The following is a 134,482-nucleotide window of genomic DNA, read 5'->3' as shown; positions in this document are numbered from 1 at the left end:
CTTTGTTATATGTCTTGGTTGCTACGCCCTCCACATGCGATCTGAAGTTTAGCCTCTGGTCAATCATTACGCCTAAGTACTTGAACGCAGGCTTGAAATGGATTGTTTGTATTCCAACTTTAATCTTGATGGACGTGCACTTTCTGCGCTTGGTAATAAGTACTACTTCCGTCTTATGTTCTAGGAGCTGTAGACGAGCATTCTCTAACCAAGATTTAATGTAGACTACTTCATTTGCATAAAGCTCGACTTCTTCGAGGAGGCGTGCAACAACTGCCATACTAATGTCGTCCGGGAAACCAATGGAAGCCACAATTGTAGCGTCAGTACTCCGTCATACATAATAATCCCTAGAACGGTGGAACTCCACATGTCGTTTGGTATAATTGCATTCCTTCATCTGATTCGCAGTGCAGAAGTCTACCGATTAGGAAGTCGGCAACATTAGGCGCCAGGTACTTCGACACACCTAAGTTGATTAGGGACTCAAGTATCTTGCCCCATCCGGCGAAATTGAAAGCATTCTTCACATCGAGTGTGAGCACTGCACAGAATTTGTCCTCCTCAAGTGCTGTCTTAGCGTTGTTAGCCACCAGGATACCTGCGCCAGTTGTAGACCTTCCCTTTCAAAAATCGAACTGATTCTCAGAAAGACCCCCTTCCTTTTCGACAATTGGAAGTAATCTGTTATATATTCGTTCGAATAGTTTGCCAGTTGTAGAAAGCATATCGGCAAGTAGGACGAAGCTTCACCCAAACGTTTGTTTGACTTAGTGTCTGCTTCTTCTATTGTGTAGAAAATCCTCCTTCTTTAAGGCATGTAGTGAATGCCTCGGCAAAAATATTTGGCGCTATTCTCACTGCTACCTTGAGAGCTTTATTGGGCATGCTATCCAAGCCAGGTGCTTTATTTCCGCAGCTTCGAGGACCTCCGTTTCACTTACCATGGGAACTTCGGCGGTGTCTATCTCGACAGTGGGAAGGTTAGCGGTACTCATATTTTGTAGGAAAAGATCCGTTAGTATTCCATTATGCAGATTAGAGCAAAAAATTGGTGGAAAATTTCGACTTTCGATATTATTACCATCTAGGTGCCTCGGAAACGGTTATTGCGATCGACACTAAATATCATAAGCAAACTTCGAGGGTCAAAGCTCCATACACCCACGAGAAGATTCGCGCGATACGCAAGCGAAAACAATCGACCATCAAGTAATAGCTCAAGACCCAATATCAGCGCTTCTCTTGTTTCTTACATTGAAAAGACAACTTCTAAATCTGGTAATCGACACGCGGTCGATCTAATCAGACGTACGCAAACCTCCCACCATTGTCATTACCGTCCCCAACACCATGTGTCGACAATGCGAATTGCAGGGTATGCCTAGTCTGGCGGCATGGAACCCTATAGGCCAGTGTATCGTGCAAGCCGCTGTAATCTTGTATAGCCGGATGAAATCTTCCTTGAGGTGGCGAGTCTTCGCCTTTTGAAGTCCGCGACTGCTAAGTAGTGCGAATAGACCCTTGATAGTTGATAGGGGGACAGAGACTATATCCGCTGAAGGACTGCCAAGAGCAGGATCCCGTCTGGCCAGTCCGTCAACCCGCTCATTTCTCTCTATTTGCCTATGAGCGAGAACCCAGAGGAGGGTGATTTTGAACGTGTTGCCCAAACAGTTCAGCGCGTTCCTCCACTGCCCCTGCAACGTAGCAGATGTCGCCGTTGAGTACAAGGCTTTAATGGCTGCTTGGCTGTCGGCCAGAATGGCTTGGCACTCGGATGACGCTTAAACCATCGGCAGGTTTTCACTATCGCCAATATTTCCGCTTGGAATACACTGCGAAACCCGAGAGGCCATACGACTCTAAACCAACTCCACAGACCATCTTTAATCCGTCGGTTAAAAATACCTTGTCATAGCTTTGCAACACGCCATCGGTCTTCCATTCTGCGCTGGCTGGAAAGTCCGCAGTAAAGTTTCTCGTGAAGTTCAGCTTGCGTGTCGCATACTCCGTGGGGAACGTCCAGATTTCCTGAACAACTTCGTCTTGGATGTTATCATGGCCATAGGACTTCGCTGTTCAGCATCCGGATCTGTCCGCACAGGAATCTCACTGTTAGTATTCTCTCTGAAGGATAAAAGGGCGCACCTTGTGAATGCAGCAAACATTAATCCGACATCAGATTCACGTTTACTTCCGACAGGCATGTCAGGATGCAACAGCACAGTGCGGTAGAAGGGAGGAGAGTGTCCCAGACTCCCACCATCTTACTTCGCTTAACTCGAGAATCTCTGGCCTGTATTCTGGAGAACTTCGATACCGTCGTCGAGAATCGTTCGCACATTTCTGCCGCCTCCACTACAAAATACAGTTGATTCAAAGCTTAAATACTATGGCGCCAGATGGCATCAACAGGCTTAATTTCGCCAACTAAAGAATTGATTAATTTTCGTTTTTCTACAACATTTTTTCTCTACCGAATACAAAAGATAAACAAAAAGTCCAGTGGGCCGTATTTTTTCCGCTGATCAATGAAGTGTGAATACCAACATTTTCACTCCAACTTCGCGAGACTTTTTTGATTTTATATAATTGAAACACGTAGTTCCAACAGGAAGCATCTTGCACGTCTAGCGTGTTTATACCGGTTGTTTCTGAATTCCTTCATGGAAGATTCGTAATCAAACGAGGCGACACAAACAAAATTCAACGAATGATTTGATACCACTGGATTTTTTCTTGTACGATTACCTTAAATCAAAGGCGCACAGTGACTCTCAGCTTCTCTTCCTATTGCAATTATGGTATTAAGAATTTGTGACATCAAAACGGCGCACCACAATGTTAAATGGGATCCTACCTACCTATCTAACAAGTACCAAGTATAAAAGTTACCAAGACAAAATTAAGAGCTTGGACGGCGCACAGGCCTGGCAACCGTACACGATGTGATCGAAAGGCGGAAGTGGCAGGAGGAACGGTAATTGTATTGTTGTCTACGCCATGCAATAGAATCCACTCTCTTAAGATGGCTGACGAATGAATCAGCCCGAGGAGAAGTGCGGGCGTCTCGGGAAGTCGTGAAGGGAACTGAAGCGCATTTGCGGTAACGGCGAACAATGGCGCGCAGCTGTGGTTAACGCGCCATGCTCTAACATGGGGAAAATAGCAACCAAATAGAATTGACGGGAAGAATTGCTTTTAGAAAATTTAATAAATCAATGGGGCCGTGTCTTTTATGTCAACCTTGCAGCGAACCAGTTATCGAAGGACAAAGCCAATCAAAAGTGATGCTAAATAAACACACACGCATATTCAAACCAAACCATTTGGAGATAATAAACATAATAATTGCATCGAATTATTAAAATTCAAGACCCAAAGCTATAATTTTGTTTTTATTTCTCCATCGTTGAGTAATAATTTTGAATTTGTTTTATTTTTTAATTATATTCAGCATTAAAGAGCATTAATAGGAAGCGTGTCGGAATATGACTTTGAAATGTATATGTATTAATTAATTGTAATCAAAACTATTTAATTAGTCTCAATTATACAGCGAAACGTATTGCGTTTTCTTTGAAGTCATCCGCGTTGTGAAACTAACAGGAAAACGGTTCTTTGTCAGGTATGAAACTCGCACTTATTAAAAAGGAAGACGACTAACGTTTTCGTCAAAGGCAGAAACAACTCATCAGACACTGCCTTACCTCTGCCCTGTGAGCAGCGTGACCGAAAGGTACAACAGGTGGAAAACGCTCCTTTTTATATAATCACAAAACAAGACAAGGGCCTAAGCTAGGCCAAAGCTAGATTTTTGTTTGGGGGGGGCTTTAAACTTCGCACCGCGGCCGTGTTTTGTGATTATATGAAGGGAGCGTTTTTCACCTGTGGCCAGTTTCGATTACGCTGCTCCTACAGCAGAGGTGAGGCAGCATCTAATGAGTTGCCTCTGCCCTGAACGAAACCGTCAGTCCTCTTTCTTTTGTATACTTGGGCGCTATGCCACAAACGAGGGATCCGGGAACCATAAAACGTGAGAGAAAGTTGTATTCTATTTGGTCCGTTCCAACATCAAGTGGATGTGGACTTAGGATCCCTCATATCCCAAACAAAAATCGCATTTACTACTATATGTTATTATCCTCTAGAGGATATCATGCATCCGTCGACTTTTCCGGACTCTATCCAATTCGTACAGTTTCTTTTGTATCGTGATTATTGGTTTATTCACCGCACTCCAATATGTACTCTAACAGATTACGGAGCCCGAAATTTACCTTCGAAGCGACATCTCCGCTTCCCTTCTCTAGGTAGTCACGACAGTTGTCCAACCCGAAGCAATGCAACATTTCGAATAACCACAGGATCCCGTAAAGATCTGCCTGAGGTGGTGATTCAATTTTCAATGCCGCCCATCCACTTTCTTGCTGGCACGAGATCAGTGTATGAATCCAACTACTCTTCAGAGAGTTATCCCAACATTGAGGTAATTTCCTTTACGATTCCTTTCTAGTGAGTTTTCGAAAGCCTTCAGATGAATTCGCTTTTCTTACCCTGTATAAATAATGGGCCTCCTTTACTTTACCTTACTCCGGTCCACAACCGACTACACCAACGCGATGGATCTACCCCTGCTTGCAATAAACAATCTTTGGCACTCCCATATAAGACATCATCCTTCCTAAAAATGAACTAGCTTTTGCTTCCTTCTGTCGGGCTTAGTCTAAGTATCGCTTGAGACTCAGTTTAGCATCGATCATCAACAGTTACCGATGATCGATTTTAAACATACTTGTTCACCAACTCGGAGTTTTTTTCCTGGTAAGAACAGCCGTCATCGTTTTGTTGTCCACCAATTCTAGTTTGAACAACCCACTACCATGTCGTATGCAAAAAAAAATTACCTCCCTTCCTCTGGTATGCAAAGGCCAAGCAGGCCATTATACATATATGATGTTTCATTTCCAGGATCCTAATAGGAAATCCTGAGGAGCACTTGCTGTCATGGTGTACTCCTTCGGTCTATATCAAAGTGGTATCTCACGATTTGTAAAGCTAAATAACAGTTACGCCAATTTCTCCTTCATCCAACCTCAGTTGACTGAATTAGAAACATTCCTGACATCTGGCGTCCTCATCACTTACCGATGTCCATAACATTCCGAGCCAGATCTAAGACCATTTGAATCCAGCATAATACGAACTTGCCGAAACCCATACTGTCGCTCTGATAAATCACTCGCTGGTTCGATGAATGAAAGCAGCCTGTTGTATATCATCATCTCCAACATCTTTCTTATAAAATTTAAAAGGAGAAGGAAATGGATATAAGAAGGACACACCCTTGGGCCTTTGAGACTTTGGCAGCATGACTAATTTTCTGCACCAAGCAATGAAAGTTCCATGCTTTGGTGAAAAGAGACCTGAAATTTTGTATAATGACACGTGGGGGACTGAAGTAGTCAAAGGATCCCCACATTTCCGAACCTGGCTAACACACTTAATCTTAGCATCGTGGGTTCGGGCCCCAGATGAGTGTCACCTATGAGAAACGCAATACACTCCGAATAATGCACCCTAAAGATGACAAGGTGACCGTGATGAATAGTAATGACAAAGGGTCAAAGGTTTGGGAATTTCTATAATTTTCACAGCCTTAGAACCTTCCATAATGTGTTCTGACTGACCAGAAGCAAACGTCTAACCAGAAAGGCCGCATTGTGGGCAGCAGAAAATTAAAAAGTTCTCTTCCGAATGTGTGCAACAAAAAAGGATGTAGACAGAGACCATTATTTGATGGCCACCTATTTTTGCATTCATATTGAATCTCGGTCTACTCCTAGAAACAGAGCTTCAGTCCAACCAAATTTAACAAGAACTGCTTCAGTAACCCGATAAAGGTCTCAAACAGTGCGGCAAACAATTTCGATGAACACTAATTCGCACATCAATGAAGGCAAGACAAAATATATGGTGGCAACGTCAGCACCGAAGACGAATCAACCAACCGTTGACAATTTCTCCTATCTAGGGTCGAAAATCACAACCGATAACAGTTACGATGATGAAGTCCACGCACCGTTGTTGTCAGCCAACAGAGCCTATTTCAGCTTAAAAAAAACTGTTCCGCTCGAAACGTCTCACCATAGGGTCAAAGCTCTTACTGTACAAGACTATGATCTTACCAGTCCTGATGTATTCCTGATAAACTTGGGTTCTTAGCAAGAAAAATTGCGAACTCTTGGCCGCGTTCGAGAGAAGAATCCTCCGAAGAATTTTTGGCCCCCTACATGAAGATGCACGATTCCGTAGCCTACACAATGACGAAATCTATGAGCGATACCATGACCGTCCGGTTGTGGGTAAAATCCGGCTCAATAGGTTACGGTGGGCGAGTTACTTAATCTGTATGGATGAGGATGACCCCACCCGGAAAGTCTATAAGGGCAATATCTATGGTAGAAAAAGAAGACGAAGCAGACCCTGCCTAAGATGGAGCGATGGCGTAGGTCAGGACGCCAGACAGCTTTTAGGAATATCGAATTGATGGACCTCGGCGCAAAACCGGGATGTTTGGAGTTCCTTATTAAGGCAGGCCTAGACCGGATACCGGTTGTTGCATCGTTGATGATGATGACTAATTCGCACTAAGCAGCTTAAAATTTAGTTGACTGCAAAAAGGTGGTTGTGAATGCGAGCGAAATTACCGAGCTAGAACTTCGAATTATGATGCTAGTATCAATTTCGTAAAGAGGAATATGTAGACAGGAGTTCGAAAATGGACGTTGGAGATGACTTGGTATACGATGGGAGGACTTAGTCGACACAGACAGCAAATGCATTCGAGCTGCAAAGACTAAACTTAGGCTAGTATGCCATTTAAAATAAATAACCCAATATGACTAATAAGCACTGTCCTTCTGGTGGGCCCTATGACCCCTACGCTATGATATACTAGCTTTGGTCCTGATATGAAGAATCTGAGCAAAACTTCATCACGACTAATAAACAGAAGAGCGCTACATACTTAAGTATTCGTCAAGTGACAAATTAGGGAAGGTAGATGTAATGAACCCTCTATAAATCATCCCTTGCTTCGATTCCTTTCAGGTAGTCCGTGACTTCCACGTTATAGGATACAATTTCTAATTCCCCAGGGGAATTAGGGGAACAGCGACACCTGGAAGGCCGTAAAGCTCAAAGTCATCCCATACGAGGAGATCCCCGGGATACCGGTTGCTCGCATCTGATTGCAAAAGACCCACATGGATAAGGACAAACACGTTCGAACAGCCAAACTTTTCAGCGCCTTATAAACGGAGAGTGCCTGGAGGCACTGGAAAAGACAGTTTACCAAGAGCGGTTCGGAATCACGCAAAAGTAAAAGTGCTCCGCTCTGCGAAAACAGACCGCGACCGAGATCCAGTCGACGCCGCCGCGAGCTGTTGAAGGAGATCGACGGTCCGACGAAAACTAACGAATCCTCTACGCAAGTAGATCATGCTGGGGCTAGCGCAACTAATCTGCTGATCTTCCTTCCTTCTAGAGGAAGACATCGAGGTCGTACTAATATATTATAGAAGCACTGAATAGGAAGCGACCGAACCATCAAAGGGCTCCAAAGCAAATATTATAATTTATTACACAGTTCAAAAAACGCTGGTCGAAGCAGACCTACAGCATGTATCCTCGCCAGGAAGAGTTTACTATACGGACCTAAGTTCCAGCGACTTAATGCGATGTATATGGTGCGGGTTTACATGGCTTACGGCCGATCAACTCTGCCAAAAGAACTGCAACATTTGACGTTCACCATGGCAGTCAAAGGGTAGTATAGGTTCCAGGGCAAAAGGGGGATTGTTACCCACGATGGAGCATAAAACCTGGAAAACGCCTGCTGAACGAACACCAACAGCTCTACTACCAAACCTTATCTCTCCACATGGTAATCGCTGCGAGTTCTTTCTTAATGAAAAACTGCAGACGGAGAAGGATGAAGGCGAGTCTCCCGTGTCTAAAGACGGGACAAATCGTAGCAACTGGTCCTCCAGGTTAGGAGTTGGGTACATGGAAAATCGATGGTACGAAGCCACAAAAGGAGCCTCGGACAGGATGGACTTTAAAACGACGAACCCGGCAACGACAACGGACAGGCACCGGTATTCTGGAGAAGAGCCACTACACCATACATTATAGAGGCCATCCAGTAAACCATGTGCTCAGAGTAGGTTTCTTAATCAGCCAAAAAATGAAACTTGCTGTTATCGACTTTGAAAACATAAGGAAAAGACTATACACTCTGCGTTTGCCAGGCAAATTTAGAAATATAAGCCTCATTAACGCTCACGCCCCTACAGAGGAGTCTACAAAGTCGGAGAAGGATACCTTCTCCGAGGCACTTGGTCGGACCCTCGAAGCCTGTCCCAAGTATGATATCAAAATCATACTTGGAGATTTTAACCGTCAAGTAGGGACGTAACCCGTATTCAGGCGATACGTCGGCTCCCATAGCCTATATAAGGATACCAATGGCAACTGACTGCGGATTTTTCAGTTAGCCGTATCGCACAAGGTGCGACTAATCTGTTGATAGCCCGCGATGCCAACGTGAGGCATATGCTTTGGGGAAGTTCGTAAAACCATCGAAAAAGGTGAGTCAGTCTTTGATTTTATTATTAACACAAATCTATCGGTGTGCAACCGGGCCAATGAACTAACCATCCATTTTCCCATCAAGAAAAACTGTAATGGTTGGGAGCAGGTCTTTGATATCATCCAACTAGCTGACACGCACTTAAGAACGATTATGGAGACAACGCCTTTCTCTAAGTCCCAGCAGGCCTACAACAAAGGCAACTCCGCAGAAATTGCTCTTCATGAGGTACTTGGCAAGGTTGAGTGGTCAATACAGTAAAAGAAGTATACACTGGCTGCCTTCCTGGATATAGCGAGAGCAGTTAGTACAAATGCAATCAGGGAAGCCTTGACCAGTATTGGATTGGAGGGTTATCTTATTATTTGTCTTGGTGTCAGGGGTGTTTCCCTCCATTATGAGTGACATCATCGAAGGAACGTTGGGAAAAGGCTGCAAAATGCCAACTCGGCACAAATTAAACAAAAATTGGACTGATGCTATTCACCACCAAGCCAAGGGTACCTGAATTAAATATAGATATTGGTATTTATATTAAATTAATTAATTATTAGTTGTTTCTTTTCAATCTGGGTGTAATCCTGGATCCGAAACTAAATTAGAGGTTGTACTGAGAGGACTGAGAATTAAAAAAGCCTGTATAGTCTTCTATGCCTGCAAAAGGATATTTGGAAGGCAATGAGATCTCTGGCCAAAGATAGTTCTCTGGATGTACACAGTCGTGGTACGTCCCATTTTAACGTATGCTTCTATTTTATGGTGGCAAGCGCTGAGCAAAATCTACCATAAAATGACACTTAATAGGATTTAAAGAAACGCACGGGCAGGTGCTACTGGCGCTTTGCAGTCCTGCCCTGCCGATGCTCTCAATGTACTCCTGCACATCGTCGCACTAGACCTTCACATTAAGCACGCTGTAGCGTGCAGTGCTGTCAGAATCCGTGAGTCCGTATGATGCATAGCGGAACCTTATGGCCATAGTCACGCCTTACAAGAAATACCTCGGGAACACTGGGCATTCCTCACAGACTACGCCCCACGCAAGTCGAACTTGCTGTGGACTTTCAAACCAGGGTAAAGTGGAAGACAGGGGGCATGTTACAAGGCTATGACACAGTGCTCGCCACCGACGGATCAAAGATGATCTGTGGAGGCCTATTGATGGCTAATCTGAGCCCCAAGCGAAACATAACCATTCTGACCAATAGCCAATCGGCCATTTAGGTCTTGTATTCAGCGGCGGCATTCTCCATGTTGGTGAGACAGTGCCAAAGCGCGCTGAACAATCTGGGCTGTACACTCAAGGTTCTCTTCCTTTGGGTAGCCGGTCATAGGAACATAGAGGGGAATGAGCTGGTTGACGGACTGGCCAGACGAGGCTCTCCTCTTGGCAATCCTTCCGTAGGCACAGTCTGCCTCTGTCCCACCGGCGACTAACAAGGGTGTAATCTACTCGCGCTACTAGTCAAGGAGGATTTGGGCCGGTTATAACAAAACCCTATCATGCGAGCTCTTGTGTCACACGCATGCAATTGCATACAAAATTACGGCCGTCTGCACGGGCCACGGACCATGCCGCCAAACATTGCCAAAGTTGCATTGAAGAGGAAAAAACCGTTAAGCGTTTTTAAGGTTTTGGAACCTGTGAACAGTGGGTTACACCGTTCTATGTGAAATACATTTTTTTTTACCGAATATTGTCATCTGGGGTATCAAATGAAACGTCTGGATTAGTGTTTTTCAAAGCTGTGTCAAAAGTCTCAGTTCAGATAATGAATACCCATAGGGGGAAGGGTGGGGGCTGAAAACTGTTCATTTCTTTCAGGTACCCATTCTTAGAAAGTACTTTCCTCGCTCTGAAGATCGGAGTTGGCTTGACTCTGCCCTTTGCTCTTGCCATCGCAGTTATGGCTGAGAAATGGCATCAATTTGAAGCTCCACCGGGCGGCCACTGATATCTACCTACCTACCATTAACAACAGCTTCTTGCGGTGTTCCAGAAGAGGAAGAGGAGCTTAACAGGAACATGGGTAAATTTTGTCAGCTGGAAGAAATACTCGTAGAAATGGTGCGATAATCAATTATTTCAAACTACCCAGAAGTGATAGAATATTTGTCGTATAATTATTCAAAGATAGTTTAGTCAATTAGTTTTAGCACTTGAGCGAAGAAGAATCGAGATTTGCGCGCAAATATTCGGCGTTCAGGAACGAATATTTAACCCTTGGATACATGCAGGAAATCAACCCAGATAATATTCCGAAAAGCCATTATTTTGTGTAAGAGTGCCGCTAGTATTTAATATTTAACAAAAACCACTAAACAAATATCTCCTAACTAGTTACCCCATTCAGGACCAACCAGAATGATATGTAGATTATCCACTAAAATTCCAGTTACCAAAAATTATCAGTTATATTTAGAAAATGACGTTGAGGGTATACAGCTCATTTTGGACCTTAACCTTCAGGATTTCCTTCCTAAAATCCCGATCCATCGATTGAGTCTTCAAAAGCCGAGCAGTGATGCGTTGTCTTCGTCAATAGAAGTTGCCCAGCCCTATCGGGGTTTTCCTACAGTTCTTCGTTCTTCTGCTCTCCCTTCGAATGCCCATTATATTTTACCAGGTAGACGTAATTTTTCTCGTTTACGCCATAATTTCCGTTTTATTTTTATTTATTCGTATACCAATTTAGTTTACTGTTTTCTCGAGTTTTATAAAAAGTTTCCTTTGCTGACATGAAGGATCGCACCATTTCCTTTCTCTAACCCGACCTGTGTCTTAAACACAACTCTATTATTAACTCTCAATTATTAACTCTGACCTGCACTGCTGAGTGGAACATTATCATTCTGATAATATTTACAAGTTTCACTGGAATTCCCAAATCAAGCATTACTTTGTATAGTACATTTCGGTCAATACTGTCATATGCCTGCTTGAAGTCAACGAATATTTGATGGACGATTTTGAATCCCCAGCATTTTTCTTGCTAGGTGGTTAGGTACCGTAAATAGCTGACAGATTGTTCATCTTCCAGTTCGAAAACCTCTTTCTTCTTATCGGCGTACAGTCTAATTCTTTTCTCCAAATAGAAAGAATCAAATTATCGATAGCTTTCATAGTTCATGGACAAGCTGATTTGATTAGTTTTGCGGAGACGTCATCTGCGCCCGGTACCTTGCTCATATGAAATCTTACAAAAGTGGGTTTACTATCTGTCTGTCCGTCTTTTTTGAGCAGGTGGAAATCTTCAATAGACCCCGGCCTGGATACGCCAGTGCATGGATTTTTACTCACTAAAACCAACCTAAACTAGTCCCTTCTAATCCGTGGAATCACCTTTAGGTATTACATTTTCTTCTATCCGTGACGATCGTAACCGCGTGTTCCACACCTCTTTCGCTTTTCACAGCTTACTTTGGATCGTTGCGATAATAGACTTGATTTTATCCCAACCCTTCTGGCAAGGTACCACCCCCTGCACAACATTTTCCGGTGATACCTCGAGTTTCTTCTAAGTTCCTCCTTTCTTCCTCGAACCGCTGGCATTGCAAAAATACGTGCGATGGGTCCCTCGGCACCCCATCACAGTTTCGACAATCAAATCAGGTGTCCAATTAAAAATTATACAGGTATTGACGGTATCGTCCATGGGCGGTGAAAAACAGGGTAAGATTGTGATCGATGTCTCCATGTTTTCTCTCCAGACACTACCGAATGGTAGGGATCTAAAATCGGCACCATTCCCGAGATGATGAATGCCCCATCATCTAAGATGGTCCGGAAGGCAGAACACACCCTTAGAACTGTCCTTCTGTCGAACCGCACTCAATTTACGTTATATAAAGCATGCAGCACTATTCCCCAATCTGGGAATGCATACAGCACGATCGAACTCACCACCTTGGCACAAGTAGCCCGCAATTATGCCTACTACATTCAACATCATGCTCACTAGATCAATAGTGCCCATGGATGCCTTTTTGCGAGCATATTCCATGTGTTGCTTAAAATTGAGTTTTGCATTTTTCTTCACTCCCAAGTATTTGATGGCTGGCCCTGAAGTGACGATATGGATCCCAATTTTAAAGCGAGCTAAATTCCTCTTCCGTCGCCTGGTGATTAGGACTACTTCCGTCTTTTCCTCTGTAATTGCCAGCCTAGCGCTAGCCAACCAAGCTTTATCAATACTGATTTCTTCGCATGAGTTCACCTCAGTATCTTCGTGATGCTTTGCAAGCTCAACCGGACTCTTCCCCTTGCTCTTTCCACAACAGTCATGGTTGTAGGGGATTTGTGGTATCAAAACGACGCTCCATTGCGGAAATTGGTCTCCTCGGAACGGCCACTGATGCCTATTAATCACATTTTACTCATTCAAATGCGCTTTTTCAAAATTTAGAGCATATTTCCTTTTATAATAACACAATATTATCATACGCATGTATTGTAAATTTCAAATGCTACCCTCCTATTTACAATATTTTTTTCTTTTCGCATATTAGTCGTGTAGTGGGCGTGATCGCATCCTACCGTCTCAATGAAAATTTTAATTTCGCTTTGATGGAATAAGAATGAATCTCAAAATAAAATTCGTGTCGCATAAAAATTTAAGTACGATTTTGATTGACAAAGACGCTTTGCGTATGAAAATACGTGCCGAGAAGAACATCTGGGTATGCAAATCATTTGCGTGATTCACAAATCTTTTGCATGAGAAGTTCACCCGAATAACTGGTTCACCAACAACGCCTTCCTCCAGGCGAGTGAATGTGTCTTATGTCCGGCCTGCAACCAGTTTTATGAGATCAGTGAGAAATGCGCGAATTCATACATATTCAAGTTCTGGCCATCTTCCCCGTCGAGTATGCTGACCTCGAAGATACAAATCCTTCAGGTGGAAAAAACGAGAAGCAGATTCTATTCTGATTAGTTTGATTAGCGACATTTGTCATCGAAGGTGCTAAAATGATTTATCTAATGAAGTGCTAACAATTCCGAAAAGTGTACACAACCAATAAGTAATTGAGAAATCATGGTCTTAAGTTTCCAGGTCGCGGAGTCTGTTTTCAGCGCTCCAAGCTAGCATTTCTGGTGGATCTCGCTGGTGTTTGACTGGCCGGAAAACCCTGGTGATGTGAAGAATTAAGATACTAATTACAGTAAAGCGTAAGCTTTACTCGACTTCATGACGTGGGAACTTGGCCCCAGTTGAGTGTTGACTGGCCCCATAGCGATAACCAGCACACGTCATGCATTTGGCTCCGGCTTCGCCGACGAAGCTTTCGCGTTCATTTTTATTCAAATTCAGTTGATGGATAGACTCTTAGAGGTTGCGACAAGTATCCACCGACCTAGTCGTTAGATTTTTCAAGTTCCGCGAGTATCAACCGGAGGTCTTAGAACAATCAGCAGTAAGACCTGCAAGGCTGACACTGCGCCTTCATTGCCTACAGTGCATATCGGTGTTTGCTGAAGGAAGTGCTTTGCAGAGTTCCATCTTTTCTTTTTCTGCTTTCCCACAACCAGTTCTTTGTGCAATCGTGCTGTGCAAGATACATTTTGCAACTAAAAATATAAGATGAATCGATAAAAAATACAAGAGCAAAGCAGTAAGACGAGATCTTTCGGGTTGAAGGTCTTCCAAACCATTAAGCAACGATTCCGTAGTGGTGCTTAAATATTATTGCAATGCTTGGTTCGGTTAATTCCAAAAGCATTTGAAGTGAATTTGTCTAGTGAAAAAAAATTTGTGAAGGCCTGGAAGCTTAAAGCGAAAATGGATTACGTTATAAAATTGTATAAGGATTGGAGGCTGCATTCTGAGGTAAGTAAGCTGAGGTGCAACACGAACAATGAGCGTTTCATGCGAAATAAGTAGGTCAAACGGAAAAGTTTAAGACAGATCTTGAAACGTGAAATATACACTAGTTTTCTGGAATAAAGCAACTACGCATCCTGCATTGGTACACCCCCTCTGTAATTTCTGGAATCAGAAGACCAAGCTGATAAGCTCATATCATAAATGAACAAAGCGTCATAAAATATCAGCTGCCCCATGCACAAGGGTCGATTCGAATTCGAAAATTGAAACAGCGTATCTAATGATTGAACATGCAGAATCGCGCGAGTGTAGAGAATGGTGTTATCTGGGATTCCATACAGTAAAATTAGAATTTAAAAGCCGCGAACAAACAATTATTTTGAATAGAGGGACGACATGCCTTGCTTTCAATTATAGTTGAATGAATGGTTTCAAATTGTATTTTAACAATTTAGAATTGCTTGTCAGAAATGAAAATTTCTTTTAAATATTTATTTGTTGCATCTTTATCCCCACAAATCCACCGAAGCTTCATTTGCTGAAAAGATTCGCAAATGGAACCTTAGCTCATGTCATAAAGTTCTTGCTAGTCCAGTTTGATTTTCTACCTCCTCTAGTATGTTTGCCTAATTCTCACCTGGGAAAACTGCAAATTATAAATTTCCTTCCATCATGCAAACTATTTGACAGTTTTTCCCCAATAGTGCGGATACCTGCTGGTCCCCAGTATTGGGCTCCATAAATTCAGGGGAATTTTATAGAATTTTCATGTAATCGAAGTTTGTAATTGATTCAGTGCAATCCGGATTTGTAACAAGCATTTGAGAAAAAGCTCAGATACTAGTCATCAACCTTCGATAAGAGTTCTCCGTAAGGTACTGCGGACATCATTGCAAAGTAAAACATATTCGACGCCAATTCACTGTAACGGAAATGCCATTGAGATAACGTCTTTTATAAAGATGAATCCTACAAACTTAATTTGTGATGAGTTTTCTACATTGATCGGGCTAGATTCCAGTGGGGCTTTGAACACTACAGATGCCAGAAAAAGTTTTCGCCGAACTATTAGCAGAGATTTACCGTAGCCACGAAAAGCAATCTCCCGATGCTCTTAAAAATTATCTTTAAATTATCTTTCCATACTTTTAGAATTCTTACTTGCTTGCTTTGTTTGCTATCTAATTTCAAACCTGGACGTAACAATTCCATTATTCTGGTTGAAGGTAAATGCCTCATTAACTATACGAAGCATAATTCCACTGCGCTGTCGAAACCCTCGGATAGACTTTATGTGCAGCTTGCACGCATCAGTTGAAAGATTCCTCAGTCTTATAAGGGATCGCTAAACCGATTACGAAGGACTCACGAAATGGGGGCTATTTGATTCGCCCGACAGACCTATGGTATCTGCAGTACCAATGTGCTACTAGGTGACAAAATAAAGCATGTGTGCCAATGTGTTTGGAAGGACAACATTTCAATTTTACCGAGTAGGGTCGAGATGATCAAGTTTTGAAATGAGAATGGAAAGAACGTTGCAGTACCATAAATATCAACTCTCAAGATGCAATTAAGTTATAGGCAGGATACGCCTGGACGAGGAGGAGCTGCTGTGCTTGTTATATTATTATCACCTAAAAGATATTATTCCACAATCATTAGGGGCCATCAATCAGGCCAAACTGCAGCTAAATGACACAGCTTATAAGCGGAAGAAAAGCGGGTCTGATCGAGTATCAAATTTTTGTAAAGTCATGACTATGCTTTCCTAGAACTCCAAATATGGGAACAAAATAAAAAGGTAATCGATTGTAATCTATAAATGAGAAATACCGAAAAGTATGTGGTCGAAGACCAAGCCCAAATAAGATAAGAAACCCTGTTATATAGAAATTATCAGTCGAAGAATTCCAATTGAAACCCAAGCCAGAAGGAAATTAGTCATGAAAATTCATATCTAGATTGCACGCCCTTCCAAAAATAATTTTATCATAATACGAGGAATGAAAACAAAACAGAAACCGGAAACTTGGCCGTTCATATGGGAGGAGTCTTGCAATTTTCTTAAGTATTGAATGTGGGGTATTCTACCGTTGCCTTTATGACCAACTAATATCTGCTCCATGTCGAGAATTGAGCCCACACACTTACTTACTTGTCTTATTATTTATAACGGTAATGAATACGCCTTTACCTCTTCTCAAGTAAATGAATCTGTCTTGTACTAGTTGCCATTAATTCCTGTGTGAAGCGCACCGCGTCAACCACGCTTGTGAGCTTTCGTCAACGGGTTTTAGCGATACATACCTATTTGTTCCATTCATGACTTCCCGAGAAGTTCGCGTTTCTCTTCCACTGCTTTGCGCTATGAAATTCCAGGGCTGTCCTGACATAGTGTATTTTCAAAGTGTAACTTATCCAATGTCGCTTTCGTTTTCTCATCAGCACATCCCTAGGTATCTGATCGAAAGACACACGTAGTTCTTCGTTTGATATTGTCATAGCGCTAAGAGTGCCTTGAAAGTACGATGAAGACAAGAGCTGATGGAATATTTGGAGGTTTCGAGTAATAATGGCGCTCATCTTCTATTGGATGTAGAAATTAATTTTCGCGTTTATTTTTGCTTTTTGGACTACATTAAATTGGATAAATTTTAAAAATAAAACAAGCAAAATAATTTCTATCGTTAATAGCAATGCTTTTTCCGAGACCAAGGAACTTATGAACTCCTTTAAAAAAAAAATATTCCTGGTTTGGAGTCAATCCATTCATCAGCTCTTGGCAATTTGATCTCTTCTGACTTCCCTTGGACCGGTTTTGCGACATACGGTTGTCGTGCCGGCTCGTCTATTCTGCTAGGTTAAAAAAGCTCGTAATAGAGTATCTTGCACTGGTCCCACCAAATACAGAGTAAGACTCTTTCCAGTGGATATTGGACTTTGCAATCAAAGTTGTCGTCTGTCCAGGGCTTACCGACGATTCCTAACGTTTTAGACTGTCGTAGAACACCTACTTCTCCTCCAGTGATGATACGGTAATGAAACGTCTTCGCATGGAACCTATCCTGCAAGAGTTGCGCATTTGTTTTTTTTTGTTCTTTCTTGGGTTTCGCCAACTAATAGCGTACCTAGACTCCTTTTTTCCGAATGTTCCCATTAATTTGCAATCGAAGTGAAACGGCTTTTTAGATGACGTTAAGTGGTGTCGTGAATTTACGTCGAACCTTCATCCAACCAAGCCTTAATCTTCGAACTTTCTTAGCTGCCCTGGTCGGCCCTTGTCATTGTTATCGAAATCTCCCGGCTTGTAGCGGCGGAACCATTCTTGACAAGTCCTTCTTGAAGGCGCATTATCGACGTTAGTTTCGACGAGCATTTGATGAGCCTTGATGGCTTTTTTCTTGGTGAAAAAATAAAAGCAACGCTTTCGGAAAATGATGTTTTTCCGGCAAAAACTTAATATTTTTAACGCTTAAAATAAAATTTTCTCTAGGATGATATGTGGAAAGGTGTTTATGAAGAAACCCACATTCTAACACAAAGAAAATAATACGATAAAATCCATTTAACTAAAAAAAATCTATTTCGGCATGTCTATCTTCAGTCTAAGTCTCCTTGCCTCCTTCCCCACATCCAAAGGCAACTAGCCAAAATGCATAGCCGGTTGAGAATTGAAATAGATACCATCCTACACGTCCAGCCAAAGTAACAAGTGACAAGTCATCAATGACAAGCGAAATAGTATCACTGATAGAATGTTGCCTAGTTAGACCTCTATTTGGACTTCAAATTCCACCGAAATCTAGATCTAACAGCTATTAGCTTCTTGGGTGTACTTTTTCTATACAGATCACTCTAAATACACTTCTATGTTTCAAAATTATGTATATTTGCAGCAACACCGCAGCAATCATTCCTTTTTTCCACTCCTCACAGAAAGGGCTCAGATTAGTAAAATTTCCGAATAAGCGTAAATAGAAGCTTTGCAGAAAATACAGGGGCTGCTGGAAACAGGTCCGCTGGGAAAACGTCAATCCCAGCAGCTTCGCTTTGCTTGAACACGTTGATGATTGCAATGAACCGTCAACTTCTTAAGTTAAATTTTTGATCAGGCCATCATCATCAACAACGGCACAACAACCGGTATCCGGTTTAGCAAAGAGGACCACCAATTCGATATTCATAAAAGCTGTTTGGGGTCCTGACCTACGCTATCACTCCATCTGATGCAGAGTCTGCTTCATCTTCATATTCTACTATTAATGTTGCCCTCATAGACTTTCCGAAATGGATTATTCTCACCCATACGGATTAAATGACAGACCTACCACAACCTATTGAGCCAAATTCGTCAGATTTCGTCTCTATCCTCTTGTAGGGGAGAATGCCTCTCTCGAACGCAGCCAAAAGTTTGCACTTCTTCTTGTTAAGAGCTCAAGTCTTCGAGGAATACAGCATTGTACGATAAGAGCGTTTACCCTATGATGAGGCGTTTCCAGCGGAACAGCTTTTGTAAGCTGAAATAGACTCTATTGAGTACCAACAACGGTGCGCGGATCTCATCGTTCCAGCTGTTCTTTGTTTGCCATTTTCTACCCTAAATAGGAGGAATCAACAACAACAACTTTATTGTTCTCATTTGACCAGTCCGATTTGAAATTGTTGCGTCTATGTTCTTTAGTGCTGACATAGCCACCATGTACATCACCTTGCCTTCATTGATGTACAGCTCAAGATGTCGGACGAAATGCCACTTGCCTTCATTTGTGTGCAGCCAACGATCTCGCGCTGCCTGCTCGATCTGGATGAAGGCAGTTGGTACATATCGGATTGTTTTCACCATAGTGTCAATATCGTCGGCATAGCCCAACTGGGTGGACTTGAAGAGGATGGTACCTCATCACCGCCGATAATTTTTTCAGGTTAGGCCAGGTTAAAGAGGATGCATGATGGCGCACCTTGTCTTAGATTGTTGTTGATGTTGTTTAATGGTCTCGAAAGTAATCCGGCTGCTTTTATCTGACCTCGCACATTGGTCAGGGTCAGCCTAGTTAGTCTTATCAATTTCACGATGCCGAATTCTCTCATGGTCATGTACAGTTTCACCCTGGCTATGGTATTACAGACGACCTTGAATTAAATGGGGAGCTGACCTGACTGATGGCCATATTCCAACAGTTTTTCCATCGCTTACCACAGAAGGAACATCTGATCTGTTGCCTGGAGCGAAGGGCCGATGATGTTTTGGGCGTTTGGGGCTATGATTTGTTGTCCTATACATTGAGCATCAGTTGATGGTGTAGTTGGTCGCCTCCGTATTTAACCAGTTCGAGTGTAATTTGTTCGGCTCCTGGTGACGTGTGATTTTTAAACTGATGGATTGCACACACTGCTTTTTCCATGCTTGGCGGTGGCAGCAGTTGTCCCTCGTCTTCAGTTGGTACTTACACATGCTTATCTTCAGTAATTAATACTGAATTCAAATAATTAAAAAGAAAAACGAGAATGCCCCCATGGTGCCCGCCGTTCATATAAGTTGACTTTATACGATGATGACATCATACACGTTTTGGAGTACAATTTACACGAAACGCAAGACTTTGACCTTCTATAACTTTGTTAATACTGGTTGGATTCAAGCTGCCCAGAGTTATACCTTATATTATCCCTTATTCCATATATGCAACGAGTTACGTGATTTTATGTTGGGTTTGGGGTCAGCTCTTCATTTGTGCAAAAAGGGGAGAGTAAATTTTTTTCCACACAATATAGTCATGTCGGGTATCAAATCAATGAGCTAAATCAGTTCTCTTTGAAAATGATCTTATTTCTGATATTGGATCAAACGCAAGGGAGTGAGGACTCAAAAGATGTACCCGACAGATGAAAAAGGTCTCGTTCTCAGAACCTATCCAACCGAAAAATCCATACAAAATCTAGGCCTCATAGGGAGGGGGGATGTACCCATTACGATATCTGCTCAAATAAGGGTAATAATAGCATTTTACTATATTTCAAAAATCGATCAATCAAATCCCAAAACTATTAGTAAACAAGGCAAAAACCCCAAACTTGTCACTTCGAGTTCAACAGGTTTTGTGTAATATGTATGTGTAAACAAGCTTTGAAAAAAAACATGGTCAAATGCCATCCTGAATGGCCGGAAACGACGAAGAGGAGAGAGTCATCGCGCAAAGCTAAAAGCTATTGAAGCTCCATCAATGTGCTCCGTCAACGTGTTTCATTTATTTAACGAAAAAATCTTGTTAAAAAAAAATGTATGTATATGTGGTTAATAGTGACACGATCGGCAGTATGAAGTCTTTGCTGTTATACTCCGAAAGGACCCTGGGGACGCTACTGAATATCACCGAAAGATCTAAAGAGTTCGCATTACATAGTTTACTATTTCTGCGCACTTCTGTAAAATACCCTTACAAACTGTTCGTCAACAATCGTTTGGGAATGGGTAAAAATAGGTGGCACCGAATGGTGCAAAGTTTTTGGGCAATACTTCTTTTTGAGTAAACATTGCAAAAGTGGAAATTATATCGACTATAAGCAATTAGAAATTTTCCGATGATCGTCACAATTTTAAATGAAAAGCTTAACACCTTGATACCAACAATCAATCATAATTATCCAGAAGGTGAACTTCTAGTCAAGCCACGACGACCGAACTCTCCTTCATGAAATTTAAAATCGGTCCCCTGCGCAGCATCCAGCTGATCAGCTGCCAACCTCATCAACCGGTCCCGAACCCGCTAATTTTCGCTTTTGCTGAGCCGGTATTTCTAGCAATTATTTGAAATAGTTAAGAGTTCTCTTTACTTTTCGCTAGTATTATTTACACGCACGGTTGTTGTCAGCCAACAGAGCCCTTTTCAGCTTACAAAAACTGTTACGCTCGAAACGTCTCACCATAGCTCTTACTGTACAAGACAATGATCTTGACAATGATCAAGAAGAATTGCGAACTCTTCGCAGCCTTCGAGAGAAGAATCCTAGGAAGAATTTTTGGCCCCCTACATGAGAATGGACGATTCCGTAGCCTACATAACGACGAAATCTATGAGCGATACCATGACCGTCAGGTTGTGGATAAAATGCGGCTCAATAGGTTACGGTGGGCGGGTCACTTAATCCGTATGGATGAGGATGACCCAGCCCGGAAAATCTATAAGGGCAATATCTATGGCAGAAAAAGAAGACGAGGCAGACCCTGGCTAAGATAGAGCGATGGCGTAGGTCAGGACGCCAGACAGCTTTTAAGGATATCGGATTGGTCGACCTTGGCGCAAAACCGGAATGCCTGGAGTTCCTTATTAAAGCAGGCCTAGACCGGGTACCGGTTGTTGCACCGTTGATGATGATGATTATTTATTATACTTGCAAACACCGGTGTTTCGGGAACCGCTTGTTTCCTTCATCAGTGCTACTAAGTGGTTCCCAAAATATCGGTATTTGCGAGTATAATAAATATTACTCCCGAGAAGCAAAAACAGTCTTATTTATTTCAAATCATGCATATGATGTTCATGAAACATACTGTGAGAATTGTGCTTCATTTTTTCATTACATGAAATAATCTACAACTTCTATTAACACTTTTTATTAACCATAAATAACGGCTAAACTATGCAGTATTTCTAGAAAATTACTCCAATAGATAAATATATCTAATAAAAGGCTATAAAATGCATATTGCATAAAAGCAGCATGAATGCAACTTTACTCCCACATTCTACATGTTTTCGAAAGTGTTGTGCAAATGAATTTTTTAACAATAGATACATTTTGATCAGTAATGAAATAAGAATGCCAGTCAAATGTTTCAGAAACACATCGTTCCTTGATAATTCAATATTTTTAATGCTGGAAAGTTAACAATGAGTAAGATGTAGACCGGGAAATATATTTATACCTTCTCATGATGAGGTCTCCTGCTATGGGTAAAATGTTGGCATTAAAATCCAAGGCAACAATTGATGATTAAATTGATAGAGGCCTAGTGGCATTAAATTATTCATGACTCATGAGTGTGGGGTATTCCCACTGATCCCCCTTACCAGACAGTTTCAAACGCTCACCTGGTACCCAGACTTAAAATGACTCAAATTTAGCCTAGATCTCCTCAGCAACAAAAATCCCAGAGCACGGTCGCATCAAAACCCCTTGATTATCGGCAATATTACGTTATCTATAGTTCTTTGTGTAGTTCCATGACGATCTGACTATCCAGCTCGGAATCACGTCTAATTTACACAAGTACTAATCTGCCAATTCGCAGCTAGACTCCATTTCCTTTCTTCTATTAAAAATTATTCTCACTTTACCCAGTTTGTCGACCCACTTGATGACTTTGATTAGGCATACTCTGTCCCCTCCCCTTGCCTTCAATTAGTCCCAAACAAATACATTTCCCGCATGGCCTCTGGCAGAAGAACTCACGGAAAATGCCATAGCGAAAGCTTGTTGACGACGCGTCTGCGTTTGGATCACGCGTGCCACGAGGCTTATCATTTTCCAACTTTTATTAATTATATTACAAAATTAAAAGCTTTTGCTTCGACGCAGTAACTTCTCCTAAAATGCAATAAACCACTTGGATATGCAACGGCTAGGCAGGAGCATGTTCTGCATTATAAATGGTCGGCTTGTACTATTATTTATGCCAAGCAATAATCATAAATTGCCATTGAGATTAAGAACTTCATTGGATTCGAATGGGGGATTAATTTTAGCACTGGAGAGTGTGCACTAGATGATCATGACACGCTCTTGTAAAAAATCTTCTTTTAAAACAAATTCGCGTGGGCTTTCACCTTATTTTTAGCGAGGAGATACCACAATAAAGATGTTTTATTATACACTCTAGATAAATTTGTACGCATGCAATTTATTGTCATATTTCGTGGAGGAAAATATGCAAATGTGAATCCGAAAATAATTTTCTAGTCACATGATTTTGATTTGAAATTTCACACAGGAAGAGATGACTTTCGAAATGTATTAGGAATGTTCATTGAGTATTTTAAAATGCATTCATTTCCAAAAGTATTTTGGTTTTTAGAGCAAAAAAATTGGAATTGGATTGGAAGTCAATTTCCGTTTTTTAAGAATTTCCAGATTATTTCACAAAAAGATAGTATTTAAGATAACTATCTCGCATAGTCATTCACATTTGGGGCGGATTGCTTAGAATAACTCCAAATATACCAATATCGATAAGAATGCTATGTTCTGCTCCAATACAGACTAAATAGTTCACTTCATCCAACTAAGTGTATTCCTGTGGTGTTTCTAGCGATTAAATTAAATGTAAATAATGAGATGATTTCCTTATCCCGCCAGTGAGTAGTCAACGACCGTGAAAAAGTGCAGGAAGTATCGCTTAAGTGAGGGAAGTAAAAGCGGTGCAAACAGCCACGACTTCGCCACCATATGCCGCATCACAAAAAGCTTGCAAGTAGTCGTAAGCCTTTCGATGGTGCTGTGAAGAATAATTTGAAGTCGAAAGTGGAGTCTGCGATGGCTGCATCAGTATCGGTGCCAGAAACTTTTTGTTTTTGTTATCGATGACGTTATTCATTCTGCCTTGGCTGGAGGACATGGAGAGGTTCAATGGACTCTCAATATCTCAAATATCTAGAGTACGTTGATGACATTTGCTTGCTATCTCATCAAATCATGAAAGCTGGCGAAATGGTTCTCCATTTGGAGAAAGAGGCAAGCAGAAGCGCCCAAGGTTCCCAGTCTGACTGGTCGCTCTCTCGCTTTCTGCATCTAGAATATCGAAGGCGCCAAACATATACATATATACGTCTATAAAGCTAGAAACTTTACCATTACCTGAGAAGGAACCAACGGTACATACACAATACAATCATTGCTGTTATGGAAGGGGTGTAAGCGATCAACCCAGTTCAGGCATGCAACCGTCACTGTCGATGATTGACGCTGTGATTCGATTTTTTCAGTTATTTGATATTAGAAATGGGTAGGTGATGCATTAAAATGGTAGCTCCCTAAAGTGTGAAACAACGTGCCCAAAAATTTTAAATTGGCCCTATTTTTGTGCAAAACATGTTTGAAAAATTTGGAAGAAATCAAAATTCCGAAAGAAGTCATCCTCTTTGTTCTGAAAAGCATGTGACTGTTAGTTTTATGTTCAGTACAATAGACACAAAAATAACAACGAATAATAATTAATAGGTCCAACGCCCGCCGTTTATAAAAATCCTTCATTCAATATCTATGATATTTTGACTGATTTTCTCCCAAGCCTCACGGATCGGTAAACTTGTTGACCGTAGAAAACTGTCGGGCATTATCATAAACGGTTCTTACCATAATACCCCAAATATTTTCAATATCAGATTCATATTGGGCGAAATAAATCGCCATTCCAGGGTAATAATATTTGCTGCTGGAAGTTATGCCATGGTTGACTTGTTGCGGTAAATTGCTACATTGTCCTGCATAAAAGTCAGCTGAACGGCTCGAATACTTTCCAAGTGTGGTTTTAAATGATGTTTTAGAACACATAGTAGTTCTGGCTGTTCGTTTCGTTCGAGACAACCGCCCATCTTATCTTGCTTGCCTGAATCATTAATGATTCTCCGCCAAAGTATATAAATGTTCAGAAAGAGGGTAAAAGGAGTTGGAGAAAACTAACGAAAAAGGATCGTATACATCATTCACTGGCCAATGGTATGAATTCGACCAAACATTGGACGTTTTTGACTAGAATTTTCCTCCATGATTCGAGAAGACGTTCTATCAAAAATTTTTTGTTCAAAATAGGTCCTTCGCGAAGTCTATCGTCAGCATTATCTCGCAAATTTTCAATTATATTGCGGTCCCGATATTGTCGAGAGGTTTTTTAGTAGCTTCGAGCAATTGAACATTATCACATGCGTGTTTTTCACGCTTTATGATATGTGTCGAGTCACTGACTTGACATATCCTGAATGTTTGACAAATACCCGATTTCTGTGCGCTGGCATGCAGATTCTATTTTTAAATTGCGATGTAGTTATTCGCATATATATTCCCCTCCACGAATACCAAGTTACCCATGCCGTTACCCCCTTTCTGATGACTTATGTATTTGTTACGACGCCGACGGTGTCCGGATTGCAATTTTGCTCCCTGTACACAATTTAACTAAATCAGTTAACTGACATATATTAGACGACTACGTCTTCTCGCTCAAATCACTATTAATGGCATTGGTGGATTTGCCGAAAATCTTAACTATTACCCGATTTAATGTCGGTTTTAGCCAATTCCGTTTCTGACAAATTAAATCGTTTGCCTATATTGAAAAAAAACTTTACACTTGGTAGAAGTTATAATAGTTGCCGTAATAGTAAATAATAGTACTTACAACAGCTATTATAAGAGTAAGAGAACATTACTACCAACATTATATTTTTTTAAAGTGGATAACTTTTTTTCGAGAATTCTATTTGCCTATTTCGGCACGTATTATTCTGTTATAACAGAAGATATAGATATATTTTAATTAAGTCAGTTCAAAAACAAAAAAAAACGCAGAAAAATTAGGCTGAACCTAAAATTTTTGAACGCTCTTTACCATATTACTACCACCTACCGCGACAAGCAATAAGCATATATCTTTTTATAGCCCCCCCCCCCTTTTTAATTATAATACACAACCAGTATACCAATCGATTGAGCAAGTTTTATTATTGATACAAGATATTAGCAGTAGAAGCCCCTGGGATCCTTATCTGGGAACATAGATTTTTTTTCATTTTTTTCATTTCACTAAAGAAGTTCATATAATTATAATTTAGGATTTTTTGTAAGAATGGGGAATTTTGGAAAATAAACTAAAAACTTGACTAATTGCTAAAATCGTAGGTACTTCACTAGATAATCAAATGAAAAAGCTACAGCTATATTTTCAACTTGATCGGATAAAAACTCTGGAGTTCTACTGCTTACCGATTTTGAGGAAAACGCATTAAAAATTTAAACACGCTGTAACATTTCGATTTCATAATAATATACTTTATAAACATTTTCGACTTTACGGCTTGTTCCTTCTTTTCTACTCAATGTAATATTGCGTCGAGTCTCTTTGGATGCGGCTTATTTATTCGGAGTTGCTTCAAAAAAAAAAATAATTTTAAGAATATTTCTAAGTTGTTTTATACTGGAACGTTACTAATTATGAATATGGGGAAATTACTCTTGTGATAACGCTTGTTTTTCTTCAGCCTTTATCCCGTTTACAAGAGGGGACGGTTCGTCGTGATCAGTTGCGCCATTTGGTTCTATCAAAAGCTTGATCTCTAATGCAATCGCGAGGCTTTCAAATCCCCATCCAGCGTATCAAGCCACCGTTGTTTCGTTCGGCCTCTTGGTCCATCCACTTCGATATTCAGACCAATCTTAGCAAGTGAATTCCAGTTAGCGCGAATTGCATGAGAATACCATCGAAGATGCCTTTCTGGCAATTTTTTACGATCGGTGCAACTCCATATCGATTGCGTATATCCTCATTTCGGATGTGATCAAAACTTGTCACGTCGCTAGTCCAACGCAACATCTTCGCCTCCATTACCGCAGAACCCCGTTCATTGCCTTCTATAGTAAGTCAACACTCAGAACCATAGAGTGCGACAAGATAGACGACACTGCAGTAATTTTAGATTTGAGACGTTCGTTGATACGCCGATCACAAAGAACACCAGTAGTGGAACACCACTTCATCCAGGCTGCGTCAATGAGTGAAGCAATTTCATAACGCAGTTCTCCGTTGGCTGATAGCATTGACCCGATATATTTAAATTGCTCAGTTCCGGGCAGGTCACTGCTGCTGACAGTGATTTCACCTATTTCATGGGGATTGTTCGTCAAAAACTCAGTTTTATTCAGATTGAATTTGAGACCGTGTTGCATAAGGCGATCATTCCATTTTTGAACAAGTTGCATGAGATCATTTTTGCTATTTGATGTTAAGAAAACATTATCTGTATAAAGCAGTGTATAGAGCGCTGGACGTTGAATGTCCCATGTGACAGTATCCATAGCAAAAACAAAAAGGGGTGGTGAGAGGCGGTTGTAGGAGACGGTCAAATGCGATCTTGCTTCTCACGGTGTTTCCCCATGAGTAACGGCGCAGCGTGTACTGCGTCAGTAGTTCTGCATTCTTGCCAAATATGGCTTGATTCACGGTTATTCCAACGATTTCACAAGTACGGTTGTCAAAAATGCATTCAAAAATCTTCATGGTATGAGAAAGTAATCAAATCGGACGTTATATTCTGCCGGATTACCTTTCTTTCTCCATATTGGAACTGTAGTACTTTCTTACCAGTCAGATGGTGTTCTATCTTACTGAATAACTCGATTCAAGAACTCACTGAGCCACAGTGTTGGGCCCCAGGTTTTCGCTTTCTAGAGCTCAGATGCAATATCGTCAGGTGCTGTTGCTTCGTTTCGACTTTTGGCAAGCCGATTTATTTTGCCATCTCGAGAGTGGAGTTTATCGTAAAGACTTTTGTAATGGACCGCTCGGGTGACAGTGATCACTTTCTTTGCTTCCCGGTTGGCATTCTTATAAATTTTTCAGTTGACGAGCGTTTTACCGTTGAGAAACTTGTGGTAAAGGCGTTTCTTTTCACGGACCTTCATTTCAACATTGTCATTGCAAAGCCAAATATCTCGGTTGATGAACGACCTGCCTGGTGTGGTGACCCCGAGGGTTGCAGAGGTCGCTTTGTGGATCGTGTCTTTAATTCGATTCCACGATTCTTCCACATTCGTAACAGTTGGTAATCGTGTAAGTGAGATAATTTCTTCTTTATGCTCACGGAGTTGCCACCTGCATTCCTCACGCTGTTTTATGGATGGCTTGATTCGCAGGACGGCAATCAACGGCCGATGTTGAGGTGCGATTGTCTCATAGGGAACGGTTTTGCAATCAGTGATGGTGGTAAAATGTCGGCATCTTATGATGAATGATCAATAGATTTCAATACACTATAAAAGATAAATTTCCCCGTCCCCATACACATAAAATGGTTGCAACATTTTTTAGCTGAATAGATCCACATCGGTTATCAAATGAAAGACTTCATTAGTACTTTTTGAAGCAGTTAATAGTTTTGACATTCACTGCAAAGGAGAGAAGTGAGAAGCGAAAAATGTCAACCTATCGCGATGCCCTCATCTACAGAAGTTTTTCTCGAGGATGCATATCATGAATGACTTTACATGTTATTTTTCATTCAGTAATTTATTTTCTTCTGTTTCATAATTCAAAACTATTCATATTTGAACTAGTAACGCATAGTTTTTCATTCTAACAAATATGGCTGATATGCTGTCTTCTTCTGTGTCTTATCAATAGGATTTGACGAAGATTATATTTCGTCCTTGCTTAGAGCTTATGATGTGTACAAATAATATTGCTCAATATATTCACAAGTCCCTTGAGTATGCCAGCTGCATGATATCTTGGCTGAAACTCTCCCTGATTACGAGATGTTACTCATAGAAAGCATTCTTCTCGTCTAACGTTTTAAACACCTGCTTGACTAGAAACGTATATTTTATTGTAAATTGTCACCATTATACTCCCCTCTAGTGTTATCAGGATAAATAGATTTATATATAACTTGACTATTTCAAATAGTGGATAAAAAGAGCAAAATGATGTACATATATTGTTTCTGCGTCTTTCATATGCCCAAATTTTCAATATCAACTCGTGAAGATATGCAACAGCATACGTAACGAATATACGCGTATTCTGAAGTTGGTATATACTTCGCTACTTCTAACCCGCTTCTTCTCACCAATTTCAAAGCATTGTATAAGCTTAAATCAATGAAATATGATGATTTTACATGTCGACATAAATATACCATGACCATAGATATCAAAATTACTTGAGGTCTTACTAGGTAGAATCTTAGTCTAATCGGTCTCTCGATGAACCCGAACACGATATGTTATGTCGATTTCCCCAACGGCCACTACCAACTGTTAGTATCACACATTACCCACTCTATCATAATAATCTCGAAGAGTCAATGTCGAATCTAATAGCCCTACTTTTCATATAGCAAGGAACACCAGCGATGTGGATATAAGTCTGACCTACTGTGCTTGTTTATCGCAGAATAACTGTTGGCATTTTTCACTTATTGTCGCATTACTCGCGAAGAAAATTGAATGATAGCATTTGTCGCTGTTTGCGACGTGATATCCCACTTTATCCAAAGCAAATTATTTCATTATGTTGGCAACGAAGAAGTTTGTATACGTAATCGAGGATGTGATTACGGAGATTGTATTATTTGTATTATTTGCGCTATCAACAAATTTTAAGGTCCGTAGTAATCCCTAACTTTCTCATATTGCTGCAGAAGACCGGCGAAGCTGTGACGAACATTGGTGATTTGTTAAGTAACTTGTTTGTCTGTTATCTCCATCAACACACGCTAAACATCTCAATTTTCACTCGTGGAGTTCGTCACCCATGCTTTCAAATCCAAAAAGCCTAGTTAAAGAGCAAATAGTCTAAACAATGTGATATTTTTCGAACAAGCTTTCAGAATCAATGTCATTCTACTTGCGTCAGCACATCAGTGGTTTATGCATGTTTAATGAACTTTTTGGACATATTTGATAAAGTGTGAAGGAAATCTATTTGAACCATGTCAGGAGAGTTTTTTCAAAAACAGAGTCAATAATGATATTTATATAATATCAAAAATGGGAAAACCGACTGTGTTACATTACTATTGACAGCAGTATATATGTAGGTATTTATTTTTAAATGAAATATTAATTTTTCTATACAACTAAGGCCTAGCAGATTCCTTACAATATATAAGTGTGTTGACCTTTGATTTCAGTAAGTGCATCTTCTACTGAAAAAGTCCAATACTTCTACTTCATATTAGCCAAACACGTGGACCATACAATTCATCAGTCAAGCCTCCTGGTCCCCTGAAATTAATTTTTTAATAGATCTGATCTGGCTTTGGGTTCTGACAGACTGAATTTCGTCACTTTTTCAACTTGTTATGAAGATCTAGATTATATATAGCCCCGAAATTTCACTTTTCAACTAATTAATTCTTAACATACTATTGGGGATAACTCCGTGAATCGTACCCAGTGTTCCTTAAAGTAAGTCCTCACCAGACAATAAAATGTTGTCCACTTATCCATATACATGTTGCCGATCTATTGTTATACTCCATCAACAGCCAGATATTCGTGTTGTCGGCATGTATAACGTCAACCAAGGAAAAACCGATGCAATGCACTCCGACATCTTGCATTTCATATAGAGAACATCGCTCACTGAAGACAAGAGACAGGGTCAATACCTTGTCATCAAATGGTAGAAAGCCAACCGTGAAATTTTATCAGGAGGGAGTAATCGGCGCGTTTTTGTTCGTGCATTACTCTTCTAATGAAGTCTGTAACTTATTATGACTTACAGGAAATTCCACCAAATCGTTTACTCATTGGATAACGTACCATATATGTATTTTCTCCAAGTAGAAGACAGCAAATGACGAAAAGCACGGCAGATAAATTATATTTCATTCGATGTTTAATGAAATTTATGAGGATAGAAATCCCCCAAATATCAGCTTTGCTATACTCGCAGCTGAACACAGTCATCATCACATAGGAATCACAAACAGAAACGTGGGATATCATAAGATCCTTTAACACACCATCCCCAGTGATGAGCCTATATAAAAATATAGACCTCGATATGTACTCCTTTCCAATATGCACCCAAATAAAGTTAATAGCAGTATAAAAAACAAAGGAGTATAGTGCACAATAATGAAAACTTTCACGGACATCCTCCTAGTTTAGCAAAGTTAAATTAAGTAAAATTTTTGCAAAACATTTTGATTCACCTTGAAGAATCGATATTCTCAAGTAATAACAGCACCCGGCGACAGTTTCCGTCTCCACCCTACCCCGGCAAATCTTGGTCATCGAAAACTAACATGTTCCACATCCTCAGCAATCAGGTTGGACAATATAAGAAGCATATATGCGACAACACTCTCGCAAATAATGCACTCACTTCAGACATCTTCGTTGCTAGAGTCTAGCTTAGCATTTAGTTTCTGGTGAATCATGACTCCTAGAGATTTGGGCGTTGGTTGTGAATATTTGATTTGCTCGCCAATCCTGACCTTTATAAGTGATTAGAACCATCTTAGTTGTATGCTCTGTATTCGAGGCTCATGTTTTCAAAACACGGTTTAATTTCCCAAATTAAAATTGAAAATTCAATTTTTTAATTTACCAAAAATTTATTCCTTCTACAAATATACATATTCCGAAAACCAGTTATCGTCTTCCTCAGTACTAGAATTCGATTGAGAGAAGACATCTAGTATCCATCCTTTTTATATTTCCAGCGGCTGTATAATTAGTCTCTCATCATCCCTTGATAAATTTGAATATCCGTTGCCTTGTTCAGAAATGTGCCCTTTTGGGTTAAATCTTCATATTTTGGACTATATCTAATTTTCTTGTATCCCTTATCATGATCATCAACGCAGCATCTGGTCCAGACTGGCTTTAGTAAGAGGCTCCAAACATCCCGGTTTTGGACCGAGGTGGTGTCTGGTGTCCTGGCCTACGTCATCGCTCCGTCTGAGGAAAGGTCTGCCACGTCTTCTTTTTCAACCGTAGATATTGTGCTTATAGGCTTTCCGGGCTGGATCATCCTCTCCCATAGATATTAAGTAACCCGCCCACCGTAACCTATTGGACCGAATTTTAGTTCGCAATTTCCTTGCTAAGAACCCAGCTCCGGAAGATTACATAAAGACTGGCAAGATCATTGTCTTGTATAGTAAGAGCTTTGCCATATGGTGAGACGTTTCGAGCGAAACAGCTTTCATAAGCTGAAATAGGCAATGTAGGCTGCCAACAATCGTGCACGGATTTCATTGTCATAGCTGTTATCGGTTGTGATTAGAGAAATTACCAACGGTCTCAGCGCTGTAGTTGTATTGTCTGTATTGTCTTTTTTGACCAGTGCCACTTGATGCTGTTGGTTCTATGTCATCATTTCGTTTTGCCTTCATTAATGGGCAGCCCAAGATCTCGCACTGACGGCGGCATGCTCGATCTGCATGAAGGTAGACTGTATATATCAAGTTGTTCTACCCATAACGGCAATATCGTCAGCATAGGCCAGTAGTTGAGTGGACTTGGAGAGGATGGTGCCTCTCGAATTTACATCAGCATCATAGATCACTTTCTCCAGGGCTTCGCTAAAGAGGATGCATGATAGTGTACCCCTTGGCCTTAAACTGTTGTCGATGTTGAATGGTTTCGAGAATGATCCCGCTGTATTCATCTGGCCTCACACATTAGTCAGGATCAACCTAGTCAGTCTTATCAATTTCATCAGAATACCGAATTCTCTCATGAACATGTGTTTTACCCTGGCTATGCTATTATAGGCAGTGCTGAAATCGATAAAAAGATTCTTATCCTTATTCCTTATATGTTTCACTAATAACCAATACATCCTCCTTGGCAATGGTGTGATTTGTGAAGACGCTGTGCTCCACTACCTTCGATCTGAAGTTTGTCATTCTCTTATTTCTGGCAACTCTGCCTTCTTTATATGCTCTCCGAGACATGTTTCCACTTCCTTCCTCCTCATCTGTCCGATGTACCATATACTTAGCCGCAATGGCCACAGGAAATTGTATGTATATTCCAAATCTGACCATTCGGTGGATTGAGTTCTTCGTTGATCCCAGAAGAGTTTTAAGTTGACTATTCATGTTACCGTAGACGGCCTGCAAACCAAGCTGTCACCAGGCTTTCACTTCAACCAGAGGGAAATTTGATTAAATTCCAATGCTATTCTTCTTTTGGGCTGTTTGTTTGGAGTAAGCTTGTTATTATAGATTGGTGTCCAACTCCAATGTCTTCTGCAGAGCTAGTGACTTTCACCCCTTCAGGTAGCTGTAATGTTGTAATGTCATAATGCCCGCATTTATTTTTATTCACAGAAGAAGACCGAATTTTTGAACTACCGCAGGTTATCCGATACGTTTTAGATCATCGTCCGAATCGTAGCAACAATTTTGCTACTTTCACAGTTTTGGTTACCATAGTGAGACCATTGAAAGCAGTTTCCGACTTTCGGGATCCTCTCTATCTGAGACCCGGCATAGGTTTTTATTGCAAATGGCCCGTTCGATTGGTTTACCTATGCCGTTTAGTAGGCATATAGGCCTATAGGAAGTAGAATTGACCAGCGATTTATTTGACACCGGAATTGGCACCAGCTGCTTCCGCTATACATGAAAATATCTTCTTTCGAGCACGCCGTAAATGTTTCAACGAACCAATTTGTTACTGACTTCACAACTCATGACAGGGCTTCCTTCGCGACATGGGGTACTTTGTTTTTGGTAATTTATGTTTCCGGGTCCAAGGGCTCTTTCCGTAGTTATCATTGGAGTTTATCTGAACACTAGATAGATTTGCCTCACTTGGAACTTGTGGGAAAAGAGCGTTAATAATATCCCGCAGGAAATCAAAGCGGAGAGCGTTTACCCTTCCTAGGGAGATCTCGGTATCGCTCACATGCCCGCATGTATAATGGCAACATCAATTTTATTTTCGAGCATACTTTGATGAGAAAATAGGTCCAGAACTGTCTGACAATAATTCAAGTTCAATTGTATGAAATTCATTTTCGAAGTACTTGAATCGCCTTCTTAGACAAAGGATATCTGCTGCTGTCAGTGATATCATCATCATCAACGACGCAACAACCGGTATCCGGTCTAGGTCTGCCTTAATAAGGAACTCCCGAGATCCCGGTTTTGCACCAACGTCCACCAATTCAATATCCCTTAAAGCTGTCTGGCGTCCTGACCTACGCCATCGCTCCATCTTATGCAGGGTCTGCCTCGTCTTCTTTTTCTACCATAGATATTGCCCTTATAGACTTTCCGGGCTGGATCATCCTCATCCATACGGATTAAGCGACTCGCCCACCGTAACCTATTGAGCCGGATTTTATCCGCAATTGGACGGTCATGGTATCGCTTATATATTTCGTCGTTATGTAGGCTACGGAATCGTCCATCCTCATGTAAGGGGCAAAACATTTTTCGGAGGATTCTTCTCTCGAACGCGTCAGTGATATGGTCGATGTTATTGTCCTGTATTGCAACCTTTACCAACGTGACTCCCAGAAGTTGAATAATATAGATACAGTGCTTCGTTGTGTACAAGGGTCTATAAATAAAATGAAAAATAATGCATAAGCAAATGGGATAGTCATACATTCACAGCTCCAAACGTAAGAAAACACAAAACGTTATATACCTAAAGTGTGACTGTGCAACTTCAAAGGTTTTAAAGGAGTTTTAAGGTAGGAAGAGTAGTGGCGAAGTAGGGCGAAGAATTTGGACTGAGACTAGTATCACAGTAGCTCCGGAAAATCATGGAGTTGTTGGCTCAGGATTACGTTGGGCATAAGTTGAAAACTGGTACTGTAGGTCTGCAGCGATAGTGCAACCTAGTTTCACACAATACTAGTGTTTCTGGTTTGTGTTCACCCAAGAACAGATAAATCATATGCACAACATTGATGGACTGTAGAATTGATGTCAAGCTGAACTGTTCTAAGAACGCAATCTGCTTCTACCTGTTCAACTTAACGAATTGTCCCAAGCTATAACTGGCAGGGACTTGCATGGTTGGTAATTTCAGGTAAATATAAGTGGTTACTGCTCCTATTAACAAGTCGGATATCGAAAGCTCGGCGTTTCAAATATCTCTTATGTAAAACTACAATATACGGACGCACGAGGGCTCCACACATAAATACATATATGTATATTACGGGGCCATCCGTGCGCTCTTTTCTGTAGACTGTCTACTTAAATCCATTTTGCCTTGCCAATAACTTAGTAGCTGAAGTAATAAAGAACGGAGTAAGTAGCCCCCGAAATACGTATCTGCATAAAATAGAAATTTTGTAGTAATTTTGTGCTTTATGTTTTCCTATTGTCCAGGAATGACCATCTAAGGATCGCCTAGTTTGCCTACATGGTATAGTCTGCCTAAGGCACCAACTATGTCCATACATAGTTGGCAACTTGGGCATGAAAATTATTTCTCACATTATTTTCCTTCGCGGTGTCGGGTGGTTGAGTCAATTTCGAACAGTTTATACTCCATCACATATTCTATTTTAAATGAAATGAAATAATTGATGTTACAGCAATTTAATCGAAAATCACAACATACATTTCATTTCAATCCACAAATAGTTTCTGCCTAGGCATTTCTCTAAACAATTGTATCTTCAAACTGAAATATTGTACTTTGTTTAGGTCAGGGTCGCTATGGAGTATGAATACATGCCCAGGCGCACGAATTATAAAATTCATCTCTGGTGTAATAGATGTTTCCTCGACCTTTCAAAGCTTTATATCATAGTGAGCTCTCCATATGGTGCACTTAGAAATCCGACTTTGTTTATCTACATGAAATTTAATTAAAATATACATACACGCTCTAATATTAAAGTATTCATCGTCTATGGAGTTACATGGTTACGTACATGTACATTATTCCAGAAACGTCGGTTTCATTAGTCAATCACAATTAAACGTGATAATATAATATAAACATGTACGGTAGCCTGTTGCGCTGGAAATAGTGATAAACTGATTACGCACCATACTAACGATGATAAAATAAATGGCAACACGCATGACTATATAACAATCCTCGCCCGCATCAATGCGAAATTAACTTTAGTTTGATTGTGATTAGCACATTTATATAAAAGCAATGAAAAAAGACCGTGATTAGCACATTTATTTAAAACAATGACAGAAAGATAAAATACAAAAAGATTTAGTTGTTAATCAACAAAATTGTTAGAATATAAGAATTTTCAAGAAGTATTCAAAACAGGATTATTCAAAGCAGTAGATTTTCCCGAATATGAATTTTTTTTACCAATCCATGGAAGAACATCTCCATATATAATATAAATACCAAAATACTCTCATCTCCTTTTCAAAGTTCAATCATGTTCCCCGTTCTTTCCCACCTGATATTGTCTTATTCATAATCAATTTTTGAGCTTCCATGTTCGCTTTTTTATCCAACATTACTAGTGTTTAATATATTTGTCCATGGCATGATTATGTATTAACTTCCTTAATGAATACTACATAAGAAGTGCTCGCTCTCATTAATGAGGTGCTTTTACTTTTGGTAACTTTTAACGCAGCCTCACAATCAGAATATAGTAATAAAGAGTAGTAAAGAGAGTATATCACTTATACTGTTTATGGAAGGAATTCTGTTTTTTTTTTCATTTGATGTAGCCATAAAATAGAACATTAAAATTATCAATATTTTATTATAATATAAAATGGAACATCGGAAATTAGGACTTAAAATGTTTATATCGTAAAGTGAAACAGGTCTCATTCTCATAGGAAAAAATTACTGTGATGCCTCTATGCGAAATCTAGGCCTACAATTTCAATGTCAAATGTCATAATTACCTACTACATGGTATTGAAGGCAAGACAAAATATATGGTGGCAACGTCAGCACCGAAAAACAACCAACCAACAACATCAAACGGCACTGGTCAAACGGGAAGAATAAAGACTACAACTTTAAAATCGTTGATAATTTCTCCTATCTAAGGTCGAAAATCACAACCGATAATAGCTACAATGATGAGCTACGGTTGTTGGCAGCCAACAGAACCTATTTCAGCTTCCAAAAACTGTTCCGCTCGAAACGTCTCACCTGACCCTATGGCTCTTACTGTACAAGACAATGATCTTATCAGTCCTCATGTATTCCTCGGAGACTTGGGTTCTTAGCAAGAAGAATTGCGAACTCTTGGCCGCGTTCGAGAGAAGAATCCTCCGAAGAATTTTTGGGCCCCTACATGAGGATAGACGATTCCGTAGCCTACATAACGACGAAATCTATGAGCGATACCATGACCGTCAGGTTATGGATAAAATCCGGCTCAATAGGTTACGGTAGGCGGGTCACTTAATCCATATGGATGAGGATGATCCAGCTTGGAAAGTTTATAAGGGCAATACCTATGGTAGAAAAAGAAGACGAGGCAGACCCTGCCTAAGATGGAGCGATGGCGTAGGTCAGGACGACAGACAGCTTTTAGGGATATCGAATTGGTGGACCTCGGCGCAAAACCGGGATGCCTGCAGTTCCTTATTAAGGCAGGCCTAGACCGGATACCGGTTGTTGCGCCGTTGATGACGATGATGGTATTTCATCGTATTATACTACATTATTAATTGCCCAACCCTTAGCTGCTGTCGATATTTTTAGCTACGTAATTAGTGTCGTCGGTCCAAAATGACCCCAATTGGAAAAAAGCAAATAAATAGTAGGATATGTAAAAATCGCAGCTCAATTAGGCTGTAAAATTAAACAAAACAGTATCTTTTTCTGAAATCAATGAAATATAAAAGAAATTACTTTCACAATTTGCAACATTTTGAACCTTGTTCAGATTGTTTGCGTACATAACGCGCACACTTAGATTTTCATTGTTATAAAGGTTTCGACATGTTTCGTGTGCTCTTAAAAGTTTTCTATTCTTTTTTTGAAATCGGTAAAACATTGCCCAGCAGTTGATATGTTTTTCGTGAACAAATGGTATCAACAAAACTATTTATATTTTAATATTCATATATTGATTGCATTTCATAGCTTTTTCTAAATTAGAAACTTCTTATGAAGCTAACCGATTCTTGCCGCAAAACTATCTTAGCCTACTTCCCTTTTCCCCAGAGCTACTGAAGAATGAATAATAACACCATCTTCCGAGCAACTAACATTCTCCACTTCTTTATGACTACTTAGTTCGTCAAATAATACCCTTCTACCTAGGACATTATCACTCTAAAAATCAAACTTATCTTTCAGAAATACATGTCCTGCGTGGGCATTTAGATTTCGTGACATTTTGCTTTGAAATTAATGAAAAAAAGATAATGTTTATAAATTCAAATAAAAAAATATATTTAACTGGTGTTTTGGATCTATTCGGAAACTATCGCAGCACGTGACGTAATAAGATTACTTAGATGAGCGTGTGAGTAAATTAAAAAATATGAATAATAATAATAATCGTTGGCGCAACAATCCATATTGGATCAGGGCCTTGAAGTGTGTTAGAGCACTTCATTCAAGACCGAAACGGTACACCACAGTACACTGTGGGAGGCAATGTGGTCAGCATTGCGCTCGCCCGAGATTATTACCCTGATTTGACTCAGCTACTCATTCACACCTGAGTCGACTGGTGTCCGACATCCAGTCACGATAACAAATTCCTCTGCCCCCAGCGAGATTTGAACCGCGACCGTCCGCTACGACAGCCCAGCGCTCTAACCACTTGAGCCATCCGGACAAATATGAATATTAGACAAAAATGCGAACGTTGGGGCCATTTTCACCCCACGACTCCAGTTAGGGGTTAACAATTGACCAAAGTACTCAGCATCATACGGCACTGATTTGTTCTGCCAAACATCCCCCTATAAGATGTCGAATGCGAAGCCAAAGTATCTTACTTGACTTTTAATTGTAGTGATCGGTAAATTGGCAAGTTTACAAAAAATACGCCCTTTGCCGTTTAAGGCACTATATGCTCAAAATCTACAAAAAAATAGCGCCGAACTACAATTCTTTTAATACTTGAACCACATCATACTAATTTCATTTTTCTGGGTTTTCCTCTTGATTACGTCAATGTACCGATACATTTTATTATTTTCAAAAATAAGACTCTTCATCCGCCCACTAGATATTTCAGCTTGTTTTTGACTTTGGTCTTCTTATTTTTAACACTATTAAATCTAATTTGTCTAATGAGCCTTCATAAATAACATAAGCGGCGCCTTCACTCAATATCATCATAACAACAATCTTTATCAGAAAAGTATACATTTGCGTAGGCATTTGATGCAATCGCACTTGAAACAATCTCTTCAACTTTTGGAGAGCTCTTCATTCTCATTTCATTATTTTTTTTTTCTTAAAAATTATACCATCAGATTTTGATTGCTGACGTCTACAATTAGCCAACATTAAGAAAATTATTATCAGTGTTTCTATATGTTCGATAAAAATCTCAAACTAATTGACAAAAATAATGACGTATTATAGAAAACAAAATACAAGGTTACTTAAAAGTCTTTAAAGTCAATTAGTAATAAAACAGTAAACATGCGCATACGGAGATTAAAGGTATTAGACTCCTACTAATCGACAAGTAATTGTTAAACAATATTTTGCCTTCAAGCATTTACAATTTTTCAAGGATTTACAATGTAACCTTTGCATTTGAAAGTCCGGCCCTCTCCTTGATAGGTCTTCGTTGTAATCGTGATATTGTAGCATCTGGAAGACTTATGGAATTAAGCGGGATATTTTGTCCATCCATACTACCTTAAGCGCTCATCTCTATTCTTAATATTTTCTGACTTTCTGGGTAATTTTCTTTTTTCTTTTCTCTGCCTAGTTTATTGAACATAGAAATCCATGGCAACCTTCGAGCGAAACCCAAATAGCATTCCGGCATTCGGACAATGCCGAAGATCAGGATAACTTTGTAATTCTACATTTGTGTACAAAAATTTAAATTAAAAATTCCTAATTTGATTTATATGCAGAAAATCGAACACTATTTTCAGTTGTTAATTCCATCAGTCAAACCTGCGAACTCCTCACTATATAACAATCCTGTTGACATCCCACAGAGATCTGTCCTCTCCCCAACACTCTTCTCAGCAGCATCAGCAGCGTATTAGCTAGACACGCGGTTCCTTGAACGGTCTATATTTAATATTAATTACCTCAAACTCTCATTCACAGAGTTATTACTTTCATGTTCAATATATTGCATCACCCAAATAAAACCCTTAATCCTTCCTACCCACTCTATCCCAGTTCTCAATTCCTAAAACTGCTAATACACGATAACCATTGGAAGCTTTTTTAACTTTGTCACTGGTCGAATTCTCTTTCGTTTGCAGAACAATTGATTGAATGCTAAATTTCCTTGTCAAATTTACATTAGTTTTCATGTTTTTTGTCGAATTTCCGGCTGGACTTGCTGGGCTACTGATATCACTATGTCTTTATCACAGGATTTAGCCATTATTTCATATCATTTTTTCCCAATACCCTGCAAATGTTAATGCTTCAAATTGCCTTTAAATTTCCGAGAGGGGAGGGCTGATTGGAGACTTAGACCTAAGTCTATTTGGGCTGCCAGCAACTCTAAAGGACACATCTACCTTATATTATTAATGAATATAAACCATACAGGTGACGAAGCGATGGTTTGAGCGTCAATTTCGAGAACAAGACGTCGTACATTTGGCCAGGATGTTTGCGGTTATCTAACGGGGTAGTGGCCCACAAAAGGCTTGAGTAGAAAAAAAATGATTATATAGGCCGGCCTGTACCTACGTGCAGCTCACTCCCGTTAACGCTCACTTTCGTGTCTAGGCTCAAGAATGTAGCATGGTCTGTTAGATGTTTCAACCCCTTTTACGCGTCTGCAAAAAACGATCGTGCGTCTGGTTCACAGGCACAATTACAATTTGCGCCAAGACGGAAATTTCGTCCATTAATCGTGGAAACCACGAAAGCCAAGGTGTCATTTTAAATTTTAAACTAAAAACTAAAGTTGACCGCTCATAGATCCCGAAGGCTTAGATCTATCTAGCAGCGAATTAAGGTTAGGGGATCCGCCACATCCATATTGCCACTGTTGCACTCCAAGCCCTATTCAAAATCCTCTGAACCGAAAAGGACGTCAAATTCATGGCAAACTAGAGAAAGACGATGTTTATGTGTTAATATCGGCAAATTTTCAGGAAAGAAATCAAATATCTATTTATAAAAATACCTGCTAAAAATTTAAAACGGACGAGATATGATATGGTGTGTTGAATAATCTAAAAAAAAAACGCTCGAAAAAAAAAGAAATTTTTCAAACCAGTCCTCCTACAACGTCACAAAAATTCCGCTCAAGACGCGAACCATGCCAATTTATAGATACTATTTTATCATAAACGGTTTCGCTCTTGTTGTTCATCAATTGCCTTTTTAAGGTTACATGGCTCTTTCCTACATTTTTTACTTGAGCTCTCTTCCAGCGGAACTAATGTCAATGTCAAAGCTACCCCAAAATATCCAAATCGAAACAAAAGAAAAACAAAAACGGACGAGTTGTTCCTCAATACAATTTAATTAATCATGTATACGAAAGTCAATAGGATCAACTAACCATCTCCGTATTTCCAAAAGTATTCAGCAGTAATTCGTTCTTCACTACCAAAGGCGCATTGGCAAAGTTGTTTGTAGATTATCTGTTAGTCAGTGGTCAAATAAAAGAAACAGATTGAAGAGAGTTTTTCTCAATCTACGTGTTTCTTTTACATTGGCAAAGAATGACACATTAGGGAAGCTCAGAAGAGGAAATAAAGCGAGAAGCAGAAATATAGTTTGGCATATGTACATAGAAGTCTAGAGCTTGAAATCTGGGAATGTTAGGTCATCTCCATCCGAACACTCGAAAAGGAAATTTGGGTCTAAAATAAGATAATTTTTCGAGATTCTATGATTTAACACTGGAGAGTTTGAGATTGAATACCATTCACAACAAAACTGGCGTACTTGCCTGGTCAAAAAGCCCCTCTCGTGGTTAAAATCAAATTCAATTCCATTTTTGGCATTTTTCAACCTAACCCAAAATAGTTGATTTATTAGCATATGTCTTCCTGAAACTCGCAGGATTCGCTTAAGAAAAATTTTCCACAGCTTGAAACTTCTCGATATCTAGACATTACTACCAAATTGGGACTGTTGGCAGGTTCTCTGCAACGAATACCAAAACGCAATCGATCTCTAACAATCGATTAAAGTTTTCTTGTTCATCTTGTTGATCTGCCAAGGAAGATCACTCAGATGAATATAAGGATTTTTTTCCTGTCGGGAAATCTTTACACTAGTGTCCCACTTACTACCCGTAAATACCTCTAGTGTCTAGAAATTTCTGGTATGTGAAGGTGAACGAAAATCATTCTACCGCTTTCTAATGGAATCCCCACAACATATGAATTCGCATAATATTATACATGCATAAGAAAACTAATAGCAAGGGTTGAATTTTTAATCCCATCCTCGGAGGGGGTGAGAAGTTTATGGAGGGGAGAGGAAAGGTTCTCCTCCTTCAAACTTGATGGAAACTCGTGGCGGTGAAAGGAAAAGATTTCCCTGCTCTAACCCCGGTAAAAATATTGTGGTAGCCATCTGCCCTTAAAGAGTTATATCTCCCAAAGTGGGGTTATTTTCATATCAAAATGGTAGGGGTATTCAAATGAGGGCTATTGTGATATCATAATGGCAGAGTTTAATTTGTCAATGCTATTCTCGAAGAAGAGGGGCATAAAGAGTGTATAGGGAAAAAAAAAGATGTTTCCCCTTTTTCACCACCGGTGAACAATTGCGGCGATCACCCCACCTTGGTGCTCGAAAAGGGACCATTTCCTATCATTAATAAGCTTATTTGTAGGGCGATTGGGTTTGATGAGAGGGAACCTCCCCTCCATAAACCTTCGGCCTGGAATGGAATGGAATGGGGTTGAAATCTCAAGCTTTACCAAATTAATTAGAACTCCTAGATCAATAATTTTTTTAAATTTATTGATTTGTTATTAGTACGGTGTTAAATTTGCGCCCTTCGCATTCCCTCTTTGTGATCAAATAATATTGAACTATATAGCACCGTATTCTTGCAGGGATATTCAATGTGCATGTGTAGCAAATTGTGTAAGAGACACGTATCCGCCAAATGCGGCATAATTCTGTACAACATATGGCATGATGCAACAAGACAATTATCACGAAGGGACTACATAGGTATGGCGGATCGGATCCAATCCCACGTAACCTCGTATCAGACAAACCCATCCCGGTGCTGTTGAGAAGGACACTTTCGTGGCCTCCCCGCCTCAAGCGATGTCTGTTCGTATATTATCCGAAACGACACGTCACCGGACGGTCCAAACAAGGCAGTTATGCTGAGTGTAATTATGCGGTGTTTCCAACGATTAATTATTTGAAATACTGAAAAACTTGTTTTTTCTTTTTCGCTGATGTAGATATTTATTCTTGCAAATACCGATATTTTAGGAACCACTTGTTCCCTTCATCAGTGACTTGTTCCCGAAATATCGGTTTTCGCAAGAATAAATATCTACACCAGCGAAAAAGAAAAAACAATTTTTTCATTATTTCAAAGACAGTGATTGTCACATGTGCTTTTAGTATGTATCCATATACATATATAGTTATGGGGTATAGCATGGAATGACTCCTTCTTTTTTCGGCCTTTGCTCCGTTTGGTAGCAAGGTTCGCTTGTCTAGATGGATCCACCTTCTGGTTCTAGATTTAGTGGCGGCTTGAATGTAGTCAAGCGGTTTTCATATATCGGATACCAATCGGGCTGACCACATTGTCATCTGCAGTGAACCGTAATCCTGGAGTGCCAACAATTATTATTATTGTCATTTGACTTTGGGCGGAATTTTCGCCAACGAATTACTGCCAGGGCGAATGCCATAATTGTAGTACCATCAAACGTCTTCCTCACATATGAAAACGAACTCACGCTAGCTCCGCTGTCTCTCGCATCCTAACCCGGCTAAAACAGAAATAAATTTTGTTTGAAGATTAAGGATTTATGTACCAACGGATCACACAATTATAGGTCTTACAAATTTTTTTCGTACATGAAACTTTGCTATGTATATTTTAAGATTTTGAAGTAGAATTTAAACGAATGAAAAATGTTGATTTCCCAGAAATTCTACAGAGGTTTTCCCCTTAAAAAAAAATTACACAATATTTTGAAGTCCAGATTTCCCTTTTTGTACACTATCACTTCATTATTCCCCATTTTTTATGTAAACTGTAGCCAAGAAATTGCTAATCGAAACCTCTCATTCAATACAATGGACAAATTGGACAAATAAATTAAATAATTGCACAAATTGGGAGCCTAAAGCATCAAGAACCTACAGATACTCATTCACTATATGGGTGGCGTCAGATTTTGCGCCAAACTCCATGGGTATGATTACACCCACTTATGATTATGTCCGTTGATTTTTGGCTTTTAATTCTTTACGAAACCCTATTAATAAAAATTAATGCAGTAAACTAATCAAGAAAAACTGGAACTCCAGCGCTATTATATGGACTTGTGCTTAATTATATTTATATATGCATTCGAGCACACAATGCAATTTACACAAGTCATTAATTCCTATGAATCAAGTTTCCTAAGATACATTGTTATCTTTTTAATAAAATCACGTTTGCGTAAACACATAAACAATAATAAGATTTGAGTGTCTGAAAAATATCGAAATTAGCTGCTAACAAAAACGAAGTTCATCACAGCATTAGTATAATTATAGACTATATTGCGCTATAATATACTGCAATATACCTTGCGAGACTTATGAATATCAATTGTACTATTGTAGATACATAGAGGGATCGTCAAAAAAGTAAACTGTTCTATAAAGTAATTTTCAACAGCCATATCTATGTTAAAATTACTATTAGACCAGAAAATTTTGCATTTCTGAATATTTCATTTTGGATCTTTCTCAAAACATAAAAATAAATATACACAATTCCTCATAATATAAATACAAATTAAAAAAATGGGAAAACCACTAAATTCAAGCGTCACAAGACAGAATAAACTTCAATATATTTATAATGGAAAAAGATCCTGTAGATACAAAGAATTCTCCGTTTTGTTAGTTGCTGTTTACATTCCGCATTAACGTTCTTAGTATTTAGTCGATGATAAGTATTCACAGCAAACTTTATCTATTATTCAAGCAAGCTTTAAAATTTATTATCACAGACAAACTGCTATTGAAATTTATAAAATTGTTTAATGAAGGCAAATTTTTGTGTAAAATTAGCGTTATTATAAATAGCACCATTGCACAATAAAAGAATATATATGGTTGCTATTAACCCCTTGTGGGGTATGGCGTGTCAACCACACCTACGCGCCATCGTTCGCGGTTCCTTAAAATGCGATTTAATTCCCCCCGGGACGTTTGCACTTCTTTTCTATTGTTCTTTGCCGGGTGCCCTTGGAGACACTGCATGATGTAGCCAGTAATAGAATTGCCGCCTCTGCTTAATGTGTGACCTATCTACTGCCACTTCCGCTTCTATGGCGGCCATGATTATGTTTGAAATACTATCAAGCAAGCGTACTCCGATAATATATCGCAGACAAGTGTTCACGAACTTTCGAGCTACAGCGATAGTCACAACAGTCTCAACTTAAGCTTGGTGTTGAGATAACTGCATTTCCAGATTTTAGACAAGGCAACGAAAACGGATCTAGCCCTGCTAATGCTTCGAACGACATCAAATTCGATGTCGACGCCAGCAGAAACCAGGATATACAAATTGATGGACGACTTCGATGCTCTGACCAGTGGAGGAGAGTGCAATGATCCGTCAGATTGAGAAACTTTCCATCTAGAACCATTTTGCCACGGTCCATGACTCGGTGAAAGAACAAAACAAATTGGTTTTTATTACGGCGCATTCTACGTTCAACTTCCTAGAATTTCGCCACTTCGGGACGTGACCAACCACTTGAGTAACACCCGAGCAGAGAGCATTTTTTATGGCGACCCAATGCTCACTGATATTGATGATGATGACATTATGTTTCCCCGTCACATATCCGTCACCTTTAGGAAGCCTCTACTTAACTACGTTTAATTGTTCGTAGAAAGTATTCTTTTCAACGGTATCGAAAGTCTCCGCCAGTGCATAGCAATCTGCACCAGAAGCTTGCAGTCAGAATTCTGTTAAAACCCCGCTCTAAATCAAGAGAGCGCCCTTTGCGGAGGTCATCAGTAATAGTTCGACACCAGATGCACGCCTGCTTCCGGAATACAAAAGCATTAGTGTGGCAATGAATGACGAGTACTCTCCACGGTGCCACCATCTTACTTCGATTAGGCCTGTCCAGTTTATATCATTGGAATTCACGCTCGGGTTATAGGAAACGAACAGTCTTGGGTTCCTTGATATCGTTGTCCAGAAACCAATCATAATTCATTTTTGATAGCTAAAGGTCTTCGAGGCGTTGTTGACGTTTCGGTAGTTCGAAAGGTTCGAAGGTTCGAAATTTTCAGGTTGCTAGCCCATAAATTTCTATCCTTTTTAGTCAGCATAGAAGATTTTGAGTGTCCTCTTAAGCTCCAACTCACAGGGTAAATTTCACAAAATGCCTGCCCGGTATCCTCGCACCGCTGGTTTATTCGGCGGAAATTCATTTAACATGCTGGGCGGGTAACCCTGAAAGTCTATCCCGATATTCTTTCACTTCCGTCATGGAAAACTGCACTGGACGGTCTATTGGGATTCGTTAAGTAATCTGAGAAAACTGCGCTAGTCCCCGACGTATTCACGCCGCAACCGACTGCATACGGCACCAAATTTATGTTTTAGTGTGTTCAGAACTACAACTAAGGGTGTATCTCTAGGGGTGGCTTAGTTTCCGCAAATCCACTGCACTTGATTCTTCAACCGTCTGCTGGCATTACCAGTGCTGATTTGAGTCAACCTTGCAATATCCGACGTTCCAGATGAATTTTACATTATGAATCTATTCAATCACTCAATCCAATTACACGAAAGCGAATCTTCTGTCCATACAGCCTGACAGCCGCAACGGCACCGCAATGCACAAGTGGCTGTAATTGCAGGAGCGACATATCAGCACACAGTCGAGGGCCAATTTCATCGTTTGAGATAAAATTCTCGGAGTTGCTGACTGCCTGGTCTATGCAAAGGATCCATTTTCGAAAATTCTGCTCGTATACGCACGCTTTATAATTCAACCCAAAGTCCACCAAAGACCTCAGTCCGACGGTAAAGAAGCGTTCTCCAGCAATTACTGAAACTGTTGTCCACAGAGTGGCGTGGTGATGACGATGTCGTTGCCTCGGGTCTTGGTTACATGCGTGTATTGCGGAAAACACTCGGCAAATCTTTAGTGCAACAAGGGACTGTAAGAGATTGTAGCTGCCCCGCCCTTGTTATTTCTTAGTTGGAGCGGATGATAAAAAGGTACATTTTTTCGGTCCAATTCATCGACTGCCTACACGAACCTGTTAAGTTGACACAGATTGTGGTAGAAGAGCTGCATCGGTCGGGGCCATGTTCCTGGTCATTATGGCGCCTAGACGCCAGACCAACCCACGATTAGAGGTTTCGATGCCGCTGGCCTTATCGAGAACCCGACCCAGTCAAACGACTCCAGCATGTTATCCGCACACGACCCTAAATTTCCCGTTCTTCCCATTTAATAGATTTGCATTTTATACCTAACTGCCAGATGTGGTGGTTACTTCTTGCTCTTTCTCCAACTATCAGGCTGAGACGTTGCGATGGTCTACGGCATTCAAATTGAAGCTATCTTCCTACTCCTTTCACAACCGGGCCTAGGACCTACGGCGGTGTTATTATATGGTGTATCTCTCAACCACGTGTACTATTGTGCATCTCGCGTGCCAGAGGCTCCTTTCCACAGTACTCGCAGCAGATTGTAAGCTCTTATTCAAAACATGGACGAAAGGAGTTTCTCATCCCTAAATGCCAGTATTCGCATAGTATAGTACATGCATATATGGCAAATAAAATAGTATTGTCTATAAAGTGGAAAAGGTCTTTTCCACTTAAATTTGGGTAAATTAAAAATTAAAATTCAAACAATAAATTGAGGCCTAATACCTGCTTTACAAACGGTAGGGCTCTCTTGACGCATCTATTTTTTAAATACTATACACGTACACAACTGAACAACGCCCACTCTTTGAGCTTGAGTGACAAACTAAAAATATGTCGCTATCTTTTACTCAATGAAACTTCCTCAACAAAAGATACATACAAAATTTCTCCTGGCAGATATTTTTGGCACCAGGAAATGCTAGAAAAAAGGCTTGTGTGGGAAAAATAAACAAAGAAGCTCCTCTGCAATGCTCATTTCTGGATTATTTGAATGATTTTGCTCCTTATCGAGCAAAAAATGTTCAACAACATTCACGTTCCTTATCTTTAAGCGACGCTAGTTTAACACTGAGAATGTAGCACTGGCCGACCTCCCTATAACTAACTGATAACTATATGTTGCACTACACAGCAATCTGCCATTTACAGAATTTCATACAGCAATTTTTTTCCGCTCGAACTTGAGAAATTCCTACAAACACAGTATATACATATTTTTGAAACTTTGATAAGAAAGTTTTCACTGATTATGATGAAAAACTTGTATAATATGTACTGTAAAAATATCGAGATTTCACAGGCATAACATCCTGCAGTTGTGAGAAAAAATTGGAGGATCAGGATCAGGTTTAAAAGCGGAAACAATAGGTTTCCAGATTTCAAAACAGCTGCAATAATAACAATCAGAAATGTATACTAGTTTTACAGTTTTCAATAAAACCGAGTCATTAGGCTTTCAAGAACGTTCTCTAATGCTTTTCCTCAAAGTATATCTTAATTTATTACGTTCAAAATAAAATTCCAATTACTTTTTCCAAGGAAAATTTATTTTTTCGACATAATTGTAGTGTCCTTTACCGAGCTGTTAGAGAGATTCATTGGATTGTATATAGGACTTCCCTTTTTCCTACTAACATAACATAACTTTTTCATTATCCCTTTCTGATTTCCTGTATTCCATTCCGACTCCACATTAATTAAAATTAATACCTTTTAAATATGAATATTATTTCAAATGATCTAATTAACTTTAAAATTTCCACCGTAAACTCCATAACTTTAAAATTTCTGGCAACACTAAATCCCATCTAATAAATATCATATATTATTATATTATATGCTTTCGAAAGTGATGATGAGTCAAAGTACATAGCATACTTTTGTATGATAGCATGCAGTTAAGTGTACTTCTCCATAACGGATCGATACTGGCAATAGTGAAATTGCAATGTGCATAGGTTTACAAGGCTGAAAAAGCGCACTGTAACGTTCGCAAGCAGGCTAGTGCCACCTGCATTTTTGTTTTTGTTGTTACGTGCAAGGGTCGCAATGTCTTTGGTTTCGTTCGACTAGTGGATGACTTGATGGAATGGCGGCGACCGCTAGTACGAAACAAGTGAACTAATCTGCTTCTCTGATGTGATGTCACTGAATTAGATTTAAGGATTACGTGCCTTGGAATAATAGACAAGGAACTTAGTAGCTATGAAAAAAGACTGACGGTTCCGTCTAGGGCAGAGTCATCCGACGCTGCCTCACCTTTGCCCTGGGAGCAGCGTGACCGAAAAAAAAACGTGGGAGTAAGTTGCTCTCCATTTGGTCCGATTCAACATCAAGTGGACGTGAACTTAGGATCCCTCATATCCCAAACCAAAAAAATAGTAGTCATGCTTCCTAAACATATATAATGAACGTTGATGTTAGGGATGGCCTTCCACGAGTCCCTACATTTCCGGGCCTTTGCGGCCATATGCAAAGAGACATTGCTGTCCCCGGTTCTGCATTAATTACCTACTACTACTGGCGGTAATGTGTCCGGTCCTAATGGTTGCGCATGCCTGCCGAGTGCATATTCTCGTTGATGATAATGAAACAATCCAGTTGCGGGATTACGTGCAAAGCTTGAGTCAAACTACTAAGTATGAATACTCCAAGATTAGCAACAATATCTTCTTGAATAAAGGAGAAAGTGCATGAATTATTTGCGAAAAATCGAAAACTAATATGTAAATTAGTGTCGGGATAGCTGAGCGGTTAGAGGACAAGGCTGTCCTACGAAAGGCCGCGATTCAAATTTCACTGGTGGCAGTGAGATTTGTATCGTGATTTGACATCAAATACCAGTCGACTCAGCTATGAATGAGTACCTGAGTCAAATCAGGGTAGTAATATCGGGCGAGCGCAATGCTGACCACATTGCCTCCCACAGTGTGCTGTAGTCTTCCGTTACGATCTTGAATGAAGTGGTCTAACACACTGCAAGGCCCTGATTCAATGTTAACTGTTGCGCCAAAGATTATGTGAATTGTAAAACTGGGATAGTCGAAGAAACAACCAAAGTTGATTCTACAGATTTGCTATCACCTACATTTATTCAAGTCAATTAACTGGGAGACACAGTTTTAACCGGCCAGGCCTCTTATATTAGACTGATTGTAGTACGCTGGAAAGTTTGTTCAGACGAATTCCTATCTACAATACTCACAGGCCTTCGCGAATCTGACGATATCTCACAAAAGCAGAGAATATGAAATACCTAGTCCTCGTTCGTCTTCGTTTGAGGTTTGAGGAAGCTAGACAGCTGCATATTAAATGAAGGGCTATCTTTTTCTTTTCATCACGTTGGATATATATCCCGAGAAAATGCGGCTCTAACAACCTCGGTTTTTTTTACAAATATTTTCACTTACTGGCATCAATTCAAATCCCATTCGGCTGCATGAATACTTATAGCAGCACCTTAGTTCATCTCATTAGAAGTGAGTGTCGACATGCAGTGGATGATCGCGAATTCCACAGCAGTTAAAAAGATAGTCACAACATTTTCATTTAGTATTCATCGTTTTAGTCCACCTGGCTCATGGGTTAGAGCGCTGGCCAGTCGGAGCGGAAGGTCGCGATCTAAATCTCGCTTGTTATTTTGGAGGAAGGATTTGTTATCGTGACTGGATGTCGCATACCAGTTGACTCAGCTGTGGCGTAGTACCTAAGTTAAATCAGGGTAATAATCTCGGGACAGCGCAATGCTGGCCACATTTTCTCCTGTAGTGTATCGTTACGGTCTTGAATAAAGTGCTCCAACACGCTTCAACGCCCTGATCTATCATAATTAGGTTGTCGCGCCAACGATTATAACTATTATTATTTCCAAATAATCACAATCTCGTCGATGCCGGCTTTTTTTAATACTAGCACTAAGTGCCAAGCATTTAGTCTCGGACGATCCTACCAACTTAAAATTTAGAGGGGCTTTGGTGATGTTAGCCGATAGTAGGTTAATGGGAGAATCCGTCGAAGACACACTTACACGTCTGCAGAATGGTGGACTTCTGCATGATTTGAACCAGACTGTGTGAGTTTCCCAGGACATCAAGAAAAACCATGAAGCTCGTTGTGTGGTGTGTGGGGATCAGTTAGAAGTTGTCGAATATATGCTGTAAGGAGAACTATCGAATACTGCTTGCTGCTCATATCGGTCAACCAGACATGTTCTCGTGATGAAGCCTGCTACATACAAGCTGTATGCCTGCTCCTGTATTGCCCTAGCCGTTCTCCACCCGATGAGCTTTTCATAAAATCGGGTGACTACCACGCCGTTCTGAACGGCACAACAAAGAGCTCCCCAGCACACAGCCATCTGTTCAATAAAATCAAATCGACACATGGCTGCCAGAGGCAATTCACATGTTTAGCGTGCAGTTTCTTCAATGTCCATTCATCGATCCGTTCATGATCTAACTTCATCCGAGTCAAGATTGAAAGCTCGATCCTTCAAATTAAGTGCCTCCAATGCCACAAAATAGAGGTTCATCCGCTCCACGGCAGAGTTTGGGTGATGCATTCTAAATTTTGGCATACGTAATAGTCCATATCCGCCGCTGGACAGATAGGTCTTCATCCACGGCAATATCCCGAATGCGCAAACCCGTAAAGGGATAGTGCACTCGTGGAATGCGCTTATTTTATTTTTCCTCGAGAAATTCGATTTAAGCAAAAACTTCATAGGTCGCAGGAATTCGGAACAGACTTTCAAGATGGTCCTCTGTATCAGCATACAGCTTGATATCATCTAAGTACATCAAGGGTGACAGCTCGTACTTAGCACGTAGGTCATATTTCATTGCAAAACCATGCCCTCTAGCATCATTCAGTAGCCATGGAAGGAAATTCATTGCCACGCAAAACCAATGGGGACTCAACGAATCTCCCTGAAAGATGCCTCTCCGTATATTGATAGGCTCTAAGGTATTGGTACCCTCAAATTAGGGCACTGATAAGGTGGTATGCCACCCTTCCATGTTGGTCACCAAAAACTTTATTAGTTTGGGATCAATTGATAGATAGTTCGATTTTATTTTAGTGAAGCCCTGTACCGTATTTGATTCAAAAATTTCCTTTCCCTCCATCCACCTTTAAACCAACTTCTTTTGTTGCTAGCTATAATAGTTAAATAATCAGATATTGGAGAGGTTGCGGCCGAGAAGACACGGTGCAGAATCAACATACTGTTACCTAATGGATTTTAATTTTATATATTTCAATTTTAAGATACATTCCAACAAAAATTAACCGATAAGAACTCGAAAACTCTGCAATGACTAAATGAACTTCGCAATGATCAAAACACCATCCGAGTTAGCCAGAGTCGACCTGGCAGGGGGGGGGGCTATCCCAAAAACATCACAGTTAGCGAAACTGACGGTGAAAGTCGGCTCATAAATATCGAAAGTCCTCTGAAGTGTCCCGTGGACACGCGTTCTGTAGGCCTCTGTGCAAACCAGGCTCAGGAATGGGGAGATGGAGTTGGATCCTTCAATCCCTCACGCGGCATTTTACAAAGCTACACGTGTATTTTTAACCAAAAGGGGCCCCCATATCTACGAACCCGAGAGGCATGCACGCACGTGTCGACGGATACTTCAGTATTTGCAGGCAGACTTCCATAGTCAATTTTATCAACTTTCGTGTTGGGATAGCTCTCTCCTTTAGTTCATCTGCAACGACCTAGGATGACCTAGGATAATAGCCCAACTCATTAAGACATTACGACTGGAGGCTCGGTACTTCAACTATGAAAAGATTTGTATACTTTTTTAAGGATGTACTAAAAATATTTGGGTGTTTGATGTGTGTGTTTATTTGTGCTGGGGGAGATGCTATAGTCTCCGAACACTCAGACCCATTGTACTCGACTCCCCCATCTAACGGAATATCCCGGATTCATTAATGTATCCCAGAATTTCCGTTAGCGTATATAATGCTACCCGTTGCAACTGGAGAACCCTCCATAGGCGGGGCATTCACATAGAAAATGCTCCGTGGATCCCGCTTCCTCATTACAGGAAGCTGTCCCTCCTCATATTGAATAATTCCTATTCAAAACATATGTCCAGCTAGTGAATTATGGCCTGTTGTAGGCATTCACAATACTTTTCGACAGGATAAACTTTACAGTATGCATGTTTGGTTCTGACAACAAAAGTTTAGTGTGTTTAGCAGCATTTAGGCTCTGCCATCTGTCATTGTGGGAAGCTTATTCCTAGTTTTTGAAGACAGCCTTAGCCAATGCTACGGATACTCCAACTGTTGGTTCCGTTCCTGGCAGGGGGAGATTGAACTCTGGGAATATGTATATTGAGTATGTCAGGCTATTTACTTCAATATGACATTGGCATTCTATGTATTTACATACGATGCCTTACTGTGGTGTAAATTTACGCGGAAAGTGTAACTTAGTTAATAATAATAAGATTCGCACCAAACTTTCTAAAATAATGAGCTACCGTTATGGTGGGGCATTTATTTTGAGGTCGAGATAAGATACAGGGCGTCATCATGATTTTTCAGGTTTTTCGAAAGGATAGTCTCTAAGAATGGTTCCCAAATCTAGGTGGCGTCTTTCTAACCCTCCAATACCTCACCTGATGTCTAAAAAAACCCGGCTTCGGAAAGTTTGTGGATCTGCCCCCTCTCGCTCGGGGGTAACTTTGAAAATTCAAACTTTACCGTGATGATATGAAAAATACCAATTCTGAGCTTCCACAACTTTCTGGAAGGGGGGGAACCGCGATGAATTTTCATTCTTAGAAGTTGAGCAGTATTACCTAAATACGTGTTTAGGGCAACAGTATACATAAATACATATAGTGCTATACTTATACGTATTTTGTCAATGCATTCTTATGTGTTAATCATGCTCAAAATTAACTTTTAAGAATGTTTTACCATTTTGTGACACTCAAAACGTAAAAATTTGTTTCTATCATTTGTCACGAGGCGTACACTTCACAGTTCGAGATAAATGTTCCTTGTGAAATTATCTGTTTGTGTATCTTTTGCCGAATATCTGTTTTTACCAGAATATGACATGAGTTCGATTTTGTAACTGATATGGGCGCGACAGAACTTTCTACTCAATTTGAATTGCCAGCGAAACTGATTCACATAAACATGCTAAGTGCTTATCGCCCTACTAACTGTCGCTATAACGGCGGGCAATTACTCACTTTCATGTGTATTTAATTCAACATTTAGTAATTTATAGTGCTAAGATAAAAGTAGAATTAAAGCTTTGAAATACAAAGTACTTAATTAACCACAATCTGAGTATGACTTTCATGTTATCGTTAGGCTGCATCTTTTTTCTTTGTAGTAAACAGAAATTATCAACACTTACATTTCTAGATGCACACTATCAGATAAGATGATAAACAACCGGAGATTCAAGACGGATTTGTTGATAAATTTACATAATTTGTATTTTTACATGTTCCCGTGTCAGTAATTCTTCAAGTAAACTAAAGATAGCATACTTTTTGTGAAATCTAGGAAACTGTTGAAAAAATAAATAAAAAAACATGCACAGTATCAGCTGAAAATCTTGAAACAGCCAGACTGGGATTGCCATTTAAAACTAATTAAGGTAAACCGTTTCTACTAGACAAGGAGATATTTCTTAGTAACACACCTAGCTTGCAGAAATTGTGCAATGCCTTTCCATTAGAAATCGTATAATTAATGGAGTCACGTTTATTCACCCAGGAATTCAACAGTTGGTATCGAGTCCAGGATATAACCATCTGGCCAGATCGAATTGAGTTGTTTACCCTAATCTTGCTGTTAGATGAAAACCAAGTCCAAGTGTGTGGAACTATGGTGTTGCTCTACCTAGAAAATAATTTAGGTCTAAAGATTTGATAGATTTGCCACAATTATATTGTTAAAATTCGGAGGGTAATGTTTCACTATAATTTATTTTGCTCGTTACGCTTCACAAGGATCCATATCCATAAAACAGACGAATAATGCGAATACGTAAATCATCACTTTCAATCGGTAATCTTTCAGACTCGTTGATGTTAATGATGATTATTGATGATGAGATTATATGGTGCAACAACATTTCAGGAAAGCTCACCTTACCGACCATTTTCACTAATATCTTCCCTTTTAACTCTTCGACTTTAAGTTGTTGGATATCAAATGCAAAGTCCTGATTAGTTATAGTTATAATCAGTTAAAATTGTTCCTTTCACGTAAATTGCCTGCAGCCTAAAACATCGTAGATTGTCAGTACCATTAAAGAAAGTAGTCTGACTTACACTGTGAGCTACATATGCATGTACAAATGGAACCGACGTACAGGTAAATACTCTTATGTAAGAGGGGCCTTTTACATATAATGCCCCAAAATCAATCAGCCTAATTGCTACATGTCTATTGTATGATATAGGTTCCTTTACTGAAGCCTAAAAGATCGTCGTTATCATCAACAATCCAGATAGTGTCTGGGGCTGCCTTAATAAGATTTTAAGGTTAAAACAAAAGCTTATTAAAATCGGTTCAATATCTGTCTGTGTATCCGTCTGTCTGTCTGTCACATGCACTTTTCTCAGAAAGGGCTATACCGATTTACCCGAAATTTTGGTGAGAAGATGGAAACTCTGAACGGTCACGACTCCAGTAAGTGACATCTTGAATTTAAGGGCCCCCCCCTATCAAATGAAAGGTATCAATTGGTGCTTTTTAAAGCCAATATTAGTTTTGAAGTTCATAGGAAAGGCAGGAAGTGCGGAGGGTCGAAACTGATGATTTCTTTAACCGACCCATTCGCAGAGACTACCCACCCGAAAAATCTGAAAAAGTCATAAAGCTGCCACTATACGGTGCTCAGGCCTCAAAATACTCTCCATATCGACATCTACTCAGTTAAGTTAACAATAGTGTATTACTATGTTTTTGGGAAATTGATTAAAAACCCTTCCTAATCCTAGAGTTATAAAAATTTGGCGCAATATAGAATATAATATGAAGCATGATACCCACAATTTTGGTCAACATCGTACTATTTCTGACAAAGTGGGATTAGCTCAAAGTTGTCTTTTCCGTGTAAATTTACTGCAACCCAAAATACTAAATATCAACATCACACTAAAATGAGATCCTAAACAAATATATTATTAGCTTCGTACAAATAGGATAATTCTGCACTCAAATATCCTTACATAGGAAACAAACAAAACCTTTCACACCTGAAGCACCGAGCTTCCGGTTTCCGACTTTTTCTGCCGTAGATACTGCCCCTAGAAATTTTCTGGGTCGCATCATCTTCAACCATGCCGATTAGATGACTTGCCCACCGCAATCTGTGGTATCGGATTTTATCCACAATCAAACGGTTTTGATGTCACGTTTCGTAAGGTAGGGGAATTCTCCGTTTGAACGTGGCTGGAAGCTTGCAACTTTATCTACCAAGAACCCAAGTCCCTGAGGAATATATAAAGTAATAAGACGTTACTTCAATAGTCAGATAACAACACTAAAAGTTCAACTTCCCCTCAATATTGCCCCACCATCGGACATCCAAAAGGCCATAAACCTCGCCCCCTATTTTTGGATACCCCTCCCTTAGTATCTAACCTTTTTTCTTGGTTCTGTCTTAATCAGTTCATCTAAATGCAGCTATTCACTTTATTCCACACTTCCTCCGATTCTAAAATTTTTGGTGTTGACCTTAACCTGTTGTTGTTGACCTCACTTAACGCCTAATGCAATTTTTCTCCCATAAATTTTCGAGAATGAAACAAAACGTGCTTTGGTTCCCCCCATACATGCGTGCACGTTTCACAAACAGGCCAATTATCATATCCTGTTCTACTTTTTTTTTCAATCTGTGTCCCGTTCAGAAGCAATTACTACCCTGTCGTACCTAGTGATGAGCGGCGTGGGAAGATAATCTGATTCGCCAACCAACGCTCGATGTTTGGGATCAATCAGTAGGTTCACCTTCCTTTCTGTATTGAATTGCACCTCCTCCGTCAGATATTCAAGGTGACGGGACGCTCCAATAGGCGGTGCTCCTCACAAAATCGTCGACGTAAGGATCTGTAATCAATAGTATCCCCCCTGCCACTAAACAAACTGTGTCTTCCGATGTCGTCCTGTAGCTGCTTTAGTGAAACTTTCTCTCAACTGCTTCTGCCAAACAGGTGCCACACATAACAATATTGAGGTAATTACTTTAAACTAACAGTAAACTTCTTGATTGCTTTGATCCTCCGATGTTTGGCATAATGATGATGAATAACAGTCTTTCACCTATTACTATTACAAGATATTTTATTGAAAGTTTGGGTAAGATTAGACATTCTCCTACTTTAATTATGAGAACTTCTTTCTTCCTTCACCTGCCGATAAGCACTGCCTCCGTGCTGTAGACTTCTACTTCCTAGCCCTTGGTCGCACAACACGCTGTCATACATAATATTTCACAACAATGCTTGTGCTGCAGCTCGTCGTGCCCTCACTTGTATCGTAATATAACTCTCTACGAGGGAATCTACTATTAACTATTCCCATCAGATAGAACGGAAGGTTTATTTCATGCAGAGCTCCTATTATGTGATGTCGGAAAACTGAGCTAAAGGGTTTTTTACATCAAATTCGGTGTTTGCAAAATACCCCTGATACTGCTACTCCCTCATTCTTCTTCGATGATATCTCTGATAGAGTCCATAGTCATGCTGATGGCGATTACGGTGAACCATGGTACTCTGAACCTGCACTGGTATGGAATAGTCTACTAGACATATGTATGTAAATAACCCGCTCAGTAAGCACATTGGCCTATTTACCCAGGGACTCGCCTCCCTTAGGAATGGGCAAAAACAACTGACAACTATCTCAAAAGCGGTCTCTGTTTCTCTCGGTTTCTGTTCGACCCCAGCTTTCACTACTCTGTTCAAAATTCATTGACATCGGGGGCACCTCCTCTATTAATGGATTGTAGCAACTGCGTTTGACAGGATACTTCACGTGCAGGTTGCTGCTCTTCCGTTGCGAAGATGGGGGAATTTTCTGCGTTTGTAAGCAAAGTGACGAGTGGTGCCAATGCTTCTGTAGGCTTTCATAAGCATCTAAAATAGATGGTCAGCATTGCATTGCCATCTTGCATTCCTTTGTAGGAGGAGTTAATTATAAATCATAAATCTAAACAACCCCTCTATCTTCAATGCCTTTAATTTTTCTAAATATCTAATCAGGTTAGCAAAAAATTAAGATGTCATTGGGCACCATAAACGTATTGATTAGAGAGCAGAAATGGCAGTAGAAAGGTCAGACGTTAAAAATGGGCAACAATTCTATTATGGGTTATACGGTGCACTGGAATCCATTAAGTCATTCATTGTGCATATTGCAGTTGGCGTGTTATTCCCTCAAATAGGGGTTTATGGCAACCACATTTTATGTTAACATCTTGAGTAAGAAACTGTCTGTATGTCCATTTGCCCAGATAATATTCTTCAATATGCTTATTTTGCCATACCATTTTAAATAACTCACCTGAAGTTCTAGAATTTGCTTTCGCGAAATACCCAAGACATAAGACCTCCTCCTTTTAACATGGGGAAGGGTAAACTTTCGTCCGTCCTCAATTTCCAAAGTAGGCCTAAAACTTTGGTTGCTTACAAGTTTTCCAATTTATGTTTTTTTGCGAATAATAAAAGTATTATCACATTTTTTGTTGACGGATGCCAAAAACTTCTTTTGTAACCTTTACATGCAAATTTCAGCCCGTACCAAGGGAAAATGTAAGCTAATTTCCACCCTATCCAACTACTTATGAAAATTCCCTAAGTTGAAAGAATGACATCGCTAGCATATAGTTAAACCAACTCTACTTTATTGCAATCATCTGCTTGGTTTCTTCCATAAAGATACTTATATATTTACCCAGGCTCATATATATATAGTTGCCATTTACCCCTTAATGAGGCATGGCACGTCGAGCATGCCTACACCCCTTCATTCTCGGTTTTCTGAAATGCACTTCAGCTTCCCAATACGCTTGCAGTCCTCCTCCGCTATTCTACGCTATGCGCTCCTGACGCGGCCTCCATGTCGGCCATCTTAAGATAGAGGATTCCAATGAATGGCGTACCCAGCAATGGAGTTGTCGACCTTTCTTAGTATGTCCTATCAACTGTAACTTCCACCGTTTGTTCAACTCTTCCACGGGTTTTTCATTCGAAATTGATGACACGTCGCAGATAAGCGTTGACGAAGGCTTGGGACCTTTAAGTAACAGTGGTGGTCACTTTCCACTTCGATATAGCAACACATAAAGAACATTAACATAGAATAACTTGACCTTGGTGTTGAGATAACTGCATATCCTAATTTGAGACAATGCAGCGAAAGCGGATCTAGTGACGGGTCATATTCAGTTCGGTGCCATCGTTGGCAGAAACCACTCTAGATAGATACAAATTGATCGATGCCTTCCATTCTCTGCCCATTAATACAGATAGGGAGAGTACCATTTCCCGATATACACTCCCTATTGGCGCTGTCGAAAGCCTTTTCGAAATCGATAGAGAGCAGGTATACCGAAGTTCTAAACTCCGCGCACTGTTCCAAAATGATCCGTTGGGTATTGATGTGGTCAATGCAAGAGGATCCGAAACGAAAACCAGCCAATTGTCACACTCTAAGCGGGTTTCCTTCGTTTGAGATCTTGACGATCATCCCCTTCTCCCACCCACTGGAAGCACAAAATCTGCAGTAATTGCAGGTACAGCGAGGAGACCGTCGCGCCTAGCGGCTTTATTCCGCTTAAGTGCATTGATGCCCGAAATGATTTCTCTTCCTCTTGGAGGAACCGTCCGTATCCGCATGTTACGGTAGCTAGCCATTTCATCCTCGAGAGGAGGAACTTCGCCGGATGTGATACGGCTAAAGACCATGGTGAAGTGTTCTTTCCATCGTCGACCGTTGATGTTCTTCACAGGATCATCGAAAGATTTGCCACCACATGCAAGCTGCTTCATGATGCGGTATACAGTTCTGAAATTCTCGCCATCTACGGCATCTTCCGCTTCCCTGACCAGTGCAATAGAAAATTTTCTCTTGTCACTTCAACTCCTTCCGTTCATCGATTCGTTCCCCCTATTCCATAGTCAGCCAGATTTTATGACGCTCCTTTGGGAAGAGGCTGCGGAACTATGTTGCACCGGGGAAAACTGCGCAACTGCAGCCCAATGCTAATTGATATTCTCAGGCGGTTTAATCAGCATATCTGCCGCTCGATCAGCAAGATAGGTCTTCCACTGCCGAGCGGCAACTAGGTGATGCAAGCGGTCGATGTTGAACTTAAGGGGCCACAACTCCCCAACCTGCGAGAAATCGCGGGTTGGGGAGCGGAAGCCAACATAAGCAACTGTCAGATGGTGATCCCTTTCGAGGCCGATGTCAGCGCCTCTCTTGATAGCTCCTAAATCTACTGCTTATAAGGAAGTAGCCGATCTGATTGCTCGTACGGTGTCGATCAGTTGAGACGTAACTGACCTTATGGCAGGCTTTACCCTCGAACAATGTACCATGTACTAATGACGAGGCGGCGGAAATTGCAAAAATCCACGAACGTGTTTCCCCACAACATGTCTGAACAAAGTGTCGTTAGATCCAATCCTCTCATTCGTTGGTGTATAGCAGGCCGAAATCTTGCGGACGGAAGTCTGTCGGAAACCAGTCAGAAACAATCTGACACCGGATTCGCGTCTCCTACCACTGGAGAGGACCGCTCTCCAAAGTTCCACCATCTTACTTCGCTTAAGCCCAGAATATCCAGCATTCTGAGGACCCTCGCTACGAATGTCGAGGAGAGTGTGCACATTCCAGAAACCAATCATAATCCGTTTTCGATAGCCGAAGGTCGTTATCGTGACATCACTCCCTATCCGAAGCGTTGCTGACGTTTCGATAGCAGTAAAGTTTCAAAAGTTTAAGGTTGCTAGCCCAAAAATTTCTATCCCTTTTAGTCGCGTCTTACGACAAGCTAGGAAGGCTTTGAGTGCATTCTTAGCCCCCAGCTCACAAGGCATTCGGGGCGTTTAGCGACTAGACAATACCATATAGTAACGACCATTTTTTGAAATTCTGATTTCAGAAGAACTTTTATCGAGTTATCGTAATCATGGCAAGTCATTTCCAAAAATAATAACTGCGCGTAAACCGAATTGCCAGAATTCATATGCAATTTCAGTATCGCTACAACATGTTTGATCCCAAATTTGTTAACGCTAGTTTCATGTTAACACCCAATATCATGTTCAGCTACTTCAGTCTTTCGCGAGATCCATATATCCAAATATAAGTTTTACGCTTGAAAATATTTTGGGAGATGATAAAGCATCATTTTCGAAGAACTCGGTAATTAGTAGTCGTCCTTCGAAAATCACCCTTTGCCATTTACTAAAATGTTTTCTTGGGTGAGCTGCTTTTACGAATCGTAGATACCCACAATCATTTCCATGAAAAGAAATTTGTTGGAAGCGCGGTTGTTTACAATAAACATTTGAGGTGAAAGCTTTCTTTCGATTAGTCAAGATTAACACCTACCTCAGGTACTGGTTCTAATTCACGCTTCGGTGAAAACTTTTTATATCGTGTATCTGATTTGGAATTCCTCAAGTTCGTACCAACTGTCTCCGATTCGATATCTTTTCTGATAAAGCAATTACAAAACGTTTTATTTCAATTCCCCAATTTTGCTACCTTATCGCTTGCTTATTTCCCAAATAAAACCCAACCGAGTAACTGGTAAAATTTCCCATCTACCTGACATTTACATCGAGGGGAAATATTTTCGCGCAGATGCAGTCACGAGAATCAGCTGTCAAGTGAGAACAGTGACAGTGGAAAGTTGATTCTTTTCACCTCGTCATTTGCAACTTTTCCCTTGTTTCGCTGCGAGTTGTTGCCCGCAGATTCCAATCGACCTACAATTTTCGTGTGTTACGCGTAACATTCGTACGGTGTAGAATCTAAAATTGTGTTTTTTCTTACGTTCAGTTCACAGCAATCGTAACCGAAATGGATGACGATTACATGTTCAACGAGAAGCAGTCCATCCGCGAGTCGGCCAGATCTCTGAAGAAATACGGGAGCACCTGTAATCACGTGAGAAACGACGAGGTGCTGATCAGGCACGAAATCGAGAAAACGGACACGTTACAAGGAATTGCGCTGAAATACGGATGTACGGTAAGTCGTAGTTTAAGACCAGTCGCCGGGGCGCCTTCGCACAATCGAAGGTCAACGTTCAAACAGATCCTGATCCGGCAACACAGTCCAATCCTTAATGTGGCAAATCAATTTTCAGCTCGCCCCAAAGCCAATTTCCGGCCTTTATAATTGGATCTTCCGTCGGAAAGCTTGATGTAGGTGCATGGTACAAACATTACGTGCATGTCTCTGGTCGCGAGCTATTTTTAGAATGTCCTGATGACTCTACTCGCATTACCTCGACTCCGAATGAGTTGCTTGAGCTCCGTTGCCGTATCTTTTATCGATTGACCAGCATAATATGCCGGATAGTCAACAAATATATTGCTATCGCAATGTTTATTAATTTCAATCATAAACAATCGAATTTTGCGGCGCTTTATTTACGTTTATGTAAACAATCCGTCGATTGTGCTCGGTCGGACAAGCCGGGATTCGTAAATATTTTATTTTTCGGCGGAGACGAGATCTGGACAAAGTTAATGTTGCATCGACGGAGAGAGGATGTGTTGGGAAGAAAGTGTGAGGCGTTCACGTTATATTGAAACGTTTAAAGATATCAAGCTCACCGTCTGGAATTGGGGTTTGCTTGTCAAAAGGAAAACGATTTTTCACATCATGCCAAACGCCTCATGGCAAAGTCGGTACTGAATAGAAATGATTGGCGTTGTAAACCTCTCTGTAAGCTCAAAATGTAGGAAAGGGGTGTTCCAGGCAGCTAATCTCATCTACTCATTAAACTGGAAACTATGATTAAAGTTTTTAATAAATTTCATTCACTAAATTACTGCAACGTACTGTAAGTGAATATTCAGAAACTTGGCATCTCCAATCGTTCCCTTGACGGAATTTCCCTATAAATCAAATTTATCTCAGTAGAGACCAGGTTTCAGTAATAATTATGTAACTGGGGAGTAACTTTGATTACGAGGCTCTGTGTCAAAAAACTAAAACGCTTGAGGAAAAAACCGATTAGATTCTGTAGTTCAAGATAAGATACTAACTTTCTCACTCTTTGCAAATAACGTTTCATATGCTTTGCTATATCGTCCCCAATATGGTTTCTGTTGCGAGCAGTTTTCGATAATTAAATCTCATTGAAGTTAGTAGCCAGTAAAGGCATCGATCCTTTTAAAGCAGGGACGTTGTGACCAAAATGGCTTATTCTTATGGCGGTATTATCAACCGTGAAATAAAGTGAACTCCGAGTGTCAATGCCGGTTTCTGGCAATTTGAGTGCCCGCAAAACATCAGGCAGGAATACAACCTTCTCTATTCGTCTGCGAAAACCCCTGCAATTTCTCAGAGTAGACTTGATGCCGGACGAGCTAACGCCATCTGGTCCATTGTGAGTGTAACTAAGTTCTAAGCGTGATGTAAAGGTGTTATTCATTCCCAAACCAGGGAAACCCACCTACACAGGCGCACAAATTTTCTGACCAATCAGTCTAACATCCTTTCTGCTAAAAGGACTAGAAAGACTAGTAGATCGGTTCATAAGGGATGCACACATTCCTAAGCTAATCAGTTCATGCTAGAGTGGAGAAAAATCCACATATCGGTCGGCCAGAAAAGTATTGAAGCAGGATGTCTTAGGGGCTGCTCGCAGGGTAATGGATACCCTGCTGTGGCTCCTGGAGGACAAAAAAGTCTTCGCCCAAGCATTTGCAGACGACCTAGCCGTAATAAATACCGGCAAGTTTTCGGACAAAGTACGTGACCGCTTGAATGCAACTCTGCATAAAATCCACAGTTGTAGCCTCCGCAATGAACTCACTGTGAACGCTGGGAAGACTGGACTAATTATATTCAGTAGGTACGTCAGGTGGGGCGAAAATCCAGCTCACACAAACAGTTGAGTACTTAGGAGTACATTTCGACTCCAAGTTAACGTGGAAGCATCATATCCAGGAAAAATATCAGAAATCCTGCAGATTGCTCTGGTGCTGTAGGAATGCGATAGGTAAGACTTGGGGACTTTTACCAAAACGGATATACTGGAAGTATACATCCATAATAAAAACCATTTTGATGTATGCATTGACTGAACTTTACTAACAGCAGGAAGCTGCTAACGCAGATTCCTAAGTATTACTGGAGCAATGAGTACTACGGCGACTGCGGCACTTGAAGCTATCCTAAATTTACCCCCCATTCACTTGGAGGTGAAACGGAAAGCAGCCAATGACGCTCGATACCATTGGGGCGTGGAAAGGCGCCCAATCACACGGTCATGCGTCTATCTGGAAATTCCTTGACAAACATCCGGTAGCGCTGACTGTGACCGATCATATGGTTTACAGATTCGTCTTAGAAAAGACATACACTGTCTTAATCACCGAAACAGAAGAATGGTCGACAAATGGCCATGAGTCTTTTCAGATTACAGACTTAATAATCTTGACCGACGAGCCAGTCATGGAGGGTGGATCGGGCGCAGGAGTGTTCTCGGAGACTCCGATTATAGAATTGGTCCGACCCCTCGGAAAAATGACGACCATATTCCAGGCGGTGATATATGCCATTTCATTGGCACCAGAAAAATGTCTGCGACAAAAATGGAGGGGTCGCACCATTCTATAGTCGGGCGGCATTATCAACACTAAATAGCAATGACATATCAAGCCAGTTGGTGTAGAGTTGTCATCAGGTGCTACTGAAACTTGGCCGACTGAACGAAACATTCCTCATGTGCGGGGCACTTAACATCGCTGGTAATGAGGAAGCTGACAGACTGGCTCGCCGAGGGTCTGGATCCACAATGGTGGGGCCAAAACCAGCTCTTGGAATCCGACCATCTGCTGCCAAGTCTATTCTGAAGGGTGAAGGATTTACGAAGCCAAGTGAATAGGCAGCCATATATACCAATGAGATATAAAATTTCTTCGCTCCCAGCTGCTCCACTTTTACCACAGTTAGGTCATTAGTATTCAGGTCCGGACAGAAAACGACGGATAATCTTTTCCTGGCGAGGACACATGCGCCAGGTCTGTCCCGATCTGTGCCTTTCATGCTATGGAATAATTATCATATTTGCTGTACAGTCCTTTGATTGTTCAGCCTCCTCCGATCCAGGACTTCAGTACTAATGCGATAATGATATTTTCCTCCAGAAGGAATATCAACAACTTACCTGAAGCGCATTTCGAGAGCTGTAGATTTTTCTGTGCTACCCTCAACATGATCTGCTTGCGCAGAAGGATCGTAGGTAGTAGTAGTTAATCGTCAATCTTCATTTCCTCCAATAGCTCGTTGGTGGCGTCGACTAGGTTCAAGGTGTCATTTGATTTCACAGAGCAGCATACTTCACTTTAACGTTCCTGATTCACAACCATACTTTGTAGTCCAGCTTTTCTAGTGTCTTAAAGCACTCCCACTTTCCAAACTAAAAGATCTGCGTACATATTACAGATAGATATAATTCTCACCCTAAACAAACAAACTGCCTATTACCGTACATATCCATGCACGTATATAAATTGATCGTATCTATATTTCCGGTTTACTTCATGCACAAAAATATACATATGTACATAAGTAATATGTATATTGAATACCGTAGGTTTAATGTACAAATATATCTGTCTGGATTAACTACCCGCAAACTTCATTAGCACGCATATATACCTACAAACACACATGTCTGCCCGGGGTAATTGATATTCATATACAAATGACCCAAAAACTTAAAATGTTTCTTTGTAATCCCCCATCCATATCAGCTGACTTTACTGTGGTATTCACGAATTGATATGGGATGTCATACACTTTGTAGAATGCACGAAATTCATAGCAAATGGCGAAGTTTAACCCCCTATAACTTTGTTAATAATAGTTGATGCAAAATTTTGTAGTTCTAGCATGAACTTAAGGGGGATTTCCGGCAAAATTTCTAAAATACGCTAATATACTATTATTAACTTCATTTATGTAGGTATCGGAACCGGATGTAGAGAAGCACCACTGTCATTTTTTTTTCAGATTTTTCGGTTAGATAGGTCCTGAGAACGAGATCTGTTACACTTTTTTATGGTCATAGTTTGAGCCTTCACTCCCCTATTTTTCACTCGGTATCCAATATGGAACCAATTTCGGAAAGTACCAATTGAGCTCTTTCAGTTGATAACCCGCATGGCCACATTTTATGAAAAAAATGTTGCATCCTCCATTCCCTTAAACTTAACACAAAATGGCACCACTTGCTGCATGCACGCTCTTACCAATTTTCGTGACAATCGGTTTAGCCGTTTCCGAATAAATCGGGTGTGACAGACAAACAGACATCGACTCGATTCTAATAAGGTTTTGTGTTTACATAAAACCTTAACCTCCGGAAAAATAATTTCTTCACTTCGAGTCCGCGAATTTTTTACCCCCTTTTGTAATTGAAGAAAACGAAAGATTTAAATTTTGTTATTGTTTCGGAAATGTATACATCCCCTATGCAGACCCAGGTCAACCTTAATGCTTATGTCCCTGCATGCCATATCTCCTTGATGGAAATTATGGAAAACTTTCACCTCAATCTATTGCTTTTGTTCTTCCTTTTCTTGATCTAGAAACCATTCTTCTTTTTTCATCGCCATTTTTTTTCGATTTTTGAGGAATTAGTGATTCATTCATTCATCCTTCTCGTGCATTATTCACTTCACTGCTTTTCTCTTCCAGATTGGCTAATTTTCTTAAGTTGTTTTAAATCAAACTGGTTGCCGTGACCTTATGCTATATACACAGTATATACAGTACAAATTGATGCAGCTCAAAGGCCAAGCAGAATGGTGGAAAACAAATGGAACTAAATGAATCTTTTAGGCTCGTTTCACACATATACAGTTCCATTCGGTTCAGTTTGTTTTCAGTCACAATCGAAAACCAATCGAACTAAATAAAACACTTCCAGACACACACGCTTTTTTTTCGGTAAACTGCTCATTTCACCTAAATAAAATCCGACAACTTTTAACAACTCATCATTAAAATGAGGTCAAAACCTAAACTGAACCGTGAGTGTGTGAAAGCTGTGATTGCTTTTCGCTCCTTGAATACGAATTTGAACCGTACTGAGACCGGATAAAACCTATTCATGGAAGCAGTTCTAAACGCCAGCCGAAATATCGTTTCATATCTATCTGCAACGACCGAGAAGAATTAACTGAATCAGATGTATACGTGTGAAATGAGCCTTCGGGTATTACAGGAATGAAAAAGTGGATACACTTGAAAGGAAAGGATCACAATCCCATCTAGCTATAAAAACCATGAAATGGAGGAAATTTATAGCTTCGATCATTGTCGTCTAAGCAAGTATCGAAAGATATCTATACTTAAGACACAAAATATACTCTTAACACGTTACCGAAAGGCCGCACTGCAGAAAATTTTTCGTGACGCCGGCTCTGTTTCGGTTTAGTCTACGTTTTGTATGTTCAGATAAAATTGACCGCTATTATATGATAATAAGAGTTCAAAAAATATTTATTTTCATGATGTTAATACTAAATTGTATTTATTCTGTGTATTCCAAGGGTTCTTAGTTTCCATAATATATACCAAAATCTATATATTAACATAATGGAAATATGAAGGATGTTACTTGATTCGTCATTTTCTGAATCACTATCTCGCTGCGATCACTTTCTTCATCACCATCACTTCCTGAATAAACTGTCAGGACAATCTGATAAATAGTTTTAAATAAAACCCTTCAATCCTATTTTTGCGTTCATCGCGAAGGGTACATTTTTTGAAACTGTTTGAAAATATGGGAGCCGACAAAGCAACACAGCTAACGTTATTGAGCAACAGAACTCAGTACTAAATACCATCGCCATAGCAACCGACGTGCGTAAGCGTCAGTGATAGAAAACCGATTAATACCCTATAATAATAATAAGCATCGGCGACTAAAAATCTTACTTATCCATGCATCCATCTAACTTTACAAACTAATAAAATTTTGTAAGTTCAAATGGACCAGCCAATACAGACGTTCGGTCTAGGCTAAAAGCGTGTCGATACTAGGCATAGAATCCAACAGTCGCACCGAATAAACAAATTTTCTCTATCGGTTGAAGCAGAAATAAATAACCAACATATCTGTATTAGCACGCAAATGCTGAGCCTCAGAAGGTATCTTGTAGTTTGACCCACAGGGTGAAGATTACAATTAAATAGTTCTGCGCCGATGGACTAACTCAAACGCCAGGATTACATTCATCCACATTAGTGTAAAATTTGAGATGACAAATGTTGCTTACTGAAATTTCTCCTCAAAAGCAAGAGGCTCTCCAAATCGGTAATGCCAATTTATGCTTCAATATGATAATTTTCAATGATTTTAGTTGTTTATTTTCTGAGTAACATATCACTGCGAATTTCATAAGATAACCTTGATTTGAAGTGGAAAACAAGCCACTTCTTTGCAATGAACCTTGCGAAAATCACTTTATTTTAATAGTGGTTAGTCAGCAAGCAATATTAAATACCGATTTTAGTTCCAGTATAAATTAATTATGATAACAGTTTATAATTTGAGATTTTTTAAATAATTCTACTACACACTGAAATGTGGAGCAAAAATCTCCGCCTGAATTGTTTAATGCTTTACTTTTCTTCATTGAGCATAGAATTTGCACCATCAAAGCATGGAAAACTTTCATGTTCGCTACCCAATTCTGAAAATATTATCTGGGATTTGAATATCATATCCACTTAAAAATACGATAAGAAAAGTATTTAAGTCGCTTCTAGAATATTATTTTCATTAAAAATTAATTTGTCATTGCAATTTCACTTGGAAATGATAAGCTATCTTAGTAGCAGGATTTATCATTACTGGCTTATTTGCTGGGGTAATAACCTTGGTATAATGAAACACAAAAGATATAACATTCATCTTTTAAATGAAGACAGTGTGATATGACCGGTATCGATAACGGATTTCCTTTGTGAACGAGAAAAAGCTTATTAAGACATTGTATTCAAATAATTAAAATGCCATGTGCGTCTTAATAGATATTTGAAGTGTGGAACTAATGCGCATTTTCCAGAATGCAATATGACTTTCAAATTATTTAACGAGCAAATAAATTTCTCTATATTCTCTGATAATATTAAACTTTTTTCTGAAATATGATTAGTTAATTAAACCCGTCTTTACTTTTTCTTTACAGACAGAACAAATACGCCGTGTCAATCGACTATTTGCATCTGACAGTTTATTCCTTCGCCAGTTTCTTATGATACCCGTAACTAAAGGGTCACCATTTTATCCAAAAGATGACCGACCACAGTCTATGCCACCGAGAGCTTTTTCGATAGCCGGCATGCAACAGACGGGTACACAGAATGTTCGTGAGAACAACAATAGTAAATCGATGGATTCCGTTGTGATAAGTCCCGAAGAGGAAAATAGAAAATCTATAGATGAATTCTTAGGAAAAATTGATTCGACTATTGAAAAATCAAAGGAGTACGTGGCGAAATCGCAAAGTGGCGGAGAGTAAGTGTTTTTTTTTCATTGGTTCATATGATAAGCTGTCCTTCATCATTAGTCTAATTTTTGCAACGTTCTAAGCATCTCGTGATCTATAATATATAGAAGGGAAATATACCCCGAATTTGGGAACTGATAAGCGCTAATCTAGGAATAATTGAATGAAAAGCATCCACTCAGATTGACGCATATTAGAATTCCTAGAAGAGTGATAACTTGTGAGCATATAACATGTGTTGACATCATAGTCCTACATTACAACGTTTTAGATGAGTCATACTTTGATGATTATGGGGCATTTATGATACTTGGATTGATTAGTGTTTGGAATAATTAAGCCATTGGAAGGCACCAGTATAATGAGGCAATCAAGAATGGTAGGAAGTCACATAAAGAATCTAAGAACTACAATTTGTTTGCGTGGCATTTGTTACGTGCAAATATTCTTTCTCGCAATATATCATAAAAGAAAAATATTTGGTAATGTTAAGGGGGTCATCGATCAAATCCTTTAGAATAAACATGATGTAATTCCATAGATAGATAGGAGTCTTGTAATGAATTTTCTACAACTAAATGTTGTTTATAGTTCTCTATAAAAAGAAAATTGCAGAGTATGTATCTTGTCTTCAAAATAGAAGTTAATTGTTCCAGTCAAGGGCATTTTTTCAATTAATATACGTATCAAAACGTCCGTAAGATTAAAAGTAGCAGCGAAAACTGCTTCTTGACAACTACATTCTCACTATGGACATTGAAAGCAAAGCACACTTGAAAATCCAGCTTCCGGTTTCGGATTTATTTATGGATGCTATTTGTTTTTGTGTTTTTAAGACTTTGTGTGCACATAAAATCAAGGAACCATTATTGAAAACTATCCAGCTGATAAATCTGAAAAAAAGTCGTTATAACACCTCTACATAACACCTAGGCCTCAAAATATCCTCCCTACCGACATCTGCTCAAATAAAGTTAATAATAACTTATTACTATATTTAGGGAATTTTCTAGAATTCCTAAGAGTACAAGTTTTTGAACAGCTTAGTCTCGTCTGAAGATAATTGCGAGCATTGCCTTTACTACAACGGCTCTGAAAAGTTTCGTAAATGTAAAAGAAGACGAACTCCTTTTTCAGTGGTCATCATAATCCAACTTGTAAAAGGCAGAACTAATGTCACCACAGAACTGATCCCTTGTGTTTACGATTTTCCCGAATGTTGGGAAGATAACTCATCACGATCAAAGTTCAATCTTCTAGCCGATGTTGGTTGAAAAAGAACTACACAAATGTAGTAATAATTCGATGGCTTCGATGATACAGATTGGAAAAGAACAATAAAGCTTCAAACTGGGAACCTTAATTTTATTGATATTTATCTTAATTCGACTCTCCCTGCGCCCATTTTTCAAATGAAGAGCCGTTAGGGCAAGATCCACAATTCGGTGAGAAAGCAAGCAAACGTCATTTAACGTTGCCAAGTTATTTGAATCCTTCCATTGCTATAAAGAAAATGCGCAATATTGAAAAAAAAAAATTTAATTTCGAGATCTCTTCAATCTCGGGTGCTCTTTAAACTTTCTAACCATTCCCGGTGGTTACAACTTTACACCGGCTCGTAAGCACTCATTTAGATTATATTTGAAGAAAATCAATTTTTTTTTATAAATTTCCCACAAAGTATACTATTGGCTTATATATGGTTGCCATCCTTTGGTGGGATACAGTACGCTATGCGCTCGGCCCCCAGGACTTCCCGAGACGCCCGCACTCCTTCTCTACTGTTCTGCCACAAATACCCCTAGGGTGGATTCCACTGCATGTCGTAATCAGCAAGGAATTGTCACTAGCCACTTGCGTTTTCCGATCACATCGCGTTCGGATGCCAGACTTGTACACCGAACTAGTTCTTCGTTTCTGATAGTACAGGCCAGGTGTTGACGAAGGCTTGGAGTCTTCGAGTGACAATGGAGGTAACTTTCGATATGCTACTGCCATATAGTAACACAGAAAGAACCCAAGCACGGACCAGTCTCAAGTTGATCTTGGTATTGGCATAACTGCATCTCCAGATTTTAAAGAAGTCAAGGATTTAGCGCAGTAAAGATTCAGCTCGGTGCCAAAGTTGACAGACACCACATTTCTTAGATATATAAATTGATCAATGCTTCAATGCTCTGGCCATTAATGGAGACAAGGAGTGCAATGACCCGTTAGATTTGGTTTTGTTTGTTTTTATCTTCAACCCAACTCTATCCTCTTGTCTTTCCAAATCCAGACCCATTTGGCCAAGGTCCATAGCTTGACGAGAGACCAAACAGATGTCATCAACGTAGTTGAGGTATTTGAGGAAAGATGTCATGGTTTAATGAATTCCTTCACGTCCTTCGGACAAGGCAGCATGAAAAACATCACCGATAACAAGAAGAAATAATATCGGTAACAAAATGCAACGCTGGCCGGCTCCGCTTCGGACCTCAAAATCCTCTGAGATTTTACACGTGACATTTTCCGACATCATATGCGGCTCTGGCAATAGTTGTTAGTTTCTCGTGAATTCACGTGAAATACAAAATTCTGACTTTCTATAACTTTACTAATGATAGTTGGATTGCATTCAAACTTTTCAGCATTTTGTCCTATATTATCATTCACACTGATGCCAAATATTGTACTTCTAGAATGAACTTAAGGGGGGTTTTCGGGTAAATTTCTAAAATATATTAATATCCTCTTATCAACTTTACTTCAACAGATATCTAATAGGATATCTACTGAGGTCTAGATTTTATATAAATACATCGCTCTTGACTTTTTCCAGATTTTTCGGTTAGGTAGGTTCTGAAAACGAAACTTGTTTCACTTTTGGAGCACACATTTTGAGTACTCGCTCCACCCATATATAAGAATAAAAAATCACCCAATTTAAAAAGTAGTCATCATTTTCATCATCAATTAGTTCCTTTCGTTTGATACCCAACATGATCATTCGCATTGTTGATCTGAAAACAACAGAGGATATAAATTCATAATGCATAGACTCGTCGAGCCTCATGAATCATTAAAGCTAAACTAAATTATAACGACGATTTTCTCCTGGCCAGGCGACTATGAGACTTTGCTACCCGTGGATGTCGCGACATCATTCTGCAATGGTGTAGCGCTTGTACAGGCTTTTCTATGAATTGCGAATGAGGTCGCGTTGTCGACAAACTTGGTGGGTTTTTTTTATTTTCTCTATCACATAGCATTGGTTATCAAACAATTTTGTCGCTGTATTGGCCGGGGGTGGGGATGAGATTTACTTTTTGCGACTGTAGCCATGTTTGATATCATATCAAAGGTCACAATTAGTGGTTTTCGAAGTAAAATCAAAATTTAGTTAGTGGAAGTTAAGGAAGGAAGTAGATCGATGAAAGCAGGTCACACTTAAATCAAGGCCCTATTTTCATAAAATTTTCAACTAAAATTAAATAAAAGCGATGCCTCTATTTGATAGTTAGGCCTCAAAACATATCACATTTCAACGTGGTTTACAATTCACAAAATTGCACTTAACCCGCTATTCATAGTCATTATTCATATTGTCGCAACCGCCGTAACTAGTACCATATAATTATCTAAGCGAATTTCTTCTTTTTATATCAGTTTTCTCTCTCTCGTGTGAAAAGAAAAACATAACCAACCAATTGAAATAATAAAACTTGTTGTTTCTTTTTCGTTGGTGTGGGTGCAAACAAGTTGCACTGATGAAGGGAACAAGTGGTTCCCGAAATATCGGTATTTGCAAGAATAAATACCCACACCAACGAAAAAGAAACAACAAGTTTTATTATTTCAATTAATTAATCGTTGGAAACACCGCATAATTTCACTCTGAATAACCAACCATTCCCCCAGTTGATTACATAATTCACAATGTTACCAAACCCTATATAGTTCTGCATATATTTGGATATGCATTTTTTTTTATGATAACTAATTGAAAGACAGCGGAAGATCACGGTTCAAATCTCAAAGGTCGCGGAGAGATTTGTATCGTAACTGGATGTCGGATACCAGTCGATTCAGCTGTAAATAAGTTCCTGAGTAAATTCAGGGTAATTATTAGAAGCGAGCGCAATACTGACCACATTGCCTCCTACAGTATACCGTAGCCCTATAGTGTACCATTACGATCATGAATGAAATACTCTAACAATTGAATTGTCGCACCAATGATAAATATTAATAATAGGAAGAATCGTTTACTTCACATTACTAAATGTACTATTGCCATCATCAAGCCCAAAAGAAATTATTCTTCAAATAATTTCCCAAAAGACTCCATGGGTTCTGTAATAGAAACATACAAAACATACAATTTAGCAAAATATACTTTTATTACACAAATAAAAAAGCAAAGTGAAAACTTGAGCTCCCCTCATGGTCACACAGCACTGATAAAATCATAAAGATTACCTAATTATGATCAATTAGCTACAATCGGAGAGGTTGTCAATGCCGGATTACGAACTCTGATTGTGATTATACGATTATAATCTTAAGAGGATTTGATTGCAGTTACAATCACATAATCATATATTGTACTTCTAAACAGGTATTTATTGATTATGACTGTGCCCAATTGATTATAGCCAGAGAGATCAATTTAACCAAAGATGTCGTGTTACATATGAATCAAAATATGTAGATTTCATATTCATATTCCTAACATATCACCTATCGGAAAACTATCTCCCTGTCAGGAAAAATTAAGATGGATATACGTATGTTTGAATATTTGCGATACCTTTGTAATCATTTCTTTCCTTTATCTTTTATAACGCGTTGAAACATTTCCTGATCAATTGGTCTTTGATTTTATTGATTTCATATTATCCGAAGTAGGAATAAGTAAATTCAGTGGTCGTTTCTTTGTTGTAATCTTCCTCTATTAGTCGGGCCGTATCAATTCACTTATAATCTATAAGAAAGATGAAATTTTGTGTCTTTTTTTCTCTAGATTTCCACTAGAAAAGCCGGAAATGTACGATTTGTATTATTTTTTAAATAAATTCAAGCTCTTCGCTTCTACTCATCTCGGTCGACCAAATAAAGGGTTCCAGGCTTTGCCAGGTGGATGTTTACCTTCAATTTTGCACTTGAATAAACGTTTCGGAATCTGTTGCCATCAATCTGCTCTACATGGCCTGTCTAAAGGAACGAACGAATTTTGATATATAGCTACGAAAAAAATAATACCAGTCAGGGTTAGACGATTCAAACGATTGAAGTAAATTTTACTACTTTCTTCTTTTCAAATAACAGCAAAATGTTCAAACAATAGAATTCAAATGAAAATATAAATAACTTCTACTTTTATTAAAAAAAAAATGAAATGGGTCTTTAGTAAAAAAAATTACTGCGCTCTTACCTCGATTTCTTATTGGGTGGACAAGCCACTAGCATCACTCTGCAGGAAAAGCACACCATGGTTCTTGTACCATGCGCCAAAGGTAGTTGTTTTTAAAGGAGGTCTGTTGATTGCGCTGATTATTTTAACAACTTCACTCTGTTATCCACAAAGCACTTTTGGATTTTTTGTAGGTACATTGTGGGCCATTATCTTGCTGGAAGATCCATTTTATTGGCATTTTCGCAGTATATTCACATAAACATTTGCAACCATGGTTGTTGCTTTGATACAATGAGAACAGTATGAATAGTAGCTCTCGCACAGTTCTGCTTCTACCTGAATTGCCGTCATGAAAGAGTTTCTCTTGCTACACCGGACTATCGTTAATAGCGATAAGGGTGGTGCTTTTGCCCTACCTCAAGTTTCCGGCTTGTATTCAAACTTAAAAGCATTTGCAATCATTTTTACCGCATTCTGCAAAAGATTTTAAATCTCCTCTTATATATTTCTTTTCTTTGATAATTATTTTATTATATCCCATTTATGCCGTGCTACCCATATTTAAAATCAGCACACCACTTCTCTACCATTTACCTCGATGCAATTTGAATAATACCTGTCAAGCCATTCTTTGCTTGAAGGGTTTTTCTCATCAAAAAGCAATGTATAAAACATCAACACAAGAAATTTAAATTTTTTCACATCTTTAAAAAAATACAAAATTAAGGTACTTAAAATCACTACCACTTGTGAACTTAACGTCAAATTGTCGAAAACTGTTCACACGTTTGTTCTTCCCAAAATCATATGCTCTTGACGTTCCATCCACTATATACCTCTACGATTTCAAACGCACCGCTGGATCGCCCGGGGTTTTCAAGGAGAGAAATTGGAACTATTTGATAATTCACGTCAAAAAAAGTCGTTAGGAAGGCGGAGAATTCTCCCGAAAAGTAACTCGGCTACAGAAGTTCCAATGTATTCTTTCTAAGCAGTTCGGAATCTGAACAGAACAGTAGGAAGTCTTCTGATCCAATAATTCTTCCCGTAGCATATGGACCCTCAATAATACTGTGTGCAGCTGACCGGAAAGCAGTTGTTCTTGTTTTCTTGGAACTGATAAGTTTCACAAGAGACTAGAAGACATTCTCTCGAACTGTGAGGCATGGTCACTCGTAATTGAGACCGAAAAAACTTTGAAAATAGTGTCTACCGTCTGTCTCTTTTGCCGAAAGGAGTGAAACGGTCAATGCGGACAAGTATATAAGAATATCCGCGCGTGGCTGTGGTAATCGCCACCCAGTCGAAATTCTCCATTTTTGTTTAGAGCTAAGTGTAGTGCATTTGGTCAAGGATTGCTTAAAACCGACACATGTTGGTAAAATTATTTTCTTATCTTAACATAAAATCAACAAACGAATCTTTGTGATTGTCTATTTCATTGTTTTACACAAATTTAACCTTCATAAAACCACCTCTAGTCTCATCCTTTAATTCGGAAACAAAGTAATGATGGTCAATTTGATCCAGCTCATTTACCTGCTTCCGACTTTCAATGGATTCAGAAAAAACTCTGGTAGGAAGTAACAGTCTCGTTCTTCGAAAAAAAAACAACCAGTCAGGTGCTGTACTTAGTATCCTGTAACTTAAATTTTCTTGTTTTATATTCGTTGCCTCCGGTTCGGAAATGGGAGATGAAGTCCAGCTTCTTCGGCAATAATAGATGTTCAAGAAAGGCGACGTCGAAAACAAGTCGACAGTAAGAATCATCTCACCAAAGGTTTCGATACGTATGATGTTGGTGATGCAGATACTACTGTCTCAGTGTTTTCTTTAGCGTGCTTCTTAGATAAAGCAGTCTTGAGATCTAGACCCGAAGGTAAATCTCTAATTTTTCTGCTCCTTATTAGAAGACTCCTTTCAATCGTAAGACGTTTGGCACTTCCCGACGCGATCTATAAAACATAGGTAGTAGTTTCGACTCTTAGATAGAGAAGGTGAAACGCTTCAGGCATTGGTCTCTGGAGTCGGTTGTCCACGAATTTGCTTAGTAAATTGAAATTAATTCCCCTGCTTAGCGTCGGAATCTGAAGTTTGATGCGTCCGGCAGGATCTTGTTAAGCGAAAATCGTCGTATCAGAACCTGGGAAATTTCATGTTTATGACGCGGGTTTTGCTTCAGGAGGTCTTACCCCGACTTTAATTGTGGAGTACAGTGCCAAATTTGCAAACAAATTTGTACCTTTTAGCAACTAAAATTGTTTTGAACTTATAGAACGGGTTACTATGTGCTGACTTGATTAATTCCCGCAACATACCTTAAACACTTCTTTTTGACGAGGTTTGTATATATATTTTGTGTAATCATTTCTCACTCTGATAACAGCTATTAATAATAACCATTGGCAATCCAAATGGATCAGGCCCTTGAAATATATTAGAGCCCTACATTCAAGACCGTAACGGTACACTATAGGATTACAGTACCCTATAGGAGACAATGTGGTCAGCATTGCGCTCGACCAAGATTATTACCTTGGTTTGACTCAGGTACTCATTCACAGCTGAGTCGACTGGTACGTGAACGTCAAATCACGATAGAAATAGCTAGAATAGATAGATAATAGCTATTAGTTTTTCGGAATGTCAATCCTGTGTAGAGTACGCCACATATACCCCCTCGAAATCGAAGCAGGTGAAGCGAAGATCTGAACTCCGTCACTGTTTCGAAATTATTCATTTGATGGTGATGTGGTCAGCACAGGAGGTTTCAGAGCGGCAATCAGCCTGCCCTTTGGTGGTCGAGCTTTGGAAATGTTCTTTGATGCGTTCCAGGATTATTTTGGATATTATCTTTACGACGACAGGAGCACACAGATGCCCCTCCCAAAACGGGTGCTCTTCTTTAGAATTTTAACGATCATTCCCTTTTCCCATTGTCAAAATCCCCTCTGCATTAACTGCAGGTACAGCGATGAATAACTCTGTGAGGAGACAGTCAAGCCGGTCGACCCGAGTGAAGCCCACGGGTTCACTCTGCTTGAGTCGATTGATGGCCGAAATTATTTCTCTTCTGCTTGGAGGAACAGTCCGTATCTGTTCATCGAGTCGCTTATACGATACCGCAATTAGCCAGACTCTATAACATCCTTTCAGACGGTGCCAGCGGCCTATGAAGCACCCGAGAAAAAAGCAAGCAAGTCCAATATTCATCGATATTCTCACACGAATTACGTCCGATCAGCAAGATAGTTCACCAACTGTCAAGTGATAGCTTGATCATACAAGCGGTCGATGTTAAAGTTGCGGGATCGTCGCTCTCTAATTCTGAAAGTGACAAACACAACACGCAAGCAAACCTACACGACCATCAGATGGTGATCCCTTCCAAGGTCGACGCCAGCCTCAATTGTTTCGCATATCCAGGAGACAACTCCTAAATTTACTGTTGGTAGCAAAGAGATCGGTCTCATTGATCGCACGATGATGATCAGTTAAAACTCTACTTGTGGCAGACTCTGTGCTCAAACAATGTGCCACCAACGACGAGGCGGTGGGAACTGCCGAATTCCACAGCCTCCCACCATTATCGTCACCGTTGGCATGACCGTGCTTACCCAAGAAGGTAGTGTCAGAGTCTCATAAAGTGCGTGTAATATCTCATAGAAAGCATCCTTCTCCACTATATCGGCAGTCTTCGTTGATGCATAGGACTGTACAATTGTGATGCTCCTTAACCTGAACCGGAATCTTGCAATCAGAAATTTGTTAGAAACCGGCTACCAGATCCTGTCTGCTATCACTCGGCTGTCCAGAGTACAAAAGCATACTGCCGCCAGCGGGAGAGGGCACCATCTTATTTCGCTTAGGGCCAGGATGTCCAGCTTATATTCTTGGAATTCTCGCTCGAGTTGGACAAAATGAGCATTCTGCGGACCCTGACCTACCGTTTTCGAGGGGCACACATTCCAGAAACCAATTATAGTCCGTTTCCGATAGCCAAAGGTCTTTTATGTGAGGTCAGTCCTTATCCAAGGCGTGATTGACGTTTCGGTAGCAGTAAAGTTCCAAAATTCGGAGGTTACTAGCCCACAAATTTCTACCCCTTTTGCCGCTTCTTATGCCAAGCAGGGAAGACTATGATTCGATTTTTTGTTGCCGCATTTTTCAAAGATAAATTTCAAGCAATCCTTGTTATATTGAATGTTTATCATTTTCTTCTTACGCTGGGAACTTCATCTGTCGATAGATGCTTCTGTGTATTGATTTGCTCAAAATACTATTCGTTGTTGTAAACAAACAGTATCAATTATTTAGAAACTATCAACTCTGAAAAAAATGAATCAGGTAATATTGTAACTAGAGAGGCCATTACCTTGTAAAGCAGAATATCTTAAATTTAGTAGCTACGCAACTCCATTTCCACTATCAGTACTCTGTATTGCGTCTTACTATATGTAATTGTTGCCATTTATTGAAAATTGTTATTTGAATTTCCCAAAAAATACCCAAAATTATTTTTTTCTCTTACAGTTTCATCACAAGCCAAAGCGACGATGATATTTTTACAACTGGTGGCGTTCAGAAAAGGCGGGTTCATTCCTCATCATCAAGCAATTCCTCACATCACCACGTGCGACATAGCTCTTCAGGCAGTGCCACCGACACCGTTCAGCTGCTAAATATGACACACGGCAAACGTGTACAGAATTCACTGCAACGCCTCGAGAAGCAACAGGACGAATTCTTTGAATTGTAGCATAGGGTCAATACTGTAAATAAGTTTTACTACTTATATTGTGTTAATAGTATATCAGGAATACGTAAGCGATGTATGCGATTTGTCAGTGATAAGATGGCGCAAAGTCATCGCAGTGTTGTCCGAAGGGTACAGCTAAAATAACTACCCACCACCACCCGTTCTCTCGACGAAAGATCATCACTCCTACTAAGAAGACATTGTTGAATGGGGACTGGCTAGTTGCTCTATGAACTGAAATGAATGACTTATTTGGAAATTAGTTTCTAGACCAAGGACTGCATGCCATTTCCTGTAAAAAAGAGTACGAATATTTTTGGATAATACTACAAATATTTTGCCCATTGTTGAATTGTTTGTCGCTTTTGTAAAGACGCATAGCAAAAGTAAATATCTCCTTATTCGCAAAGTACACAGCGCGCAACTGGCTTGCCTGCTCTGTGATGTATACAATGTAGATAAGCAGACATTTCACTTTAGGTTACTAATGTGAGAACATAGGCCACTGAGCCGTAGACGTATAAGTTGGCATAATCTATAAATATCCGGCCTTCTATTTAATAAAATCCTGATATTCTAATAACTAATCTAGAAAGCAGCGCACACTAAGAGAAAAGCAAACTTCTACAGTGTACTTGGTGTAACTTTGGTTTTTCCTAATGAACTGCGCCTTGTCAGATGAAACAGCATATAAACTTCAGTTATGCAGAATCTAAAGCGAATTTTAAAACGTGTTAAGCAAAACCTATTACAGCTATAGCATTTAAAATGTATAATCTCGGAATAAAAGACAGCGTACATGCTCCTAAACTGTACATAACTAGGTGCTTTAATTGTTTATATGAAGAAGTTATAAATCTCAAAATTTACTGTGCAATTAAATGATTATGGAATATTATATACTAAAATAGATTTTATTTTTCGTTCTTTCGTTTTTCATTTTATTGTTTCACGGATTTGTTTTGTAATCAAATAATGTACCTGAAGTTTATATTTAGAAGAGGAGGAATTGCTTATATACGAGTACTGTGGATACTTTCTCCCGATATTCCATTTTTATAGAGATTTCAGTTATCTCCTTATACAATTTACTTAAAAGGAATGAAATTTCATGTATATCCAGACAAAATTAAAAATATAATACAATATCTGATTATGAAACAATGTCCTGAAGTTGTATTTGTGAACTAGAAAAGAGATTTAGTTGGCTACCCTACGAACCGATGGTAACGGTGATGAAGAAGAAGAATCGGAAATGTTTCGAAGATAGGTGGATGCTGTCTGCGTTCTTGCACCTTCACCATTAGGACCACAAAAACATGAAAAGATTCTATCCCCCCTTGCCTTGACAAGATTATGAACATTCAATCTGCCGCGACTGCCTGAAGAACTATTCTACCCTCTGCTGTCCTGACCTTATTTTCGAGATTGGTAAGGGATATATTGGGACTATCCTAGCAATGCACGCCTTTAATTGCACTTCTCCTGCATCTAAAATATCGTATGCATCCTGTTAACTCCTTTATAGAGTATAGGACATGTGTCAACCCATCAAAATACATGCGAAACAAATGGAGCTACAAGTTGGAAGTTCATTAGGGGGAAGTACACAATTTCAATATCAGTAACACACAAATTTATCAACTAAGATCTACATGATCAGGAAGAAGGAAGAGGACTTAAATGATCGAGTAGCCGTTCAAGCATAAAGGCTGTAACCCATTTTTTAACTTCTACAAGAAAACAGACTCATCAAACCGTTTTGCAGCCGTCGTGGAGTATAAAATTTAAATATTTCAAAAAAACCATATCCATACAACCACCCCACGTAGTATATAATTAATTTTTTATTCATGAGATGAGCTATGTTTGTAGTCTGGAAATTAACATGTAGACTGCGGATGCGGACAAACATAACCCTTCTTTGTGGCGGCTTCGTTTTGAAATGGCATAGATGGATGTACTATGAAAAATTTATTACTTTAATACGTTTTTTCTATGAAAAACAAAAGCGCACGGATAACTGCTTTGTAATTTTTGCTCCCTACCACGTGAGAACAAAAACAAAGACACAATCGTTCTCTCTCCACAAAAAAAAAGCGTAGAAATAATGCGGCTCCAGCGTCTGAGAAGAGACTCAGCATCGTAGCATACGCGACGCTCCCAGGCAACGTGTTAAAGGAGTTTGACGATGCATGATTTAACATCTAATTTATCGTTGCTAATCGTTGGCGAAATTTTGAAAAAACAACTCTGGTCAATGTTTTGGGGTTGGTCCAATTGAAAAGACGTTTCGCCAATCATTAAGAGCAACGACCATACATCGCCAACACCAAGGCCTCGCTCGAAACAACGGAATACAATAAGATTTCGGTAGCTACCCAGAGTTCTGAAACAACCATCACCCTAATTCATATCGTAATACTTATCACTCATGTGCAATGGCACGCTTGTTAGCGTCATACTCACGGATCAAAAGCAACCCTCTTAATGGCTTTATCGTCCTTCAAGTCCCGCTTTCAGAAGCTACTCCAACCAAAACATCCAATTGTCATCTTAAAATATGGTCAAGACTTCAAAACTCGGATTAATTCGTCTGATATACCAAACAGAATCGCACCTTTAAAACAATTTGAAAGCAGATTATCACAGGAGTCCAGCCGGTAAAAAAAGCCGTGAAAAGTACGGCAGGAGTACTTCATAATGAGTGCAGGCTCATCATTTATACTAGTGGATATGGAATCTATCTGACACCTCTGCCGAAATTAAGGAGTACGGTCCCCGAGTTGTAAAGCGTAACTCTAAATATTGAGCTCACAAGGAGATGTGTTCGCGATATAAACGTAACCACAAACCCATGAAACATCCACAAGCGGGTACAAATAACTGGATCAAAAGGACCCTTTTTGGAGCATATACTTTCAGACCACCATCCTGTATTTTTCATTAGGATGTGCGCCATAGTCGAAAGCATAAAAACTATGGCTCAGACTATGTGCTGCTTAAAGTTGAGTTTTGCATCTACCGTCACTCCCAAGTATTTGATGACCGGCTTAAAAGTGACGATATGATTTCCACTCGTAATGCAAGCGTAATTTCTTTCACGGCGCTTAGTGATAATGACGGCTTCCATCTTTTCCTCCGCAAGAGCAAGTCCAGCACTTTCCAACTAGGCGTTAACAGCATTGATTGCTTCGCATGAGTACATCCCAGCATCTTCCACATGCTTTGCATGCACAACCAGTGCTATGTTGCCGGCGTAAGCCACCACCGTGACCTCCTCGGGAGCCGGGAGATTAAATACATCGTTGTGCACAATGTTCCACTGTGATGGGCCCAGTGGGACTCTCGAGGAGGCAACGTACTTCTCGGGTGTGTTATCAATGTAATTCCAAAACGACCTTTCTCGCATGTAACTATCGACAATAGTAGCGAGTTAGGTGACAACCCCAATCGTCGCCAGGAACTTCTGTATAAGGCTCCAATTGACCGAATTGAATGCATTCCACACGTCCAGAATCACTACCATGCAATACTTGCTAGTACCACTCTTTCCGTGAAACGCCGGCCAAAACAGTAACCAATTCGCTGGCATTAATGGTTGATCTGGCTTTACTGTCGATCTGATGGGCCTTCATTCAGCGAACACATCCAGTCTAGATTTCAACAGCTCATCTGTGGTAAGTAAATTTACGACTCAATCGCGTGTGTGAAAGTGAACATTTTGCAAACCCAGCTGTCTCAATTGAGGGAGCGTGAATTCACAGCGAATTTTGTCGGCATAGCTGTTGGCAAGGTTGCGCCTGTTTGGTGGTAATCTTTCGATAGTAAGAGAGAAACGTGAGATCCACTTTCAAAAGGGTGGAATTCCTTTCACCCTCCAATGTACTCTAGGAAAGGAGGATCGCATTGTTCTTCAAAAGGGTTTGCCTCATTTTCTTTTTCTACCATAGCTGTTGCCTCATAGACTTCCCGGGCTGGATCGCCCTTATCCATACGGAGTACGTGACCCGCCCACCGCAACCTTTAACGGAGCCGGATTTTATCCTCAACCAGAACCAGACGGTCATGGTATCGCTCATAGATTTCGTCGTTATGTAGTCTACGGAATCGTGCATCCTCATGTAGAGGGCCAAAATTCTTCGGAGGATTCTTCTGCCGACCGCGGTCACGAATTCGCAGTTTTTTTGCTAAGAACCAAGTCTCCGAGGAATACATAAGGACTGGCAAGATCATTGTCTTGTACAGTAAGAGCTCTGACGCTATAGTGAGACGTTTCGAGCGGAACAGTTTTTGTAAGCTGAAATAGGCTCTGTTGGCTGCCAACAACCGTCCGCGGATTTCATCGTCATAGCTGTTATCGCTTGTGATTTTCGACCCTAAATAGGAAAAATTTTCAACGGTCTCAAAATTGTAGTCTCCTAACTTCATTGTTTTCGTTTGACCAGTGCGATTCGATGTTGTTCGTTCTTTTGCTTTTGGCGCTGAGGTTGCCACCATGTACTTCGTCCTGCCTTCATTAATGTGCAGCCCAAGATTGCGCCGCCTGCTCGATTTGGATGAAGGTAGACTGTACATGATGATGGTGCCTCTCACATTTACATCGGATGGTGCCTCTCGCATTTACATCGGCATCGCAAATCACTTTCTCCAGGGTCAGGTTCAAGAGGACGCATGATAGGGCATCCCCTTGTCGTAGACCATTGTTGATGTTGAATGTTCTCGAGAGTGATCCGCCGCTTTTATCTGGCCTCGCACATCATTATCAATTTCGTCGAGATACCGAATTCTCTCACGACCGTGTATATTTTTACCCTGGCTATGCTGTCATAGGCAGCCTTAAAGTCGATGAAAAGATGATATAACTGATGGCATATTCCAGCATTTTTTCCATCGCTTGCCGCAGAGAGAAAATCTGATCTGTTGCTGATTTGCCTGGAGTGAAGCCTCTTTGTTATGGGGTAGTGATGTTCTGGGCGTATGAGGCTGTTCGGCCAACAAGATGGCGGAGAATATCTTATAGATGGTACTCAGCAACGTGATACCTCTATAATTGCGTGATATCTCCCTTTTTGTTTGAGGCAGATAATGCCTCTTTGCCAGTCGTCAGGCATTCATTCGCTGTCCCCTACCTTGAGCATCAGTTAATAAGCCACTTGGTGTAGTTGGTCAAATCCATCTTCAACCAATTCGGCTCTAATTCCATCGGCTCCTGACTACTTATGATTTTTAAACCGATGAGTTGCACGGACTGTTTTTTCTAGACTTGGTGGTGGCAGTATTTCTCCGTCGTCTTTAGTTGGCAGGACCTCGAACTTGCCGATATTCCGGTTGTTCAGCAGTTCATCAAGGTACTCAACCGATCGCTCCAATATGCCCATTCTGTCGGAAATCAGATTTCCCTCATTGTCTCGGCAGGATGAGCATCGAGGTGTATAAGGCTTCATCCTGCTGACTTGTTGGCGAAGCTTCCGCGCCTGGTGCGGTTGTTCCCTGTACTTTTCGAGTTCACAGGCTTGTTGCTTCTGCCAAACTTCCTTTTTCCGTCTGTGAAATCGTTTCTCCACTCGCCGGAGTTCGTGATAACTCTGCGCGCGTACCCGCGTTCTTTGAGAAAGCAACTTTACTCGGTATGCGGCATCCTTTCGTTCCGTTGCTAAGTTACATTCATTGTCGAACCAACAGCTCCGACTTGCCAAGTATGTTTGTGGCAGTATCGATGATAATGTTCTTCAGGTGGTTGTGAAGATCATTTGTTGATGCTTCATCTCCAGGACATCTGTTAGCTGGTTGAATGAAAATATTTTAGTAAGTGAGGATTCACAATTGTATAAAATCCGATGAATTTACACCTCTTGTGGCTGGTATCGCAAGGAACCATAATATGCGAGCACGGGTTATTCCTGAAAACAAGCAAAATCATCTCACCATCAATAACGCCCCTGTAGTTTCTGCAGATCTACTGGAAGATGAAGGTTATCATTAAAAGTGCGAAAAAGACATCCTTCTTGAATGCGATTATTGAAGGAAGTATTTGGGTGCTTGTACTGAACCCAAACGGAGTTTGGGTTAACACTCTATTCTTACTCGATTTCGAAAAGACTTACGCCGGCTTCAAAAGCTGGTATATATGGGGCGGACATTGCGGAGCAACTAATATCAGAGTGGCATATAGCTACACAAAATGCCACTTGTGGCTTTGAAATAAAATCTAAGAGGAATTTGAGGTCCTAAGTGGAGCCCACCAGGATTCCACTCTGTCAGTTACTTGTTTTCTTCTCATTATTGGTGACGTTCTTCATGCTACCTTAGCTGGAGAGCGTCGGGGTGTTTAATAGACCATGATATCTTTCTTCAAACACCTCAACTACGTTGGTGGCATCAGTTTGTTTTCTAATCGAGTCATGGATCTTATTCAAATGACTCTGAATTTGGAAAAGGAGTCAAGCAGAGTCGGATGGAAAATAAACCAACAAAACCAAGGTCCTCAGTTCGACAGTCTGACAAGTCATCGGATAGGACATCAAATTCGTCGAACTCGGTTTCGCCCAACGTATCAATAGCGCTAATTCCGCCTTCACTGTCTTGCCCGAAATCTGGAATCTGGAATCTGGAAATCTCATTTCAACAGCAAATCAAGTTTCATCAACTCATGCCTGCGTGTTATCGGGATACTCTGCCTTGAAACAAGCCATATAAAGAACTTCGTCGGTGTACGTGCCTCCGTAGGTATTTCTAAAAGTTTGTTTTTTTCCTTTTTGATTGAAAAAAATTCAACATATTTTTGTTATATCGGTTTCGAAAAAGACCATATTGATGAGTTACGTCGGCGACATTAGTTTTGGTCGCAATGCATCTCGAGGATGCTGAGTTTGCTTCATACGAAACAATCAGTGCGGTTAAGGTTTGATTAGAAAGTGCTGAAATGGCACTTGGGGAGGAGAAGCGGAAGTAGTTCTCATCACAAATTAAAATTGAGAGTCATATCATCACCCCCAAGCTAGCCATCAAATACCTGGAAGTGATGATTGAGGCGAAGCTCAATTTTAAGCAGCACATGGAGTATTCTCGGGACAAAGCATCTGCTGCCAGTATGATCCTGACAGAGATGCTGCTGACAGTAAAAGCGCTGCAGTATTATAAGTTACTTATAGCCAGGGAAGTGGACTCCATCTTGCTGTATGCAGCCCCAATTTGAGAAGGCGACTGCAAGTTTTGTGTAAAGGTAGGTTCCGTCTTCAGAACCGCCATTGCCGCATTGGTCACCTCCAGAATAATACCATTAGATATTTTGGTAGACGAAATAACGAACATATACGAGTATAACTTTAAGTTTTTCTCTTTTGTCTCAGATAAAGAAAGCCGAAATGGAGGAATCTACAAATAGATGGCAGCGATGGAAACGCAGACAAATAGACAAATCCCTGCCATCAGTGAGTGATTGGAGAGAAACCATAGGCATATTAATTACAATCTTACCTAGTTTCTCAGGGGACATGGAGAGTACTGAGAAGTTTAAATTGAACATTTCACCTGATTAACCAGTCTGCGTTTGGGTTGCAGTCAACTTGACACTGGATCTATCTAAGATAATCTGCGAAAATCGGGAACGACCAGAAAAGCGTGGTTAAGAATATTTCGTATAAAGGCAAGCTGACCTAGCTAATTCCGCCTCATAATTTAATACCTGATGGTAATTCCATGTGGCATGGGTGGAATTGGGGATGGTTTTAGCAGGTAAAGATCCCACATACTGCAATTGATATTTGTCTTACAGGTCTGTTGTTTGAGAAAGGCACCGTTTTTTTAAGGGAGTAATCCCTCATGGATAAGTATCTGTAATCGGGAATTTATATGCTGTACTCCTAACATCTAAAACCTCCCATGTTTTCTCCACGATCTCCCCGAAATTCTAATATTGTTCACAGGTCTGTTCAACCATTCAATCATTAACTGCATTTCCTAGTAGTATTAGTTGCTTTTGACGCAGTGTTATTTGCGGTAATTTCCCTTCTACGCCTCCATTTTTCTTCTTTTAGCCACTGGTGCATTATTTTCACCATAGTAGTTGCCGTCCACACTACATCTACGTTGAACGAAATGCTAGCTAAGTAGTTCAGTAATATTGGTTTTAATATAAAGCATCATACTGGAAAATTTGGTGGAAATTCTACTATTATTGACGAAGTTATAGTAGGTCAAAGTTGCCTCTTTCGCTTCAAATTACTACCCCTTAAAGATAAAATGTTAGTACCACATCGAATTGAATATCGGATAAATTCAACGTATACATACTACGAGCTATGTATAAATGGAATCATCGTGTACCCAAAAATTCTAACATAAAAATCAACAAAACCTATCAAACCTGAAGCACGCAGCTTCCAGTTTCCAACTTGTAACTTTTCATGATGGTCTATCGAAACTTTTTATTATAATGCGTTCCTCGTTCTTGACCAGTGAGTCATTTACACAAATAATTCATGATAGAGACTAATTCTCTACGTATTTACATTTCTGGCATTGTCCAGAGTAATCCTTAATCTCGAGAAAGATGTTCCTTTTTCATTAGTTTTCATTACCTGAAGAAAGTACTATAAACTCTCCTTAAGCTCTTCGCATCCATATCCTGTGTGTCCTCTGGTTTCAGCTGACCCTCGAAAGGTATGAAAATTTCTTCGCTGGTGGTGTCCTCGTCAAAATCTTAACATTTTATGGCAACCAGTGGTTGAATTATGCAGGCGGTGGCTTGCTCGCCGAGTGATGCTTCAATATTCTTTTGCAGGTCGCCGTGCTCATTCGTTTTCTTAGGTAGTTCGAACAACAGTTTTCCTTTGTAAAATTATCAGTAAGCTCCTTCATTGCAGACTCTACCAGACATTTGTCTGCCTTCTAAGGCAGATATAGACATTTGGTTAGCATGACATAACATAATAGTGTTTTAAATATGTTTATCCTGCAAATACTCCAAACAATATTTTTTCGGTGAATGTCAAACAAATTTGTCATAAAATAGTTATCGTTCCGATGCTTGTAGTTCTTCTAAATAAAAATAAAACTAGGTAGCTTGCTCCTACTACAATATATTTTAATAGTTAGTAAATACGTATTAGTATACGTAGTATACGTAGGTAGCTTAAGTACTGAGGAAGAGAGTAAGTAGCTTTCGAAATACGTATTTACTAACTATTAAAATATATTTAGTAGGAGCAAGCTACCTAGTTTTATTTTTTTAAATTTGTCATGTCTCGCCGTGTCGTTGCAAAATTGTCGTGTTATGTTGTGTCGCATCGTTGCCAGTGGGCGTGTTCTTTTAGAGTGTGTTAACTCTTAAGGTAAGTCAATTACCTTTACATGGTTATCATTCACCCCATTGGTGGGTTTTATCGCGTCAACCATACACACGCGCCATCGTTCACGGTTGCTGAAATACCATTCAGCTTCCCCTAGGACTTCCTGAGATGCCGACACTCCCCCTCTACTGTTCTGCACCAAGTGCTCTTAAGACGACCCACTTCTTTTGAGAGAGTGAGTTTCACTCCATGTCAGCAATCCAATTGTCGCCCCTCCTTAATGTGTAACCTATCCAATGCCACACCAACCTATCCACACACACAACTTCTGATCGCAGCGCCCACGAACAACTGACCTATGCGCCCACCAAATTCGTTGTTTGAAATAATATCAAGCAAGCGTATCATGACGACACATACCAGACAAGTGTTCATAAAATCTTAGAGATTTTGAGTAACAGTGGGGGTCACCTTCCATATGCTACTCCCATATAGCAACGTAAAAGAACCTCATCACAGAGCAACCTCAACTTTATCTTGGTGTTGAGAAACTGCATTTCCAGATTTTAGACAGGGCAGCAAAAGCGGATCTAGTGCTGTTAATGAGTCGGGTAGCATCCACTTCGGTGCCACCGTCGGCAGAAATTACGCTTGCTAGATATACAAATTGATCGACGCCTTCGATGTTCTGTCCACTAATACATCTAGGGAGGGTGCGATGGCCCGTCAGACGGAGAACTTTGGTGTTTATCTTCAGTCCAACTCTACTTGCCTCTCTTCCCGAATTCCTGGCCATTTGGCCAAGGTCCATAGCCCGGCTAGAGAGAAAACGAATGTTTGAGGAAAGATGTCATGATCCATTGAACTCCTCCACGTCCTCCAGACAAGGAAGCATGAAGAACGTCACCGATAACAAGAAGAAATAATATCGGTGGAAAAATGGAACCTTGGCGGACTCGGCTGTCGACCTCCAATTTCTGCAACACGTGACGTTTTGCGCCATCATATGTCGTGCTGATAATAACTATTAGTTTCTCTGGAATGCCCCTCACGCATAGAACGCGTCAGATGTACCCCCTGTTCAGATCTAACCTCCGCGCACTATTCCAGAATGATCCGTAAGGTGTTGATGTGGTCCATGCAGGAAGATCTAGAACGGTAACCAGCCTGCTCTTTGTCAATCAAACTTTCAAAATGTTCTTTGATGCGTTCCAGGTTTATTTTAATTATTATCATCCCCCTTTTCCGCTATCTGGGAAAGGTGACGGATTCCTAAGATTTCCATACGAGTGGAAGTAGCATATCTGCAGAAACCACAGATTCAGCTGTTAACTATGCAGGGAGATCGAGAGCCCAGCTCCGTTTGTGTACATTGATGACTGAGGTGGTTTCTCTTCTGGTTGGAAGAACAGTCCGTATCCGCATGTTACGGTGACTAGCCATTTCATCCACAAGAGGCAGAACTTCACTGGAAATGATGAAGTTAAGAACTGGGGAAGTTCTCTTTCTAACTATTCAGTTGCTTGTCGTCGTAGATAAGGAGTTGACCGTTAACGTCCTTCACAGGACTATAGAGATGTTTGCGGCCACATGCAAGCTCTTTCGTGATGCAGTATTCACTTCTGAAATCATTACGATCTACGGCATTTTCATCTTCTCTGACCAGCGCATTAACAAATTACCTTTTGTTATGGCACACACTACTTTGGGCTTTCCGTCGCGCGCGGATTTCACACGGTATCTGTGTTCAAGCACATCACGCCCGCTATCACTCGTAGCGGTCAATAGAGCCTTCAATCCCTTCCGTTCATTGATTTGCTTCCATTATTCCGCAGGTAGCCATATGTTACCGTTTGAGAAAAGGATATTTTTGATGGCAGCCAAATACTCATCGATATTATCAAACGGGGTATTCAGTGTGTTTGCCATCCGATCGGCAAGATAGTTCACTGGCAAACGGCAGCTGGATCATACAGGCGGTTGATATTGAACTAGGGGAGTCGCAGTTCGCCAAGCCTGCGAGAAGTGGAAGACACAAAACGCAAGTGAAAATAAGCGACCATCAGATGGTGATCCATTTCGTGGCCGATGTCAGCACTTCTTTTGTTACCCACATATAGGAGACAAGGCCTGAGTCTATTGCTAATCACAACGTGATCAATCTAATGGCTCATACGGTACCGATCAGCTGAAACCCAAGTTACGGCAAGATCTGTACTCGAACAATGTACCACTAATGATGAAAGGGGTGGAAGCTGTAGAAATCCCCAAACTTCCACCATTATCATTACGGTTGCCAAAACTTCCCTATCACATGTACGAGCAAGGCGTTAACACAGCCTACTTTGGCATTCAGATCGCCCATCACAATCATATTGTCGCCTTTAGGAAGCCTCTACCGAACAGCGTGTAATTGCTCACAGAACGCATCCTTCTCCACTAGATTGGAAGTCTCCGTTGATGCATAGCACTGTACATATATGTTGCTCCTTATCTTAGGCTTGAATCTTGCAATCAGATATCTGTCATAAACCGGCTCTCAACTGAAGAAAGCGCGTCTTGCAATAGTCGTCAGAAACAACCTGACACCCAATTCGCATCTGCTACCATTGCCATTAATGTGGCCAGACGGATAGGAATACTCTCCAGGGTTCCACCATCTTACTCTCCTTAGACCCACAATGTCCAGCTTATATCGTTGGAATTTTCGCTCGAGTTGAAGAAAGCCAGCATTCTGAGAACCCTCACACTATCATTGTTCGTTTACGATACTCAAAAGTCTTCGGCGTTAGGCCAGTCCCTATCCGAAGCATTGTTGACGTTTCGGTACCAGAAAACTTTCAAAATTGGCTGGTTGCTAGCCCACAATTTTCTATCCCAGTTAACCGCCTTTCACGACCAGCAAGGAAGACTTTAGGTGAATTCTTAAGCCCCAACTCGAAAGGCTAAATAAGAAATTACAATTGTTTTCAATAGACTCAAGGATCTTTGAAAGGAGGAGACAACGAACAGACCGTAAAACAGAATAAGATCAGCACTTTCCAATAAGGTGTCCTATTTTCGAACATTATAATGCGTAGTATCTAAAGAATATTATCTAAAATTTCGAAAATAACTCAGATCAGTTCCATAAAAACAAAAAAGTATGAACTGCTAATGGATATGTGTACAGCCAAGAAAGCACACCAATAAATAGTACGAACATATTGACTGTGGAAATTACCAAAATTTCCGTAGCGAAATGAACACATCAAACAGCCACGACTTCGCATTGGAAATCAGATGAAAGTCACGCTAATCTATGTATGTTTCTAGTGTCAACATTGTGTTTATTTACAAAATTAAATTTTTTATACTTAACTAGTACCAGCAAGTGCTGATGTACAAATTGATGAGAATCATAGAAAAAATATTTATTGAAGTCACTACTGATCTGCTAATAACTTGTGAATTTTATCGGAATTTTGTAGAATCTTTGCACGAATCTGTTCAATCATATCTTTGTATTCTTTGATGTTAGCGTTAATCTGGGCCAATTGATTTCTCATTGGTTCGATGGCAGATTCTGTGAGACTGTAGTGATAAAGACGAATACGGTTATTTCGACATTTTTTGTGAAGAAATTTAACCCACCTTCTCTCCTTTTTCAATTCACTAGATCCTTGAATATATGAGTCCCGCCACATATTCAACTCTAAATGCATGGAATCGATATCCTCGGGAAGGAAATCCATGAGTTTTCCAAGAGGATTGATCGACCGAGTCAGATTTTGAATAACATCACGTAGGGAATCCATCTGACGAGCTGATGATTGTCGCTTCTGTAGAGTAAGAAAAACGAATATGGGAAAATTAGAAAATTAACTAACTCTTATTTGTAAAGATGGAAATTCACTCACAGTAACGGTTCCAGTTTCCGAATCCAACTGGGTCAATTCCTTCTGAGTTTGTAATATTTGCTGGACAAGGTGGCCCTGCTGAGACTCCTCATCCAGAGCAATTTTAGTGTCATCATCTTTCTTATCGCTTTCATGCACAACACTCTCAACTATAACTAGATTTTCTCCATCATCTTCCAGCTGTGATTCAAAGGTCTCGAGTTTAACGTTGATCCCAGCCAATTTCATTTGATCGTTTGGTTGTAGAATGATTTCGACATTTTTGTCTCGCCTCCTTGGTGCTCCGGGGCGAGCCGATGCTGGCCTTACACTCGGTGGTCTTAGCGATGTTCTCGGACGAGCGTTCGTTGTATCATTTTGGGAACCTTCTCGGACGAATGTCGATTGTCGTCTTACATCAGTGGGACTCGGGGTGGGAGTATCTTTAAGAGATTGTTGAGAAATATCTAGCAGTGGATCTGATGGTTTCCTGGATCCTGGCGTTGAAGTTTCCTTGCCCACTTTTTGACTACTTCCTTTGGACCGTTCCGTTGCTGAAGATATACTTTCTTCTGCAACGCTTTTTCTTCGTTTGCTGGAACTTTTCTTTCTTTCTTTTGGTTCTTTTGTATCCTTCTGTTCACCTGTAGGTTCCTTCGGTTTATTACTTTCACCATTAGCTAACTCAACCGGAGGTTCGCCCTTATCACTTGGGGGAGGCAAAAGCGCTGATTCTGTGTCTACGCTTTTCCTTGCTTCTTTATCAGCGCTTATCACTCCATTTAGTTCCTTATTATTATTTATTTCGTTACTTATTATGTTTTCCGCAGAGTTACGTTTAGACTTCTGCGGAATATCATTTTCAGACACTGTCGGAGTCACAACCTTGTCTTGGCTTGATAGCAACGCATCTGGTTTTTCCTCACTTTTCGCCTTTCCTTCATTTTTAACTGGTTTAGTTTCTTCCAATTCACTTTTTATTTCCTTTTCAATTTTCTTTTCCGATGGTCTGGCAGCATCTTTTCCCTTTGTTGTGGTCTTTGAACTTGTTTTGGACGCAGCAACAGTTTTCCCGGTAGCATTTTTAATGTTAGTACTTTTAGCAGGTTGAGTTTTTGAAGACTTTTTGTCCTTATTATCATCTTTCTTTGTGGTAGGCTTATTTTCTTTTGCATTTCCTTCTTTACTATGATTTACTCGTGGTTTTTCTTTTGAGATGCTTTTCGTTTTTCCCGTGCTGCCTTGCGTTTTCAATGTTTCTATTGCCTGTTTGTAATCCAACTTATTTTCAATAGCAAATCCGATCAATTGCAACAGTTCGTTTGTCTTTTCAGCCTCATGTCCAGCGACTATTTTCGATGGTCTGGCCGAAATATTCTTACTTGTCGTTAACTCTAAAATAGAAGACTTGAATTGCTTTCAGCTCATTTAAAAATTGTATTCCATACTTATCACATCAATGAGCTTCTGTAGAAAGTTTATCTTTGCATCCCTGTCCTTGATATTTTCCGATATGAGTTCAGTTTTGCTGTATAAGCCCTCAAGAAAGCCAGTCTCTTTGATTATCTAAAAATATAAAGTAAATCATGTTAAAGTATTGTATGAGGATAATTGGCATAATCCACAGCTTGGTATGGAAGTGGTGCCAAAGTAATCTTCACACTACATACTTTCAGGTGAATGTAACTTTTTGCTTATAGTGATCAAATAAAATAAATTTTGATACCCTTCGAGAAACAAAGCCAAACTACATCCTGTTCTGAAATGTCTCGTTTCGACATGCTTAACCTGAAAATGTACACCACAACCCACCAACTAACCAAGCGAAACCTAGCAACTGAGATGGGGGCGCAAATCCACATACTATATCGTGGTAATTGTAAATGAGCTAAACAAGAGAATAGCTGTAGGCTGACAAGGAAATGCCAACAAAAAAAGTGTAGTTTGTAAAATCAAACCCTGGTAGACGTCTTACGGACTATACAAGAAGTAAAAGGTGGTGGGAAGGATATAGTCGAACACTTACCCAGTATAACACCAAAAGGCCAGAGAGACTCGTGGAGGAGAAAGAATACAATCCCAGAGGATTCTAGCTAAAGATCCAGTTAATCCCGTTGGAATACTAAAGAGACCTTACGGGGCACCTACGGATGGAGTCTACCCTATTCCATTGTATTGGTTTGACAAATTGGCAAATATTACGCAAGACTATATACCTAGTTATATAAGCCTCACCGCCTTCCTTGGTAAAATGCCTAAATCTAATTCACAGTATAGGAAGTACTGTATCTAGACTTATGTTACCGTCACTGAAAGGTAATTAGCTCAAGTAAATATGTCTGATGAGACTCTGTATGCCGTTAAATACATAGGCTGTCCACACGGGGAATCCTATCACCTCTACTGTGCAACCCTCATTGGTAAAATCATGCAAACACTTTCAGAGGTGGTGCGACTATCTCTAAGTCCAACAGATGGATGGCGCAGACGGGAGAATGTCAACATAAATCCTAAGAAAACCAGTCTCCTGGCGTTTACCAAAAATATGAAGCTGAGTGAACTCAAACTAGCATCCCTTTCTGATCTGGACGTAAAACGAGGCAAAATGTCTACGAGTGGAGTCTGGATGCGAAATTAAATTGAAATAAAGTTTTTACCTATGCAACTAACAAGGAAAAAATTATCACTTTCCGCCACAAAAAGGATCGTAGGGAATATATAGGGTGACACCACAAATGGTATACTGAACATACAAAGTCGGAGTCAAACCTATTCTCACCTATGGACCTGCTGTAATATAATCGCCAAACGTTTAGTACAGCAAACTGACAAGAAACTATCCTCGCCCCAAAGGCTTGTCTAACCCTGTTTCGTGGTTATCATGCTTGGCCCCTTTTGCCTTTTTTTTGCATATTTCAAAAGTACAAGATATTGAACATGCACAGTCAAAATTTCAAATTTAAATCCAAAATATTTCCAAAGTTATAGCACCAAAAATGGGATACGCCGCAATAGGTATTGAAGAGAAAATTAGCCGGTGTCAATTAATTCAATCCTTCTTTGTATATAATATCCTTAAAATCTCAAAAATATTTAAATTTCTAATAAAAATTTTTTTTCAGCAATTATAAAGCTATTTCTGTATCCTAATTGTGCTACGAAAAACTAGAAAAACGCACAATTAGCATACGATAATTGCAGAAATAGCTTTAAAAACACAAATAGTCATGAACAAATTTTCAGAAAATAAAAGACTAAGGAAGGGGACAGTTAGTCCCCTAAATACGTATTTGTATATATTTACTTATATATTAGCCATCAAAGGAAACTATCTTCCAAACCAATCTTTTACTTTTAACATGGAAGTCTGATTAAAGGTATCATCACTTTATGAGCTCAAATAACCATGCGCATATCAGTTGATTTAAAATTACATTTTTGTCCATTCTAAGTCGATCGGAGAGACAACAGTGCTTATCAAGAAATAATCCTAAGGCAAGAATATCAGCAAACTGGTACCACGTGGTAATGTACTTTCGCTCTGTTTAGTAACATCCCACACGAAGTTGTTTATCACGGTTATATGATTCAGGCACTCATGCGCCTATCCCTCCAATACAAAAATTAATGCGACATCACTCGACGTCGAGTGATTAATCGAACCTCATTACAAGGGCGCATTCCAGATCCCGCATTGAAAGTTATATTGGGTTCAGCAACTGAGGAAGTTAGAGCTCGAAGCGACCGTCATTGCGAATAGAATTGCCTGGCCTGTTCTTTGAGCTAGAAAATGGTTTCTGCTGATTGATGTGTACATAGCATTGGTCTACGTAATATTTCCTAGTACAACTGGCGGGGGTGACTGTCAAGTGCCGACGGTTTTGGTGGAGTAGGATGATTTCGATTTAGTGCGTACTAGACAAACTCTTCATTATACCAAGCGTAGGATAGGTCACATATTGAGAAACGGGCCAACACCATTGTGAGTTATGCCATACAATGAAACCCACTATCCGAGACTGACCGGCGAGTTAATCGTCGTAGAACTACCTGACACAGAACAGGGAAGGAAGGGTGCAAGCTTCTCACAAAGCCCCGGATGGAGCTGAAGTACATTGCCAAAAGCACACTGATCGAAAATGTCAAAAAATGAAACAGGAAAGCATAATGAATTCAATGGCATACCGTTCCTACCACGAGCGCAATTCGAATATTGCTTATTATCTCATCAAAGTGTAATATCAATAGATTATTAATCCTAGAACCTAGGCTTTAATATGAAGCAACCTACTGGAAAGTCTGATGGAAATCCTACTATTAGTAACAAAGTTACGATAGGCTAAAGTCGCTTCTTTCGCTTTAAATTGGTTCTCCATAAGAGATAAAATGTCACATCGCATTGAATATCGAGTATGTTCAACGTCTATGCACTACGAACTATGTATAAATGAAACTGTACTCGAATATTATTACATTAAAGATCACCAAAACCTTTCACACCTGAAGCGCCGAGGTTCCGGTTTCCGACGTGTTTTATTTTTTTAATAACAAAACAACGAGAAGTATTTTTTTCATAGAGCCTTAACGATTGTTGCTCAGTGTTGTGTCAATACCTTTGGCGTCGGAAGATGGCCCGTCGAAAAGACCTGTTTCGATGTATTGCATCTCTTTTACAAGTACTGGCGATGTCATGGAGGGATCGCTGTGAAAAACTGAACGGAATTATAATTGATCTCTCCATACCATTTCTCCAAACTTGTTGGTAAGAATCAGCCTGGTTCCATCGAGTTTTTCTTACCGTTCTCAATACTCCTAACATCCGCTTATAGGACTCCGGGGTTCAGCGATTCTCGTCTGCTTTAAACAAAAGATGGACTTTACGCTGCATATCAAGATATCAAGATAACATTCGGCATCATCTCCAATAATCGCGTAAGACAGTCCTGAAGCCAGAACATCCTGTGGGCCCCAATGAGAAGCACTGTTAGTGCGCCAAGCGACATTAAGTTCCATACCGTCGTCGACAGAAACGACACTACAACTTTATCAATGCTAGGCAAGAAAGTACTCCAACCTTGTCATCAAGTCGCCTTGTTAGCGTGTGTTCCTACGTGTCATATAGCTAAAACAGACCCTATGCAAGCAAATTTTTTCGAATAAAAGAGGATGAAGAAGGACGGCGCTCAAAGAGATTAAAGGTTAAACACAACAAATTGGACCCACACAAGTGTTTCTTCATTGGAAAGGGGCTTCAGGAGCACCGCTTGAATACAGATATGGATAAAGAGCACTCATATCTGTATTCACTGATGATAGAGAGCATATGTAAATTAAGATTAAGGTTTAGTCAATAAGAAAATTAGATTAAAGTATTTAATATATATTTAGATTAAGGACATTTCTGGGCTTATTTTGCAGAAGAAGCAGCAAGTGGCTGCCGAAATAGGTATACGGAGAAACGTAAAAACCTCCTTGACTTAAAAGGATGTTAAGAGTTGCATTGTTAGTCAACATCTTGAAAAATTCGGTAGCACAAATGAGAGTATCGATATAACAAAAATAGATTTTAATTTCTTTTCATTTATACCGGAAACCATCACAAGCCATCATGGGATAGACGGCCAACAATTTGATGAATATCCCATGGGGGCAGCGAAATTGTATGTCGATCTGTATGGATGCCTCCAATATGTCCTACCTTACATAAGCTAATTAATTCATGGTTTAACTATAATTCAAAGCACATTACTGCCTATAGGACGATTGACAGAAGAGGCAGCAGAAGTTAGAAATTATCAGTTTCTCTTATAGCGCGAAAATTACGGAGGACAGTTCTCCAGGGAAGAATGCAATCTTGGTGTACTCAATACATCATGATGAAGTTCAGGTCCTCAAACATAAATTAAACAAAGAAAAGGATTAAATCAAGATCATCCCAAGATAATCAAATGTTACTATCAACTGACCTAAGTACCGAGTTCGATATTTCAGATACGGACTACGATTTATTATGAAATAATAAAATTTCGTCAAATTTTGTACGTATATATTCTTGTTCCTTAAAATTATAATCGCTTTTTTTGTTTGTTTTTATCTGTGAATTTTTCATTTTTTGGGTGGATAGTACATAGTAATACATAGTAATTTTACAATCAATAAATCAATAAATCAATAAATTCCTTATAAATACATGATGAAGTCAAAACATGTGCACTGTTTTGTCTAAAATCTACTGTTTTTGATTGTCTGCTTGGTGTCATCATTATCAACGGCGCAACAACCGGTATCCGGTCTAAGCCTGCGTTAATAAGGAACTCCAGACATCCCGGTTTTACGACGAGGTCCACCAATTCGATATCCTTAAAAGCTGTCTGGCGTCCTGACCTACGCCTCGTCTTCCTCCTCTACCATAGATATTGCCCTTATACACTTCCCGGGCTGGATCATCCTCATCCATACGAATTAAGTGACCCACCCACCGTAACCTATTGAGCCGGATTTTATCCACAACCGGACGGTCATGGTATCGCTCATAGATTTCGTCGTTATGTAGGCTGCGGAATCGTCCATCCTCATGTAGGGAGCCAAAAATTCTTCGGAGGATTCTTCTCTCGAACGCGGCAGAGTTCGCAATTCTTCTTGCTAAGAACCCAAGTCTCCGAGGAATACACGAGGACTGGTAAGATCATTGCCTTGTACAGTAAGAGCTTTGACCCTATGGTGAGATGTTCCGAGCGGAACAGTTTTTGTAAGCTGAAATAGGCTCTGTTGGCTGACAACAACCATGCGCGGTTTTCATCATCGTAGAACATCTACAACATCTAGAACATCGGATAGGAGAAATTATCAACGGCCTTAAAGTTGTAGTCTCCTATCTTCATTCTTCCCGTTTGACCAGTGCGATTTGATGTTGTTGTAATGTTTTCGGTGCTGACATTACCACCATATATTTTGTTTTGCCTTCATTGATGTGCAGCCCAAGATCTCGCGCCAACCACCGCCTGCTCAATCTGGATGAAGGCAGTTTGTCGTCTCGGGTGGTTCTTCCCATGATGTCGATACCGTCAACATAGGCCAGTAGTTGGGTGGACTTAAAGAGGATCGTTCTTCTTGCATTTACATCAGCATCACGGATCACTTTCTCCAGGGTCAGGTTAAAGAGGACGCATGATAGGGCATCCCTTTGTCGTTGATGTCGAAAGGTCTTGAGAGTGATCCTGTTGCTTTTATCTGGCCTCGCACATTGGTCAGGGTCAGCCTAGTCAGTCTTATCAATTTCGTCTGGATACCGAATTCTCTCATGGCCGTGTACAGTTTTACCTTGGCTATGCTATCATAGGCGGCTTTAAAGTCGATGAATAGATGGTGGAACTGTAGTCCATATTCCAACAGTTTTTCTATCGCTTGCCGCAGAGATACAATTTGACGTGTTGCTGATTTGCCTGGAGTGAAGCCTCTTTGGTATAGACCAATGATGTTCTGGGCGTATGGGGATATCCGGCCTAGCAAGATAGAGGAGAATATCTTATAGATGGTACTCAGCAACGTGATACCTCTATAATTGTTGCAATATGTGATATCTCCCTTTTTATGTATGAGACAGATAATGCCTCGTTGCCAGTCGTCAGGCATCGGTTCGCTGTCCCATACCTTGAGCGCAACTTGATGAACCACTTGGTGTAACTAGTCGCCTTCATATTTAACTAATTCGGCTGTAATTCCATCGGCTCGTGGCGACTTATGATTTTTAAACCGATGAATTGCACGAACTGTTTCTCCTATACTCCAACTCGCCGATGTTTTGGTTGTTCCGTAGCTCATCAAAGTACTCAACCCATCGCTCTAATATGCCCATTCTGTTGGAAATCAAATTTCCCTCTTTGTTTCGGCAAGATGAGCATCGAGGTGTATAAGGCTTCATCCTGCTGACTTGTTGGTTGGAAAGTTCACAGACTTGTTGGTTCTCCCAGGTTTCCTTTTTCTGTCTGTGTAGTCACTTCTCTGCTAGACAGAATTCGTGATAAGTCTCTGCGCGTGCCCGCGCCCTTTTAAAATACAACATTACTCGGTATGCAGCATTCTTCCGTTCCGTTGCTAGCTTACATTCATCGTTAAACCAGCCGTTCCGACTTTTTTTGCGGCTGGGGTCAAGTATGTTTGTGGTCATATCAATGATAACGTTCTTCAGGTGGTTGTGAAAATCATTTGTTGATGTTTCATCTCCAGGACCTCTGTTGACTGCGGTCATTGCGGCATCCATTTCCCTCTTATAGGTGTCACGGAGGGCTTTGTTGTGGATGGCTTCAGTATTCACTCTCACCTGATTGCCAGAGGGGATTGTAGGTGGTGTCGTAATTCGAGCTCGGAACACCATGCGAGATAGTGGTCCGAGTCTATATTGGCCCCCTTATGTGTTCTGACATTCATCAAGGCTGAGAGGTGGTGGCGTTTAATCAGCACGTGGTCAATTTGGTTGAAAGTTGTCCCGTCTGGAGAGGCCCATGTATGTTTGTGGACCGCTTTCCGCGCAAACCAGGTATTTCCAACAACCATTTCGTCCAATACTGCTAACTGGATAATGCGCAATCCGTTATCATTGGTATCCCTATGTAAGCTATGGGAGCCGACGTATCGCCTGAATACGGGCTCCGTCCCTACTTGACTGTTGAAAAACTCCAAGTATGATTTTGATATCATACTTGGGACAGGCTTCGAGGAACCGCTCAACTGCCTAGTAGAAGGTATCCTTCTCCGACTCTACAGTCTCCTCTGTAGTCTAAACTCGCTTCGCAAACGCAGAGTGCATAGCCTTTCGCTGATATTTGCAAAACCGATAACAGCAGGTTTCATTTTTTGGCTGACTAAGAAACCTACGCCGAGCACATTCGGTCTGTACAGGAAGCGTACGTTCCATGAGAAAATGCGCAAATCGTTAATCCGTTGTCGTTACCGGGTTCGTCGTTGTAAGATCCATCCTGTCCGAGGCTCCTTTCATGGCTTCGTAACATCGGTTTTCCGTGTAGGGTTGTCAGCCCTACCCAACCCCCAACCTGGAGGACCAGTTGGTACATTTTGTCCCGTTTTTAGGCGCGGGAGACTCGCCTTCATCGTTCTCCGTCTGTAGTTTTTCAAAAAGAAAGAACTCCCAGCGATCACCACGTGGAGGTGGAGATAGGGTTGGTTGGCTGTTGGTGTTGGTTCAGCAGGCGTTTCCCAGGTTTATGCTCCATCGTGGGTGCCAATCCACGTTTCGCCCTGGAACCTATACTACTAAAGCGGTTTTCAGCAACCATTTACTCACCAAGATAAAAACTGAAATGCAATTTTTAGAATTAAAAAAAAATACATTTTTCAATACATCTGGAAAGGTTTTCAAGTCCAAGTTTCGCTATTTGCAGCCAAGATTATAATGGAAAGGAAGCAATAAAACCTATTTTGCGGTAAAAGTATGAATCATCTAAGCCCTCTTAGTTTCAGGCTCTGTAGAAAGATGCCGTCCTTTAGTTGAAAGAAATATTAAATCACACTACATGGGACATACATGGGAAAGTATGGAAAATTTGATGGGATGAAGGAATTTGGCCCACATACTAGATTTCTGCAGTTATCCCTTTAAATTAACATGCCTTCTAGTTTAAACACCCCCGTCTCCTTTAATTAATGTCGATTATATGACTACCGCAATTCTATGAATCACTAACTCATCCTTCTCTCATTACCAAATTGATTGTTTAAAGGAAATGAAAAGTATAAGTTTATGTTGGAAAACAAATATTTTCTAACTTCACGGATTTCTTCGTAGCAATTTACATGTACTGTAGTGGAACTATCCTAAAATAAAATCCCAAAAAGAAATAATTAGCGAGATTCATTCGTAAACACCTATCGATACAAGTGAATCAACCACCCACGTTTGGAAAGAACGACGTTAAGGTCATATTAGAATGTACTCGTATGCGAGTAAATTATTCTTAATTAAATCCGATTTCTCAACTAATTTTAATGAAATGTTTAATAATTCATTGTACTTACAGCGTTCACAATGTCGTGGATAAATCGAAAAGGAGGTTTATTCAGTAATTTTTCAGTCAACGCAGGTTTCTTAACAAATTTTCCCAACGATTCTTGAGTTTTCTTTATCACAGCAGGATCAACATTATTCTCCGACATTTTACCAACATCAAATAATCACATAACGTTAAGTAAAGTTCTAAATATTCACAACAACTACAGAGAAATTGGAAAGAAGGCAAAGTGAAAGTGATACTAAACCCAGACCAAGTTGGTTTGCAATTTTGAACTTATTGAATATGTTAAGTCATGTATCCTGATTCGTTCCAAGAAATGTCACTGAGTTATGTTTGTAAACTATGGTTTCCATGGGGATCTCACTAGACTACATATTGGTGAGGTGCAAATTCTAAACAAACAAAAATGGTAACGTAGGAGTTCTATTGATTACATATACATATGTACAATAAGTGTTACGAGCGCTTCCAAGTAACCGCATTGATGCCTTCAATATTCTCCAAGATAACGTATGTTCAAATACTAGCCAAGGACCTGACCATCCTAATTTATTATAGTCATAATTCGTTTAATTTGCTAGATAGATGTCTTATATTCATGGAAAGGAGCTAAAGGAATCCATTTCCACCAATAGAATTGATCCCAAAGAACAAGGTTAATATTTAGAAGCAAAGAGGAGATGAAATTGTTAGAGCTGAGCAGGTCTGCCGATGCAGGATCTAAGCTAGTTGAAGGCACAGCGTGCGAAAGGTATAACTTCGCACAGCAGTATAGTGATTCGTGAGAGAATTATTTTCCGAATCTTTCCCATATTGCCTAGTTTAATATTAACTGATCAGCTCATAACATTTATATTGGTAATTTGGTTAGATAGAGTTTATAGTCATGTTGCATTACCTCCTTTTCAACGCGAAGTTTTTTTTTGTGTTTATATTAGCAACCGATTTTGAACTTGTGGAAAACGTTGGTTATCGCTACACCTCTAAAAACGTTAAAGGGAAATTTCTATAAGACATACCATTCAGCACTTTCAACTATGCATGCAATGCTACTTCACTGTTCCAAAACTTAAAATAATTGCTCAGAATATCCCAGTTATCCATTGAGCTGGGTTTTAAAAATACGCTCAAAGTAAAAAGCGACTAAAATGAATAGAATTTTGGGAGCTACAGCACAACATACGAAACGCTGAGAAAGGGACTTACTTGCTACGACCTTTAGATATTAAAAACGGTTTCTGATTGGTTTCTGGGAAGTGTATACGCTCCTCGATATCAGTATCGAAGGCTTCCGGAGACGTGGCTTGCTCCAACTTGATGGGCAATTTGGCTATATAAGTTAGACCTTCTGAGTGTAAAAGTCGAGTGGTGAAAGTCTAAAGAGTATTCTCGACTATTTGCGCTACTATCTTTTTGCTGGAAAGTCTAGCAGTAATAGACGCGAATCTGTTGTCGGTATTTGCCCTTGACTACCGCGAAGTAAACTTATGCAAATGACGTGGCTGTACTGGCTGTCTGTCGAAATCTCAGAACGTTTTGTAGAAATATACAATGCGCCGTTGATTTGATTGAGAATTGGTGCATCAGGCACGGACTTTCAATAAATTCAAATAAGACCACAATGGTATTATTTACAAAAAATAGGAAACTGAATGGGGTACAATGCTTCAACTCTCCATAGAAGTGAAATATCTAGAAGTTATTTTAGACAAGAAGCTTCTTTGGAACAAACATGTGGAGGCAGAGATGAAACGAGATCTCACAGCTTATGGGTGTAGACTGACCTTTGCCTTGACATGGAAACTTAGGCCTCAGGTAGTAATGTGGATATATGTTGCCATCATTAGGCCAATGTTGGCTTATGCATCCTTAGTGTGATGGGTTGAGGTGAAATAAAAGAATTTTTGCTGTAAACTAGCCACACTACAAAGAACTGTGTGTCTGGGTGTCACCGGTGCCATGAGCACGACATCCGGCACAGCTCTGAATACATTATTCAATTTGAAGCCCTTAGATTTCTTTATTCAGAGCACTGCAATGAGAGCAGCTCATAGACTAATTCGATTAGATCAATGGATATGGGGAACACACATTGGAAGAGTTATTGGGAGAACTGGGACGAACCACAAGATTGCGTGTCAGGATATATTAACGTCTTCTACACCAATGGTTCTAAAACAAAACAAGCTGCCCATAATGACGGGTGGCCTTAATGCTGCTAAACCTACCAAACTTTTCTTGTCAAAACCAAACAAACATACTGCAAAGTTTATTCTGTCGAAAGGCAGGAGACTTGCAGAAATATTATGGACATTCTGACAGGCCATAAATGACTAACTGGGCATATGTTCAGAATAGAAATTCTCCAAGATGATACGTGTCCATCCTGTAATAAGTAAGCGGAATCCACAGAACATTTTCTATGTGAGTGCTCCGCCCATGGACGCATCAGATACCAGATTTTTGGTGCTGATGTGCTACAACTGCAACGGGTAGCATCACATCCAGTAACGGAAATCCTGCGATACAGAAACGAATCCGAAATATTCCGTTAGACGGGGGAATCGAGTACAATGGACCACTAGAGTCTGATTGTTCACAGACTTTGCCTAAGAATCAGTTTCCGACAGGATATTAATTGCGTAATTCCCCTCCATGTTGAAGACTGTCACAATTGTATAGTTCTGTGCACTGTAAACGTTCTTCGATGTAACATAAAGAGATGATCAAATACACGCGTCGACACAAACTCAATACGGACTGTTACCGTGTCCAGGCTGTCATCCAGCAGGGGGAAAATTCTTGGTGCACAAATGACACAAACCCTAAATAATCCGCTCAAAAATATTGACAAACAATGACTCGCCATCAAAAGTAGCCTTATTTCTGGAACGGATGAAGTTGCCGATGACATCCCAAAAGGACATTATAAGATACATGCAGCTGCGAAATCTGTTGATGGCTGCAAATGCGGCTGAACGGGACGCACTTAGACACCGTTACCGTAAAAAGTACGGGAAATACAGTGTAGCGTATGCATCAATAAAATGCACTCCACAATTATGTTTTCCCTTACCTGAAGTTACCGTAAAATCAATCTTGCTATCTTATACCGCATTAGAAAGAGCTTTTAGGTGGCAGCAAGTTTTTCAATGGGGTAATAAGTAGCTGAAAAGGTGGAACGAGCACTTCATCACGATTCTCACTCGTATAATGTTTTGACAACATACGGATTCAGACGGTTTTCCTAAACAGTTTCTCTCGCCGAGTCATTCTTGCTGAAATGGCTCTGGGTTTTAAAAAGTAAGCAAGCAAAATCGGACTGAAGATAAACAGTAACAGTTCTCAGTCTGACTGGTTACCGTACTATTGCTATTTATATTAATGGAGAAAACATCGCCGTTATAAACTAATTTGTATATCTAGGGGGCATTGTTTTTGTTGACGGTGGCACCAAATTTGTTATCGCTCGAAGTATTAACAACGCTAGATCCACCTTTGCTATTTTGGCTAAAGTTATCAAATGCAACCATCTCAACATCAAGTTGAGTTGTTCTTTCTGGGCTATTATATGGGGGTAATATACGTGTCCGGATAGCTGGGTGGTTAGAGCACAACGCTGTCGTACGGAAGGCCGCGTGTCAAATCTCACTGGCGGCAGTGAGATTTGCATCGTGATTTGACATCGGATACCAGTCGACTCAGCTGTGAATGACGGACAAAGGCTAGTATAGGTTTCAGGGCGAAACGTGAATTGGTACACATGAGGGAGCATAAAACCTGGAACGCCTTCTGAACCAACACCAACAGCTCTACTGCCAAATCTTATCTCCACCTCCACAACTACAGATAGAGAAGGATGAAGGCGAGTCTCACGTGCCTAAAAACAAAACAAATGGTACCAACTGGTGCTCCAGGTTGGGGTTTGGGTAAGGCTAACAACCATACACGGAAAACCGATGTTGTGAAACCGCACAACCTCGGACAGGATGGACTTTATAACGCCGACTCCGGCAAGGACAACGGAATAACAATTTGCGCATTTTCTCATGGAACGTGCGCTCAGACGTTTGGAATATGGGCACCGGTTACACCATCCTGTACGCCAGGAATGCATTCAATTCGACCAATATCTAATACAGAAATTTCTGACGAACATTGGTGTTCAAAATATTTCGCTACTTTTGTTGAGAGTTACTTACAAGAACAAAAGCTTTTATATAATATCGATGACAGACCCAATAAATACGTTGGCTCCGCGAGTATCCCCACATACTAGGTCCACTGCTATAGAAGATCATTTAAAATCATCCGGTTCTTCCGGTTGAAAAAAGCTGAAAAGAGAAAAATATTGGCAGATAACAACAACGATGAGACTACCAAAAAAAAGGGTCATTGGCACATATGTTGATTCCTGCAATCGGAAAATAGCTGGGAGAAAAGTGTGAGAAGATCAATTATAATCTTACCCAGTTTCTCACCAGCCATGGCGTTAGTAACTGTAAGGGTTTAAAATGGACCTTCACCTGATTATCCAAACTGCGATGGGGACCCGAGGGACCTTGTGCACATATTCTTCCAATTTCTAAGGTTCGTGAAAGAAATGAAAACCCTAGAGAAAACTGTAGATGAAATCCTATTACCTGGAAAATTTTGTTTCGAAAATGATAGCATATAAGAATTATAGGAATGCGGGCAACTTCATAATTGCAGCGATCCCGAGTAAACTGTGGAGAGTGAAAAAGCTGCGGAAGGGTTCCACGAGAGAAGGAGAAGAGTGAGGGGTAGTTTTAGGTAAAAATCTCACACGCTGGCGTGTCCAGCACAGTATCTTTTGAAGGTTTCCACAAGCTTACAAAAATACACGCAGACAGATTAACATATAGATGTTTTCTTCTAACACTTACTTGATAGAGGGCACCTTCCCGAGTCAGTGGAAAAGAAGAGATATTGGTGCCGCTTCCAAAGGGTGTTTACTGGAGAGTATGGGAAAGCTACCATGAAAACCACTAACGTTTTCCTATTGTTTTTCGAATATGAATATTTAGTTGACTATTTCTCGCCTCCTTAGTGCTAGGATTCGATTTCTAGCACTGCTAAAAACGACAAGTAGTCCCCGAAATATGTATATTTGCAAGGAATAAACCTTTTTAGTAAAACAAAAGGAAAAGTTTTCGGACTTTAATTTAAATTGGTTTCGCTTTACTCAAATACTGTATGTATGTTTTGTTAATGGCAGTTTTAGAAGAAGCAGGAGGCATATCAGAGCAATAGTACGGATTTCAAACTGCCGAGTGTTAATTTCGCAGAGCAAACAATGGAAGCATAAGATAACAGGAAGGTGCCAAAAAATACTGCGCTATTATCACCTCCGATGTGAGTAATTCTTTCAACTCTATGCAATGGAAGCCTTTCATAAGATCTATAAACCAGATGGATATGAGCACGTATGTATATTCTGCTAATGATCACAGAATATTTTGTGGTTAAGAAGAAGAAGCTCCTCTATGACGCCAATGAAGACCCAGTTGAATATTTGGTAACCAGTGAACTGCTTCAGGGTGGGTGCTACAAATCAAACTTCTGCTCCCAGGCTACACTTACTAGCGATGCCGGTGACGTCGCGACTATCGTAGTAAATAAACATTTTGCAAATGTTGGTTTGGCATCTGAGCGAATCGGTCAGGCTCATCAAGAAATGGCTCATATCACATAAACTAGAAATGACCCAACATAAAAATCGACTGTACGACAAGGAATCGAAAACACCTCCCCTATTCCAGGGTGTTATACGAACCGTGTCCATTGAATAGTTTGCAGTCGGGGTAACTATCTGCATTCAAATTGAGCCACATTGATACCTAGTCGCATTAACGAGTAACCTTGAACATACCGTGCTACAGTGAGCTATGGAACAACGGACCTCCTCACCCCCTTTGTTGTGAAAATCAAATGAACGAACAATTTAACAAACATAAAAATCACCACAGCAATCGACTACAACCAAAAAGAAAGAAGCTGGAAATCCACATCCACATGCCCACATCTCGCCGAACTGCTAGCTTTCGGGTCAGCCAGTACGACCCGTCCGGTTCCATATATTAGCTCGCGCAGTTGGTGTTCACGACTGGCAAACCTGTTAGAGGAGTTTGGTTGGTTGACAACCTTGGTGACCGTGTTGACTCTCATTGAACAGAGTTGGTGCCCAACGTAGCGCCACAGTTTTTGCGTACATAACACAATTTAAAATATATATGTCTTTCAAAGTTACTGACTGGAGACCTTCTGGCTATCCAAGTGTCATTGAAAGCCGCTGGAGGCAATCGTGACATCGGGCTACTTTCAATCAGACGACACCCTGAGCATACCGAAGTTAGCCATTAGACTGGTGGATTCCTGCACAAGGAAAGCGCTACCATTTCTCCTGGGCTATGATGCCAACGCCCATCACGAAGTCTGAGGAAGCAGCGATACTAATTAAAGTGTATGAATTTATCCTTAACAATAAGCTAGAAATATATAACGAAGGGAACACATCAACATTCGTGACTAGTACTATATGAGGCCATCAAAGGATGCACCCTGGTGGAATAAAAATCTGGACTGAATAAGAATAGAGGTCCAAGAACTCTTTAAATGGGCAAACAAAGCGGGGCTATCAAAAATACATTGACGACGTGTAGCAACGCGATCAGGGAAGCAAAACAAAACAGCTTCAGGAGATTCTGTGAAGGGATTGAACAAACCGTAGAACTTGCCAGGTTATACAAAGCTATAACCAAAGGTAAGGCAATATCTTCAACCTTTCTAAAGAAGGAAGATGGAACTTTTACCGAGAATGAGGAGGAAAAGATACATCTGCTCCTCAGAACTCATTTCCCGAGGTTAGTAAGGTGCTACCTTACGGTGTAACGTGACAACATTCTGCCTGACACCTCAACGAAAAATAGAAGAGAAACAAGTCGAGAAACCGGAAGCTGGACGCTTAAGGTGTGAAAGGATTTGTATATTTCTTTTATAAAGACATTTGAGTGTGCATTTGTCCCATTAGTACGTAGCACGTAATATATATATAATAATAAATAATAATCGTTGGCGCAACAATCCATATTGGATCTAGGCCTTGAAGTGTGTTAGAGCACTTCATTCAAGACCGTAACGGTACACTACAGTATACTGTAGGAGGCAATGTGGTCAGCATTGCGCTCGCCCGAGACTATTACCCTGATTTGACTCAGGTACTCATTCACAGCTGAGTCGACTGGTATCCGACGTCAAATCACGATACAAATTCCACTGTCACCAGTGAGATTTGAACCGCGACCTTCCGCACGACAGCCTTGTGCTCTAACCACTCAGCTATCCGGACACATGTAATATATATATACGTAAGAATATCCACTTTCGCGTGATATTGAAATTCAAAGCTTTGAATTTGCAAAGAAGTGACAACATTAACCTATTATAACTTTGTTAGTAACAGTGAAATTTCCATTACTTGGTAGAATTTATGCTTTATATTATAACCATTGGTAGAATCTATGCTTTATATATCTAACAATTAAAATCATTCGGAGTAGATGGCATTTTTCCAACGCTTCTCCCAACGATTGTAGGGATTATCGCCGTTGATGTAGAGTATGATAGTGGATGAACTCCTAGGATGGCTAACAAATACTGGATTACGAGTCCAGAGTTACGCTAACGACATTGTTTTACTCTGTAAAGGCAGATAAGAGGATACACTTTATGATACAACTCAAACTGGACTAAGACTTACTAGTATGAATTACAAGAAGGCGATGATGCGCATCAATCCAGCCAAAATCACCATAGTACTATTCACTTGGAAACTTAAGTTTGATCATCCGAGAGCCATTAAATTGCATGCCATATAGAGGTAAAACCAGAAGAGAGGTCAAATATTTTGGATTTAAACTAGATCCAAAAATTATACTGGGAGACACATGTCGGAAAGGGCTTTGATGACTTAAGAATAAAAAAGTGGAGGTGCTGCACAAATCGAAGGGAGATTGATATAGGCGATATCTCAAATTACTCATAATAAGGGATAGCATGGCAACGAGGTTTCTTTTCGGCAAGAAATTTGAAACACGTTCGAATAACAGGGCAAACTAGGACGACGTGACAGTGACCTCGGTACGTCGTCGGACTACCAACTAAACACCTCCCCATCGTCAGAGAGCTAGCCTGGAACCGTTTGTGACATTACTTCCGGCTAGTCCCCGAACTCTCCCGCCTTGCGGAGCCTTCAAATCAGGGAATTACTTTCATCAAGGGGAGGGGAGAGGAGGAAGGGAACTGTCAGTTCAAGGACTCCCCTGCCATCCGGCTCCTCCACCGGTTGAGTTCTATCTTCTTAGCAAGGAGAAGGGCCCGAACGTAATGGGCAACACGGTTCCACCTGTGAGCAGTCCTCAGCATCTCTTCGACAATGTTGTCTGGAGAGAGATCCCCTGTGTTTAAATAGAGCTGCTGACGAACCCCATCCCACCTTCCACAAGAAAAAAAAGTGTGGTGGGCGTCGTCCACAACTCCATTGCAAAACACACAATCCGGAGAACGCGCCTTTCTAAGCTTGTGCAGGTAAGACTGAAAACTTTCATGCCCACTTAAAAATTAGGTAAGGAAATAGTCGGTCTCACCATGCTTCCGATTCAGCCACGCACCTAAGTTGCTGATGAGCCGCGCCGTCCATCTGCCTCTAATTTCATTTTGCCACGAAAGCTGCCACTCGTCTAGAGTGTGTTGCCGTTCTTCGCGAGCAACCACTTCCCTTGCGCTTGTATATGGCCTGACGCTCCTTAGCAAGAAGGGCAACGGGGATCACTCCCGCGATCACCATCACGGCCGGTTCAGAGACAGTGCGGTACGCAGACGCCACCCGCAAAGCTCCCCGTCTCTGTACTTGCGCGAGGCGTTTACGATATATATGCCATAGACAGATATGCATTCCCCAAATTTCAAAGGAACTATAGGGGGCACACCATTCCTATTCTGATCGACAGCCAGCGGTCATCTAGGCTTTCAGGTTCAACTAGCTGAACTCCAAACGATTATGAGAATACCTTGAGAGACTGAAGACGCTTGGCTCGCACAATAAAATTTGGGTGCTTTGGTTTTCAGATCATATTGAGTTAGAAGACAATTAAACAGCGGACGAACTAAACAGGAAAGGAGCACCCTTCTGTAGAATCAGGAATTGGTTCATGGCTACGACCTTAAAAAATGAATGGGAGCGGCTGAGGGAACTATGCCAAATGGAAGCGATATGAACCCAGGAGCTCACAGGATTGTTTACACCTCACCAAGAAGATCCTCCCAATCACAGTGGGAATATTCACATAAAAAAGGGATAAAAGGGAGACCCGCATAATTTTCACCCTGAGCCGAGTTTTTCCGCATAATTTTCACCCCAGGCCCAGATTTTTTCTCTATGCCAAAGTTGAAACAAGTTTCGATTTTAGCGCGGGACAGAATATGGTGAAGCCCAAGGAACACACCAAATACCTCAGTGTTATGTTGTTGCGCCGGTTAACTTTCAAGAAACACAACAATAAAATTGTATACGCAAATATTATTTGTTATGGTTATTTATTCAAATGAATGAAAGGAAAATTTTTTAGTAAACTTTGTAATAATAAGTATAACAAATAAAATCCCACAAAGCCCACAAACAGTCATTAATTTCAACTTATTTCCAAATTCAAGAATCCCCAATAGCTCCATTAGTTATTACCCCAATTTTAAATCCTAAATGACAAAAAGTATATGATCAAGCCGAATAATTAATAGTGATAGAGTGATTATAAAAGGTTGAAGTGAGAGCGATTCACTGTCGGGCAATGTATGCATACATATATTAATGCAAATATGTAATTACAATAAGCAAACATTGATTGTAAATACATATCCACTACATTATTTTATTCACGCGTAACTACCTTACTTAACGATACCAGCCTCAGTAGTAACGAAAATCCGTTGGCCCATGAAGATTACGTTAGCGTCAATTAGATCTCGATAGCCTCAGATTGCCTTAGATCCATCTAACACCAGAGATACGCGGCCACACATGTATGAAAACCAACGCGCGCCGAGTATGGGGTATCTGGCAACAAAGCAACAAATGCCCCTTCAGGCGCGGCAAAACGATCGCGCCGCGATCGGCTTGGGAACTCCACCGATCAGTGCATTGCATACACGCAGGCAGATTGGTTGACAGTGAAGTGTGGCAGTGATTAGTGCATAATTATTGGATTCCATCAGCCAAAATGGCTCAGTAAGTAAACCATTTTGTTTTTATCCAAATATCTGATTGAGGGAGAGTTCCTTCAAATACAGATTTTAAGCTGTGCCAAGTATTTTACCTAGGGCGCTGCCTACCTCGCAGAAAATGACATTTGCAAGTGTAGGTGCCACGTAATTCACCAGCCAAGCGGCTGGTGTACACACGAAAGTGAAGCCGCAATTTCTCCGGCCTGTTTTTGCCTCGCCGGACTCACCAAGAAGACGCAAAATCAGTTCATGTTTACACTAGAAACTTACGCCGCTTCTCCTAAATGCAGCCACATATTTAGTTCCCCCTAAATGCAACTATTTCATAAATTTTTGTCGTGATGCACAGTGATGCCAACAATTTATTGTATGCTTCATTTTCATTATACTTAGGGTGAGTGCTGTGCAAATAGTAAGCCAACGAAATGTTATTTTTCTTAGTCAATTGCGATACAATTCAGATTGGTATTGGTAACTTTCTCAGGGAAGAAGATGCATGCATTTCCCTCATCGCTCTTCAACTTTCCAGATGTTGTTTATTCACATTTCTACTAATTATGCATCAAAATGTCATGAGGCTTCCAAATAATGTTCGGATAGACTATGTCTACACACACACACACTATATTCAACATCCATTTCCACATACTATTTCATTTGATAGGAATATGTTGGGAAATTGCCTATGTGCAGGCAAATGCCGGAAAAATATTTGAGCTATTGTAACAAAAAATTAATCAAATTTTCCTGCATAGTCCTCGGGACCTTTGATATGAAAAGCATGGCTCAGATAAAGAAATAGTGACAGTTCCGTTGGCAAGCAAATCAAATTATCCTGAGAGCAGTTCTCAATGCAGATTAATTGCAGATTTGAGACTCCTTTAAAAATAAACAATAATTTTAAAAAAATTATAGGACAAACGGTTTCGTCCAGGGCAGAGGCAACTCTTCAGACGCTGCCTCACCTCTGCCCTGGGAGCAGCGTGATCATGAGTGCCATCAGATGGAAAACGCTCCTTTATATTTTCAGAAAAACACGCCAAGGGTGCGAATTATATCCAATCGAAACCAATAGTTCGAGCCTAATTTTAAGCGTGTTCTTCTTCAGGCGGGTGGATCAACTCAAATCTTGTATTCTGGAATTTCAGTAGTGATAGGGCAGCTTTAAAAACACCAGAACAAATGAGAATAAACAAGTCGACAGCCGGAAGCCCAGCGCTTCATGCATGAAAGTTTTGTTGATTTTTTATGCAAGAATATTGATATATATCATCATCATCATCATCATCAACGGCGCAACAACCGGTATCCGGTCTAGGCCTGCCTTAATAAGGAACTCCAGACGTCCCGGTTTTGCGCCGAGGTCCACCAATTCGATATCCCCAAAAGCTGTCTGGCGTTCTGGCCTACGCCATCGCTCCATCTTAGGCAGGGTCTGCCTCGTCTTCTTTTTCTACCATAGATATTGCCCTTATAGACTTTCCGGGCTGGATCACCCTCATCCATACGAATTCAGTGACCCGCCCACCGTAACCTATTGAGCCGGATTTTATCCACAACCGGGCGGTCATGGTATCGCTCATAGATTTCGTCATTGTGTAGGCTACGGAATCGTCCATCCTCATGTAGGGGGCCAAAAATTCTTCGGAGGATTCTTCTCTCGAACGCGGCAGAGTTCGCAATTCTTCTTGCTAAGAACCCAAGTCTCCGAGGAATACATGAGGACTGGCCAGATCATTGTCTTGTACAGTAAGAGCTTTCACCCTATGGTGAGATGTTTCGGGCGGAACAGTTTTTGTAAGCTGAAATAGACTCTGTTGGCTGCCAACAACCGTACGCGTATTTCATCATCGTAGCTGTTATCGGTTGTGATTTTCGACCCTAGATAGGAGGAATTATCAACGGTCTTAAAGTTGTAGTCTCCTATCTTTATTCTTCCCGTTTGACCAGTGCGGTTTGATATTGTTGGTTTATTGGCTTTTGGTGCTGACGTTGCCACCATAGATTTTGTCTTGCCTTCATTGATGTGCAGCCCAAGATCTCGCACCGCCTGCTCGATCTAGATGAAGGCAGTTTGTACGTCTCGAGTGGTTCTTCCCATGATGTCGATATCGTCAGCATAGGCCAGTAGTTGGGTGGACTTAAAGAGGATTTATATATAGCTCGTAGTATATAAGTATACGTTGAATATACCCGATATTCAATTCGATGTGGTATTGAGATTTTATTATTTTATTTAAGCAAATATCATAACCCGAGAGTATTTTGAGATGTAGACATTATCTGCGTGGACCATAATCTTTTTTCCGGGTTTGGTAGCTTCTTAGAACCTGACCTTGAAATAATTGACCCTTTTGACTGAAGCGCTCAACATTAAATTAATCTTCTGGTTGCTAACTGACATACACTTAAAAATTACTGCTATTAAAAGATCAAATCAACATCATCAATCAATCTTACCGTTATCTCCAACCTGCTAATCCGGACAAAGCAATATGAAGAAAGTTATCGATAATAAAAAGAAATGATATCGGTGACAAGACGCAACCCAAACGGACTCCGCGTCGGACTTCGAATTCCTTTGAGGTTTTATTTCGACATAACACGTGACATTTTGCGCCATCATATGTCTCCTGATAATAGTTATTAGATGATTGATGCATTGCAGGATTATTTTAACTATTATCTTTGTGAAGGCAGGGATCACACGGATACCGCTCCAATTGTCACTCTCAAAACGGGTGCCCTTCGTTAAAATCTTAAGGATTGTCCCCTTCTCCCACTCTCTGTGAAATGTCCCGGATTCTCAATATTTTCGTATATGTAGAAATAGTAGGTCTGTAGTAACTGCATGTGCAGCGATGAATAATTCTGCGGAGAGACCATCAAGCTCAACGGTTTCACTCCGTTTGAATGCATCAATCGCCGAAATGGTTTATTTTCTGGTTGAAGGTACAGTCCATAGTCGCATGTTACGGTGACTAGCCATTTCATCCACAAGAGACGGTACCTCATCTAATGAGAAATGCTCTTTCCACCTCCTTAACTGCTCATCATCGTAGATGAGGAGTCGACCGTTCAAGATTTTCGCAGAACCATCGAAGGAATTGCGACTACTTCCAAGTTCTTTCATGATGCGGTATACACACTTCTGAAATCATTGCATTCTGCGTTTCCCTGACCAGCGCAATATCAAATTTCTTTTTGTTACGGGGCACACTACGCTAAACTTCTCGTAATTTTGCTCGGTATCTCGTCACACCCAAAACCACTTGCAACGGTCAATAAAGTTTTCAACCCCTTCCATTCATCGATCCGCTTCCACGATTCCGTCTTCAGCCAGATCTTATGATGCCCCTTCGTAATCTAACCGACGACCTTCGCTCCACTCGAAAAAAGAGCGTGGCTGCCCAACACTTATCAATATTCTCAGGCGAGTTACTCAGTGCATCTGCCGTCCGATGAGCAAGATAGCTCTCCCACTGCCAAGTGACAGCTGGATCATATAAGCGATCGATGTTGCACTTGGGGGGTTGCAGCTCCGCAATTCTGCGAGATGCGACGATGACGATCTTTTTCGAGGCCGAAGTTATCGGCTCTCTTGTTACAGGCATCCAGAAAACAATTCCTAAATCTACTGCTCATCCCAAAGTAGTCAATCTGATTCCTCGTACGCTGTTCGTTGTGGTTCTCGGCACTCATACTCGAGGAGGGCGATCAAACTCGAGTCTGCAATGGGAATCTGAAGTGGCTCTTGCTACGAAGCCTCGTTGGAGGTTATCTGGTACCATGGCCCTCTAAGAGCATATGTTCCTGAAGGATGTGAACTCGACCTGTTATTTGCGGTTGGCCCCCTTGTGCGAGTTTCAAGGTGGCTGCGGTTGTGCCTATATCGCAGGTAAGCTTAAGTGTGAAGTTACGCTGTACAACTCGGGCGTCGTATCCCAAATCCTGTCAGAGATCAGCTCGGAAGTCAAGAGAGTGTGCCTAGCAGTAACCGTCAGAAAAAAATCCGACACCGGATTTGTGTCTGCTACCATTCGGCTTTCCAGAGTGCAAAAGCACCTTGTCATTGATGTAACAAGAAGGAGAGGAATTTCCGAGTTGTTGAGGAGCATGCGCACATATCAAAAACCAATTATATTCCGTTTTCGATGGCCAAATGTCGTAGCCGTGCAGTGAGTCCCTATCCAAGGCGTTATTCAATGTTCAGTAAAGAAAGTTTCGAAATCTGTAGCTTACCAGTCAACGAATTTTCATCCTTGCTATGACAAGCAAGGAAATTTTGGGTGTACTCTTAAATCCCAAGTCACAGAGCGGCATGGCATATTAATGCTAACATCCGAGTTCTCACAGTTTTTTCGGTTTCTCCAATATATACCTTATTTTATGGTTCACATTGAATCTTGTTCACTCCGCTCCTTAAGGAACATACACATGACATGTCTATAGCAGGAATAGGTGGTGGACATGGTACAGAAGGAAGTTGGAGAATTTGGCAAACCTAAAAACGAACCCGTGTTACCATATGGAATCGATAATTTTCCTTATTTCTTTATGAATGCCAGTTTATACGCTGTTAGTGTTTTCAATTTGATTTTGAGAAAGATGTTTATTTTGGGGACAAAAGTACGTGCATAACTGAGCGCTAATATTGGTTGGCGGAATGTTATTGTTGGGTTCTCCCTAATTTGAGGACTCTCAAATCAAGAGTACGAGGGGCCAGTTTATATCACCTCTCCTAGGTAGTAGTTTGAAATAGAAATTTTCTCAATTTTCTCGTGATAGATACTTTTTATGGACAGACTTCCGTTCTGCTGTTTTAGTATATTCTTTGGTTATAATCGGGAAAGTTTTGCAGATCCAATACCGAAAGTGATCTTAATGTCCTCATATAACGTTCTGAATTTATTGTAAATGTTCCTCGATTTGGTACAATTATTTCTCGTCTCAGAAAGCTCATTCGCTTGATTAACGAATTGATACCTATAATGACCCATGCACCTGCCCGCTTAAAAAGGGAAAGGTTCGAATCGTCAAGAAAGGAAATTATTTGAAAGGAATAAGTTTCTGTAAAATTTTCTCTGACAGAGAATACGCAGTCCGCTTCCAAGAAACGGGGTTTCTTGAAACCAGATAATCGATTGATGTACCCAGGTAGCTGAGCTAGTTTTTTCTTCCTTCCGTTCTGCACGGATTTTCTCAATTTTAACGGATTTTAATCCCAATGGACCATGTACCATGTTTGTATATAAAACACGTGAAGTGATGTACATTTCGTGAAGGAAAACTAAAATGTGCAAAAAGATCTTTCCACATTCCCTAGCCTGGCCGGGAAAGTTAAGAGTGGACATTAGTTATCGTTTTCAATGCTTGTAAGGTCGTTGTAGAACTTAAACACATGGTTTCTCCTTTTGACAAGTATATTTTATTTAACAAATAAGCACTCATTTGGGAGCTACTCGCTGCCTTCTTCAGTACTTAGGTGTTTAGGTAGCTAAGCACTGTACTTGTAGAAAGGAGAAGCTATGTATTATAAGCTCCTAATTTTTGGGTTACATCAATTTGCCTACGGAGCAAATATTCCCATGTTGCATTCTCATGAAACCTTATAGAGTTTTTCTTCCCTTTCCTTCGTTAGAATACCGCAAAAGCTTGTCATTTTTGTGGTCGTCTTCGTACTTGCAGTCTCGTAAGTGATTGCTTCCCAGAAGTCTTTGCAAATACGAGCACAAGCTTTCGAGAAATGTCCTTCCTCATCTTTTTGTGTGATATGACAATATTTTCTTTCAATAAGTTTACAAACAGGCACGCATGACATGTCGACGAGACACATTAGTGGAGGCGTATTTAATTGGTGGCGGTCTTGCCCGGTCAACTTTCGCCATTGTTCAACTTTTTGGGGTAACTCAGCCCTCGTGATTATGCATAGTCAACCCGGATGATCATTCTGGCCATCGCCAACACCTACGCTCATTAAATGTGCCCAAGTTTTAAATGTGCCCAATTACCAGTGCACAGTATTTCGAATTTTTCAATAAACAATTTTAAATTCTTTTATTTTCATTTGCAGATCTAGACGATCAAATCCAAAACGGAATGCTACTGTATACAACATTAAATACCAAGAAAATGATGGAGAAGAAATTGAACTTATTGTCAGAACCGAATCAGAGGAAGCAAAGGAAGACCAAGCGGCAGGAACATCCTCGGATGTATATATCATTCAGCCTGTCAAAGAAGTTTTGGAACACACATGTGGAATTTGTAATCGTGGATACAGCACATTCTATGTAAGTAAGCATATTGAACATTCACGTGTATAGTATTTGAATTTTATAAAAACAAATAACACCCAAGACAAATATTATTCAATTAATTTTCCAAATAAGACCTTATTATAATTTTGCACTTTATTTCATGTGCAAATGATTAAATGGGATATTAAATGGATACAAAGGAATGGCTGGTGTAGCTCTGCTTTGCTGGTTTTCTTCCGTTGCTCAAAAAGCATCCTTCTCGCGCAAAAATGAATATTCTTCACGATTTTTACAAACCAAAGACTCAGGCGCAATGCGGACCTTGTTACTGTTAGTATATCCAACAAGTTACCAAGAACGCTTTCAGCGGGAGAAACCGATTTAAAAATATTGCCAGAATGGTAAAGCCCTAAACCAAAAATGGCAACAGATCTCTATACTACACTTTGGCTTCAATGTTTTTCACGAGCTTCATCAACTATTTCTATATATACTTGGATCTTTTATATGTAACTGTTTTTGGCGTCACCAGCTGCCCTAATTTTGAAGCCGTACTTCCCAACGTTCGTTTTCAAATATACCCTGAATGGCCATTACCCTCGAAATTTTGTTAGTGTCTCATCTATGCTGATGATGTGTTCACATTGGCTAATATTTGAATACAGTGAATATGAATGACTTCCCATTTTTTATCGCTTCAAGTTTATTTCTTGATGATTTAATTCTCTCGTTGCGAATGGTGAAACAGCAGTGTAGAATGTAGTTGCAAAAGCAAGATCTAAATTCTACATTCGAAGCACATATTTTTATTGGTCCTTCTTACATCTAGCTCCAATCAATAGGCCGAGTTTTGCAAAGAAGTTCTTTTTTTGAATTTTGGTGTTTTTTACGCCTTCTTCAATGAATAAAAAAAAAATACTGAATGAATCGCAATTATCCTAGTTTGCGGACCGTAGAAATATGTTCTGAATAACTCCTCAAAATTTCAAAGAATTTCGTTGGTTAGATTTTGGGCAGCCGATTTTCAACATGCGGTTTCGAGAGAAACGCATTTAAAATGTGATTTTTAGCCATAAAACCTTAGGTTTCTTGAAGAAACACATGTACAGCCTTGGCTTCAATTTTTGTCCGTTTAGCAAAGTCATTCGAACGTCATTCGGATCGATAAATACTTGCTTTATTACGGCGATCGACATAAATCTAGCATGTGACTTATCACGAGTTTAACACTATAATTTTCGAACGACTCCGAATATCAAAAAATCACTTTGCCCATATATTCTACACTATGTGTAGATATAATTGATGGCAAAAAAAATCGATTCCAAAAATCCGACACACGGGATGACCCCCTTAAGCCGTTAACAATGGCGAAAGTTAAGGAATCAGTTTTTTTAAATAATCGCTACATGAGTGCACCTTATCCTTCGTGCCTCATATTTTGAATAGACGCCTGCCTCTGAATATGGAATATACTCAGCAGAGTTTGTTTTTTTCAAATAATATTTTGGAAATAAAATATTCCTGTCACTAAATTGTCCTGCTGGCCTGCAAAGTCAGAATAATTACCATCATTAAAGTTGTAACATTGAAGGAGCTTTTAAAAAAATCCTTAAATATTCCTTTGTACTTTTTGCATATTTTAGTTGCTTCATGCATACACTTCAATTTGCTGTGTACTTTGTTTGCGTGTGAATGCGTCTTTCGAGGTTATACCATTTGCTAGGAATGGAGGAAGAACAATAGAATAACCACCGTTTATGGAAAACTATATTCGATATTGAATGTAGATAAATCAACGGAAGAATTGCAAAGGATAATCAACAACATTAGCACATTATTATTTTCCCTCAAGTTGAGTAGAAAGTTAGTCGAAGTCGGTAAAAATCAAAGGAAATTTCATTTGTTCTGCGCTTTCATGCTCCTAGGATATGTGCAGTTGCCAATGAGCGCTACAAGCAATACAAAGTAGCCTGAGCTTGGTGGACTATGTGGAAGACTTCAGACTTCGTAAATGAAAACATGAGTAAAGGAACTTTGTTGCAGATATACGCGCTAAATCTTCAGCTAGTGATCAGCAGTTGTTTTTAAATCCTCACCAGCTTTACACTTTGATTTTGATTTGTACGAAACGAAGTATACATTTTTGAATTTGGAGAGAAATGATTTATACGCATTAAATTCGGAAAAAAATGATTTCTTACCACATCAAAATGTTGCAGTTGAAATTTCTGCTTGCGCAGATTCAGCGCAGAGTATATGGGGGATTGCAAATTTAGATGAAGGGGAAGAATCGAAACTAACATCCAAATGGGGATTCGATGACAGTACCAATCATATCCTGTATACGAATGACGCATCAAGCACAGATGAATATTTGTTTCTTATAGCTGTGGTGCTACTGAAATTGGTGGATAAGAGAACAGCAAAAGTAGTATAAGTTAATTCACTTCCATCGTCATGAGCTACCAACTATCTACAAAATAGTAGCGGGTTCAAGGGAGGGAGGAAAAGGATAGACATTTCTATGAAAATTATGTACATATTTCATGCTCTATTTTGAAAAAAAAAGATCAACCTCTGAAAGCAATCCAATGAATTACATCTTCAGTGAAGGAAAAGCTTCAAGCCTTTCTCACCCGTGCTAATTAAAAATATTTTAAATTCATTTGCGTCATGCGTAACATTGATCCAAAATTACCTCCAGATGGTAAAACCAAAGCAAATAGACCACAAACTCAATCGTTTCGATTTTTACCACATTTTCCATACACTCGATGCACTGTGCGCCGGGTTATCGAAGAATTCCAGATTATCGAGAATACTTTTATACCATAACAAGTCGGGAAACCGGAAACTTGACGCTTCAGGTATAAAAGGTTTTGTGTTTCCTTATGTGAGGAGCATAACGTAGTTCTCCATTGGCTATTGGGGGGATATTGAATATTGTAATTGCTATAAGATAATTTCATTAGACTCTGGTTCCCGTAAGATCGTCGAGCTCGCTGCTCGTCTAACTTCCTACTGTTCTTGTATTCCTCTATGATGTGCGTGCTATCATGTATTTCAACATTGAGCTCTTCTTTTTCTTCTTCTTGGGCGTCTTCACTTCTCCTTGGGGAATTCTAGCCTGCTTCTGAGTTGGTGCATCCTAATCGGAGACACAATGCCGATGCTCAACCCTTTTATCGTTTTTTAAGCTTCGTCGAAGCCGCCGAGTGTGTGAAAAGAAGAATGGGGGGAGGGGGTTTAATTCCGCAAGTCTTTGAAATTCGTCACCTGTAAACGCGTTTTACCATACAGTGCAATTGCAACTCCTCGATATGATCTCACGTCAAGGATGCAGGATGACCATCTGCTGAGAGCGTTTCTCTGATAGCGCCCACTTTTGTAGATTGATGCAATGTCATGATGATTAGTTCGTCACCATTCCAATTCATTTCCTAGGCAGCTAGAACCCTGAGCTTTTGCTTGGTGGCCGATTGGAGTAGATAAATAAAAGGAACAGATCATTTTTTAATTAGGGACAAACTCAGTATATTTATTTCAAATATCGATATTTCGGGAGTCAGTTGCTCTCTTCCTCAGTGATTGTTACAATCTACATTGAAAATGTCCACCGTTACTATTTTTCCCATTTTTCACTATCGCAGGTTTTCAGTAAAGATAGTACTGATGATGATGATGATGTTATTCACACAACATGGCGAAGTTCTTGGGCCACAACTTTTTCCACGAACGCTGTGTAGTGTCACATTAAACTTGATTCTCACTGTGAGTTAGATATTTATCGTGGTTGTTTTCTTTTTCCTTTTTCCCAATAAATTATTTATTCCATCAGTTTGTTTTATTCAATTTGATATTAGCGATTTTTTTATATACTAGATTACAATCTGGTTTATGGGTTGCAAGAGCGGTGTGGTGTTTGGAGCCATGTGCAGCACTTGAATTTGTTTATCTTCAGCTCATCCTCTACTTCTTTAGAGTCCCCAGGGGCATCATTTAGAATTACCATGGCTTTTGCAGGAAATTCTTTCACAGTCGGTATAAAATCTTGTAACGGGTAACCCACCCTTCGGTTTGATGGTTGGCTCTTCCTATCCTGGAGTAGTTGACTTTTCCTACAATCAGCAACAGAAATTCATGTGTGCCAGATGAATTTCCACACGGCAGGAATGTCAATCCGTCTTTTGACAATTGAAATAATAAAAACTTGTTGTTTCTTATTCGTTGGTGTGGGTAATTTATTCTTGCAAATACCGATATTTCGGGAACCACTTGTTCCCTTCATCAGTGCACTGATGATGAACGAATAAGAAACAACAAGTTTTTATTATTTCAATTGATTAATCGTTGGAAACATCGCATAATTTCACTCTGGTCTTTTGACACTTTTCTTCCAGGGGCACTTTCTTCGAATAAAAATCTTGTGCGACTCCATTTCCCCAAAAAAGTTCCACAGCTGACGCATCCCTTGATAATTTTTAAAATTATAAAACCAGCCATCTTTAGTCCAAAAATCGTTATTTTTCATTATTCTTTTGTAAAAGTATTTAGCTTTTTCATGAAGAACTTCACCCGGTAATGGTGCATTCCTGGCACGTTCCTATATGAATCACGTATATAATGCGTGTTTTCCATTTCTGGACGCTCACCAGTTTTGGCAGTCTTCAAGTTTCCCCCAGCAATCTTAACATAGTCCAGCATCTTACCACCGTTGACTTTGATGACATGGAGAGTAGATCGTCCAATTCCGTAGATCCGTTTAAGGTTTCCTTGGATTCTGCTGTATTTATTATTTGTATCGCTGCTCATTTTGTCGACATTTTTATTGAACAAATAAAGACAATATGCAATTTGCCATAAATTTACTACATGGATAGATAGCATCCTAATCTGTGAATAGGGCAAATCACAACGAGTCCGTTGTACTGCCGAACATTTTGGTTGTTTACATTTCCCAGTGATTATAAGGCTTCAGATTACCCTCCGTTCCGGACTAATGAACTACCGGATTATGAAGATTGCACTTTATACCCTTATTTTAACGAACAAATGTTGGCATGAAAACCAATAATCGACTGCCTGTAAATCTTAACCAGTCTTTATGACATTTCTAAATCTGTAAAACTAACTAAAACAACAATTTTCAGTCACTTAGGAAACACATGGCTACATGTACAAAAAAGAAAGGAGATCTCATAGACGAAAGCTACGATGAAATGTCCCTGGAGGAGATAGAAAAACTGCAAGTGGGTGCCAAAGACATGGCAAAAAGAAACATTTGCTACTGCTGTGAAGACAGTTTGGAATCTGCACATGTGAGTGCTATGCATCATTCTATCGTTATTTTTCCTTAAATTTCTTTTATTCCTCTTATTTATATTTTTATTCTTTCTTTCAATTCATTACAGTCAGGACATATTCGTTGCCAAGATTGTCCCAAATCGTTCAAAAATGTCAAAAGTTACAGGCGGCATGCCTCGTTTCTACATTCTTCCATTGCTAATTCGTTTCCATGTTCTATATGTAACGCCAAATGTCCAACGCAAATTATTTTAGATATTCATGAAGAAGCTCATAGAAATGGAAAGCAATTTGCATGTCAGAAATGTGGAAAGGAATTCACTAGGAAGTATCATTTACGACGTCATCAGAGCTTTTCCAATTGCGACCCTGCCGTGAATAAACCCGCACACAAATGCAAAGTTTGCGACAAGGAGTTCTTCCGGATTGACAATCTAAGAATGCACCTTCGCATGCATATCGGGGAAGATACAAAATGTAAAGATTATCAATGTCCTTACTGTGGCAGATGCTTTCAGGGCACTACAACGATGAAGTAATGAAGAAATACCGTTTAGGCTGATCCTGTCAATTTCAAAATATCTTTCTTGCAGCATTCACATTCGTACCCACACTGGCGAGAAACCGTTTATTTGTGACGTCTGCCAACGTGGCTTTCCCTCTATGGGCGCTTTGAGAAAACATAGAAGATCACACACAGGAGAGAAGCCATTCCAGTGCAAAGTGGTAGGTTTTAAATAGAGAGGCCTGAATATTGTCTATTTCTCTTCACTGATATGCTTCCGTCCAATAACAGTGCGAAAGAGCGTTCGCAGCCAAAGAAGTTCTAAACAGGCACATGAAGACGCACACTGGTGAACGACCTCATATATGTACGGAATGCGGAAAAGGTTTCATACAAGCTACTCAATTAAAGGCTCATATGTTCCACCATACCGGAGAGAATGGATTGCCATGCGAGAAGTGTGGCATGACTTTCAATCGAAAGAGAAGGTAATAGTATTGACAACGTTTTTAAAACAACTGAAAAAGGAGATTTCACGTCTAATTTGTTTTGTTCCTTAATGTGCTTCCAGACTTCATGAACATATGACAGACTTTCACTCGGCACTTCCTGGGGTTTTTAATTGCATTCCATGCGATGTTAGCTTTGACAACAAACCTGATTTGAAGTCCCATATAAGTCTTCACGAAAGCGACAGTAAAGAATATTTCCACAATTTCCAATAAGTCTATTAATTTATATTATTTCAGAGCTGTACAAATGCCGGGCTTGTAACAAGAAATTTCTACACGTGCGTAACCACGTCTCTTGTCCCTCATGTAAGATTTGTAGCCATGGGCACAAACTGGCACATGACCATGTTCCCATAAAGAGTAATGTAAAACCACTGTGAGTCATCATCTAACTTTTCCTCTTGTAAATAGGTAAAACTAAGTTATTCTCATTCTAGACGGAAAAAACTTCCAGTTGTCAATGAAGAAACTGACGCAAAAGAAGACGCGCCTCGAAAGTTAAAAATACTCACGTCGAAAGTTAAGAAACCTGTAGAACCTGAAGAAAAAGATATTGAAATCATTATAACAAATGAATGCGTGAATCCCGAAAACACCGACAATGATATGGACACATGGAATTCTGAAGACGAAGATGAAATCTGTGTGAAACTAGAAGCCGAGGAACCATCGATTGTAGCAGATGTAGCAGCGGCTACAGTGAATCGTGAGGAAACAAAGAGCACTACCAAGGCAGCAGCTCAAATTTATTTGGATGATGAAGCGTTGAAAGATTGCGTTGCAAAGCTCTTGAATCTGCTTCTCGATCAAGAACTTTTGGTGGAGTTTGGTTGGCCAGAGGCGTCTATCGAACATGTAAAATTCTTGTAGCATATTACTCCTAAACACAATAAAGTTTTCAATATTTCTCAGGTATTGAGCTCGGTAATAAAACAATGTGGACACGAGCCGGCGGATTACAATAGTTGCTCAGATTACTCAACGAAAATTAGAGAGAATGTGAAGCTGTTAATCACGGTCGTGATAGATAACGATTCGTTCAAAGAATTGCTGAATAACCATTCAATTGATGAGGTGATCCTTCAAATTGTAAAAATGACAAGTGACGCAACTGATTAGACAAAATTAGTTTTAATATTGTCAGGAACAGTAATTGTTCAACATTCTAGTGGTTACATTGAATATATAATGTTATTTTAAAAGCTTTTGTATTGTGTTTCCTTCACCATCGCCACCATCAACGGTATAATGTCCGGTCTCGGTCTCCCTTAGTATAGAACTCCAAATGTATCAATTTTGTCCACCAACTAGATGTCCTTAGCAACTGCCTGGCGTCCTGGACCACCGTTGTCGCTTCACTTGAGACAGAGTCTGTCACTTATTTTTTTTCTACCGTACATATTGCCCTATAGACTTTCCGGGCTGATCATCCTCACCCATGCCGATTAGATGACCCTACACCGCAGCCTATTGAGCCCGACTTTATCCATAATCCACAGAGTCGATCATCCCCACGTTGTTGGGAGCCAAAAACTCTCCGTAAGATTCTTCACATTCTTCGCATTTTTTTTTTGCTAAAAAACCAAGTCTCCGAGTAATATATGTATGAGGCGAGATCACTGTCTTGAACAGAAGGATCTTTGACCCCGCGGTGACTTTTCGAACGGACTAGTTTTGACAAACTTAAAAATGCTCTGTTGGCTGCCAACAACTGTGCGATTTCGTCATCAAAACATACTCTGATGATACCACGCAGGCAAATGTTGCCGAAGTTTGGAGTAACAGCGGAGGTTACTTTCCATATAGTACTCCCATATAGCAACATAGAAAGAACAGCCTCAACTTGATATTGGTTTTGAGATAAGTGCTTTTCCAGATTTTAGACAGCAGCGAAAGCGGATCTAGCGCTGTTAATGCAGCGGGCAACATTCAGTTCGGTGTCACCATCTGCAGAAACCACGCTTCCTATTTATACAAACCCCAGGATTTCCGTATGAGTGGAAGTAGCAGACATGCAGTAACTGCAGGCGCAACGATAAAAAACTCTGCGAGGAGACCGTCAAACCTAGTGGCTTTATTCCGTTTGAATACATTGATGGTCGAAATGATTTCTCTTCTGCTTCGAGAAGCAGTCCATATACGCATGCTACGATGACTAGCCATTTCATCCACAAGAGGAAAAACCTTATAAGATGTGATACGGTTAAGAACCGTGGTAAAGTGTTCTTTACTCCTCTTCAGCTTGCAGCGGTTAAGAGAGCTTCCACGAGCTAGATCTTATGACGCCCCTTCGAGATGGGGCCGACGACCTGTGTAGCACGCGAGTAAAGAGCATTTTTAATGGCGACCTACTGCTCATCGATATTATCAGGTGGGTTATCCAGTACATCTTCCGTCCTATCAGCAAGATATCTCACACACTGTCGAGCGATAGCTGGGTCAGTTGTCGATATTGAAATTGGGTTAGTCGCAATAGTCGTCGTTATCCAACAATTTATAATTATAGTAGGTAGATATCAGAGTACGGACCAACATTTATCTTTTTTTTTTGATTTTCCAAAAGTTACAGAACTTTCTTTAACCTACATTTCTGGTTATGCATTTAGAAGTTATGATGATTCCCATGACTGAATTTTACTTATCATGTTCTTCATTCCTTCATTTCTCACCGATCAACCAACTTGTCTTCCATGACCGCTTGTTTGTCATATACATATAATAGACGGGTAGGTAATTTACTCCCCGAAAACAATGGGATTTGTTACTTCTCCCTATTATTGAAAGTTTCAACTTGTTTGACTCAGCTGTGACGACTCCAATCAGCAAAGTTACTTTTCTTCGTTATTATTTCTGTAAAAACATTTATTTCCTCTTAACACTGAAGTGCCGTTTGGTGAACACTTGCAAAAAAAACGTTTAATGTCTCAGTAGTCGCATTATAGAACAATATTGAAGGAAGCCTTCAAGCCAGTCATCCATCGCTTCTTGATTGTTCCACCTTCTCCAGATGTAATTTTTTCATAGATCCCATGTCTATTTTTGAATTGCTATAACTAACCGTCACGGGCTCTGAACGCAGGGCAACTTAACTTGTTTGCCTTTTGTGTTCAAATGCTAATGGTCAAATATATAATATTGTCGATGATTCAGATTCAACATAAGGATCTATTAGTAAAATTCTGGCACATATTTTTGGAATCGATGTTGACTACTGGACGTGATTATATCGAACGTAACCAAGGTAAATATGTCGGATGTGAATGGCAAACATATAGGACCATAGGCCGAACTTTGTCAAAAAGGTTAAGTTTACAATACACTTCTCACGCCGTATATGGAAGAGGAGCTTCTTTACCATAAACACTTGAATCTTAATAACTGGAAATTGAAATCTCTAATCTATGGACTTGGTGTGCCTAAAATAACGGCTAACCAAGTGAAAGAAATCATACTGAACTATGCAGATCGAAAACTGTTCCCTCAATCACTTGCGATGACTTAGGAATTCCACATTCTACTAGCAAACATCATTTCACTTTATTAAGTTGGAGGTGAAACGCATGCAATGCAACTTCCAGATGCATATTAATTTTGACTATACGTATAGAGAAATTTATTAACAAGGATATTGTGTGTGTATGGTGGGGGAGAAGCTACAGCTTCTGAGCATTCAGGCCGTGTTGGCCCATTGTACTCGAACAAGGATATTACCAAGAACTGAAGTGAAAAGTTCACTGGAACTACCTTCACTTAAAATTAGAGTCAAATTATAAATGTTTCCGATTATTTATTTTATTTATTATTTATTATGTGACCTTGATTCTAATGAGTAATATTTAAAGAACTGAGGACTGAGTACTTATGAAAAACTCTTTAAAGGAAATGTAAACGTAAAAATATGCAATAAGAAAATAACAGAGCGTGCGCAGTAGAAAAGACCGCTATTTTTGTTAATCCAGTGATAAATTTTTATGATTTTGCAAGTGTGCCAAGTGCCCACACTGAAAATCAAAACCAAATTGGCCAAAGAAAAAACTGTATGATTACAATTTATTCATTTTATTTGTTATTGAATAGTTTAAATAATTAATTACTCCACAAACATTATGCTTTGAACTGAGGTCTTTTTTCCCTAACCCTCCCCCGGGAAGTGTCAATCCTCCAATGTGTTTAAGGTTCCTCTCATTATATTTGCGCTAGGGGGCAAACAATTAAGTTGGCATGGGCCGTCGCAGGGCCACCATGTCATCGGGCCTACCACGAGAAGGAAAGGAAGACGAGGGGATTTTGTCCTCGCCCTTGTTAGGATGTTAGGCAATTTATCTCCCTTGGCCCTCATCTCCCGAACTATCCCACCACGTACCGTCCGATCCGAAATGTTATCTTACACGGTCCGTGTTCACGTGGTGAACTTGTTAGGGGAGTTTGACTGGTTGCCAGCCTTGAAAGCTATGTTGATGCCAAGGTGATGCAATGCCCTACTCTCTTCTTAACACATTCGAAAAAAGCTTTACCAACTGTTTCGCATTTGCATGCTTTGTGCCTTTGCAGCACTCCCACTAGAATTGGCATTTCCAAACAGGCCTTATCTGCCCAAATGGGAAGTAAACTACTAAGGGGAATTTGAAATTTATCAATAGGTTTTATTCAGCATCCTTCTCAATCGGGTCCAATTTTGTTGAACGACCGGAAGTTTTTAAATGCCAAAAAAATTTAATTGTGATCGTTTATGTAGGCACTCATAAATTTTGTGCACTGTACCCTGAAATCCGGTCCCGGGGTGAATATCCTGTACAGAAACTAAGTGCGTAGTGAAACTTCTGTGGGGAACACTATTTTTTCGTTGAAATTTCTATGTCGCAAATTAGTTATGTGTACTTACATACATGGATATATGTAGAATGATTTGTGATTTGCTCCGCGGAATCGATGCTTCCATCTCGCCTTAAAGGTATTGTAATGTATGAAATATTTCCTCAAAAGTTAGGAAAACATTCTTCGACTAAGAGGAATTTTCCATTTAGACGAGTTCGACTCATAAACTCAATTTTATCCAGGGAATTGACGGTTCACTGTAGGAAGCAATGTGGTCAGTATTGCGCTCGCCCGAGATTATTACCCCAATTTGATTCAGGTACTCATTCACAGCTGAGTCGACTGGTATCCGATATCCAGTCACACATAACAAACCCCTCTGGCACCAGTGAGATTTGAACCGCAATCTTAGAGAGTTAGAGAATAAATCGACTTAAAGAAGTTAAATTGTATTTTGAGATATAATTTAACCGCTTTTTTTATCGTAATAGTAATGGACCCAATAGCTACTACACACACAAAGACTGAATATTTGTGAAAATTTTCTTAAGACTTTTAATGTCCCACCTATTCTTTAATCTAAAGTTGACAATACTACAATTGCACTGTTACTCGATATTCCTCCTGGATATACAAGAATCTGACGTTCTACACTTTGAGACAAATAAAATCAAAGAAAACAAGCTTTCTTAAGGTACGGGAATTCCCCTAATTTACATTATGTACTTTCAAACTAGTACATCAAAAATTCATTTTTGACGGGTCTAACACGTTTATGTATTTTTTCTTTTCCTGCAAGTTTTATTCTTATATCCCAGCCGTTTGCCTTGAAAGTATATGCTATACATATTGGGTACCAAATTCATTTACGGTCCTGTTAATTTAACTTGCAATAGCAATCGAGTTGTATCGGGTTTCCCTCTATATTCACCACACTTTGCCACCTCTAGTACTCCACTAATTACTCTCCCCTCTATGACGGCCTGCACCAAATGGTTTTTGACTTAGCAAGAATCCAGTGTTGTGACATTTGGGTGATCAGTCTTGTTTATGTTGTCTTTTTTAAAAACGCGACAGTTTGCAAATAATTGCGTTTATAGTTTTCTAGCAGAATGCTGCTGGCGAACATTAGTCCATTCGTTTCAATAGACAAAATTATAGTCAAGGACAGTGTGAGTAGTTTTTGCATTCTAGTTGCTTAATTTAATGGCGCCAAACACAGGCACTAAAGACATGAATAAACGCGATGTCAATCCATTCGAAAACGTTACTTGGTGCCGCAATGTAGTTCAGTGAATACATGGAGTGGCAAATCAATTGTAGCTCGTGCCATAATATACTGATCGATGTGCCCATAGAATTGCAATTTCCTTCCACAAACGTTTTAGCGTGCATCCACTTTCCGTTTTCAAATTTAAACGTCTACAAATGTTCTATAGTTTTCGCCCTAAATATAATAAATTTATTCTTCATGGCAAAACCATTCTGGCGATGTAACATCTCAAAGCATCGCTTGCAACTTATACCAAAATTTAATTTTATTCTTCTTGGAAAGAGGGGTTGGCTCTGCATCTCTAAAATTAGATGCAATTTAGATATGTGGTTTTCAGTCACCTCGATGAATCGGTCATCCAGGATTCATAGAATCCAATTGGCTTAGCTTAGTGACAATCTCTAGTTAGTTCTTATAGTAATTCGGCAGAGTCCTTTTTAAGGCTTTGTGTAAAACAAAACCTTATTTAAATCAGTTTATTATCTGTCTGTCCTCCGTCTGTCTGTCACACCTATTATTTCGAAAGCGGCCATTTATATTGATGCGAAATTTGGTATAAGTTTAGTTTAGGGGGGGGAACCGCAGCTCCGAGCACTCTGGAAATTGTTAGGCCCATTGTACTATCCCCGTAAATCGCCTATTCAATGGCTTCCCGCCAACGATGTTCGCAGGGTTTAGCGAATCTGAGAACATTCTCCAGAGGCAGAGAGTGTGCAAATTCTTCATTGAAGAAAACCTTGCCAAGGTGTCTTCGTCTGAGATCTGAGGATGCCGGGCAGATGCATAAAAAGTGCAGGGCCGTCTCCTCCTCCTACCCCAATCTTCTCCATATGGTAATTTAAGAAACAGTGTCCCGTTAAAAGCCCTACTAGGGTTTTCATGTCCCACTTCTCAAGGGACAACAAAAATGCCGGTCTAATGGGCTCTTTCACATGGATTTTCGCCTGGCGGCAAAAGTCTAAATTTCTCCACTCGGCTGCGTGAATCCTTGTAATTTCACCCTTCAGAGTAAACTTGACAGTAGATGGTCGGATTCCAAGAGCTGCTTCTGGCCCCACCATTGTGGATCCAGACCCTCGGCGAGCCAGTCTGTCAGCCTTGTCATTACCAGCGATGTTAGAGTGCCCCGGTACCCACATCAAGAATGTTTCCTTCAGTCGGCTAAGTTTCAGCAGCACCTGATGACAACTGCCATGCATTAACGGAGAACAAAAATAATGTCATTAAAAACGAATTATACACCCGACTGGACAGAATTTTTGATGGGTTGCCCTCCAATGACATTAAAATATTATTGAAAGACTTCAATGCTAAAATTGACAACGAACTGTTCCATGAGGGCAGAGCTTTCATAATGGAACAAGCGATAATGGCCATAGACTCATCGACTTCGCCAACAACAAGAATTTAGTTGTAAGCTCCATAACATACATAAAATGACGTGACCATCACCAGACGGGCAGACATTCAATCAAATCGACCACGTCCTCGTCGAAAAAAGAACTGCCTCAAATATATTGGACGTGACGACGCTATGAGGTACTAACTGTAGCTCGAACCATTTCCTGGTTAGAGGGAAATAACGGTGTTCAGAGAGCAGCTAAAAACACCCTTAGGCATATAGAATGGACGAACCGTACCGAATAGTTCGATGATGCGTCCCTGAA

At 40.1% G+C, this 134,482-nt stretch overlaps 4 protein-coding genes across 8 annotated transcripts in view; 3 read left to right on the top strand and 1 right to left on the bottom strand.

The window, feature by feature from the left end:
* The first annotated feature begins 13,951 nt into the window (after nucleotides 1–13,951).
* On the top strand, nucleotides 13,952–81,571 carry LOC119657457 (lysM and putative peptidoglycan-binding domain-containing protein 1). 2 transcript variants are annotated; one of them, XM_038064372.1, is made up of 4 exons: nucleotides 13,952–14,490; nucleotides 62,783–62,974; nucleotides 70,168–70,496; nucleotides 80,420–81,571. In XM_038064372.1, the coding sequence occupies exons 1-4, from the start codon at nucleotides 14,443–14,445 to the stop codon at nucleotides 80,643–80,645; spliced, it is 795 nt and encodes a 264-aa protein (XP_037920300.1). In that variant the 5' UTR covers nucleotides 13,952–14,442; the 3' UTR covers nucleotides 80,646–81,571. The 2 variants fall into 2 exon arrangements, with proteins under 2 accessions (XP_037920300.1, XP_037920301.1); XM_038064373.1 differs by lacking the exon at nucleotides 13,952–14,490 and adding an exon at nucleotides 62,600–62,720.
* An 11,673-nt stretch (nucleotides 81,572–93,244) lies between these two features.
* On the bottom strand, nucleotides 93,245–104,135 carry LOC119657397 (TRAF3-interacting protein 1). Its single transcript, XM_038064287.1, has 5 exons — nucleotides 103,849–104,135; nucleotides 95,265–95,382; nucleotides 93,838–95,210; nucleotides 93,572–93,759; nucleotides 93,245–93,511 (listed from the first exon to the last, which is right to left on the bottom strand). Exons 1-5 carry the CDS (start codon nucleotides 103,984–103,986, stop codon nucleotides 93,364–93,366), a joined length of 1,965 nt encoding a protein of 654 aa, XP_037920215.1. The 5' UTR covers nucleotides 103,987–104,135; the 3' UTR covers nucleotides 93,245–93,363.
* Nucleotides 104,136–113,587: 9,452 nt separating this feature from the next.
* LOC119658430 (protein suppressor of hairy wing) lies at nucleotides 113,588–127,934 on the top strand. Its single transcript, XM_038065830.1, has 10 exons — nucleotides 113,588–114,147; nucleotides 120,217–120,436; nucleotides 125,557–125,724; nucleotides 125,818–126,245; nucleotides 126,304–126,436; nucleotides 126,507–126,703; nucleotides 126,787–126,911; nucleotides 126,965–127,103; nucleotides 127,165–127,582; nucleotides 127,640–127,934. Exons 1-10 carry the CDS (start codon nucleotides 114,140–114,142, stop codon nucleotides 127,844–127,846), a joined length of 2,043 nt encoding a protein of 680 aa, XP_037921758.1. The 5' UTR covers nucleotides 113,588–114,139; the 3' UTR covers nucleotides 127,847–127,934.
* A 4,637-nt stretch (nucleotides 127,935–132,571) lies between these two features.
* Nucleotides 132,572–134,482, top strand: part of LOC119657696 — an 18,677-nt gene continuing 16,766 nt past the window's right edge. For 2 of the 4 annotated variants that reach the window (XM_038064730.1, XM_038064729.1), the window contains exon 1: nucleotides 132,572–132,714. In XM_038064730.1, the coding sequence (XP_037920658.1) occupies nucleotides 132,655–132,714 (60 nt within the window). In that variant the 5' untranslated portion in view covers nucleotides 132,572–132,654. The remainder of the gene's footprint in view (nucleotides 132,715–134,482) is intronic. The other 2 variants (XM_038064731.1, XM_038064732.1) reach the window with 2 other exon arrangements.

Source organism: Hermetia illucens, chromosome 5 (assembly GCF_905115235.1).
Source record: "Hermetia illucens chromosome 5, iHerIll2.2.curated.20191125, whole genome shotgun sequence".
In the NCBI taxonomy this organism is placed as follows: Eukaryota; Metazoa; Arthropoda; class Insecta; order Diptera; family Stratiomyidae; genus Hermetia; species Hermetia illucens.
Note: the sequence above shows the minus strand (reverse complement) of the source record. Positions and strands in the feature narration are given on the sequence as shown.

What these genes read in the sequence shown, in the direction of transcription:
- LOC119657457 (XM_038064372.1), top strand. Translation starts at nt 14,443, where the DNA reads ATGGATTACGTTATAAAATTGTATAAGGATTGGAGGCTGCATTCTGAG. An exon ending in ATTGGAGGCTGCATTCTGAG is followed by an intron (nt 14,491 to 62,782) that starts GTAAGTAAGCTG and finishes TCTTACGTTCAG; the next exon opens with TTCACAGCAATCGTAACCGA. An exon ending in AAATCGCAAAGTGGCGGAGA is followed by an intron (nt 70,497 to 80,419) that starts GTAAGTGTTTTT and finishes TTTCTCTTACAG; the next exon opens with TTTCATCACAAGCCAAAGCG.
- LOC119657397 (XM_038064287.1), bottom strand. Translation starts at nt 103,986, where the DNA reads ATGTCGGAGAATAATGTTGATCCTGCTGTGATAAAGAAAACTCAAGAA. An exon ending in GAAGCTCATTGATGTGATAA is followed by an intron (nt 95,211 to 95,264) that starts GTATGGAATACA and finishes CTTCTATTTTAG; the next exon opens with AGTTAACGACAAGTAAGAAT. An exon ending in GAATTGAAAAAGGAGAGAAG is followed by an intron (nt 93,512 to 93,571) that starts GTGGGTTAAATT and finishes TTATCACTACAG; the next exon opens with TCTCACAGAATCTGCCATCG.
- LOC119658430 (XM_038065830.1), top strand. An exon ending in ACTTTCAATCGAAAGAGAAG is followed by an intron (nt 126,704 to 126,786) that starts GTAATAGTATTG and finishes ATGTGCTTCCAG; the next exon opens with ACTTCATGAACATATGACAG. An exon ending in CAGAGGCGTCTATCGAACAT is followed by an intron (nt 127,583 to 127,639) that starts GTAAAATTCTTG and finishes AATATTTCTCAG; the next exon opens with GTATTGAGCTCGGTAATAAA.